This window comes from Cnephaeus nilssonii, assembly GCF_951640355.1.
Source record: "Cnephaeus nilssonii genome assembly, chromosome: 6".
Classification (NCBI taxonomy): domain Eukaryota; kingdom Metazoa; phylum Chordata; class Mammalia; order Chiroptera; family Vespertilionidae; genus Cnephaeus; species Cnephaeus nilssonii.
In genome coordinates this window covers 26,683,059-26,827,237 of record NC_137077.1, presented here as the reverse complement: position 1 = coordinate 26,827,237, position 144,179 = coordinate 26,683,059, and the positions used below count along the sequence as shown (strand labels likewise).

Below are 144,179 nucleotides of genomic sequence, written 5' to 3'. Positions count from 1 at the left end.
TCCCAAGGCAAATTGCCTCACTCCTCACCATCTGCCTCCAAGAAGAGGGGGGTGTGATGCAACTAACTATGCAATTCAAAAAACTTTTTTTTTTTTTTGGTATTTATAAAGTAGAATCCTCAGGTGAATGGTTTACAGAATCCATGCAGGATTCCCTAGGCTTGAGTTGCTCTCTGCCTTAAAGTTTAATGTTTAAGGCACCAGAAACTTCATGCCCCTCTAACTGCCTGGAGAAATGTCGGGCTTTAGAGTCATTAAATGTTAGTGAGAGGGTAGCTGTTGGTGGTGCTTAAGTGTGTCTTGAGGAACCAGAGATTCTATAATGACTCTGAGAGTTAACCTCCTAGCTGAACACAGCATAGTCATGCCAAGTCACTAGCAGCCAGGTTAATAAGATCCAAGAGGTAGACTCTTTGTGTTTTAATATGGTAAAAGGAAGCATGTTTTAATCAAAAGAGAGATTATACACTGACTAGCCAGATTATTATGATCTCTGAATGCATAATAATCCGGCCACTCAGTGTATATCCTATGTAATAAAAGGCTAATATGAAAATTGTCCCTCGACCAGTTCAACCAGCAGGCAGGCTGGCCAACTGCCCATGTCCCCTCCCCCTGGCCAGGCTGGCCGGACCCCACCCATGCACGAATTCATGCACCGGGCCTCTAATATATATACACACACACATACATACATACACACACATACACATACATACACACACACACACACACACACACACACACACACACAGAGTGGCCATATTATTATGCATTCAGAGAGCATAATAATCTGGCCACTCAGTGTATAGCCAAGGAACAGCAAGTAAGAATATAAAAATAAGCATTGACTGTGTCTGTCTAAAGCACACACAATGGTGAGGGGGCTTGTGTTATTGTGATCTTGCCAGTCCCATTTGCAAGACTCTTCCTAGTGTGGAGATGAATGCAGGGTGCTATAGACAATGAACTGTATTTTACTCACATTCATGAGATCACCTGTCTTGAAATGGATGTGTCAGAGTAACTTAGTTTTATGCCATTTAATATTTGACTCATCGAGCTCTCTTTGGTAGAGACCCATACTCACCAAGCATGCTTTTTTATCACATGAGCCTACCTGCAATGTGCAAAGCACTGAGTCATGGAGTAACTTTGGTTCCTTTGGTCTCACTCCCTCAGAGAAAATCAACACAGACCTTCTGATCATGATTTAGCTTCCAAGGCAGCTTGACCACAGGGGCAGAATGTCTGATCCTGGGATTTAGACCATCAGACCATGAAACAGTTACAAGACAGCGTTTCATGAATTCCCTGCCATTCCTTTTTCTTAAAAAAAAATGTATTTTTATTGATTTCAGAGAGGAAAGAAGAGGGAGAGATAGAAACATCAATGATGAGAGAGATCATTGATTGGCTGCCTCCTACAGGCCCCCAAACTGGGGACCAAGCCCGCAACCTGGGCATGTGCCCTGACCAGGAATCAAATCGTGATCTCCTGATTCATATGTCGACACTAAATCACTGAGCAATGCCGGCTGGGCCAACCTATACTTCTCAAAAAATGTGAAGGCCATAAAAGGCAAAGGGAAAAATAGTTAAAGAACTCTTTCATTTTATTGAAAACTAAATACAAATGATAACCAAATGCTATGTGGCTTCTGTTTGATTCCTGAATAAAAAATAAAGCAGTTATAAAGGACATTATTGAAAATTAGAGAAATTTAAATATGAGTTATATATAAATATATATATATATATATATATATGCATTATTATGCATTCATAGATCATAATAATCTGGCCACTCAGTGTGTGTGTGTGTGTGTATTAGAGGCCCAGTGCATGAATTCGTGCATGGGTGGGGTCTGGCCAGCCTGGCCAGAGGGAGGGGACATGGGTGGTTGGCTAGCCTGCCTTCTGGTCGAACTCCTAGTCGAGGGGACAATTTTCATATTAGCCTTTTATTATATAGAATATACACTGAGTGGCCAGATTATTATACGTTCAGAGATCATAATAATCTGGCCACTCAGTGTATATCTTCTACCTATATAATAAAAGGCTAATATGCAAATTGACCAAATGGCAGAACAACCGGTCACTATGACATGCACTGACCACCAGGGGGCAGATGCTCAATGCAGGAGCTGCCCCCTGGTGGTCAGTGCGCTCCCACAGGGGATGCGCCACTCAGCCAGAAATCAGGCTCATGGCTGGTGAGTGCAGTGGTGGTGGCGGGAGCATCTCCCACCTCCATGGCAGCGCTAAGGATGTCTGACTGACAGCTTAGGCCTGCTCCCCATGGAGAGCAGGCCTAAGCTGTCAGTCAGACATCCCCCAAGGGCTCCCGGACTGTGAGAGGGTGCAGGCCGGGCTGAGGGACGCCATCCCCCCCCCGCCCCCCGAGTGCCCCCGAGTGCATGAATTTCATGCACCAGGCCTCTAAAATATATATATATATATATATATATATATATATATATATATATATATATACACACACACATATATATGAATGTTATTGCATTAATATTAAATTTCTTGGGTGTGATAATGGTATTGTGGTTATTTAAAGATTGTCCTGTTCATAGGAAACATGTGGTGAAGTATACTGACATCTGCAACTTACCTTCAGATTGTTCAGAAAAAACATTGAGTAGTAGAGCTAAAGCAAATATAGCAAAATGTTAACAATTAGTAAATCTAAATGAAAGACATAATGAAGGTTCATTGTATTACTTTACACTTTTCCATAGGTTTGAAGCTTTTGAAAATACAAGTTGGAAAAAATAAAACTAAATGAAATTATTCTTTAAATTCTTTATTTCATACATCCATTTCAGCAATATTGAAATAGGTTTCTCATACATGCACTCACTCTTTTTATAGCTTTAAAATATGAAATGGTGAATGAATGTTACAAATTATAATCAAAATGTATAACCAAGTACTTTTAGAATAAGATAACAGATTTAAGAATTGCGTTAAATTTCTAGTGCAAATATAACACAAGAGTAAAGGACATTGGTGATGTTAAGATTCAGTCTAGGTTTCCCCCATCTTAATTTCTCTGCTCCCTCCCACTTAAAATCTTAAAAAGTTTTCATTATAAATTGGAAATACAGAATTCTTAGAAAATAATAGAGTGATGAGTTTTATGATTCTCCTTACAGGTACAATCTAGTCTTCAGCAATCTGTAAGCCATTGACAAAGTAACTCCATAGCCAACAAAAAAAGCCAAAGCACGATTTGGCTGGGGAAGGGGTAACAAATATGAAATTGTGTGGTAGATCCGTGCTCCAACAAAGAGTCTGAAGTGCAGGATAGCTGTAGAGAGATCTGGACCACTTAAGGAATACAGAAGGCCAATCCCAAGAAATGGCACAATATTTTCAAGGTCATTCAGGTGGGCCCTGTGGAAAAAGATGACTAGTAAAACACTAATTTTAAAATCAGCAGAAGCATATTCATTTCCCCCTCTCCTCTACAACTAAACGTGTGTTAATGAATCTGAAAAATGCAAAGATGGATCCATTTTATTTCTCTCAAATTGCCTTGCTTCCTTACCTACCTGGTTTTTATTTAGAAGGACTCATTATTTTTGTTTCTTTTTATTTTTAGTGTATCTTGGCATATAACAGAGAAGGCACTTCCCACTTTCAAGAATATTAAAACTATATCTATATAGTAAATCTCACTTTATTTTTGTAGATATGAAATACTGTTTCTTATAGGGCTCATACAATAGCAACTCAAGATTCTTCTTATAAAAACTTTTCCTCCCAAAGCAAGATAATCCTTTTGGTTATGATCTTTCTAAAGACTCCTCCCTCACTTCTGCTAGTCTTACTGAGACAATCCTTGCTCACTCACCCTAACCACAGGTTGCAAAGAATTAATTTACCAATTTAATACCAAGAATCTCATGCTCTCAACATCCAAATATCAGAATATATAACTAGCCTTTCAAATATGGGTAAGATCTGAGCCAGTGTATCCTCAAATTACAAAAAGAATTAGCTAAGTGAGGGGGCAAAATAGAAAGAATAAACAAAAATGACAATACAGAGAAAGATATGTTTTCTAAATTTTATCTTTATACCACAGCTAGAAGAAAAAAGCACAATTTAGCCACAAGTTTTCCTCTAAGGGACCTTGGGTTTCTCTGGCAGGAATGTGAATACAAGGCATATCTATTACTGACTTGATATTTTTTAAGCACTTAATTTTAAAATCTGATGTTTCTGTTTAAGTCTCCAGAATTAAAAATTACTTCAGAATCTGGAGTAAAAATAAAGATTTTAGAGAGTTTATCAGCTAGTGATACATATTTCAAAATGAAAAATATTTCTGCTTTATGTTACTCTCTTTTCTTTTAGAAAAAAAAAATAGAATAGTGGCCTAATGTATACTCAATGATCTTCCTGTCTTTTCCTTCCTCCTGTTTTCCATACATTGTATCTAAGGTTGCCTGACAGAGATGATGACACATCCTATATAATAAAAGCCTAGTTGGCGTTACGCCCTTGTGCGATGTCGTCACAAGATGGCCGCCACAAGATGGCTGCGCACACACAGCAGAGGCGGGGCCCAGTGGCCTCTCCACATGGTGAGGCCTGGGGGTCCTGCGGCTCTGCGCTGCGTGAAGAAGGCTGGTCCCGACATCTCCGCCGCCTCATGCAGAGGAGGAGGGTCCCGGCGGAGGAGGCGGGTCATGGCAGGGGAGGGCAGTTGTGGGCGATCAGGCCAGCAGGGGAGCAGTTAGAGGACGATCAGGCTAGCAGGCAGAAGCAGTTAGAGGCAATCAGGCAGGCAGGCAGGCGAGCAATTAGGAGCCAGCAGTCCTGGATTGTGAGAGGGATGTCCGACTGCTGGTTTAGGCCCGGCAGTCAGACATCCCCTGAGGGGTCCCAGATTGAAGAGGGTGCAGGCCAGGTTGAGGGACACCCTCCCCACCCCATGCATGAATTTCGTGCACTGGGTTTCTAGTAAAGGTATAAAGAAAGTGACAGTAATCAAGAGAAGTAATGGTTTTGAAAGATTTAAATGAAGAATTACTTGTTCCTAAATAAAAGCAAAGTCAGAAAGATATGAATGTTCCTGTCCCCTTTATCATGGAACCACCCAAGGGCTCCTGAGAGTAAAGTGGGCAAGAAAGGATGGAAAGACCATTTTCTACTAAAGAAGGGCCTGCTTCACCAATGACATCAGGGGATTTATTTGGCCCTCTGAATTCTGCTGAACCACAGATAAATCTTCACCTCCAATCATGAGCATGTTAGTTTTCTCCTTTACAACATTCCAAAAGGACAGATATTTCAAATTTGGAGAAGACACTGCCTCTGTCTTTACTCTTTAGTTGCTCCAAGTCACTGGTATCTTCCTGGAGGGAGCTATGCATACATCTGTGCCCCAGTTTTATACCTGCTGCATAAGGAACAGGGCCCTGGATCATGTGGCTTCTATCCTATAAACTGTGTTGGGGAAAAAACTGGGTTTTCAAAGGCAAAAGAATGAAACTAGACCTTATCTTACACTGTATAGAGAAATCAACTCAAAATGAATTAAAGGCTTGCATGTATGATCTGATACCATAAAACTCCTAGAAGAAACCAAAGCATAAAGGGTAATCTCCTTGACATGGCAATGATTTTTTTGGGGGGGAGGGGGGGGGAGTGGGAAGAACAAAAGAAAAGGCAATTAAAGCAGATAAAACAAACAAACCCACAGGTGGAACTATATCAAACTAAAAAATTTCTGCTCAGCAAAAGAAACTCAATAAAATGGAAAGGCAACCTATGTAATTGGGGAAAATATTTGCAAACCACATTATCTGAAAAGGGGTTAATATCCAAAATACAAGGAACTCATACAACTCAATAGCAAAAAAACAAACAAACAACAACAACAAAACCACCACCAACAACAAATAACCCAAATTTAAAATGGGAAAAGGACTTGAATAGGCTTTTTTTTTTTTTTTCAAAGAAGATACAAATGCTAGTAGGTACATGAAAAGGTGCTCAACATCACTAATCATCAAGGAAATACAAATCAAAACCACAATGAGTTATCACCTCACATCTATTAGGATGGTTATTATAAAAAAGACAAGAAATAATAAATGATGGTGAGGATGTGGAAAAAAGGGAACCCTTGCACACTTTTTTAGGGAATGTAAACTGGTATAGCCACTATGGGAAACAGTATAGAGGTTCCTCAAGAAATTAATAATAGAACTACTATATGATCCAACAATCCCACTCTGTATGTATATTCAAAGGAAAAGAGTATTGTCTTAAAGAGATGTGTGTAGTCCCATGTTCATTGCAGCATTATTCATGACAACCAATTTATGGAAAGAACCTGTGTCTGCAAAGAAGGAATGGATAAAGAAAATGTGATATACATACAGTGAAATATTATTCAGTCTTAAAAAGGAAAGCTTGACATTTGCAACAACTTGAAGAAACCTGGGGGGGGGGGCATTATGCTAAGTAAAATAAACCAGACAGAGAAAGACAAATATTGTATAGTGTCACTTATATGGGGAAAATCTAAAAATGAAACAAAGTCAAACTTATAGAAATAGAGTAGAAGTGGTTGCCAGGGGTTAGAGGTGAGAGGGGATAGTAAGGGAAGTTTTGTAAAAGGGTACAAACTTTCAGTTAAAATATGAATAAAGGACCTAGCTAATTTGGCTCAGTGGATAGAGCATCAGCCTGCAGACTGAAGGGTCCCAGGTTCGATTCCAGTTGGGGCACATGCCTGGATTGCGGGCTTGATCCCCAGCGGGGAGCATTTAGAGGGTAGCCAATTAGTGATTCTCTCTCATCATTGATGTTTCTGTCTCTCTCTCCCTCTCCCTTCCTCTCTGAAATCAATAAAAGTATATTTAAAACAAAAATGATGAATAAGTTCTGAGGATAGAATGCAGAATGTAATACATGATGACTACAGCTGATAACACTGTACTGCATAATTGAAATTTGCCGAGAGTAGGACTTAAATGTTCTCACCAAAACAAAACAAAACAAACAAACAAAAATGGAGGGTAACTATGTGAGGTGATAGATGTGTTAATTAACCTAATGGGGGAATACTTGCACAATAGATATGTATATCAAGTCATAATGTTGTATATCTTAAATGTCTTCCAATTTTATTTGTCAATTATACCTCAGTAAAGCTGAATTCTTTTATTTTCCTGACTTTATGACAAAAATTAAGAAAAATACCCCCAGAATAAAATTCAATGTGCTTTTTAAAATCAGTATATTAATTGTATTGTTAGGAAACTGTGTAGATGATATCTTGGCTTATTGCTTTTCATTATTCACTGCATTCTCAGTACATTAAACATAATATCTATAAAGGAAAGAGAGAGGAGAGATATATCCCACATTTATATTTTGAATCTTATGCAAAAGTACCTAGTTCTTCATCCTTTTACATAAGTTGAAAATTTCACCTCTGGAGAAAGACAACAAAATTATAAGAATCTACCATTCTCATTTTACCTCCTGCCTATCATTAGTTTTGATATATTCCTACACAGAACAAAGTCATTAATCCCAAGAAAGTGCACAGAAATATATCAAAATTGGCAATAGGTGTAATTGCAATAATAGTTGAAGACTTCTAGATGCCTAATTTTCTGTAATTATTATATGGACTAAGTACGATGACTGACTTTTCATCCTTCTTCTTCAAAACCCCAACACCCTCACAGAATTCCTTGACCAAAATTCATTGACCAAGTAAACAATTTCAGGAGATAGTGGGTTTACCTTCGTACACGTTCTACTCTGTCATCAACCCGAAGGTACTTCTTGGCATTTTCTCCTTTGCCAAAGCTTGCACAGTCTTCCGGGTTGGCAAAAACCTATTCCAAATACCAAGAAAATGTCTTTCAAATACCAGATAACATTGCGGTATTCTAAGTTATTTTCGTTTTAGCATTAGAAACAGGCATCCAGGATGGCCCTATGGAATGAAAATTTGGAGCTATGGATCGAACACAGGAGGAGAGGAGAGCATCTATAGCTTAAATCTGAATTTTTATTAACAGTGCAAACATTTTCTGAAAAGAGAGGCATAAATAAGAACTTCAATAAAAAGCAATGTGTAACAATAGTGAAAAGGAAGCAAAATGGAAAAGAGGGCATAATTCTAAGTCATCTAGACTATTATTATGGTGAACTGGCATTTTTTTCAGCGTGGTGTTCAGGCACCTTCTCTCAAGGGCATTAACATTTCCAACTGATTGCTCACCTGAAAGTCAAGGTTTACTTGCTAAAGATATTTGAAGAGCAAGGGGCAATAAATGTATTCTGTACTTTGCTAGAATATGTGTGTACCTCTTTTTCTTCTTCTGAATTAACTAAAACTTAAGGTTGAATAATATAGTGAAATATAAGTAGCTGGTTACATTCCTACAAATACCATGTTCTAGGGCATATGTTCATGCATTCCTTTCTATAATTATTATGCTATTTGAAGTGATTTCCCCATTCCTTAAAACTTATGTGCACTTTAAAAATATTTAAGTAGAGTCCATTATTTAATAATTTATAGTAAATTAATGATTACAAACACAAAGTATAAAATTAGCCTTCATTTAAGCTCAGAAATCTCATAAATATTACAATATTTTTCCTAATGTGACATGAGTATTTATTCCAGAAAAAGATGCTGAGGAGATCTGATGGGCAGGAATGTGATACAGCATCAGCTCTTGAGGTCAGGGCTGCCCATCTTGGCCCTAGCCAATACATGAATTTTGAGTCACTAAATAATTGCATTATAATGGAAAGTATGTGAGATTTGAGTTTTAAAAAATATGAATTTGCACCTCAGCCTCACTCTGCACTGATGTGAAACTTTGGGTAAGCTTTGCTCCTCTGACTTTCAGCTCCTCAGCTATAAAGTGAGAGGACACTAATGAGGATCTCACATGATTATGTGAACTGATTCCATGATCTGATACATGTAAAGAGCACCATGACTCCTGCCACACATCAGTAGCACTTTACAAATTTGAATTCCTTGGTCCTTTTCTCATCAGACAGGTTACATTTCTGCTATCCCTGGTGCCACTGTGTTTCTGGAGAATGAGGGGACCTGGTGGGAGGCAGCTATTTTATAGCCCGCTGCTCCAACACCTTGTCCCATTAGAGCAGCGGTTCTCAACCTGTGGGTCACGACCCTTTTGGGGGTCGAACGACCCTTTCACAGGGGTCACCTAAGACATCCTGCATATCAGATATTTACATTACAATTTATAACAGTAGCAAAATTACAGTTATAAAGTAGCAACAAAAATAATTTTATGGTTGGGGGTCACCACAACATGAGGAACTGTATTAAAGGGTCGCGGCATTAGGAAGGTTGAGAACCACTGCCCTAAAGAGTCAAACACATGGGTATTTGCCCCATTAAAATGCAAATATCCTTGGGGATGAAATTACACCTAAAGACAGTACAAGGAAATACCTTAGGAAGGACTATGACCTCTAGATAAAAGCAAGGCTCTGGAGGACAAAACCCAGGACAGGCACTGAGAGAGAAATAGGTGGTTTTCCTGAAAAAGAAATTGCTAATAGGGAGCACACCAATGAAAATCATTTCACTTTGTCAACGTAGATTTGCTCAATGCTCCTTACTGTGTTGTCATACTCCTTGCTTGAATACAGGATTGTGCTCCAAATCTTCCTACCACTTTCCCCCATGCCTCCAGTTTTGCTTTGTGTGTTTGTTTGTTTTTAATCATAATTATAATGCTGGGTATTAATAGTATTCATTTAAGAAATCAGAAATATACAAAATTCAAATGCCTTGTCCCACAAGAAGCTCTACTATGGGAATAACTTAAATTTTGTCCCCAAAGGCATATCCTGACCTGTAACAGAGATGAAAATAGCAGTAAATTGTCTGAAAAATGACTATTTCATTAACTCTAGTTGGCAAAATTAACTTCAAAATCACAGATAGTTTACTTGAAAACTTTGATACTCCAGAAATCTCAGATGCTGAAGCAGCATGACAAAAGGTAAAATCCACAATGAAAAAAAACATTTACTAGTTCCTGGGGGAAAACACCTGTTTCATAAATATATTAAATCCATCTGTAGCAAATGACGGCATACTTCATTTGCAGCATTAAACAATGTGCCAATGAACTTTACCAAGAAAAAAGGAAATTAAGAAAATTGCTTTTCAGAATTCCAACTCTTAAAAGTAAAAAAAAAAATTTCCTTCAAATTTCTTACCTTTCTTGTCAATCTATAGAATGCAGTTGCAGTACTCATAAACATCATTTTTGAAAGAACAATCGTTGTATAGGAGGCAAATGCCATGAATACTTCATTTTCCATTAGCTGGGCAAGGTCAACCATTTTTTCAAATTTGATCTGGAATTATAGACATGATTTTAAAAAGCAGACATAAATACCTCAAGTACCTTGATGGGCACTTGATATAGAGTACTAACCATACTGTTCTTTCAAATATCTTGGGTTATTTACAGAAGAAATATTCATTTAATTTTTCTAAAATTTCAAAATAAGCAGTATTATTTTTTCCTAGTTCTATGTCATTAAACTTGAAGACATCAAAAGAGTAGAATGAAAATGAAAATGTAAGGGCATTACAAGACAAAATAAACAGGCAAAATACTGTAAAGATAGATTAAAGTCATATTTTTACATCAAGATGAACCACAAGTTGGACACAAAAGACCAAAGTTCATGGATTGAGCTCTTTAGAAATATCAAATTATGTAATAGTAATACCATTAATGTTTGATTAGGAATGCCTAATTTCTTATATATGTTTTGCTTTAGAAACCAAACCTACAGCTTTTTGTCATTTCAGTAGTACTCAAGATCTCAAGTTCCAAGAATTGAATTCCAATTCCAACAATTACTTATTAACCTTGGTTGAGAGATTTGGCCTCTCTAAGGCTAAATTTCTTCACTTGTAAGATGGGACTTGTAATAGTTCCTAACTTATTGGGTTGTTGTCAGGATTTAATTGATAACATATACTTAGTACAGCACCTCGCCCATTAAATACCCTCAGTAAAATTTATTACAGCCTTATCATGATCTTCACTATCGTCATGATCATGGTCATCATTATTACCAACGCAAATGAAGATAAAGAGGCAGGATAACGGAGCTAAACATAAGATAGGCTTGCAAATGCAAGGTGAAAAATTGGCATTTATGCTACTTTCATTGAAGGAATAAGGGAAGGAGGATTAGCTTTACATAACTCTTTAGGTTACTTCACATGCCATGTCTACTTCTATCCAAAAGATGTCAAGAGTAAACTGAATGTAACTATCTTAGAGTTGGACATATAATTGGGAATGTACTCAGGAGGAAAGCTAAGGCACACTAGTGATACTGAAGTCAAAGTGGGTACGGATTGAAGGTAAATCTTAAAATGTAAACTCCTCACATGATCTGGTAGTCATATCTTTTACTTCTTTGTGTTCTGTTATCACTCTGCTACCTGCTTCTTCTATCGCTTTCACATAAACACACATCTTTTCTCATACCCAAGCTTAGACACTATTTAATGGAGTGCAGTCTCTTCTACACGAAGTTCATTCCTGCCTTGAAAACTCAACCCCTGCATGTAATTATACTAGACCAAACTCTGTCAAATTCTAATCATTCTCTCCACCTACCAATAATCTATAAATTTATATATCTTTCTGTTCTGTTACTGGTCATATAGTTGTCTATGTGCTACTGATGAATGTGATATAAACCACATACAATATACACAGACTAGAGGCCCAGTGCACAAATTCATGCACCAGTGGGGTCCCTCAGCCTGGCCTGCGGGATCAGGCCAAAACCGGCTCTCTGACATCACCCAAGGGGTCCCAGATTGCGAGAGGGTGCAGGCCAGGCTGAGGACCCCCACTGGTGTACCATCAGGGCTGGGGGGAGACATGGGAGGTTGGCCAGCTGGGGAGGGACCACAGGAGGGCTCCAGGGCGTGTCCAGCCCGTCTTGCTCAGTCTTGATCACCTGGACCCCAGCAGCAATCTAACCTACCAGTCAGAGCGTCTGCCCCCTGGTGGACAGTGCACATCATAGTGACTAGTTGACCAGTCGACTGTCTGCCCCTTGGTGGTCAGTGCACATCATAGCGAGCAGTTGAGCGGCCTTAGCATATCATTAGCATATTACGCTTTGGTTGGTTGAAGGCCAACTGGTCAACTGGACACTTAGTATATTAGGCTTTTATTATATAGGATATTTAATTTTATGTGTCACTGTGAGTCCAACTATGCCATGTACTTTATGGGCATTGCCTTACATAATCTTTGTACCTATAATATTAAAATCCTCATAACTAGATCCACTTTACATTTGAAGCCAATGGGAATTAGATATGTTAAGCAGGCAAGTTGGAGTACAAACACACGTCTCTGACCGCACATCTCACACATGAACCACACCACACTGTCTCCTTCAAGAGATGGCAAACTACTTCATTCTGATTCAATACTGACTGAATATGGCTGGCACTGTTGGTACCCCTTACATCTGTTACCTTCTTTCCTCTTCCAATTATGTTACAAGGGGGCATTATTATTCCCATTGTTCAGATGAACCAAAGTTGCCTAAGTAACCCCTATTTTAAAGGGTAAGCCAAAAAAGGACTCAGATTTAGGCAAACCAAAACGATATATTCTAGTTAAAAAGAACAAAAACAAATACATATGATAAATTAATTCACCTCCACAAGTCTTGAAAGCACAGTATGTGAGATAAATTCTCTGTGCAAGGTAATACCTTTAGCCCTTTACACTCGCTTGCTTTTTTCTCGATTCCTTTATTCTAATGCTAACCGTGTCGAGTCACACTCGACATCCGAGCGCAAAAGGTTAGTAACATTTAGCTGCACTTGTTCTAAGTGCTGAGGGGGGAAAGCCCGGAATAGGCTGCTCTATCCTTCAGAGCTAAGTAATTAGCTTAGTAAGGGAACCCAAAGTCCTGTGCTTCTGGAAAGAGATCTGAAATACTGAGGAAGTTCCTTCCTTAAAAAATCAAGACAATTTTATCCAGTAGAAAGTGTTGCTATTTAACAATAATTTTAAAACTATAACAGCAGGTTTCTACTAATGTTCCCTGAATGAAAAAAATTATTTATCAATGAATAGAAGTGCAGAGAATGTTCTCTCCTTGGTGGAAATTGGTATGGGAAGAGAGAAAACGGAAGCCTTCCAGGACTGTTGGGAAAAGCACACACAGATGTCAGCAGTTGGAGCAAACGGGCAATGGGAAGCTTCTTCTTTCAATGTGAACAATATATTGAGGGTGCACTTCACACAGTTTCTCAATCACCAAAAATGTGGCTAAACTCCCCAGGCCTGTGGTTTTGGGAGATTAGCCAACACACAGTCTCTGATGCCATACCCTGTTTATGTAAGTATGACTCACCTCTCTGGGACCAGCATCTTCTACTACCAACCTACCCGAGTGCCAGGTGAGGAGGAGTAAAGGTAAGACACAAGACACAGGAGTCATTAGTAGCATGAGAGAAGGTGCTGCTGGTCTAGACTTTTATTTTATTTTTTCCCCAAAGCTGATTTGCCAATAAGTTGCCTTGAGCCTACATCATGGCTGGGCACTGCCCTCAATGCAAAATTACTGAAAAAGTTTTGTCAGAAAAAGTCAGCAGGAGAAAGGAGGGCAGTATACAGTAGTAGTAATAAGAGGGTAACATGTGAGATGATTTGAGTATTTTAGGAATGAGGTGGAAATAATCGAAGTAAAGTAAGCAGAGCAAAATCTGAAGCTTGGTGATAAATTACAGAAAACAAAGTATTACAATGTATAGTGTGTTCCTTTCATTGGCCATCATTGGTTGACATGACAGAGACTGTCTCAATCTGTCTCACCAGAGAGAGGGCTCAGTCCCCTCATATGGATGTGTCTGCCTTGGAGAGGGCAAAGGGCAGAGAGAGTGTTGAGCACAGACTCTGGAGCCAGGCTGGAGTTCAGGTGGATCTCAACTCCCTCACTTCCTAGCTGTGATTTCACTTCTCCAGGGCCTCCTTACCTTCCCTGTAAGATGAAATTAGTAACACTTCCTACCTCACAGGAATCTTGTGAGCATTAAATGAGTCATGTGTAAAGTACTGAGGAAAGCACTGGATCTGGGAAGTGCTCTGTAAGCATTGGGTAAATAAGCTCCTACTTTAGCGCTCTTCTGGGCATCGAGCATATAATTTTAGGGTTTTCCAGGATCTTTACATTATCTCACTTGATTTGGAAAACTCTACTACAGTCAGAGCACCTAATATTTGTCTCCACCTTTAACATATAAGGAAATTGAGGCCCAGATAGGTAGAGGGACTAATTTGACCCAAATTCACAATTGAGGAACCAATACTGGAACCCAGTTTTCTCTAGTGTTTAACTCGGGGCTGGTTAACCACCTTCAGGCTGACAATTCAAGATGACTCTGGTCTTTTGGGAGAATTTTTCTGTCAAATGCCACCCCTATCCCAGTTGAGTCTTCATCTCTCCACTGAAAAATATTCTGCTTATCTTTACAGGTTCTTAGCCAAAAAGAGCAAAGTTCTTTTATTCATGGTCGCCTCTCTAGGTCAATATTGTGAAATACCCAGAAATATCTGGGAACACATCCTCAGGGCCATGACTCTGCAATTTTAGACTTTCTGAAACCAACAGAAGGCTACCCATGAGATAAGGCAAAAAGATAATTGAGGGCCCTTCTGTTACTGTTTATGTAGGGTCTAGAATTTCCTGAACAGACTGAGGTGACTGCAGACTTGGTCTCCTATGATTCAGAGCCCAGGTACTGGGAGGAAACTCCTGGTGGCTCTCGGGGTGGGGGGGGGGGGGGGGTGAGGCTGTTCTCAGGGGGGTGACTTCCTTTTCCAACCTCAGAGATTAAAAAGATCCACTCTAAAAGCAAAACCTTAGAAGAATGGCACTTGTCTGTCACAGAGAGCAATATGCAAATGTGGACCAATTGCCATTTTAAGAAGTGACTCCAGATAGTCAACATGCAATAGTCCTTTTTTTTTTTTTTTTTTGGGACAGCAAAGGACTGTAAAGCTCCCAAACAACCCTATCTCCCAGGCCATAAGCCCACAGGGAAGGCAAAGGAGCGTCTAGCTTGGTATTCACAGCAGCCCAGGGCCCTGAGAACGCCAGGCTGTTAGCTGGACGCCTGGGAGAGTTTCCCTCCGACCATAAACAATGCTGGATTACAGCCCGCTTGGCGCTCCCTCTGACAGAAAGCAGGCACAGGAACAAGGACAAGGTAACGGTGGTGCCGGGACTACCAAGAGGCCTGGAAATTTTTTCAAAGAAGTAGGAAAATGGAAGACACTCTTCTCTCCACCCCCTCCCCCCCCCCCCCCCCCCCCCAGTCCCAAGATAACAATAATCTCTGAGGCCTTCACTCCCAAAGAAGGTCCCCTTCTCGTTTACTCCTTCCACATGGCTTCCCCCTCCAGGTTGGGGGATGGAGAGCCGTCTAGGGAGTTCCATCCTTAGCCTTCCAGTCAACCGGCCATAAAAATATCACAGGGTCTAACCCATGTCCTCCTGCACTTTGCAATTTAATTATTTGTATATCACAGGATCTAACCCATGTCCTCCTGCACTTTGCAATTTAATTATTTTTATATCACAGGGTCTAATCCAGGGCCTCCTGCACTTTGTGGTTGTTGTTATTACTACGATTTTAAACGTGCTGACGTTTCTCTGCCTATCAAAGCGAACGGGGAGGGCAGGCCCTGTCTTTCAGTAGGTCCAAAGGCCAGTTTGACCAAGAAAATAGAGCCGCTTTGGGACTTGACACCCTTGGGGTGAACAGAAGTTGCTTAAACTGCGGCGACTTCATACGCAATATGACAACTTGCACGTACTTTGTATGCCCCCAAAGTTCCAGGCGGGGGTTGGAGGGCTTCAAAGCGGATGAGAATAAGGAGTAAATCACCACTTAAACGTGAACAGATGGCTCCAGTTTCCTTCCTGGAGTTGGACAACGGGAAACTTTACCTGCAAGGGTGCAGGAGCACAGCTCGCTTTCAGGAGGGACCAACTGAACAGCCAAGAGTCAGCAGCTGAATGGAGCAAAGAAGTTGCAGGCTGGCGGAGACTTCCCCAGCCTCCAGCCGCCATCCCCCTTCCCCTTCCGGCCCCCCACCCTCTCCACAGCCTCTCCCTCCGCACCCCGTCCCGGCACGTACCGTGGATCCCGTGGGTCGCAGCAGGAGCGAGGCGGCAAACCTGTCCCCGCAGGCGGGTGGCTGAACTGGGGGGACTTGCACTGCGCGCGGGCGGACCGGACGCCGGCGCCACGCCCCCTCTGGCTAATTTCCTATTAATTTGCTCTCCGTCGCTTAAAGCCAGACTCCCAGCCTCGGCAAGTCCCGCCCCGAAATCGCCTGACTTTGCTTTCCCAGGGTAACCACCGCCTACTGGTTCCCCTCTTTGAACACTTGTATTTGGCGCCCGAAGCCAGCAGCTCTCCTCCTTGAAATGCCATTTGTCCTATTCAGTGGGGCGGGGACGTCAGCGATTGTGTGGGAACGCTGGATCCTGCATTTCAAGTGTGGGAATGGGAAAGCAAGGCAAAGGCGGTTAACTTTTCCTTAGTTGGAAACCTTGTAAAAAGATCTCAATGTGGAGTCTTGAAAACATTAAGAGCTTTAGAGAACATGTAAATCTCGGGGGATGGGAGGGGGAATACTAATTAGAAGTCATTGATAACATTATGTTCCCTTGAACTTCACTTGTCCTGCACCCCTGCACGGCGAAGGCTGGCTTGGACACGTGTAAACGTTTAGTAAATCCCACGGATATTGTTCCAAATCTGTGATCCCAGACAACTTGCTTCCTCACTCAGTCCCCTCAGGTTCAGAATCCAAAGCGGAAGTGGAGATGACAGTAGTTCAGTTCATTACACAATCAGTTTAGTATGCCTTTTACGGGGACATTTGCGGAATGTATTAAGAAGGCAAAGCTATTCTAACATCCATATCTACATTAAGGGTATTTCCAAGCTTCCTAACCCCACAATGTTTATGGGTCTAGCTCCCAGGGTTTATCTAAAAATGTTTAAGGATTTATGTTTTCAATTTATGTAACTTCTCTCCTGGTAATACTTCTCACACATTTACCACCTGCTATGTGTGGTATGTTACCTTTTTCTTTTTAGTCCTAATGTTACCTCCTCTAGGCTTTAAGGAGTGCTCCCATAGCTAGCTGTTTTGGATTTGATTGACAAGTCCAAGCTCTACCCTGCAAAAAATAAATAAGTGAAAAAGGAAATAAGATTTAGCAATTTGCTTTAGGACAGAAGAATTAATCACAGATCTGAGAACAATTTCTATATAAGCATATCTGTAGATAATGGGAAATCTAGCATCAGAAGACATTAGTGCTTCATTTTCAGGTCTGGATATTCTGAAAACTGTATTTACTCGCCTATCTTGTTAAAGGACATGGGAACCTGGCTGTGACACTAACTGGAATAGGGCAGGATTTGAGATAAGTATGTTCAGAATTCTCACCACAGGAGTTTAGTATTACAAGCATTTAAAAGACTCTTTTCATTCATTTATTGTAAGGTGATATGACCCAAATCTTATGGGTAACTAAAACAAATAATTAGCAGCTAAACAAATAATTGGCTTTGCAAAGTTCCAGATGAACAGGTTTTTTTGTTTGTTTATTTGTTTTAAATGTATTTTTATTGATTTCAGAGAAGAAGGGAGAGGGGAGAGAGAGATAGAAACATAAATGATGAGAGAGAGAGAATCATTGATCGGCTGCCTCCTGCCCACCCCCTACTGGGGATAGAGCCAGCAACCTGGGCATGTGCCCTTGACCAGAATTGAAACCAGGACCCTTCAGTCTGCAGCCGACACTCTATCCACTGAGCCAAACCAGCTAGGGTTCCAGAGGAGCCGTTTTAACATGCTTCTGAAAAGAAAAGGAGCACCTGACTCATCTGATGCTCACTTATAAATGTATTCAAACTTAATGAATCAATGAATAAATACTGAGTTCCCGCTATCAATGAACAATGATTGCCTATCTGTTATATATCTGACACTGTCTTTAGTATAATATTAGCACTTGACTGTAATCAATTTATTACAACAGCCCTTTATGAAGTAAATACAAGCTTGGCTTGATGCTAAAATCTGAAACCAAGGTAAATAAAATCAATTAATTGTGCTCAAAGAGTTTCAATTGAGTAAACACAAGAGCCAAAAGAGTAAACAGTTGCCACTAAATTTGAGGAAGAAAAGATTTCAATTTAAAAATGAGAATGAAAATTGGGGGATGAACTAGGCCAATGACAGGGAAAAGGTTGTAAAAGAATTTACACTTTCTATTCATCTTTGATATATGCTCTTTAATCAGTGAAGAAGAGAAAGAGTTACTTGGCTTGCTTTAGTTTGGATAAAAGGAAAGGTTCAGACTTTGAACCCTTCTCCTCACCACCATTTGAAGCCTATATGGAAATTTATCAGGGACACTGGATCCAAGCTTTGGGACAAATAATTCCCTAGTAAATATTAAGCCATCTAAAAAGGCATTGATTTGGGCTGGGGATAGCAAAGGTCATTTGTTCAGCAAAGAGTAGCTGCCACAAGAAAGAAAAACGAGATCAAATTAGAAAGGTCTGGAAGAATAAAGCGTTAGAAGTCTAATAGTTCTTGCCTTTTAAAAACTAGACAAAAGAGAAATATCAAAAAGTTGTACCATCATCACTAGACTAGGTTTCCAGTAAGTAGGAAGGAATCAGGCACTACAACTATGATCCTTTTAATTATCTTAGACCTTTATGTCCCTGAAATACAGATTAGGTGTCCCTCTATCTGAAACTAAGGGTGCATACCCTTCTTGAAGATTTCAGAAAACATGTTTTAAGATTAAGACAAAAAGTAAAATAAAAAATATGCAACTTTCTAAACATACAGTTATTATTTTAGAATTATAATCTATGTTAAAGGTATACTAAATTGTTCATCTCCCCCAACAGCCCTATAAGGGAGTTCTTATTTCTCCTATTTTATAGGTAAACTAGAGGCCCAGTGTATGAAAATTCATGCACTGGAGGGAGGGGGACCTCAGCCAAGCCTGCCCCCTCTCACAGTCTGGGAGTCCTCAGGGGCAGACCCAGGAGATCAGGGGAAGGCGATGCTCTCATCACACCTCTGCTGCTGCCACTGCTGACAGCGCAAGCCTCGGCCGGCCCTGGTTACCTGAGCCTTGGGCCGGCCCTGGGCAGCTGGGCAGCTGCCATCTGAGGCTTGCTTGCACCTCGGCCGGTCCTGCTTGCCTGAGCCTCAGTCAGTGGGGGGTGCAGGAGGACCCGAGGCCCCCAGTGGGGCTGAGGGGATTCTGGCAGCAGGCGTGGAGCAGCTGGCTCCGCCCCCGCTGTAGGTGCCGCCATCTTGTGATGGTGTGATAGTCAATGTGCATATTACCTCTTTATTATATAGGATACTGAGATCCAGAATAATTTGAAAGTTGTACTAACTTCAAAAATAAATTCTGGCCCCAGATGATTTGGCTCAAGGGATGGAGCATGGGCCTGCAGACTGAGGGTCCCAAGGGCACATGCCTGGGTTGTGGGCTCAATCCCCAGTAGGGGGCATGCAGGAGACAGCCAATCAATGATTCTCTCTCATCATTGATGTTTCTATCTCTCTTTCCCTCTCCCTTCCTCTATGAAGTCAATAAAATATATATATTTAGAAAAAAAAAGAATGGAAAAAAAAAAACTCTGAACCTAATACCTACCTGCAAGAAAAAAAAGTAGCCACATTGAGAGGACAAAGCTAGAAAAAATTATTATAAAACCCATGAAGCAAATTCAGAGAATATGGTGTAGGATAGACAAGTAAATCAAAAGAACAGATTAGAATCCAGACACAGAATTGTACCAATTGGTCAATTGACTTTCAGCAAAGGTGCCAAAGCAGTTTCAATGGAGAAAGAAAAGTTTTCAACAACTTGATAGCCATGTGGAAAAATACTTCAAACCCTAGCTCACACCATACACTAAAATTAATTCAAGATGGACCATAGACCTAAAAGCTAACATTATAAACTCCTAGAAGAAAATATCTTCATGACCTTGGGGTAGGCAGAGATTTCTAATACCAGATACAAAAATTATCTGTAAAAAAATGATAAATTGGACTTCAGAAAAAAAAATCTTATACTTAGAAATAAACTTAACCAAAGAGGTAAAATACTATGCTAAGAAAACTACAGGACATTGAAAAAACAGATAAAGAAAGCTATAAATAAGTGGATGAATATACTTTGCTCATAGATTGGTAGAATCAACATCATTAAAATGTCCATACTACCCAAAGCAATCTATAGATTCAACTCAATCTCTATTAAAATACCAATGGCATTATTTCACAGATCTAGATCAAACATTCCAAAAATTTATATGGAACCAAAAAAGACCCTGAATAGCCACAGCTATCTTGAGGAAGAAGAACAAAGTTGGAGGGATCACAATACCAGATATCAAGTTATACTACAAAGCCACTGTACTCAAAACAGCCTGATAATGGCACAAGAACAAGCATATAGATCAATGGAACAGAACAGAGAATTCAGAAATCGACCCAAGCCAGTATGCTCAATTAATATTTGACAAAGGAGGCAAGAGTATACAACCGAGTCAAGACAGTCTCTTCAGTAAATGGTGTTGGGAAAATTGGACAGGTATATGCAAAAATAAAAGGAAACTAGACCACCAATTCCCACCATATACTACAAGAATAAACTCAAAATGGATAAAAGACTTAAATGTAAATCATAAAAATCTTAGACAAAACCATAGGCAGCAAAATCTCAGATAGTTCTCATAGCAATACATTTACTGATACATCTCCTAGGGCAGTGGTTGGCAAACTCATTAGTCAACAGAGCCAAATATCAACAGTACAATGATTGAAATTTCTTTTGAGAGCCAAATTTTTTAAACTTAAACTTCTTCTAATGCCACTTCTTCAAAATAGGCTCGACCAGGCCATGGTATTTTGTGGAAAAGCCACACTCAAGGGGCCAAAGAGCTGCATGTGGCTCGAGAGCCTCGGTTTGCCGACCACTGTTAGGGCAAAGGAACCTAAGGAGAAAATAAACAAATGGGACTACATCAAAATAAAAAGCTTCTGCACAGCAAAAGAAACCATCTACAAAATGAAAAGAGAGCCTACTGTATGGGAGAACATATTTGCCAATGATGCACCCAATAAGGGGTTAATTTCCAAAATATTTAGGGAACTCATACAACTTAACAAAAGGAAGAAAAACAATCCAATTAAAAAATGGGCAAAGGACCTAAATAGACACTTCTTCAAAGTGGACTTAAAGAAGGCCAAAAGACATAAAAAATGTTCAAAGTCACTAATCATCTGAGAGATGCAAATTAAAACAACAATGAGGTATCACCTCACACCTGTCAGAATGGCTATCATCAACAAATCAACAAATGACAAGTGCTGTGAGGATGTGGAGAAAATGGAACCCTATTACACTGCTGGTGGGAATGCAGACTGGTGCAGTCACTGTGGAAAACAGTATGGGGTTTCCTCAAAAAATTAAAAATGGAACTCCTATTTTACCCAGGGATTCCACTTCTAGGAATATATCATAAGAAGGCAGAAACACCAATCAGAAAGAATATATATGTGCCCCTATGTTCATAGCAGCACAATTTACAATAGCTAAGATTTGGAAACAGCCCAAGTGCTCATCAGCAGATTAGTGGATAAAAAAGCTGTGGTACATTTAGATAATGGAATACTATGCTGCTGTAAAAAAGAAAAAATTCTTACCATTTGCAACAACATGGATGGACCTGGAGAGTATTATGCTAAGTGAAATAAGCCAGTCAGAGAAAGACAAGTATCACATGATCTCACTCATATGTGGAATATACCGTATTTTCTGGCATATAAGATGACTTTTTAACCCAGGAAAATCTCAAAAGTCAGGGGTCTTATACGCTGGAAAATACAGTATTTGGGTTTTAAGCAATCTGATATATATTGTCAGAGATTTTTCTAACCTACCATATTTTCTGGCGTATAAGACCCCCGACTTTTGAGAAGATTTTCCTGGGTTAAAAAGTCGTCTTATACGCCGGAAAGTACGGGTAATCCTATATAACAAAAGCATAGCATGCAAATTGACCCCTCCACTGGGAGTTGTCTGGGAGTTCAACCAGGGGGCAGGGCTGGCTGGGGAAAGGGAGGGAGGCCCTGGCCAGCAGCAGGCAGCTGCTAAGAACCCTACCAATGCACAAATTTTGTGCACTGGGTCTCTAGTGAAAAAAATACACTGATGAACAAAATAGATCCAGTGACGTAGAAGCATGGAACAGACTAGCAAATCTCAGAGGGAAGGTGGAAAAGGGTGGCGAGTGGGACAAGATCAATAAAGAACTTGTATGCATATATGAATAACCCATGGACATAGACAATAGAGTGGTGAAGGCATAGGGTGGGGGGCAGGGGCGGGCTAGGTTAGATCAATGAGGGGGAAAAAGGAGACATATGTAATACTTTCAATAGTAAAGATTTTAAACAAGAGAGAGAGAAAAAAGAAATCACTAAGAAAATGAATAGGCAAGCCACTGAATGGGAGAAAATATTCTCAATACATTTATCTGACAAAGAACTTATATGCAAAGTATACCAAGAATAACTACAACAATAATTGAAACAAAAATTACAGTTAAAATAGAAAAATATACAAAAGATTTGAATAGACACTTCACAAAAGAAGATATATTAATGGCTGAGAAGTATATACAAAGGTGTTCAACATTTTTAGTTTTCAGATACACTGCAATACAAAACCACAAAAAGATACTTTTACTCAAACGTTAGTATTGCAAGAATAAAAATTGAGACAGGATCAGATATTGATGAGTCTGTGAAACAAATGGGATTCTCATGTGTTGGCTGTGAGAGTATAAAATGAAACACACATCCTAGGTAAGTTGTCTCCTAGTTTCTTATAAATGTAAACATAGCCCTAGCGGGTTTGGCTCGGTGGATAGAGCATAGGCCTGCCGACTGAAGGGTCCCAGGTTTGATTCCGGTCAAGGGCACATGCTCAGGTTGCAGGCTCAATCCCCAGTTGGGGGCGTGCAGGAAGCAGCCGATCAATGATTCTCTCTCATCATTGATGTTTCTATCTCTCTCTCCCTCTCCCTTCCTCTCTGAAATCAATAAAAAAGTATATTTAAACGTAAACATAGACCTAGGCTATCATCCAACAATTCCACTGCAGGGTATCACTCAAGAGACATGAGGACATAGAGAAATAAAAAGAATAGTTTAAGAATTTCTTTGCAGCTTTATTCATAATTACCAAAAACTGGGAAAATGTAAATGTCCATCAGCAGAAAAGTGGAAAAATAAATTGTGATATATTCATATACAAATGTTAACTACATCACAATGAAAAATAATAAACTACTGATACACACAATAATATGATCTAATATCAATACTGTTAAGTAAAAGACTACATTCTGCATGATTTTATTTTTAAAAACTTCAAAAACAAGTAAAACTATGATAATAAAAATGGGAAAGGTGGTTATTTCTAGTGAAATGGGTAATGATTGGCTACAAAAGAGCATAAAAAAACTTTTTGGAGTGGATGGCAATGTTCAGAATATTAGTTACATGTAAGCACTGTATACATTTGTCAAAAGTCACTGAACTCTGCACTTAAAATCTGTGTACTTCACTGTATACAAATTCTACCCTGATCACAAATGAATTTTTAAAAATTCATTAACTGTGAAAGTTGGCAAAGAGCTTAGCCTAAAATAGTGGCAGATCCACCTTTATCAATTCCATCTTAATATCGTATGGGAAGTACTAAAGGGCAAGTGTAGGTAAATATATTACAGAGAATTTGAGAAATCCTAACGTGTTTCTGTGTTTCTCCCTCTTCTAAGGAAGTGAAAAATTGTTTGTTTTTCCCAGAAGAGGGACATTCCCAAACGCAATTGCCTGCTAGGGTTAAGAAGGGCATTATCCCTTTCATTTCAAGCAGTCAAGCAACAACACCTAACCTTGCCAAGAGTCTCTGGCAAATGTTTCAGGCAATGTGGAGACATAATTCTTCATTTGTGGGATTAATGTTGACTTTTTCATCAGACACCACTACACTGAGTCATGGACCCTACAGTCCAAGGAGGCAGCCTGACACTCTTCACAAAAATTTAGTTGCAAACTCTGGTTAACTTCATCAACGCCTTCTGTGTAGGTGATATATTGGAGACTTTAAAACAATGAATTCACAGAAGCAAACCTGAACCTATTATTTCAAGTTTAGAAAACAAGCAACATGCACCATTTGTTAATATCTCCATAATTGCTTTTGTTTCTTTGACATCAAATAAGCTCACTGACAACAATGAGCAGGATATACTGATAAAAGTTACCAGCGTTTCTATCACGGATCTCCTTTTGGAAAGAGTAAGAGCCTCCCATGTGCTGAGAGAAATCACTTGGCAGGTCTTGGTGAAGCTATTCTTTTCTGCCAAGCTGCTTTAAAATTCTTCTTTTTCTCAGTCTTGATTTAGTAACTTTAGATCTCTGCATTATGTTGTGTTTTACACGGAGCTATTGACTTTAGCTAAGAAACCGTGAACAATAATTATTTTGCATGACTAAGCTCTGGAACTCCATTGTCAGACAGGCACTTTACAGTACCACCGGCTTCAAAATTTAGAACAGAACTGTCAAGCAAGCACATGCCTACACCAAAGACTTCTATTTTCAAGCTACAGGCATGAAGTCTATGAAGTGCAATAATAGAGTGAATCTTTGAATTCTTGTGAAAGCTCCTGATTTGACAGTCCTGGAAATGAAAGCCTGTTTCTTTCTAGAACAGATATATCAGTGGGAGCAACAGTACAAATTTTCCAGCAAGGCTGAGGTTTGGCATTAAGGCTAAAAAAGGGAGACTCGTCCACTGAGATTATTAAATGGTCTTAAGAAGGATTGTATTTATGGTGCGCAGAGAAAAACTTACCCAAAACTGAAAACATCTGATTTTGCTCATCTGAGTTGGACATCTTTCCAATCATTCAATATAACTGTTATGGAGTTAACAACTTATATTATCTAAAAATTTTATCCTAGAAGTAATATAAAACTTGTATAAATGTTTCTCAACATTTTAACGCAAAGCCAAAGAATGGACACATTTTAGCAAACATTAATACATTGTATATAAATTAAATGTATCTTACCCTTCAGCACGGCCAGGTATGGCCCATCAAGAACATAGGGCCAAACAATTTCTCTTTACAAAGTTGACTTTTTTTATCCCTTTAAATTTTTGTAGCACTTTACTTTTTTTACAATTATTTTTTCTTCTACTGATAATTTGATTCTTAACTTTTAGACAAATATTATCTTTCCTGTGTAGATTAGGAAACAGAAGAATAGAAATTAAATGTCCTTAAAAGGCCATATGGCAATGAAACAATAAAGTGGGGGAGAGAGAAGCATGGCTGACCATGCTCACAGATACCTGTCTTTAAATATTTTACATTTAAATATTTAATTTAATATTAAAATATTTTCATTTTTTTTTTTGGCCCAGGAAAGTGTTTAGGCTCTCCAACATGAATTCATACTAATATATTTATTATTGATGATTTATAAATCAGAATTCCAACTTACTAAATTTAAAAAAGAGAGTTCTCCCCTGGCTGGTGTGTGTCAGCTGGTTAGGTGTCATCTGGTGCACTGAAAGGTTGCCAATTCAATTCCAAGTCACAGCACGTGCCCAGGTTGCGGGCTTGATCCCCAGTAGGGGCCCAGGATTGGACAGCCAATTGATGTTTCCCCCTCACATTGATGTTTCTCCTTTTCTCCATCTCCCTTTCTCTCTCTAATGCTGACTTCTCAAGCATACAGTACTGCAATCTTATTTTTTAATATTTTAAAAATATTTTTAATAAAATGAGAGTTCTGCATTCCCATTGATCAAACTACTCATATCTACTTCATAAAGTACTTCCATTCTAGGTGGAAAACCAAATGGGAAATCACAAATTGTCAAGAAAAAAAGAAATGCCTCGTCCAGCTGCATTAGAACTTGGATAATTATTTCAGGTTCTCTTCAATGAATACCTTCCAGGTGACCACAGGAATATTACCACAATTTTTTTTAGCCTCTCTTCCCACCAGTAGAGCACTGCCTATTTGGACTTCCTGAAGCTCTGATCAAGCCACTCTTCCACTTGCAACTTGTAGTAGAATTTAAGAAACTTAATTATTTCAACCAGTATATATTTCCACTCTCAACTATCGGATCATAATATTATAATAAAAGTGAAGTACATGGGAAATAGAATGAGTCTCCCTGCATACTTTGGACAGCTTCTGGGTTGGCACTGTTACCCAATAGAGTACTTATGTTATTAACTCAAGCTTTTCTCTTTGAAGAGTTTGAAAGATTTGTTGGAAATCATTAAGCAAACATTTTGGAAAAAAACAATAAATCTTAGTATATGTACATAAACTTGTAAAATGTGTAATTTACCATTTCCTGACACCCTCAAAAGAAGTAGGCAACTAAAAAGGAGAGTTTAAATAGCTCTCTGCTAAATAAAAGAGAGGTCAAAGGAGGAGAGGGTCCTTAGAGCAAAAACCAGACCAGTAGCTCACCAGGAGCAGTCGAGGAAAGGGCTGAGAAAGAGATGAGCTGGCTGGTGAAGAAGAGGAAGACACATAGTGAAGATTTTTATCAAGATTTCAGGGATAGTGTGTATTGTGACCATCATTCTCTTTTCCCATACAGTCTTCAGTAGAGTATCCAGCTCTTTCTAAAGTCTTAGGGAGTTCATTTTCCTTCAGGAACTTATGAGAGGTTTTGAGCTGGGCTCCTACCAATGGGTTGAGGATGTAGGAGCCCCTGAGCACAACCAACTCATAAACAATGAAGATCCAGCAGGCTCTGATCACAGTTCCTGTTCCTCCTTGGGAAGAAACTGGTAATAATTAAATTCAATAACTCAATAATTGGGAATGACTTGATTTAGATGGATTTTTCTCCTCTATGTTCTACTCTAGTTTTGTTCAACAAACCTATGCTACATCTTGTTTTAGAATCCCTGTTGTGAAGTCTCAGTCTTTACTTGGACACTTGCTCATAGAGCCATCTACATAGATGGAAGTCTATCTATGACCTCAGTGGGAAGGTTGTTTTATTTATTTATTTCAATATGATCTTTAAGTACTGACTGGCTATGAATGATGATGCTCTCCAAGTCTGCCATCTCTTTGTAAGATCAATGACTTTCAATAATCTTACTCACAGAGGATGGGAAAGATAGGGGTGGAGTGTAAAATCCCTATTATGATTAAAAGAATTGCTTCCTGCTTCACATGAGATCTGAAAATAGTTTGCTCTACATTGACATTGACAGTGACAGGATGGTGTCTGTCAACACTAGGAAGCTTCCATCCTCTCTAATCTTTTTCATCGATCGCTTTAAAATGCCAAAATATTTTAATGACAAATAAGTATACAAATTATTGACATTTTAACTGTATAAGAAATTCCAGGCCAAGCAGAGAAAGTAGAAGATGAGGGGGAGAGGCCAAAGGTATAGCTTACTCTGGAATTGGTTAATTGACACACATTCCACATGTTCCGATTGCTACACCTCACCTCTGTTGTTTTATCTGAGATTATCTTCTCACATCAGTCTATCTAAAACCCATATAGCCTAACCTAGCTCCTATTTTTCCTTAATTCTGAAATTCAGTTAAAAGTTATTTCATTATCTCTGAACTTTTGTAGTATTTACTTACTTTATGACATGTATACATAATCTTGTAATTTAATTACTTTTGTAATATTTTAACATTCCTACTATACTATCTGTACTCACTTTTAAATATATAGTATAGAAATACAGGGCCCTGAGTTTGTTGAAAAACAATGTGCACATGCACATGCTCACACACACACACACACGGACTAGAAGGAGAGATACAAAATGATTTTAATTGTTTTCTCCGGTTTAAAGGCATCCATACAATTTCCATTTTCTTCCTTATACTTATCTCTGCTTTTGAAAATGTGCATCATAATATGTATTACTTTTTAATTTAAAAATAAAATAAAATAATATATTTTATCAGAAATCTAAATATTTGATTGCTTCCTTTGCCAAAGGTACTTTAGGCCTTTCTTTTTTTCACAAGATACTGTCAAGTGGTATCAATAAAACACAAATCACTTACCATCTACGGTTATTTGCTGGAAAGATAAATAATCTTAGTTCTCATGTTCATATAATAATTAAAAAAAAAACTCTAGTAGCATCAGTTCAAGTTGTTTACAAACTAATTTTTAGTGGAATTGTTTTCAAATGAAATCTAACACAGAACTTCTATATTTAAAATAATTTATACCAAGGTCTAAGTTCCTCAGATAGTCTAAAATCTTTAGTGATTAGTAAGTGCAAATATGTAGTTCCTTGATTAGGAAATCCATGAATTACCCCCCATGAAAACTTGGGGTTCATTTAGTCCAACATTCTCATTTTACCAAAAAGGAAATTGAGGCACAGAAAGGCTAGTAACTAGAACCTACACTCTCTAAGTCTAGGTTCTGGCTATTATATCATACTGTCCTAATTCTTTTTTAAATATATTTTTATTGATTTCAGAGAGGAAGGAAGAGGGAGAGAGATAGAAATATCAATGATGAGTTTGATGGGCTGCCTCCTGCACACCCCTGACTGGGGACCGAGCCCACAACCCAGGCATGTTCCCTTGACTGGAATTGAACCCGCGACCCTTCAGTCCATGGGTCAACGCTCCATCCACTGAGCCAAGCCGGCCAGGGCAGTCCTAATTATTGTTTGTGATTATTTTAGAGTATTATGTTTCTCTAACATAATTCCCAATTGTGACGTATATTGAATTTGAATCCTAGAGTTCCTACCCTCTGTTTACACTTTAGTCTTCAATGTCTAGGATCCAGGTTTCTTTCCAGAACTCAGGGAAGATTTCCCTGCCAGAGATCTCTGTCACCCAGTGGCTGCTTCCTTACTTCCAAGGGCTCATCCTCAATGCCTGGCCTGTTATTTGACTATGTGCCCATTGGAACATCGCTCCTCCTTTGACAGACTAAAGATTTGTTTGAACCTGAAGGTACTTACATCTTTCTGTCTCTGGCCTGATTTTGCAGTTGAGAGAATTCTAGCCTCCATATGCCTATCTCTAAATTTACCACCCCCAGCCTGAGCAACACATCTAGATCCGCCCCCCCGCCCCCCCCCCTCACATTCCGTTTGCTCTTTCTTGCTCAACCCATAGGGAAAATTTTTGAGTACATCCTATCTTGGTCTTCTAAGAATGAATTGGAGTGATGCATCTCTCTCTCTCTCTCTCTCTCTCTCTCTCTCTCTCTCTCTCTCTCATTTACTTTCATGCACACAAGTCTACAGGTAATGATGTAAGACAACAAATGACTAAGTGCTCAAATGAGTAGAACAGGCAATACAAGCTTCAATGATTTAGAAAGGAAAGACCAATATGGGTGAAAATAAACAGAAAAAAATGCTTTTTAAGAAGACAGAACATCTTGGTACCTTTGGATAGACAGGAAGAAGCAAAAGAATAGACAGAAATACAGAAAGATTGACCTGGACTAGTTAAAAAAAAAAGAAAGAAAGAAAGAAAGAAATATTTGTATCCCCTGATTCTTGGAAGATTTTTACCACTGGAGTTAACATGAATTATTTTATAGGATTTATTAACATAATTTTAGTCACAAATCCTTCAAAATTTTCTGGGTTTAGTTTAATTGGTATATGGCCACATTTTTCTTTTTACTTGCTAGCCATTAAGTGAGCTTTAGGTGAAACCATGATGTAGACAATAGCTCACTGGCAGAAAAAGTCAGCCAAGCTTTTCTCGATACCTAGAAAAACATGAAAATGTCTGCAGTGCTATCCTGGATCTGTCTAGTACTCACGCGGCTGCCCTGGTCCTTTTATGAAAGAGCATGGTAGTTGCCTGCAACCTGAGGTTGATCTAAAAATGTTTGGGCTCCTTCACTGTCTAACTTCTAAATACTTGATATAACTTTTTTTTAAAGATTTTATTGATTTCAGGAGGAAGGGAGAAGGAGAAAGAGACAGAAACATCAATGATGAGAGAGAGTCATCAATTGGCTGCCTCTTGCACACACCATACTGGGGATTGAGCCTGCAACCCGGGGCATGTGCCCTGATGGGGAATCAAACAATGACCGCCTGGTTCGACACTCAACCACTGAGCCATGCCAGCTGGGCCTTGATATAACTTTTAAAGTTACACTTATAAAAATACCCAACCCAAATTCAACTAAACATGATCTATTAACTCACATAATTGGGTGGACCCATAGGTATACCTAGTTTCTATAAGGGTTTAGATCAAGTTTTATAAAAATAAAATTGGGATCTTTCTCTATCACTCTGCTTTTCTTTCTTGGTGTCTTCTACATTCCAGGAAATCTTTTCCATGATGTTTGCAAGAGAGTCTTTTGTCTGGAAGCACATTAAGTCTCAGAGATAATCTTTCTTGTCCCTAATTGGTTTTGATTGGGTCAAGTATCCATTTCTAAAATCAGGTAGATGAAATACATTGTATGGCTTATACTGCTGTGGTGGTTAATTTTATATGTCAACTAGGAAGGTATTTTTGGATGAGATTAATATTTATATTGGTGAACCTTGAGTAAGCAAATTGTCCTCCATATTGTATGTGGGCCTTATCCAATCAGTTGAAGAACTAAATAGAATAAAAAGACGGACCTCCCAGACAAAGAAGGATTCCTTTATCTGCACCGTAGGCCTTATTCACACCATTAGATTTCCTGAGTCTCCCAGCTGCCAGTCCACACTGAAGATTTTGGACTTCCTAGCTCCCATAATCACATGATCTATCATTTTTTCCATCTATCTGTCATCTATTTATATCTATCCTACTCGTTCTGCTGCTCTAGAGAATCCTGATTAATACAACTGCTGAGTAGGTAAACCTCCAGAGTATTCTACAGTATTGCTGTTATTGTTATTTTTATTATGATTACTATGGTCATCATCATCTGCTTTCATCTATACTTCTTCCCAATGTATTGAGTTCCCAGTTTCCCCACATTCATGGCTCTGGACTCTCAACTAAACTTTCCTGAACTAGTTTTTCTAGGTTCCTCTGTTTCCTCTATCATAATTTGCCCATGCCAATAAGATTTTCAACAGTACATTCTTTCTATAATTTATTAAGCTGAACAGGCGACCTAGAATAATAGATTTTTAGAACTTGTGGAGATCATCTAATCCAGTAGTTTCCAAAGTAGGGTGTACAGAAATCTTGATCCATGCAGTTGAGGAGAAAAAACATTAAGTTTTATATGTTTACATATTTTTAGTGTAAAACTTAAGAATGAAATGAGCTTATTATTCAATTATTGAATTCACAATAGTATAAATCATATATACATATATGTGTGCATGTGACATAATATATGTTAGAAGGTAAAAACTTAAAGATTTGTTTCACTAATAGAATAATATAATTTTTTAAAAAATTGAGAGACCAGTGATCTTATCTGCTTCTCTTACTTCACAGGGAGAAGGCAAGTAGCCTGAAAGAAGGGAACAGCTTTCAAAACATTTTTAAAGGATACAAATACAATAATAATAATAATAATAATAATAATAATAATAATAATTCAAGTGACACAGTAGACTGCTAGCTGAGGGATGTAGGGATAAGAGTCTCCTTTGCTACCCTCTCCCAAGTCAAATCATATAGGTCAACACCACTATTTGTACCAGAATTCTGTGCTGGAGGAGTTTGGGAGCAGTGATCTCTTTGGAAGGGGAAGCCAGAGACGTGTCCTAAAGCTGGCTGCATAGAAAGAACAGTGTTTACTTAATATATATTTATTTGGAGAAGTATTTTTTAAGCAGGTTGTTCTATTGCGCCACCCCCACTCCAGCCATCACTGGCTGCTGCCACTGGTTGTCACATCTGTCTGTATTCTTAGCCAGCAATATTTCCATTCCTTCTCAAAATCCTTCACACACAATAGTAAATCTTTTTCATATTCATATGTGCTGTAAATAGCTGCTACACTATGTGAACTGTTCAACTTAATAAGTCTTCCCATCCCTAAATCAAAACTAATTAGCTTTGTTTTTCAAATTGCTGACACTGGGGGTCTTCGCTATAACAAACCTGTGTGTGATTAGTGATCTAACGGCTGGTGCTGAGCTTGGGCAAATATTTATAGAGTAATCATATTGGATAGGGTTGAATAACCTCTTGGATTAAGTGTGAGCTTCTGCCAGACGATGCTACAAAATTGTGCTAATTTAATGGTACAGTCCATTCTTCTGTCTGCTGATACCACCTCTACAGACACTGATACAAATATAATCAGGGGTATTAGGGACGGTATGGTTCCTTTATTGGCACCCTTGACAGTAATGTGCCAGAAAAACCCAAATATAACTTTGCAAATATAAATTTTGGGATAGGTAAATGAAACCTTATACAGGGAGATTAAATATATATACACCTAGCACTGTGATGAGCGTAAAGTAAGTAGTCAATGGATGAATACTTGCTATGTTATCAGCATATTAGATACCAGAGAAACAATTTTGCTTTTATTTACTTTCAGGAACAGTAAACAGGTCTTAATTAGGCAAGCCAGTTTTAGTGTTAATTGAGAATTTCTTCTATATCAAAATGTATTGTTATTAAGCCAACCTGTCACAGAGACACAGCAAGTAAAACTGAAAATATACAGTTAATTTTAATATGTAGTCTTTAACCTGTAGTCTGAAAGGAGACTGAGACCTTGGGAAGGAAGAGAGGAAGGCAGTAGTTTTTAAAGGTCTTGCAGTTAAACAGTGGCCAAATGGAGACTCGAAATTCCATTTTCACACACACTGCCCAGTGCTTTCCCAACCTGGGCATATAGACCTATTAAAACAAAATAGTGTAATATCATCATACAAATGACTTTAGGAAACTGGGTCATTTCCGTACACATATTCCTTACTCATATTGTTGTATAATGTTAATTTAACAAAGATTATGTATTTGTTAAATATATATGCTTTTTATTTGCATTGACTAATTGCAATTGCACCATTTTAAAAATACTGTGGAGCTATCTCTCTTAGACACACCAGCCAACCGGTTAGCTATATTTAGATGTGAGGAGGAGGCAGAGTAATTGTTAAAGAGTTCTATGTTTTTTTTACAACTGTCTTGACTGACAGGCCTTAAGAGCGATTTCTTTCAAAGCAAATATGACTCATGGCCCTTAGGTAGAGTGTGTGCACAGGCTAGAAATATTGATCTATCCACATCCTACAAACATTAAGACACAATAAAAAGAATTTTTAACTTAATTCTGAATAATGCAATAGCCAAAACATACGACCAGTACACAATTGACAATGGTAATGTATGTGTAATGTTTTGTGATGTCGAGGGTGTAATTTAAACTCAAGAAACAGACACTGTCTTTCCAGCTCGAACTCACTCCCTTCGGCTTAACTGTGACACGTCTCAGAACAGTAGGTGCCTAAAGAAACATATTTAAAGCTATAAATAAATATGTACTATTTAAGTCATCAAGTATAAGGTAACCACCTTGTAAGTAACTCTAATCACCAGCTCAAAATTTAGAAATGAGAGCAACCAGCAGGCAGTTCGGTAAAACTTCTCTTTGGCGTTTGCTAATAATGGAGTGAGCCAATGCCCCCGATCACTCCACATCAACGCTGGCAGGAGGACGGTAGAGGTAGAGGCAGGTTACGAAAGGTAGCCAGTCAACAGATGCTCCCCTCCCTGGTGCTTCCTGAACTACTTGAAAACCCCTCTTCCTACTTGCCTCCGGCCAGCTTTCTGCCACTTCTGATTTCTGGTTCCCACCAAAGACAGGAGAGAATAATCAATACTGCTGTGGGTTACAAAACGCAGTTTTCTTAATTTTGGCTCTGGTGGCTCTCCCAGCTCCATAGAGGTGCCAGCAGCTGGGTTCTCCCTTCCAGCCAAGTTCAATGACAGGGCTGCAGGCCACACTGCTGTCGCCACCTTAAGAGCAGTATTTTCAATTAAACAAAATAAACAAACAAGCAGAGCAGAAACAGATGCGTAGATACAGAGAACAGTTTGACAGTCGCCAGACAGGAGAGGGTTGGGGGATGGCTGGAAAAGATGAAGGGATTATGAAGTACAAATTGATAGTAACAGAATAGTCATAGGGCTATAAAGTACAGCATAGGGAATATAGTCCATAATATTCTAATAACTACGTATGGTGCCAGATGAATATGAGCTATATAATGTCTAATTGCTGAAATGGATGTAATATTGTACATCAGCTTCAATTTAAAAATAAAAAAAATAATTTAAAAAATTAAAACACAAAGCGTGCGCCCTAATGTGAACTATGGACTAGAGTTAATAATATGTATCAATATTGTCCATCGATTGTAAAAAACTTAGCCCACCAAGGCAAGATGTTAATAATAGGGAAATGTGCAAGAGAGGGAGGAGGGGTATATGGGAACTCTGTCCATTCTGGTTAATATTTCTGTAAACCTAAAACTGCTCTAAAAATATTCTATTAATTAAACAGTACAATTCCTAAAAAAAAAAAAACAGTTAAGCTTTCTACAAATAGTTCTGTTTCCACTTAATATACACATTTGTATATAGTACTTTCCTAGAGCAACGGAGATATGCTTCCACAAATTACATTGTTTGGGGAGCAAATACCAATAGATGAGAGAAATATGGGCTAGAGGCAGAGAGAGCTGGTGAGTATGGGAAGAAAAACAGGGACATATCACCAAAGGACATCTCCCATGCCTGCTGCCTTCTCCTGTTGCCCAGGACTGCCCCTCTGCAAATCCTCACCACAGTCTCTCTCCCACGCCTTTCTCAGTAACTCCCTGGAGTTTGCAATGATGTGCTTGGCTCTTGCCATGTAGATCCAATCATTGCTTGGAAAAATGCTCACTTAGCACTTCTCTATGGGCTAAAACTTGTCCATACAGTGCAATCGACCCAGTCCTTAGGCAGAGGAATTTAAGGGTTCATATTTAAGGAGTTTTAGCTCCACATTAAATCAATTTGTTTGCTATTATGACACTGTGACTAGTGCAACCGAGTTCCTTCTGCAAGGCTGAGTTCCTGGCCCTGAGCCATCTTTCTTACCTGGTCCTTCACCCACTTTGAGCCCCATCCCTGCATCTAGGTTTTTGACATCTCCTACTGAATATCTGAATACCTCGCTTTGTGGATCTCTCTGCCAGACCTCTCTACAGAGATGGGGTCTCTGCAGACACCATAATCACTACTGCTCCACCTCTGCTTAAAGTGACCCTTAAGATTCACTCTAACCTTGATTCATATGCAGGCTGTTCTTTCCTCTCGGCGTCATCTCCCAATTTTATATTCTCTTTCTAGAGTCCCATCCTGTCCTCCTAAGGCTAGATCAATAATCTCGTCACAATTCGATTTTAGAAGCCCTCAGGTGTCTATGGATTCCTGATTCTTACTTTCTTTGATCTGATTCAGCTCCATACCCCAAGTATAACAGATGCCATATAAGTCATAAAAAAGCATTCGTGAAAATAGGAATTTCTATTTGTTGAATACTTACAAAGTACTGGACCCTGTGTTTTCAAGTATTATTTTAATAGTCACAACCACCTTTTAATCTTTTTTTCAGGGCAGTTAGTCTGCTGATAAGCATATAGATCTAGCCTTCCCAATCGTGAAAATACTGTATTACTTTCTCATAGGTTAGGACATAGGCACTGCCTAAGTCTTCCAAGTGCCCTCACCTGACGCCCCAGCCTCCCAGTCTTTCTTGCTACCACCTGCCCTCCCCTCCCCCAGGACCCAGCAGTGAAATGGTTGACGTCCAGCACAGTGCTCTGGCCAGTGGTGATTCTGATTGGTGCTGCCATGTCATCTGACTGTCAAACGTTCTTAAGATCAGCCCTTGATTATTAGTAGCTCGCCCACGTCTCTCTACAGAGATTAGACAAGTGAGGCTTGGAGAGATTTACTTGCCAAAGGCCTCGTAATTAGTAAATGGTAAAACAGAGACTCAAGCCCATGTCTGTCTGTCTTCACACACCATTCTCTTTCCCCGGCATCAGTAGGTCATAGACACAGAGAGGTGTTTCCCGAACTTTTCTGATAGTAAGAGTAAGCTTTTGTCAAAATTACAGATTCCTGGGCCTCTCCCTTTTGGAGAGTCTAATCCAAACCTGTCTAGTTTCAGGCTAGAATCTATATTTTTAAGAAGGTGATTCTTATGATTATTCAAGTTTTGGAAACACTAGACTAAGGCTTTCTTTTTCTTCTCAAAATCATTGTGATTCAAATTATTGTGATATAGCCATGTCTTAAATGAGCAAGTAACGGCATTAACACAATTCCTAAATTATAGAGAATGTTTTTTGAACAGAATAGGATATGTGTTTCAGGCAGGGGCCACTTGCTGGTTGTCTTAGGTGAGGTGGTACAATTCAAAAGTAGTCATTCTTTGATATTTCTAGGAACATCATTAGAGACAGGCAATATTAGATTGAAGCAAAATTATAGTTTACCAAGAGGTCAAATAAAAAGGACATGAAAAGAGGGTTTTAAAAAAAAAACTTCATGAAAAATAGCACTGAGCTAAGAAAAATGTTAGGGTTCTAAAACCTATCAATTTACCCAAATAGCATTCCAGCATATGCTTTTTCACAACCAGAATCTACGAATAAAGAACTTCAAGGAAATTAAATGCATGATGTTATCTGTGGTGGTCCTTGGTGCTTCGCCTGCACCTTGCCATCGTTCTGCGGCCGTGTTTCTTCAGGAAATGTTCAGTATGGTTTGTCACATAAAGCCTTTTCAATAGCTTCTCTATCGCGACTTTCTCTCTCCCATTTCTGCCGTTAGCAAAAGCGAATCGTGAAACATAAAAAGGATTCTAGAAAAAGGCAACTATCACATATTAATTGCACACAGCAGGTTTATGATGCAATTCTCTTTCTCAGGAAAGTGCTTCGAAAGAAGCAGGAAGCAAGGGGCAAAATAGACGAGCAGTTGTCTCCAGCCTGGTCTTCTAATGGGAATTGATTCATGAAACATTTCTGAGGATGGCAGTGTCATCTAAGTCAATAGAACGTCCTAGATGCTCCTCCTGACATGTAAATCATCCCCGCATGAGAGAAACCGAGAGTGGAGCTGAAATTTACTGCCACGGGACATGGCCCAAGCTGGGTTGGTTCTCTTCCAAGTGTCAACCCCTGCCAAACGCTTAAACACCTGCTTCAGTTATCAGCGCTCATATTCCCGGAGACAACCGAGAAACAAGCCCTCGGATAAACCAATAAGTAAAATCAAGTGCCAAATATGCCCTCCGCAGAAGCTGATAAAATAAAACATTTAAATAAATTTAACCGGATGCTTCCAAATGGCACACCTGACGATGAAAACAATGCACGGTAGTGGAAGCCACCTCGAGAAAAACAATATGGAGCCACTTTTCTGTAATTCTAAAAAGCCAAGCCCATATCTAACCTCACCCTCATCATCTGCATAGAATGGGACTTCCGACCCCACAGTAAAGAAAAATGAAATAAAATAAACAATAGCAACCACAACAAAAAGTAAACCTTAGAATTAGATGGTCCAAGGGACTTGAAATAAGGAACGCTGTCCCCCTCCCCCTTATTTATTGAGGGGAAGAATGGAGCTTTTCTTCATTTACTTGTGTTTTTTCCTCCAGTACTTAACACCTGTAGGAAAGTCCCTGACTTAAGAGGTAGGGCTCAGCTAATGAGGTGTGTCAACACAATTGGAAGCCCATTTCTAAATGAAAATTGCCCTGTGCTGTGAGCACAATCCCTTCAGGTTGAAGAGAGCATTTATAAAGCAGCAGGGGTGGTAGCTGGTGTTTTCCCTGTAAGAAGGGCCTGTAGGGTTACCACAGCTGGGGGGAGAGACAGGCTGACCTAGAGCGATGGGCTAACATGATAATTCTCCCCCAAATTAGTCATATTTCTCCAGGTTACCGTGGTAGATAGAGAGTAAAGGCAGACATAATCCCTCTCCTAATTGTAAACCAGCACTAGCCTAATTATATTCCCATTTACCCCAGATACTCTAAAATCATAGGCTTTCTGTTTGCTAATTCCTCTTATTCATGGCTTTATGACTCCAGACGAGGCTCTGGGAAGTACGAATTGAAAAACAGTGCAGTGAGTTAGTTCCACATAGACATTAACTATGAAAAAGGCATGGAATGGAGCAGAAGAGGGGGTGGGAAGGAAAAAACCTTACATCTAGTTTAGACTGATTTCAATCAAGGCTAAAGGAGGATTTAAGGCCTTGCCACATAAGCCTGGGGGGCCAGGTCACAGATGCAGGAGTACAAAGCAGTGTAATAACCAGCAAGCTTGTATTCCTTATCTACGAAACTGAGCCATTCTGTGACAAACTCCACTCCCTTTGTCTTAGAATGTGTTTCATTGTTATCCTAGTTGATACTTAAGATCTATGTAATGGTGAGTATTTTGTGTCAACTTATTAACATTAGCCTTGGGAGGGATCCATGCAGAAAGCTCAGGGGGTAATGCTGAAAATTGTAAGCTGTTAGCAGCCACAAATAGGGCAAAAGGTGAAGGTCACAGTGGTAAACAAATTCATTCACATCTTTCAAGATAATGTTATCTATATGCTCTTTTACCAAATCATCACTCCATGTGATTCATTTGGTTCTAGTCTGTGTTAGGGGTATAATCAAATTTCAAAATTATAAAATGGTATGCTGGGAGACGGTTGTGTGTGTGTGTGTCTTTGTGTGTGTGTGTGTGTATGTGTGTGTGTGTGTGTGTGTGTGAGTCACACACATATATGAGAATAAAAGAGTTCTCAAACTACATGATTCTTGATTGAAAATGAACACTCTCAAAACAGGATTAAATGTTTTATTCTTCTGTGATTTTCTGATGCAAGTAAATGATAAAAAATATTTGTTTAAGTTATTGCAAAGATCACCCAACCTTTGTCTCTTAAGTTTTCCCAAGGGCACAACTAAAAAGGGGATGATGGCACCAATATCATGGTGCCACTATCATGGAAGGCCATGAATTATTTTAGTTTTTAGTTGGGGAAATGTTCATTGCTGGTTCACCAGGTCAGTACAGTTCACAGGATAGAGGAGGAGCATGAATGAAGGTCAAACAGAGCTAAGTGAGCAAATTCTCTGAAAGGGAATGTTTATGTTCTGCAACGAGGAGCATTTAAGGTGGAGACATATTAATTCAAGCAATATGGGTCCAGTATTTGATTCTCCACTGCTACAGGTCAAGGAATGTAATGGTCAGCTCCTCCAGATGATAGTAAGGCTGACATTTATACCAAAAAGAAACACAATTTGGCCCTCCCAACATTCTAAGTTGAGAACAGGGATGATGTTGCAGTCAGCTTTATACCACCCCATGGCCTAGAAGAGTTCCTTGTATAGATTAAATGTTCAAGCAGCATTGCTTGAATTGAGAGCAGAGAGAAAATGTAATAGTTTTCCATGAAAATTCTGCTGTAAAGCAGACAGGTTGTTTGTGGTTTTTGGTTTTTTATTTCTGAGTGCTTTCCTATCCAGGTCAGGAAACACTGAGAAATTGAATTTAAATTTGAACGATGCTTGGTAAATATGGAATCAGAGAAATGAAAATTGCATGGCCTAAAGAGATGATATTTTCATCAAGCTATAAAGCCAATGAGTCATTCCTCTCCACTGAAGAACTGTGTTTGACAATTTAATCATATATATATGTGTGTTTCCTACTCAACTTACCCTCTTTCTTTTGAGTGCATTTTCCCCTGGAAAAACATTCATTCTTACCCTACTTTTTTTCCTGGGTTCCACAAGAACCCAGCTGTTTGCATTTATTATCACCAAGCTCACCATTTTTATCTAATCATCATTGCTTTCTGATCATCTCTGGGACATTCTCCCAACTAACTTGTTGATTTTGAACATCAACTTTAATATCTTTCTTCCCTCGCCTATCTGCTGACATTTCCAGGAACTTCAATATCTGATTCAATGTGATACATGATCACCACAGGTAAGGCAATGGGCTAAGCGCTGAGTGAACATAAGCATGGGTAATATATGGTTCTTGATTTCATTAGCATCAGTGTCACATGGAGGAGCCTGGTAGGCTGCATTAGAGCCATAGCGTGGGGTGGTCATGTTTGTGGGCTCATGCCCTCCCTTGACATTTCCTAACTGTGTGATCTCGAGCATCACATCTCCTCACCTATGGAATAAGAATGTTAGTAACAGCTGCTACTTGGTGGGGCTATGTGAGAGTTAAATGAGTTAATATGGCTACATTTCTTGGAACACTCTCTGGCAAGTAAACTAATAAAAACAATGTGCTTTCGTCTCTCTTGTTGCTTCCTTCTCTGAGTGCTGGTCTGGAGGCTGCAAGGGGATTTTTTTCCAGACATTCCACAGGTCCATTCTTCCAGTCCTTATACTCCTGCCTGGCTTGCTAATCTGTTGCCAGGGAAATCAGTAGGCACAATTTCCCCGACATTAGTGGAAGTGGGGTTCTTGGGGCACCACTGGAATGAGCCCTTCTGGAGGCCCCCACGGGAGAATGAATGTTTTTTATTGGCATGGATTAATACTTCTCGGGTTGCAAAGTCCCATGCCCCTTAACCCAGTCCTGAAAAAGATGCAGCTGGGGTTCCAGTGGAGCCAAAACTAGGGTCAGTGTCCAAAGTGTCCATTCCATGATGGAGTTGAGTCTGGCAGAGCATCCGGCTAGATTTAGTCCATCAGTCCAGTGTGTGGTCCCACATGGCTGTGAGCCACATGAGTGAATGCAGGGGAGCATATGCCCTGCAACAGGAGAGAAAATCAAGAGCGAGCTCTCCTTTGTCCAGGAGTTTAAATATTCAGGTTTTACACCTTTGCAGTGGCCATGCCTATTCTGGCCATTGACTTGTTCTCAGGTGTGACTGACAGATAAGCACCTTCCCATGTGACCCAGACCTTACTAGGCATGCATCTATCGTCCATTCCCTTCCCCCAGCTATCTGCAGGGAATAGACCTGGAGAATGTTAACTGCAGCTTCTTGGCAAAGCTGTATAAATGGCATGTCTATATTATTTAGTCTTCCCTTTACTCCTTTCCTGTTAAATAACAACCAGATTATTATAATGATAACATCATGCACTGCTTTCTCAACTGTTAAATTCTCCATATTTACTTCAACTACCTATAGGCACACAGATACCTTGTATATCATCGTCATGTGGGTGGCCTTCTTTGTTACCTCATTTTCTGATGTCATAGAGATATGGATGGGCAATAATACCTCTTTATGTGCATTCACTAAATAAATATTCATTCAGTGCCTACTCCAAGCCAGGCTCTTTTAACATTGAAGATACAAAGATAAATAACATAAGAATAAGGTATCTGGCCTCATGAAGTTCTTATAGAATAGAGAGGCTTGTGCAGATGAAATAATAAAGAAACAAGATAATTACAAAAAAAATTGTTATATAAGAGCTATGAACCCTGTCCAGTTTTGCTCAGTGTATAGAGCGTCGGCCTGTGAACTGAAGGGTCCCAGGTTTGATTCCAGTCAAAGGCACATGCCTGGGTTGTGGGCTTGATTCCCAGTAGGGGGCGTGCAGGAGGCAGCTGATAGATGATTCTCTCTCATCATTGATGTTTCTATCTTTCTCTTCCTCTCTCTTCCTCTCTGAAATCAATAAAAATATATTTTTTTTAAAAAGCTATGAAGAAAATGAAAGGCATGTTGTGATGGCAAATTACAGTAGGGAGATCACTTATGAACACAAATTTCTGACACATCATGAGCTGGGAGAGAGCATTTCAGGCCAATGAGAGTAATAAAAAGGCCCCTGAAAGAAAACCAAAAAAAAAGAAGCAAAAGGCTTGATATTTTGAGAAAGAGGATGAAGTTTTGTGGCTGTTATAAAGTGAGGTTGAAGATTGTCAAGAATTTACTAATGGGAGACTTTGGATGCCATGGTTAGAAGTTTTACTCTAATCAAAACAGGAATCAAAAGAATGGTTCTAAATATGGTGTCGTGTTGAAAAGAGAACATTTTAGGGGGAAAAAATGAAACTTGGAGTCCCATTGTCAAGATCGTGTCACTGTCAAGAGGTGGGCAATTTAAGGTGTTTTAGAGATATGGCGGACAGTACACCTTCCAAGAGTGAGCACCATAACACTGAGAAGCTGCTTTCTCACTGAGCCAAGAAGTGAGGCAAGTAGATGAGATTTCCACAGAAGTGAAGGAGTGGGACAATTGGTACCAACCTGTGTATTTAAATTATGAAGTAAATAAATTAAGAGAAAAAAAAATTAGATCCCACATCTAAATTTACTTGCAAGTGACCATACATTATCGAGAATGCCTTTTCTAGGCAGAATTATAAGGGAGGTAATGTTGGTGTTTGGCATCACAATCCACACTTTAAAAATATTATTAAAAATTTTTGAGTGCTTACATAAACCAAGTGTTCTTTATTTTCTCATTTAATTCAAATAACAACTCTATCAGCATTTACTATGACTGTGCTTATTTTTACAGATGCAGTGAAATCGAATCTCAGTGAGGTAACTTTCCCAAGGTGAGAGAACGAGAGAACAGGCAGCTAGGATCAAATACAGGTGCCTGACACGAGAGCATGAGCTCTTAACTACTAAATAGAACCACCGTGTTCCACCATTGATGGCACCTCCCAAATCTCTCTCTCTCTCTCTCTCTCTCTCTCTCTCTCTCAATAAAAATAAATAAAAACCTTCTCTCAGGGAGAATCTATTACCCTGTCTCTCCAAACCCACTAATGACTTACGCAATTTTGATAAGTTACACCTTTCATTTCAATAGCAGAACCACTAATTGTAAAAACCAAGCTTGAGCAAGGCAGTAGAAGAGATACTTCCTGAGACAGAGCTGCTTTAGTGGCACCTCTGGTAGCACATCAGATCCAGCCCTGTGGATAAATGAGACCTTAGCCAAGAAAGGATAAATGATAGATGATTTGGACGAAGTAAATGACAGGAGTGTAAAAATGTTTTAGGGCAAGGGACATTCAAATAAATGCTATTGGATGATTTATTTTCCAAAAGGTGTTATATTCACTGCTGAAACACACATGTCTGCTAGAAATGTGGCCATAAAAAAAAAAATCTATGTGTATAAAAAATTTACACTGTAGCAAGCTGACCTCAACCTTTTATTTACTAAAGCCACCACCTTAGCGCCAAGAACACATTTCCAACTTCCTCTGAGACTTCAACACTTGGATGTCCCTCAGCTACCTTAAGTAAAATGTATTCAAAATTCAGCTCATTACCTTCTCTCTAAACTTTTAATATTTTAAATCTCAGTGAATACATCATTTCAGCAGTTGCAAATGCTATAAACTTCCAAGTTTCCATAGTAGCTTCCCTTACCCTCAGCTCTCCAATTCTAATCCAAGGCAATAGCAAATACATACATTTCTTCCCTTAATTATATCACACATTTCCCACTCTTTTTTTTTTTTTTTAATCCTCACCAGAGGATATTTTTTCCGTTGATTCTTAAGGAGGGTGGAAGAGAGAGGGAAAGACAGAGAAAAACATCAATGTGAGAGAAGCACATCAATTGGTTGCCTCCTACATGAGCCCTGGCCAAAGAGGATCCTACAACCAAGGTACATGCCCTTGACCAGAATCGAACCTGGGACCCTTTGGTCCATAGGCCAATGCTCTATCCACTGAGCCAAACCAGCTAGGGCGCCAACACTCTTTACCATCTGCAATGTAGCTCGTGTCGTTCAGGTCTTCAACATGCCACAAGTGCAATATCTTGCCCAGGTTCTCTAAAAATCAGAGTTAAAGCAAAGAAAGAGTGAGGGGAAAGGAAAAGTGGGGCAGACAAGAGGAAACACACAGGCAGAAGAAGTCAGTTCCTCTTCTGTGTTTCCCAATAACCTTGCATAAAAAACCTAGACCTTGAAAGACCAAGTCAACGTGACATCTATTCAGAAAATGCAGCTGTGATATAGTAGAAAGAACACAGTATCGGAGTGCTTCAGTTGGAATCTGTATTAGTTTGCCAGGGCTGCAATAATGTAGTGCCATCAACTGGGTGGCTTGAAAGACAGAAATTTATTGTCTCACAATTCTGGAGTTAGAAGTCCAAAATCAAGATGTTGGTTCCTTCTGAATACTGTGAAGTAGAATATATGCCATACCTCCCCCCTTGCTTTCTGGGGGGTTTGCTGATAATCTTTGGAATTTTATAGTTTACTAGAGGTCCAGTGCATGAAATCCATGCACGGGGAGCAGGGGAGGGGGAGGGTGTCCCTCAGCCCGGCCTGCACCCTCTCACAATCTGTGACTGCTGGCTCCTAACTGCTCAACTGTCTGTCTGCCTGATTGCCCCTAACAGCTTCTGCCTGCCAGCCTGATTGATGCCTAACTGCTCCCCTGCCGGCCTGATTTCACTCCCAACTGCCCTCCCCTGCCGGCCTGATCTCGCTCCAACTGCCCTCCCTGCATGCCTGGTCACCCCCAACTGCCCTCCCCTGCAGTCCTGGTTGGACCCAACTGCCCTCCCCTGCCGGCCTGATGGCCCCCAACTGCCCTCTCATGCTGGCCTGTTCACCCCCAACTGCCTTCCCTGCTGGCCTAGTCGCCCCCACTGCCCTCCCCTGCCAGCCATCTTATGGTGGCCATCTTGTGGTGGCCATCTTGTGACGATGTGAGGGTGGCCATCTTGTGATGATGTCGTGTGTGACGCCACCTAGGCTTTTATTATATAAGATAGAAATATTACCCTGAACTCTACTTTTATCTTCACATGGCATTTTCCATGTATGGGTGTCTGTCTCCCAATTATCTATTTTAATAAGAACGCCAGTCATATTGGATTATGAGCCCATCAATTTAGCTCATCTCAACTCATGACATCTGCAATGACCTTATAATTCCAAATAAGGTCATTACATCTATTGTCCATTCCCTTCTGAAGTTGCTGAAAGTTAGGACTAATGGCCATGAATTTACATGTGGGAGTGGAGGCACATTTCAACCCATAATCCCAAAACCCCAGTGACTTTAGGAATGTCTCATAAATTTTCTGGGCCCCATTCTTCTTATCAGGAAAACAGTAATAATGATACAGATATAGGCCTAGTTTAACTGGAGATCGATAGTAATATTGTAAAGCTTCTAGATGAAATACCAGAGAAAGACAAGAGATCAAAACAAAAGGAATTTTGTCTATTAGATAAGATAATCTGCATCTGAACAACTCACTATTTTAGAGTAGGATTTGGGGTTATAAGGTTGGCCAGCAAATAGAATAGAGCAAGAGTATGAAATATATGAAGAGTATAGAGTAATTAGCTCCTAATTCCCAAGGTGTTTTTCTTTAATTGGTGAAGGGAGAAAGAGCAAAAGTTAGAGCACAAAGGATAGAAAAAGCTAGAGCAAAATCTAGAGCATATTACATGATCTTTTTAGGACTCTATTTCCACATTGGAAAAGATGCTTACTCTCCTACTTATAGGTATGAGAAAAGCACCCTGAGCAGAAACATGTTAGCAAAGGTAGATTAGCACCACTTAGAATGTATGGGCTGTGTGTTTCAAACTCATGTTGCCTTTCACTTTTTTCATACTTATCTTTCCTTTTACAAGTACTGAATTCAAATTTTCTACCTATATCCATAGATATTCTGCTCCATTCCTAAATACATTTCTTGTATTCATCCATCGAAACTGTTGGAAAAATTGTACATTGGAATCCCCAACAAAGGCACTTTGCATTATTCACAAGGTTTTAAATAGGTTGTCCTATATAACAAAAGCCCAGTGACCAAATGGTAAAATGACCAGAACAACCAGTCAACCAGTCGCTATGATGCGCACTGACCACCAGGGGGCAGACGCTCAATGCAGGGGCTTCCCCCTGGTGGTCAGTGTGCTCCCACAGTGTGCTCCCGCAGCGAGAGCAGCTGCTCAGGGGGCAGGTCCACAGCTGCTCAGCTGACCAGAATGTGTGGCACTCCCACAGCGGGCCGATCCCTCCAGGCCATGCCCCCCAACAGTGCACAAATCCATGCACCGGGCCTCTCATTATACCACAATTAAGGAGGATATAATGATTTTGCATAGGTACAGCTATTAATGCTTTTAGCAGAGACTTCCTAATCTTAATACCTTCAAACACAACACACCACACACACACATACAGAAACACATACACACACACAACAGAAAAAGAGAGAGGAAGATTCTTCAATCAGTCCTGCAGCAGAGAAAAACCCAACATCTCTCCTACACTTCACTTCTGCCTTGGATTTTCAAGTTTCTCCCTATCAACTCCATCAAGCCTTTAATTTTGTTTTTGATCACTGTTATTTATGGTCTTACATTACGCTAGTTGCTGTAAGAGTAGTGGAGGGGGGACAAAAGTTGAATAAAATAAGAATCCCTTATAACTAAGGAGGTTAAAAACATATATGTACATAAATAATTATAAGACATATATGTACATAAATAATTATAAGACACTATAGAGAGAAATAAGTGACAGTGTGTACTGAGGTGAGAAAGGAATCCTACTGTGGATGGGGGTGAAAGAGAACCAGGAAGAGCCTCCTAGAGGAGCAATATTAGAAAAGGGCTTTTAACAACGAGCAGCATTTTTTCCAAAAGACACAGTAACAATAAAGGAATCAAGCTTGACTAAACTTGATTATATTTGTGGAGCAGGGAAACAAAGTTACATGGTTAAAACATACCAAAATGCTATTTTTGTAGGTTGAAATTGTATGTTGAGGCCAACCTGTAGTAGATCTCAAATGTCAAAATAAGAAATCTGCATAGATGCAGATAACAGACTGATGATTGCCAGATGGGAGGGGGCTGGGGGCTGGGTGAAAGAGGTGAAGGTATTGAATAGTACAAATTCATAGGTACAAAACAGTCGTGGGGATGTAAAGTACATCATAGAGAATGTAATCATTGATATTGTGGTTGCTATGTATGGTACCAGGTGGGGACTGGAAATATCAGGGGGATCACTTTGTAAAATATATGAGTCTAACCACTATGCTGAACACCTGACACTAATACAAATTATATTGAATGTCAACTGCAATTGAAAAATAAAATTAAAAAAGGAATAATGCAAAAATAAAATAAGGAGTCTGAGACACCTTTGAGAGGAGCACACAAATGTGCTATATTTTGAAGACGATTTACTTAATAATTATGAGTCCAGGCTGGAAACAGAAAAAGCCATTGGGAAGCTCTTGCAAAACTGGATCCCAACCAAGTCCCCAAAGCTCCACCAGACTTCAGGCCATTCAATAAATATATCCTCTGTCCTGCTTCCTACCTCCTGTATGTTTCTATTTATTCAACATCCTTGACCAGTTCCTTTGATCTCACCTGATAACCCTGTCTGGTCATAGGATTCTTGCTTCCCCATCTGGATAGGCAAAGCCCAGCTCAGCAGGGCAATGAGGTCAGTCAGGCTAACCTTGTAAGAACAGCTTTAGGGTGCTTACTCCATTTTACTGTAATAATTGTTAGCATGTCTCCCTCTGTCCCATCTGACCGCGCCTTCTGAAAGGCAGTCAGAATGCTTTGTCTATGTGCCTCGGGCATCGCAGGACACCTGGCACTCCCTAGTGCTTCATAAATATTAGTTCAGTGAGTAAAATTCTCACCATATCAACTCAGGGGGAAAAAGCAACAGAACAACAACAAAACCTTGGTTGTTGTGTAAAAACTTTCCCTGACCTCCTACTCCACATTCGGAACAGCATGCAGTTACTGAGCCTATGGCCCATGTTTTGTGGAAAACTCCCAATCTAAGATAGTTTATACTTATCTCAAATACATTTAAAAATCCAGTCCATATGATACTATTTCATAGAGCCATATTTAATGCATTTTAAAAATTTTCTATGTGGCTTGCCATGCACAATTCTGGTCACATGTAGGTGCTCAATAAATATGTTTATTGATTTTTAGATAAGCATTTCAGAAATATTAATTACAAGTCACTCAGAACCACTTTACAATATGAATGCAACATGTCGTCATTGGACATCTACTATGTGTGATGCTCTATTAGGTACCGAGAGAGCCTTGGAGGTCTGCGAAGCTGTCGGAATCCCAAAAGAAGTTCCAATTGCTGCAGCCTACTCACACCACCAGCCAAATAAAACTTGAAAATTGACCTGATGAGGTGATCTAAAAGTCTCTTTAGGCTCATAATTTTACAAGGCTCATTATACCATTTCACATTAGAGTTTTCAGCTCTTTACATCAAAAATTAATAGACCAAAAACAAACTAAGGATATAAGCAATATTTAGACCACTGTTGGAAGACTCATCCCCCTCTCAGCTAACTGACTGAACCAGAAAGTCTAATTAGTGCTACAATCACTTCATACTGGAAAGCATTCACTGTACTTTTAAAACAATCTAATGTTAATCAACATTGTACATTAAACCTAGCTCATGTCCATTAGCAAGGAAATCATTTTTAATAGAAGGAATTCAGTTTTAATGTTTTGTAATGGGCCATTTATTAGTATACAAGAGGGTCAGAAGAACTAATTAGAGACTATTTGAGCAAGTGTAAGTAATATGGTTTTCCCAGGTTGCCAATTGGGATTCCAAATCCCAGAACAGAATACTTAGATGCAGATATAGTATCAGCTTTTATATGCCTGTGGGATTACTTGAGTGCCCCAAAGCTTAATTTAAATGCCAGGTTGTGAAAATTTGCTTCAGTAAAGCAAGTTTAAGTCACATTCGTCCTTTTGATTTTTATGAGATCTGAACAGGTAAAAGCCTGCTTAGTTTTTTTAAAAATTAGCTCCATGGCATTCTTTTTTCATTTTATGTACTTCAGTGTAAACATTAAAAAGAAAAACCTTTTCTCTTTCTCACATGGTCCAGCATTCATGACAGTAATTATCTGAATTGCTTACTTCCTGCTATCTTCCTGCCTGCGTATAAGACACTTTACCAAAACTTCCCCAATGTGAGACCTTCCTAACGGTTTCTTTTTTCAGCAGTTGTGAGGAAAGCTGTCGGAGGAGAGGGAGTAATTTTGGAATTTGATAGCAAGGCCCCTGAGGATATGAAAACTCACTCAAAATGCATTGTACAACTGCCTTAGGCAAGTAAGGTATACCCAAGCTATGAACATCTGGCTTGCAACTACTATTTACATAATGAACTCATTCTTTCCCACCCTCAGTATTTACCTCAGAATCCTCTGCTCTCTCCCTCGGGGAGTGCTCCAGAATTCAGTTAGCCATCCTGAGCCAATGGCGGCCAGCTGGTAGCCAATGGGGCCTTCACTGCCTTGCTTTGCTCTTCAAGATCAGGCACATGCCTTGCTCCTCATGTTTATTTTATGACTTGTACTTTCATTGTTTCCACCTAAGGGTGTTTTTGTCTTTTTCTGAATGTGATCTTTATTCTTTAATCAACAACAAAACTCTCTTTTTTTCTTCTTTCTAAAAATAATTATTTACCAGTTACCTCTTTACTGCCTCTTTAATTTTGACCTGAAATTATAACCCATATAAAGCACAAAAGTATCAAAGTCAGGATTATGATAAACTAATACACACACACACAAAAAAAATGTGTTTAAGTAAATGTAAAAAAATAAATAAAACAAATGAACTAGATCCCAAAATTTCCCCTAGATTAATCCATAAAAAAAACCAATGACATCTACAAATATAATATAACAACATGGCGATCTCATTCTGAAGGTGAGATGGAATAGCAAAGAAAGACTACCCAAGGTAATCTTCCATAAGAATAAGGGAGGGTAGGACATTAGTCCTATCTGACACTGACATTTTTGTTAATGCTATAATAGGACAATGTGGCATTCACACGGGGTTAGATAAACAGAGTAATGGTAAAGATAGGATCCTAAAATAATCTCACACTAATAGTATGGACTAGGAATTAGAGATCAGTTAGGTGAGAAGGGGGGAGATAATAGTTATACAATCAGTGGTACTGGGAGAATTGGTTATCTATAAGGTAATCAATTAAGTTAGTTTATAACCCACAAAATATTAAAAAATCAGTTACTACTGTAGATTTAAGACATTTGGGAAAGGTAAAAATATAGAAATTATAAAATAAAATATAGAGTATCTTTGCAACCTCAGAGAGCAGAGAATTTCTTAAACGATAATAAAACCTGCACTCCATAAAGTAAAAGATGGGTATATCACTATATTAAAACTAAAATCTTGCATTCATCAAAAGACATAAGGATTTAAAAAGACAAATCACAGAGTGGGAGGTTTTTGTTATACCTGTTTTTATATGCAGAATCAATACAAAAAAGACAATGCGATAGAAAAATGAGAAAAATGTGAATGGGCATTTCACAACAAAAGCAACACTAGCCCTAAGCATGTGAAAAGATGCCTACCCTCACTAGTAATCAGAAAAATGTAAATTAAAACCACAGTGAGAAATACATAATTAATTATTGAAAATTAAAATTATTAAAAATTTCAATCAAAAGCAAGGTAAGAGTCTCTAACACACTGCTGGTAATGATTTAAATTGTTACAGCCTTTTGCAAAAAAGTTTATCCTGACAATGCTGAGGAAAACTAAGCATAAACACATCCTACGATTCAGCAGTTCCATTCCTAACCACATATGCTATAATCTAAATGTTGTATCCCCCCCAAATTTATATGTTGAAACCTAAACCCCATGATATTAGGAAATGGGGCCTTTATGAGGTAATTAGATCAGGAGGGTAGAGTGATTAGTGCCTTTTATCTAAAAGCAGAATCTTAAAAAAATCTTTATTTAAAAATGGAATCTAAAAAAAAAACCCTGAACAAAACAAAACACTCATAGATACAAAGCACAAATGAATGGTTGCCAGACAGGAGGGGGTTGGAGGGACAGGTGAAAAAGGCAAAGAGAAATAAAGAGGTACAAACTTCAAGTTATGAAATAAATAAGCCATGGGGATGTAATGTACAGCACAAGAAATATAGTCAATATTGTAATAGCTTTGTATGGTGACAGATGGTTACTAGACATTATGGTGATCACATCATAAGGTATAAAAATGTCGAATCATTATGTTGTCCATGGACATGGACAACAGTATGGTGATCGTGGAAGAGGGAGGTAGAAGAGGGCATAGAGGGGATAAATGGTGATGAAAAAATAAATAAAATAGGATATATGCAACTTAAATGCTAGGACAACAAAAAAACTTCGGGAAAAACAAATTAGAGAGTAAAAAAAGTTTGGATTATTTTCACTAAATCATAAGTTAGCTTGAAACAATCTAGAAATTTTGTTACCACTAGCTTTTTTACAACTAATCTACTCAATACTATACTCCACATAGCAGTTCATCCTCTCCTGGGTTTCCTATAGGATTTTGACCAAGTCGGTTTCCTGTAGGCTTAGGTAAGACTAGCAAGAAATCCATCCTGTGGTGAGAGGCTGGAATCCTCTTGCTTGATCCCCATACCACACCCACATCCTAAATCCAAGGATTCCACTGATCTTATTAATTAGGCAATAAAGGAGGATATACAGTAAAACAAAACAAATACAAAAACTTTTTTTTATTTTTTTTAAAATATATTTTATTGATTTTTCACAGAGAGGAAGAGAGAGGGATAGAGAGCTAGAAACATCGATGGGAGAGAAACATCGATCAGCTGCCTCCTGCACACCCCCTACTGGGGATGTGCCCGCAACCAAGGTACATGCCCTTGACCGGAATCGAACCTGGGACCCTTCAGTCCGCAGGCCGACGCTCTATCCACTGAGCCACACCGGTGAGGGCCAAATACAAAAACTTTGAGGACCTAAAAAATTAGGCTGGAGGATCATAAAAGCTTGGGAGACAGGATCAAGTCAAAGGGCATAATGCTTCTTTCACTTTTTGCTCAATATTCTTTCTCACCCTCAACACACACACACACACACACACACACACACACACACACACACATTTTGCTTGCTCTAAGAACTTAAGGAATATTATTAAACAATTCATTGTAAATGACAGGGGAAAACATCTTCCAGAATGTATGAAATAACTTTTTATGAAACATTTACATGCTGTTGACACAAACAAGCAAGACTGAGATGCCCCAAATAATATTCCAGGATAGAAAGATACACTGAAAAAAAGTTTAAAGGGCTTTATAGATCAAGAGGGAGTTATTAAGGGGATGTGACTGATCACTAAGTGGATAATAATATTAGCAATGGCAGTAAAATCTTGAATTTATATGAAACCTTCTATTTAATGTCAGTTGTAATGATTTATTAATAATTAAATATAAAGTGTACCTTGATTTCCTATCTCTATAAAATGCATGTTAAATTCATCCCAGATGTTCATCTACATTTTCCAACACACCCTCACTGATTCGTGTGGTAGAAAAGTCTTCTTAGCAAAAGGGACAGGAGAAAGAAATAGAAAATTTTATTGAGTGCCTGCCATGTCCCAAGGCATATTACAGTCATTATTTCATTTAATCCCCACAACAATCATATAAGTATTACACTATTAATCCTAATTTATAAATCAAAATTAGGTATTTAGAAAAGCAAATAACTTTTTTTAATGTTTCACAGGTAGAACATGAGAGAATCAGTATTTGAATATAAGTCCATCTGGCTTTAAATCCCAGCAAGCTTTCTTTCCCTTGTGTTAAATTCCTCCCTAATAAATGTAGTTTGTAACTGTGAAGCGTTAGCAGGGGGGAAATTTCCTGTATGTCCATAATCTAATTTCCAGGATTATCTTAATGGAGAAAATGGACATCAAGCCTCATAGCAAAGCCTGCTATTAGTGAAAGCCTTCCTTGGAATACCATTCCCTTTAGTTAGTTAGGCAACATGGCTTTGCCTCCTACTACTAGGTCATGCACAGCCTAAACCTTTCAGTAAAATGCTGCTGATTGCAAGTGACTTCCGAATCCAAACAAGCGTTTTAGGTCTATTTAATAGATCAATACAATAATTCACTCGGGGGGCCCCTGAAATCATTTGTTTGGACCTGATGTCTATGTAGTCAGATTGAGATATATACTTTAGCATGTGCAGGGAATTAACACAAATAAATTGCATGGAAAGATGTTAGACCAATTTAGATTGTATAAAGGAGGTAGTATTTAACTCATTTCCAAGTGACTGGGATTAAATAGGTCACTATAAAGGCAATGCCTTCAAGGAGTATCACAAAGGAAAATAAACCAAAAAGCCAAAGGATAGACTATGTCAAGTGTAGATGCTTCAAAATTCAACTGAGCAGAGGCTAGAATATACACCGATGATGAACTTATTGATGGAAGGGGGTGGAGCAAACAAAGAAAACTTGATATAAATTAAAGGTTTTTTTTCTTCTTTTGTTTTAATCACTTCTATTTCACAGTGAAAACTCTCCCAAGGGAAATGTTGCTTGATTCACTTAAACTCAGTGGACACAACACCAGAGGGGAACAATTTTGCCTTAACTCCCCAGAGAAACAGGGTATATGTGGAAGTAATAATAAGTTCCCATCTCTAATTTTGATGACATGAAAAGTAGTGTTTATATGCTTATTTGATCTAGTGTTGGATTGGATTCTAGCAGCAACATTTCAGACCAACTGAGGTCTGTTGATTATGTGTGCTGGGACATCACCAAAAAACCATTACAATAGTCTGAAGGGAGTGAAATAAACGTTTTTAACATGGATCCTTCCATCAAGAACAGAGAAATGGCTATAGGAGGAAAATTTCATTACAACTGAGGTGTGACTCATTTGTCAGGTATGGAGTAAAAGATGATTCTCCATAAGAGAAACTTTTTAAAAGAGAATTGAAGTCCTTTGTTGACCCAATGAATGACTTGAATGTGCCCATCAATGTATGCTGATAACAGTAAAGTCATATAACCATTCATTCATTCATTTACTCAGTCATTTAACAAAACAGTTGTTTTATAACCAAGCACTTTGCCAGATGTTGTCAATGTGAAGAAAAATAAGACTCCACCCACATGTGCAGGATTGAAGGACAAACTGGGGGAAAGAGATGTAAGTAGACAATTATATTTAACTAGAGGCCCATTGAAGTAAGATTCCTGCAAGAATAGGGCTTCCTGAGGCAGTCTCCGCTGCCCCGCCTGCTTCCCTCCCTTCTCCGCTGCCCCGTTTGCTTGCTTCTCCACAGTTTTGCTCCCTTCTGCAGCACTTGGCTTCCTTCTACACTGTCTTCAGTCTTCGCTCTTCGCCTGGATATGCAAATTAACCACCATCTTGGTTGGGTTAATTTGCATACTTGCTCCTGATTGGCTGGTGGGCGTGGCTGGTGGGCGTAGCAGAGGTACGGTCAATTTGCATGTTTCTCTTTTATTAGATAGGATTCCTTGAAGCACGGTGTTATAGAAGCATGGACAAAGAACACATCACCTGCCATGGACTAAAGCCTGGAGACATCTTCCTACAGGATAGGAAACCCGAAATAAATCTTGAAACATGAGTAAAACTTAGCCAACTAGAAATTATGGTTTCATGAAATAAGAGGCAGCACAGGCCAAAGGAAAAAACCTAAGGCCAGAATTGTGTTAAGAACCACAAGTAGTTCAGTGCTAAAGCAGAGGAGTACTGAAGAATGAAAAACAGAGGCCAGATTAGGGGAGCAATGGGAGTCTCCTCAAGGAGCAAGGGCTTCATTCTGGAGAGTGACAATGGCAAACAGAGGACTATGGCAGATGAATAGAGAAGCGATTGGAATGTCACCAAAGTGGAGACTGGGTAATCAGTAGGAAATCTCTTACAATAATTATGGCAAGGGATAATGAGGGACTGAATAAGGAACACAAAGGATAGAAAGGAGAAGACAATGAAAAATATCTGAAGATAAAAATGGAACAGCCTGATAAATGATTGGATGTGGAGGATAGTGAGAGAGAAGGAACATCCAAAACCTCCCAAGTTTAAATGGGAATGAGGAAGGGGGGTAATGAAAGATAACAACACTGACCCATGGGTCTAGGAAATAAGCTAAAAGAAACCATGTTAAAGACATGTAGAGAGACAGAGAGACTATCTGAGTAATCCTGGTAAATCACACCATTTCCTGAACAAATGTCCTCATTTTTACTTGGAGTACTTGGTATGAGGCCATCTAATATCATACCCATGTCTATAATATTTGTTTTCTGGGGGGTGTTGGGTTTTTTGTTTTGTTTTGTTTTGTTTTACTGTATAATATGTATCTGTATGCTACCTATAAAAGTGCCTAAGCACTTTTGATTGATTGAATTTGAATCTAAATCTGCTTGTGTTTACTGTGCTATGCCTTCTTTATGTCAGATGCCAAGCTGGTTTTATAATGCTCTTCTAGGCACATCATTTCCTTCTCTTCTCTTTATTTTTCTATCAGTGTCTCCAATGGACTGAGGCACAACTGAAAGTTTCCATTCAATCTGATATTCCTGCAGCACAATTCTGATATGAATCAGCATTTTCATTACATAAATCTCAATTTTCAGTTCAAGCTACGAGTATATAAGGCATTATATTTCCTGCCATTTCGAATCTCTGACTCATTCAGAGTTGACCTGTAAGTATGGGTTAGGAAATGATAAAAATCAAAACATAATTTTGGTAGCTATTTGGACAGATGGAACATCAACATGGCCTTTCTATTCTGATTTTTACTACTCTGCCAGGACATGTACATTTTTTTATTCATTTAGCAAGTATTCATTGGACACTATTTTGAAGCCTTTAAATGTTTCTGAGGGAAGAAAAAAACAGTAAGAATTTCTGCTATTATGGAATTTAATTCAACTACAGAGCAACATTCAATTAAATGTGTGTATGGAAAGGGGTTTATATATATAAATGGATAGATAGCTGATGATAGATAGATAGATAGATAGATAGATAGATAGATAGATAGATTATAGATTGATGATAGACAATGAACTTGGTCAGAGTTAGGGATACTGGACTGAGAAGTTTCGTGGCATGTGGCACTTACAGGATTAAAACCAGGAAAGTCTTATGAAAAACAGGACAAGTTGGTCAGTCTAGAGCAGGGGTCCTCAAACTTTTTAAACAGGGGGCTAGTTCACTGTCCCTCAGACCGTTGGAGGGCCGGACTATAGTTTAAAAAAAACTATGAACAAATTCCTATGCACACTGCACATATCTTATTTTGAAGTAAAAAAACAAAACAGCAAAAACACCCGCATGTAGCCTACGGGCCGTAGTTTGAGGACGCCTGGTCTAGAGTATGAAGCAGGAATACAGTAAACAATTTAAAGAGGAAGCTCAGTAACCTAATTGAGAAGATGGTGTCTAAGTAGAATCTTAAAGGAGGTGAAGAAGTTGGACATGAGTATATCAGGGGAAAGCATTTGAGACAGAGGAAAGAGTGTAGGAAATGGCTCTATAATAGGGGCATGTTTGGTGTGTATATGGACATAGTGAAAATATATATTAGACCGACTGCCTATAAGGCAGCAAAATTAAAAGAGTAAGGTTTAAATCAGAAGAGCTGTATTTAAATCCAGGATCTCCTACTTCTTAATACTCTGATATTGGACCTCTCTAAACTCTCTAGGGGAATAATTATACATTATTAGAAATATAAAAATAGTAGTTTTAAATAGTGAATGGATAAAATTATATTTGTGCTGAATCAACAAACCCAAAGAACTTGGACCCAAAATTCATTGTAGCTGTTCTTTAATATCCTTTGAGTGATTTAGACTTTGCCAATATAAATAAACCCATCATGAAACCAATCAATGTAATTTTTCTTCTGCATATTTCTGCCTTTTGCCTTAACAATAAAATATGGGGGTGGGAATCCTAATACATTCAATAAATATTTGGTATGACCATAATAACCCCAATCTTTATCTGTACCAAGACTAAGTAAACATTTCTCTCTCTCTCTCTCTCTCTCTCTCTCTCTCTCTCTCTCTCTCTCTTACACACACACACACACACAGAAAAAAAGAAAAACAAAACCAGAAACTTCCATTTTCTTATTATTTTACTTATTGTTGACAGTTTATCTGGATAATTCAGTGAAAAGATTCTAGCAGAGAAGGTTTTTATATAAATTAATTAGAACTATTGTTTCAGCAAACCATACAATTAAATTTCATATTCATTCTGCACATCGTGAAAAGTTTTTACCTGTTCAGCTAGAGTGAATACTTCAAATAAAAACAGACTTACAGAGCTCCAAATCTTTCCTCCCTGGTCATTTTCTGCTCAAGGATATATTTTGGCCTAACATGCACCAAATCACAACAGAAGTCCCTTTCTTTTCATTTTCACTACTTCCTAAGCAATTCCTCCAAGGACTTCCTCAGAGTTATCTGCAGATGGGAAAGGCAATTCACAATGCAATAAAATTTATAGCTCATAAAATTATGAATAAGCCAAACGTTAAAAAAGAAAAGTTAAACTAGGTTTAAAATGATTTTTATAATATCAACCACATGAATTGACACAGAAAATGAATTGCAAATGTAAGGGAATGCAACAACTAAATGCTCTGTGCTCTCTGGGTGTTAAATGGAGACTGTCAGCACAGCACAAAAAGATGTAGGAAATAATCATCGATTTCTCTCAGTAGAGGTGGCCGACATAAGGCACAAAGTAGACTTTTTTAAAAAAAGCAGATTAACTGGGTTTGATTATAAGGACAAAAGCCAAAATAAAAGGAGGTGTTTGGAAATTAGATGATGAAACGAAGTGAGTCAACCTGTAATCATGGTAATTAGCTAGTTTATTAATATCAATAATAGAAAGAGAGCAAAGGGGAGGCTAGAAATTATAAGAATGGTCACTGGGCAGCTTTACACTCCCCAGGGAACCACCAGTCCACTCCCTGCAGATCCCTCGGGAAAGGGATCAAACCAAGGAGGAGAGAAGCATGTATGCAGTGAAGTTGGGGAGGGGGTGGCCCAGGGAAGGTGTTTACCTGTCAGTCTAGCCTGGGGAACAATAGATTGGCCAGGGAATGAACCCCAATGCAGGACCAGGAAATCTTGGAGAGTTAAAATCCCCAAGAGCCCCCTCTCTCTTGCTTGCCCTTGCTCATTTGCTTTCTCTTGCTCTGTGGCCCGCCGTCACCCATGTATTCACATGTTCTCTCTTCATAACTACTTGGCTTTAAGCAGCCACATGGCCCAAGGCTGTGAGGACCCCACGTACAATGGACTGCAGCTGGGAACACAAGCTAAGCTAGCCAGATGCTGGACTGGACTGCACTTTAATATGGAACAGAAATTCTGGGCATTAGCCTTAATTCTGCTCCTGCTGAAGACATGGTTGGACTTTTCCCACGGCAGGAAGGACAGAGATAGGACCTTGGAGGGGAACCCCCTTAATTTTATATCATTAATAAAGCTTTCCACAAAACCCCATCCTCTTGTGGGCGCCTCAGGAATTTTTTTTTCCTTAAGGCACCGCAAGAACTCCGCTTCCACCAATAACAAACCCAAATCATTAGTGTGATTATTTTGTTAAAAAGAATAAAAATACAAGACAATAATAATTAAACAATCCAAACATTACTTTCTCTCAGTAGTAATTCTTTCTCAAAAGAAATAATAGAAGTCTTAGCAATATTAGAATAATCTCCATTTTCCATTTCATTTACCTAATTACCATGGACAACTTAGTGACAACTTCAGAATTGATGAAAACAGACATTATCAATATCCAATTCAGAATTGCTGAATCCCCACAGATTTGTGTCCTTGGTGATCTTTTCTTACCATACACACTTTTCCTAGATGACCTCATCTATTCTATTTGCTCTAATGATTATACACTGATGATCCCCAAATCAATATTATAATGGCTCATATTCTTGTGCCCCTGCCCAAATTCTATCAATGTTTGTATGTGTCCTGGTAACTTTAACTATATGCCTAAATTCAAGCTAAATACCTGACTCCATCTTAGTTAAAGGCCACTCAATGTGTGTAAGGACCTGGGGAAGGAGGGATTAGGTCACCTTTTATACATCCCCCTATGGCCAGTATCCCTGCACTATTCCAATCAGCATATATAGGTATCAATACCTATGACATGTCTATGAAGTTTATATTTTTTGTCCATTTCAAGTATCACTTCTTTCAAGTCCATTCCCAGACTTCCACCTACTTTGCTCTATATTACTGAAAGCCGACTTCTGAAAATTGTTTCTAAAACTCCCTTGCCAATTGGCTTTTACTTAAATTTGATCAACGAGCGATGGGGGAGAAGGGGAGGACATGTGGGAAACTGGAGGCCAAGAAGGGGGAAGGTCAGGCTATTCCCAGTCACACAGGGACCCCAAAACTCCATGTTTTTCAAGCTGCCAGGTTTTGTTCAAAATGTTTATTAATATCTTGTTTATTATTAAATCACAAAGGTACATTTTATTTCTTACATAACTTGACATTTGACTAGTCAGTTCTTCCTGTATCTCCCAGGAAATGCTACCCTCGCTGTCACTCCCATTTTCTTTCCACATTTCCACATATACAATCTTTTTTATTTTTTGTCTTAAATATTGAAATCCTCCCAGATGCTTTGTTTTTCCTTTGTTTTATTCTCCCTACATCCTTGAATGGCTTCAACCACTCTTATGATTTCATCTCGCATCAGTAAACAAATGAGTTCATCTATAGCTCTGGTCCAGGTTGGTCTCCTCAACTTCAGATATGAATATTCTGAACATTTATTTGTGTATGTTCCACAGGCTGCTCAAAATCAAAACTTAGTTCATTATCTCCTTCACCCCTATCTAGTCTCCAATGGCAAACCCCCTTCACCAACCTGTGTCTCAAGGAACTGTGAAATTTCTCCAGCTAGAAATCTGGCATCAAGATAGATTTCTTCTACCCCATCACAAATATTTAGATCAGTCGGAAACTTTTGTAAATGTTTCCTCTTGAATGCCTCACTAATCTGTACCCTGTTTCCTATTCCCATTAAAACACCTGTAAACAGACTCTCATCACCTTACTCCTAGTCAGTTTCTATGGCCCCCTGTCCATTCTTCCCATTGCTTCTAGAAAAATGGTTCTCAATGTTCTTCGAATATAATTCTTTTTTTTTTATTTTGTTTATTTCGAATATAATTCTTCCTTCATCAATCCATGGAATACTTTTGCTGACTTTCTACTGAGTTCAGAATAAAATCTAAACTTTTTATCTTAACACAAGACTCTCCACAATTTCGCCCCATTTAACTCCTCTCACCACTCCTTCTCTTTATATTCGTTCTAGTACTAACAAAATATCTGAAGTTCTCAAGCTCTCTTCACTTTCACACATCATTGCCTGTGGTTCACTTCTCCCTCTTCCCAGAATGCACCTCCATTCCTTCTTGGCCTGGAAAACCCTTTGCTCCTCATCAAGTTTTCACTCAGGCATTACCTCCTCCAGAAAGTCTTTTCTGTACAGTCTCATTAAGGTGCACTTCATCTGTTAGCCCAGAGTGGCCTGTGGGTACTTCTATGAGAACTATTACTGTTCTCTAATTGTATTTTTATTTTGGTCTCTACTGTCAGACTGTGAGTTCCTTGAAATCTTAGGTCCTTCTTACTTATTACAATTTTCTAGCACAGAACAAATAAATATTTCTTGAATGAAAGAGGTAATCTCATCATAGTTTTATGTATAAATATGGCATATCTAAAATATGTAATATACTTATTGGAGAAAAAGGAAAGTTAAAGATCAGATCTTATTCACCATTGAATCCTGAGCATCTGTGTCTGGCATACAAAAGGTGTTCAATAAATGTTGAATTTTTATTGTTCCTAAGTTGGATTGAGTTTATTTGGTGCATGAGTTCGTTGGAAAATCATGCCAATCCTCTGTTCTCTTGTTCTATGCCAAACCTTTAAGTAAATTAGTCTCTGCTATTTAAGAACATATATTGGGCAGAGTACTATGAAAAGCTTAAAGAGTCTGGTCTTTGTTCTCTTGAAATTTTATAATCTAAATATATACTTAGATACATATGTACGTTTAATATCAGAGTCCATCATATGGATGAGACAGGTGGGGTCTTATTAGGCTTATAAAATAGTTTACCACTTGCCCTACCTGCCATGAATTCAGAGATAACATTGTTCCCATTAGATAATGCTGTTTTACAATACAAAAACTTTTCTAAAATCCAAGTCAAGAGCTAGGAAATGAGTCAGAAAGAGACATCTCATCCTGAGATAACTCACTCTAATTTCCTCATTAGTGAAAACGACATCATCATAAAGAATATCTGCCAACAATCTGATATAAAAATGTACATGCATCATGAAAAATAATTGCTGTTCAATTACTACTGAATTACAAAGCCGTCGTACAGGTGCAATAATGCAAGAACCTTGAAAGTATGAAAAACTGCTTAGGTTAGGTAATTACATGTGTTTGAATAACATCCCCAGAATAAAATTTGCAGAGTTTGAAGAAACAATGAAATCAGAACCAATGTGCTATTTATAACCATATTTTAAAATTTTTTTATTTTTCCTCCTGCATAAATTTTTAAAGACCAGGGATAATTTTTTAACTCAGGGGTCCAGGCAGGGAGAATAATACAGTAGCTCTCCCTCTGCTTTCTACCTTTTCCAGATCCACAGGGACAGTACTACACAGACAGAAATCAAACTATAAACATGGTAATTGCAACTTTTAAAATACTTACATCTTACTTGTGCCCTCTACATAGTTTATATATACAAAAAGCAAAATATATAGGAAGAGAATTCTATTACTACTGTGAAAATGATATATTTCTTGTAAATTTCCAGGTCTTTAGAAAGGAAAATTAGAATCAGAAAACTAGAAAGGGCCTTAAACATCGCTTAACCACAATCCTTATTCACTGCATAAGATGGCTGAGGTCCTAATGAGTTAAGTTCATTGTACAAATTTGTGGCAATAATAGAAGACCTGAGTCTAAAAGCATTTTCTGCAATATTTGGATTTGATTAAGCATAAGTTCTATTGGTCCTTTCTAATTTTCAATATCTAATTTTCAAGATACTCAAACTTAAAAGCTCTAAGGCAGATTTTTCCTCAACTACAATGCTATAGAAATAAAATTGGCAGCAAGGGGGCATAAATTTTATTGTAAGACAAGCTATTAGCTAAGTTAGCTTAGACCAGTCACCTCAACTCTCAGATCTTCCATTGTAAACAGGGTTTGTCCAAAATGCCTTCTTTCAGATCTAAGATTGTATCATTTTGAAATTAAGGGACAGGTGCTTTCTACCTCTGTATCCAGCCCTCTCTTCCCCTACAGAAAGATGCCTTTCTTAAGGAAGCCACTATTCCTTGTCCCTAAACTGGTCAAGATCATAGTCTAAGGAAATGATTGGTTTAAAAATGTGGGCTTCAATATTCATCAATATTTTAAGTTTTAAGACCATTACTATAGAGGTTAATTACTTATTCCTACACATCTTCTCTAAATTTGGTGCAGGCAAACCCCAAATATTAAATGAATGACAAGGAAATAATTTTACCTTCACATTAACATAGGCTTACATTTTTCTTTTCTGGAAGTATAATCTAGTGTTAAAGTCACAGCCAAATTGTTTAGTTTACTCTAAGAAATATAAAAAGGAAGTGACTTGAAGCTCAAAATGGAATCAGGTTAGTATTTAGTAATTAATTTCAAAACAACTAAAACAGTTATTTTCTTGTTTTAATGAAAACTAACTTTTTCTCCAAAATGTCTACTATTGTCCTATCATGTATGTTTAGCATTGGCTGTAGTCTCCTATAGCCTTTTCTGGGTGCTTTGCATAGGAATGGCATAGTGTCCCCATAATTTCTCATGAAATTCTAATGGTATTCAGTAGAAGTTATTCAATAGTAATGTTCTAAAGCTGCTTTTGCCTTGAAAATGTTTAACATTGTCACACAAAGTGTCATTGGAGGTTTTGCTTCACCTCCACTCAAAGCAAGAAGTAACTCTTCCCACACACACAAGAAAGGGCATTGGATTCCTCTCTTTCATCACCTATGGGATATGTCACAGGTGTCTCAAACTCAATCTGTCAAAGAGTAGAGTCATCTTACTTTACCCCAAATCTGTCCCTTTGTACGTAATATCACCACTGTCCACTGTGATGTCTATGCTAGAAACATCATCCTTGATGTCCTCTTCCTCATGCCACACATCCATTTAGTCTTAAAAATCCTGCCTCCAATTTTCTTCCAAATCTTGGTACTTCCTTTTTTAAATTCCTTTTTGTGTAGTTTGCTACACTAGGTGATGGTGGTAGTAAAACAAGTAGCTAATGATTATTGTCTTGTCAATACCTCTTAGCTGTTGCTCATACTTCTGATCTTGAGTAGAAAAAAAATGATTTGTTATGAAAGACTTTAATCCTCTATACCCTGCCTTTTTGTAGAATTCAATTTAGTTAGACAGGTCAGGTGATAAAAAGAGGAATGACTTCAACAACCAATCAAAGTTCTGTCTTATGGAGCCATTTGTGATCTGGCTTTTTCTTTGTTTTTCAGCTTCATCACTCATTTCATCTCACATCCCTGAAGCCCCCTGGCCCAGGCCTTCTGAATCTGCTCCTACCTTGAACTAGTAAAAACAACTTCTTTACGTCCTCCAAGAGTAACATGTTCTGTATTTTAGAGAGCATGCTCTCAAGTGGGGTCTCTGTGTTCAAAAACAATATGGACTTTTCAATTTTAAAAAAAAAGTCTGAAATTTATATTGTAATTTGACATTACGTTTTAAGACACCTAAAACCCTTCCCACACTTTAACCCAGTAAAATTGTTTCTGATAAACTAGCCTAAAAAAATATAGTGTGGGCATAGGAGTAGCTTTATGTACATATATTCATCCCAGTATTGTTGATAAAGGTGCTTTTTCTTTGAAATGTGGGTTCATGGTCAAAAGTTAAAGAAAGACTGCTTATAACTGATCTGAGACAAATGCTACCAAAAGTGGAAGAATAGTTAAGTGAATGATGTATCTATTAATGCAACCATAAAAATTCATGTTTACAAAGAGATCATAATGGCATGTTAAAGTGCTTACAACATAACCTACAACAGCAGTGGAAAATGTATTATACACCAATTATATAAAATAATATAATTTAAAACCTACTAAGAAAAAAAGGGAAAAACATGAAAACAAATGCTCCAAGCCCTGGCCAGTGTTGTTCAGTGGTTACAGCATTGGCCAGCCCACCAAGGGTCTCTGATTTGATTCCCAGTCAAGGGTATGTTTCTGGGTTGCAGGCTCGATTCCCGGCCCATGTCATGGCACGTGCAGGAGGCAACCGATCGATGTATCTCTCTCACATTGACGTTTCTCTCCCTTCCTCTCTCTCTCTTCCCCCCCACCATCCCTCCTTTCCACTCTTTCTAAAATCAATAGGAAAATATCCTTGGGTGAGGATTAAAACACACACACACACACACACACACACACACACACACACACACACAAATGCTCCAAAACGTTCACTATTTGTTTTTTTCTTTTATATCTATCTTTAGATATATTCCAAATTGCATCTTATGTACATATGTTGCTTCTAAAATGGAAGAAAAACATCACTTTATTCAGGGAGGTCAGGGGGGTGGAGGAGAGGAACAGAAAATAAGCCTGGGGGTGGGGAGAGTTGCAGAAAACTGAAGGATGCTAAGTCCCCACTCAAGGTCTCAAGCTTGCTGATAAAGATGATGACATTCAAGATTCTGCCAAGTGCTCTCAAGTGGAGTTGGTATTTGTCCTTTAAGCTCACTCTGAACTTGATATTGAGAAAAAACAATAAGAAACTGGTGTTTCCCTATCGCTTCAACTCTACTTCGCAAATGCTGTTCCTCTCCCTAACTTGACCACCCCAAAACCACAGATTCCCACCACCTGTGGCCTGTTCTTGGGCAAGGCTACAGGAGCCAAAGAATTCACACATACCCATCACTGGGCCCTGGGAGGGGCAGCACAATCTAGATTGCGAAATAACATTCCAGGAATCCCTTGTCAGCTGCTGGCTAAACATAGCCAGTGGCTACAGGAAAACAGTCTCTTGCATCTGGGGCAACATAAACTATCACTTAGGGTTCCTTGTAAGCCACAGAAACCAAATGTGGCTAACTTAAATCAAATCCAAGTTGATTGAAAACTGAGTCCTTTACAGAAGGAAAAACGAATCCTGCCTCTTGGAGCGTAAGAACCAAGGCGGCACTGCATTCTCCCCCAGAGCCTCATGGGCAAATTCCTTTCTGGGTGCTGCCATCGAATGACTCAGCTTCCACCAGGGCCCGTATTAAGTGCTCCACTCATGATGAAAATTCCTGGGGAGAAAAAGTGAAAGGATTGCTTTAACCATGTGCTAATCTCCTTGGCTAGAAGAAAAGAGCTGCCCCAATTAACAGTAATTCGGGATCTCATGTAATAGATGGAAATCAGTCCCAAAGGTAGGATGACCACATGTTGGGATTTGCCCTAGACAGTCCCAATTTATAACTGTTTTTCAGGAATAACTATAAATAGTCTCCTTTTTACTCGCAAACGTGTCCAAGTTTGGGTAATAAATTGCATTATCACTCTACACAAAGGAAAAAAGAGGGCATTGTTACCAAAGACGGGGAAGTGATGCTGAGCAGATGAAAATAGCTACCATTACAATGAGACTATTAGCAGGGGTCAAAACAAAGTGTTTTGCTCCCAATCTCTCAGGTCAAAAGATAAGAATCAGAGTCAAAAGCCCTTACCAGTCTTTTGCTTTTGACTCCCACGTGAAAATAACATTTCCAGCCTCACTCCCTATGTGTTGAATTATTATGACTTTGACCCAATAGTTGCATTGCCTTGTCTTTGTATGTCCTTGCAGCTAAACCCCTGAATGTTAAAAGTGTTCTCTCTTACCGCTGCTTTTTTAGCTTAATTGGTGCCCTCCTGCTTTCCAAAATAGAATGCTAACATCCATTCACCCAGCTGGAGGGTCAGGGTGATCCCAGATCCAATATTCCCCAAAGCATGTACAGGATGGTTGCTGCCCCCCTGCTGCTGACGAGTAATAAGGAGTCAAATAGCGCCTTTTGATTCTGATTTCCTCCGAGAAGCTGCTCTACAAGCATGGGGTCAACTTAAAGGAAGAGGGATTTTGTGTAATATTTTCTCCTTTCATTCGTGCACTTAAATTACTTTCTTGCAAACTCTGCTTGTTACCTAAATGTACTAGCACTTCTGTTACCTAATTAGCTTTCTTATCAGAACCCCAACCAAAAATAACAAGAAATGTAATAGCGATAAGGTATCCTGCCCCCTCAAAACAGATTTCCTTGCGCGCTTTATCTCTCGGTACTGTTCTGGCTTGTTTAATTAAAGTATCAGAAATTATTAGACTCAAATTATTTCTTGATCTAGTGCTCAAATTCTCCTGGAAAAAAAAATCGGCTTCTTCTGCTTCGGTATTTAAACCTTTATCAGTGTGAGGCAGATGAGTTTCCCACACACACGCAACCAGATGCAGGCAATTCGATATAATTTGGGAGGAAGAGCCTAATTTAGCCTCTGAGTAATTAAACAAACACATTTGATTGGGGTACCATGGGCCACCATGAACATCAGAGACTCACGTCTCCTCTCCTTTGTGCCTGGGTCATCAAAATGAACAACATTCGCATGCAAAAAGTCCTATGAAACCTTAGCATGGAGTTGTGACATTCAAAGCCAAGATCTTATTTATTTTTTCATTAGCGAGGTAGGGGTAAAAAAAATATCCAAGTTCAAGCCACTAACATTAGTCGTATGCAAGGAGGGTAGTCATGTCTGTTGTAGACTTTAAAATGACTGAGGAGAAAGTACTCTTAAATCATAGCATTGAGAAGGAGAAAAATATAAGACAGATTGGTTACTTCTCTTCATCACACTGTGTGGGGAAAATTCGGGTTGGAATCTGTTGGCTCCTGGTGGAGCTGTGCGAGAGGTTCACGTTCTTCGAAGTCGTCTGCAACATGATCCCTTTCTGCACTGTCAAGCTGGGCTACCGCAGTCACCAGGCAGCCATTCTGAACTTGTGTTTTGTCGGAGCTTCAATCCTTAGCCCTGTGTTTGCGGGGTGGTTTGCTGATGTCTGTCTAGGAAGAAACAAACTGGTCTATGTTTGCTTATTTCTACATTTTCTAGGTGAGTGTCCTCTTCTGACTGGGTTGTTTTGTAACTTAATTGAATGGATTGTCATTAGAATTTATAGTTTATATTATTTCTGCCTTGCTCTTAGGGTAAAATGTGATCAGTCAAGTAAGACTGTTGTTTCGATTTATTTCATTTTCCGTATTATTTGAGGTATGCTAGTAAGTGTGTGTGTGTTGGAGGATGTTTTGATACCTATATCATTGCACTGATTATGCCTTATAACAATTATCTCTTTACATTTCTGTCTTTTGTGCTCCTTAGAATGCCTCCTTTCCCCTGTCCTATCCCAAATCCAAATTCATGACAAATGCTATGTGAAACATGTAGTTCATTTACTCCACAACTAAAATAGAATGTGCTATAAAGGTTTCTGAAGTTCATGTAGAGTAATTGAGAAATGTTTTCATCAAGTGGTGGTCTTTTAATTAGTCACACAGTAATTAAGATTGCATATGAAGATGTTTTTTCTATATCGTGAAATATGGCTGTATGCTAAAAAAAAATGAATGAATTCAAACACTACCCTGTGCCTCTTTACATAGAGAGAAATAAATATATCTGAAGTTTGGGAGTAAGGTGATTGTGAGAAATGTTTGGGAAATATCCAGATTGTTTGAGGTCTAGAGAGCAAGTTGATAAACAGTGTAGAATTTTAGGCTGAAAAGTTCAAGTTGTCCTTCTAGACAACAAAGACTCACTGATGATATGATGAAAACATTGGGGAAATGCTTTTCTTCAATAAGAGGTAGGCACAACCACAATGAGAGGTTAAATAGAGAGATAGAGGGAGACCAGAAAAATCTCAGGATGATGGTCTAAGAAATAGAGATGTATTAATTCAGGAGAGAACATGAAAAAAAAACACACATAAAAACTAGGCAACTAAATTATGACATAAATATGATGGAGGAATACTAATCAGCTCCAAGTTTCTGAGCTGAGGAACTTAGAATGTGTATGCTGTTCACCAATATGAAGAAGTGCAGCAGAAATGCAGATTTGGGGCACAGTGGGTGAGATGAGTGAGGAAGGGATGGGTATCAGACAAGCAACATATCACACAATTTCAGGCAGGTGGTAAATGATCACTCGCTGAATCGATTAGAGTGTGATACAAACATATAAGCTTCTTTTTTTAAAAGTATTTTTAATTGATTTCAGAGAGGAAGGGAGAGGAAGAGAGAGATAGAAACATCAATGATGAGAATCATTGATCGACTGCCTCCTGCATGCTCCCCACTAGGGATCGAGCCTGCAACCCGGGCATGTGCCCTTGACTGGAATCAAACCTGGGACCCTTCAGTCTGTAGCCGACACTCTATCCACTGAGCCAAACTGGCAAAGGTCATATAAGCTTCTTTACTGCTTCCGTCTGTGAAATAAAAACTAAGCCACTGCATGGCAAATATTCACTCAACATTCAACAAATATTTCTCAATGACATCAATACTCTGTCCCAGGCACTGTTCTAGAATCTACAAATGCAACAGAGAAAAAATCCCAAGTTGACTTTCTGGTGCAGGGAGTGAGAAAACAAGTAAACTTAAACTATGACAGGTGTTAATGAGTATCTTGATGAAAAATATGCCAGGTAAGGGGACAGGATGGTCTAGACAGTCACAAGGTTCGCTGTTCTGTATCAGGGAATGTTTTCTGATAAGGAGACATTTAAGCAAGGGCCTGAATGATTTGCTCTTAACCTGGTAACAGGCCATAGCAATAGCACTTGGTAACTACTTAACATGGTAATTTCTATTAGTCTAAATTCCTGTGCAAATCATCAGACTAGGACTGAGCTTCAAGCTTTGTAATTTGGCAAACAAAACACTTAAATCAAACTCCATGTCCATTTTAATTCATTTTACTAAAAAGTATTTCCTTTTTTTTAAATTAAATCTTTTGTTGAAAGTATTACATATGACCTCTTTTTTTCCCCCATTGACCCCTTCTAGCCCGCCCCCCGGCCCTGGCCCCAGGCCTTCACCACCCTATTGCCTGTGTCCATGTGGCATACAGATATGTATGTAAGTTCTTTGTTTGTGTCCCCCATTCACGGCTGCCATCAACTTCCAACCCATCACTGAGTATCAGAGGTTCTATTAAAAAACGTGTCTTCGGTCTGAATTGCTAAAACCTGAGCTCAGAAAGGCAGCTTTCTCTTACTTCACCATCACTTCTCACCTCTCTGTGCAGCAGTGAGCACCCCCCACCCTCTGCACTGCATGAGGAATGAGAGAAAGAAGGGCATTAAAAGGAGAAATAGAAGCAGAAAAGGAGAAGAGGCTATGCTGTCCTCTAACTACAATGTTATTCTTAAAATGCTTTACTTAGCAGGCTTCTGAGATGTCTGAGATCACCACTTTTCTTTATCACTCTATTGATTAAGAACAAATAAACCTTGGTAGCAGTGGTTTTTTTTTCTGGGGGTGAGATTACAGGCATCTTTAATTTCTTACAGGATATATTCCTGAATTACTTTGATTTTGTTAAAATGGGCATGATTTGCTTATACATTCTGAGAAAAACAATAGTTCAAGTGTAAGGGGGGAAAATGAGGACTCTAAGACTAGTTAAAATACATATTGAAGGACATTTTCACATTTAGAAAAATCCTGCTGTCTCCAAAATGGCAATGGTTAACAGATATCTTAATACTTTCAGAGGAAAAACCTTACTTATGATGTGATTTGGTGGTTCCGTTGGTTTATGACATATTTATTCTCCTTTCCCCCCGTCCACAGGCACTGCTTTGTTGTCTGTGGTCGCCTTTCCTTTGGAAGATTTCTATGTAGGCGGTCACCATATGACCAACCGCATACCAAAACAGGAGCAGAGCAGGCTGTTTTACGTCGCTCTGCTGGCCCTCTGCCTCGGCTCGGGAGGAGTAAGAGCCATCGTTTGTCCACTGGGCGCTTGCAGCCTCCAGGAGCCTGGATCACAGGAACGAGTGTCTTTTTGTAACTGGTAGGTAGCACTGGTTGGGAGAGAAACAAGGTTTATGGCATTCCTCTCTCTTTTGGGATTTCTCGTTGTTTGTTCTCTGGTGCCCTTCTGAAGGTAGTAGCCCAGTCTTCATCATTGATTGGGCTAGAGCAGTGGTCGGCAAACTCATTAGTCCACAGAGCCAAATATCAACAGTACAACAATTGAAATTTCTTTTGAGAGCCCAATTTTTTAAACTTAAACTTCTTCTAACACCACTTCTTCAAAATAGACTCGCCCAGGCCGTGGTATTTTGTGGAAGAGCCACACTCAAGGGGCCAAAGAGCCGCATGTGGCTCGCGAGCTGCAGTTTGCCGACCACGGGGCTAGGGGATTCACAATGTGACGATACCCCTGACAATGATTCAGGCTCTAACGACAGGAACATATGAGTCGGGTACAGAGCAACACAACTTCCCAGCACCTTCTGGAAGCACATTGATACATTTACCCTCAAGTAAGCAAGTGTGAAATGGCTTGCCACAGTGCAGAGAATGTGGCTTTGGAGCCAAGCAGGCCTAGAGGGAAGTCTCACCTCTGTTTGACACAACTGCCTGACCTCAGTGAAGTCATTTATTCTTTATAAACTTCAGTGTAATCATTCCTAAAGAGATATAATAATGCCTCTTCTTGGCTTTTATTAGAGGTAGTAATGTATATACTGCCGGCAGAGAACCTGGCACATAGTAGGTGATGAATAAGCAGTAGCTATTATTATGACTTACTAGAGGCCTGGTGCATGAAAATTCATGCACTGGTGGGGGGTCCCTCAACCCAGCCTGCCCCCTCAGGGGTGGGAGGCAACCTGGTGATCAGGGGAAGGCGATGCCCCCATCACACCTCTGCTGCTGCCACTGCTGGCAGCACAAGCCTTGGCTGGCCCTGGACAGCTGGGCAGCTACCATCCGAGGCTTGCCTACGCCTTAGGCTGGCCCTGGGCGGCTGGGGGGCTGAGGACGGGTCCAACCGCACTGCGCACCTGCCACCCCCCCGAGTGGGAAACTCTGGTGGGGCTGAGGGGACACCACCATCTTGTGGCTATGGGTGCCACCATTTCTGTCATGGTGTGATGGTCAATTTGCATATTCCCTCTTTATTAGATAGGATTACATTGGATTGGACTAATATAGCAAGGATTATACATTCAGAGGGCAAAACAGAGAGAATATGAAAAGGATAGAAGTATTGAACAATATTTATTTATTTATTTATTTATTTATTTATTTATTTATTTATTTATTTATGAAAGGAAGGGAGAGGGAGAGAGAAACATGGATGAGAAACATCAATTGGTTGCCCCCTGCACATCCCTATCGGGAATCCCAGCAACCTTTTGGTGCACAGGAGGATACTCAACCAACTGAGCTACACTGGCCAGGGCTTGTATAATTTTTTAAAACATCAACCAGTATCTCTGCTTTGCATCCACTTCACCCCCATTATCTGAAAGAGTTTGTATTCATTGACAACAAAACCATGTTTCTGTGGGTCTTGGCCTCTTTCAATGAGTTCTTATACAGTTTTATGTGGTTTTGAGGAACAAATTTTTATTATCAAATATTAATTCAAAAAATGGAAATTTTTATCTTAAGGTAGAGCATTTCAGCATTTCATAGAGAATTTTGTTGTATTTTTTATTATTCGTCAGTGGATATCAAACAGATCTGAGTTATATTAAGTCTTTTGTTCACACTTTTCTGTGAAATGGGTTGCCAACATTTTTCTAAAATGGTCTGTCTTTCCAACCTTAACAATGAATAATGTTAGCAATAGATAAAGCAATGCCCAGAGAGCATCAGACAAAATGTTTTCAGAAAATTTATATTAAAATCATTAAATGAAAAAATGTTAGCTAGGTACATGTAGTTATCCAAGGTAGTTTGTGTTCGTGTTCTCTCTCTCTCTCTCTCTCTCTCTCTCTCTCTCTCTCTCTCTCTCTCTCTCTCTCTCTCTCCCTTCTCAATTACATTAATATTACAAAGCACTCAGGCCTATTTTGGATTAAGTCCAAATGTCAGAGAATGATGAAGTTTCACCCAAGGTGGAAGGAACTCTTCACTTCTTTATAGCAAATTCTGCCTCCTTGACCTGCCCAAAGGAGAAAGAAAAATCTTTTTTTTTTAATTCTATTCAGAAGTTTTAATCCTTAATTAGCAACATCATTTTGATTAAATAAGACTCTGGAGGATGAAGACTGGCAAGCAATCGGTTGTTCTGGAAGATAGCTCTGGAGAATATATTGTGCTGTGGTCTTAGTCATTGAGTTGTGTTTAATCAAAGTGACATTTCTCCGTGTTGATTACAAAGGAGACATTATATGAATGAAATATTTCCTCTGGGAGCTGGAGGGGACTCCCAGTAGGTTTGTGCTTTAGGACTTTGCAAAGGGGGATGGGGAATTGGGTGAAAATGAATTTCTGCAGCTGTGAGGAGCAGGCCAAATTTAGGATGAAGTCACTTTGATTTGGTTACCGATTATTTCCTAATTTCATTAAAATCATTAAAAGAGCCATTAGGTATTTTTAAAACCTAAGTTAAAGCACCTAAAAATGTGTATAAAGAATCAGGGTGTAATTCATTAATGTGTAAAAGAATTATTTGAATAATAAGCTCCTTAAAGGCTAAATCTGGTTGCTTTAAAAAAAATTTTTTTTTCAGTTTAAACACTAACTAAAGAAATTTTTAGGAACAGCTGCTTGTTGCAGTTTATAGAAATGAATGTTAACTATTCCTGTACATACTGCAGGGACTGGTGACAAAACCGACAGAGACCCCCATTGAGCAGCCACACAGCTGGCATGATCCTGGCTAGGTCACTTTGGAGTTTTCATGGTTTTCAGCAAGTTCCTTAGCCTCTCAGAGACCCAGGTCTCTCATCCACAAAATGGGAATACCTTGGAGGGCCATTTATATATTTACAGCTTATATATAAAGTTTCCTAGCACATTATAGGTATTCAAATCAGGACAGCTATTACTATTATTACTAAATGACAAATAAGTTATCGGCTAAAATCATTGTCTAAATTTTGAAAAAGAGGGAACCCATTTAAGAGGAGGCTATCTTTCAAATGGGCAGCCCATTCACTTATAATCTATTTCTCCAAGTGAAAAAATGCCTCCAGAAATTACAAGTCTGGTTAATATAACGAATGTCAGTAGTCTTTAAAAAACAACATACCAGCCGAAACCGGTTTGGCTCAGTGGATAGAGCGTCGGCCTGCAGACTCAAGGGTCCCAGGTTCGATTCCGGTCAAGGGCATATACCTTGGTTGCGGGCACATCCCCAGTAGGGGGTGTGCAAGAGGCAGCTGATCGATGTTTCTCTCTCATCGATGTTTCTAACTCTCTATCCCTCTCTCTTCCTCTCTGTAAAAAATCAATAAAATATATTTTTTTAAAAAAAACACACAAAAAAAAACACAACATACCACTGGAATCTATAACTACTTGAAGGCCACATCCAGTTCTGTTTTCAGAACAGATGTCAGATGTTCATAGTTACAAGACCTTTAATGAGATGTGTTATTGTATCTGCACCACCTAAAGCTTCCCAATGATCATGTTAAGTGGTACAGACTGGAAGTTTCAGGCGTTGAAAGTACCACTTCCAAGTAGAGCTGCCAAATGTAGGTGAGTAAAACCACTCCCAGCCAACATTACCATCTGGTACTAGATCTTCCTCAACTGTGTACCTCATTGAAAGAATGAAACAAACCTCCATAAAATCAAGAAGCATAATGATCTGCCAACATCCTTGCACCATTATCCAGAGCAGAACTTGGCTCTTTCAGCATTTTCAAAAATCTGAGGTGTACAATTAAGAGTCACCACAAGGAGACCATCTAGGTAAATACACTTGCACAGAATCTTTTTTTTTTTTAATTGAACCTATTGGGGTGACATTGGTTGATAAAATTATATAGGTTTCAGGTGTACAATTGTATGATACATCATCTGTATGTTGTATTGTGTGTTCACCGCCCCAAGTCAAGTCTCCTTCCATCACCATTTATCCTTTTTACCCTCTCCTACCTCCTACCACCCCCTTTCCCTCTGGTAATCACTATAGTGTACTGTTATCTGTCTACGAGGGTTTTTTGTTTGCTTGTTTGTTTGTTTGTTTGTTTGTTGCTTAATCCCGTCACCCTTTTCACCCATCCCCCAACTCCCTCCCCTCTGGAAGCTGTCAGTTTGTTCTCTGTGTCTATGAGTCTGTTTTTATTTTGTTTGGCAGAATCTTTTCTAGAAACAAAAGAAGGTGGATAATTAAGTCTGTTCACGACCATCATTTTTTTAAATTAAATCTTTACTGTTGAAAGTATTATATATGTCACCTTTTCCCCCTCATTGACCCCTTCTAGCTGGCCCCCATCCCCTGCCCCAGGCTTTTTTGTCTATGTCCATGGGTTATGCATATATGCATACAAATTCTTTTGTTCATCTCTTCCCACCCACCTCCACCTTCAGAGAGTCCACAGTCTGTTTCATGCTTCTATGTCTCTGGGCATGATCATTATTTTTTAATTCTACTACAATTAACCTCAAACGTTACCTCCCCATTTCTCTACTTACTTTACCTGATAACTTACATCACGTCTGCGTAACATAGTCTATTGGTAACATAGTCTAGTTACCAGAGTGAATTATATATGATTTAAAGGGCCAAATAGAATATTGATAAAGTTCTTGAAAAAGTCCAGAAAGTTTGAATATCTAGTGCTCAAATTGACCCTACATGATATCTGTCTCCTATTAAAATGTTCTGATTTTAAATACTTACTTACTCAAATGTAATATATTTTATCTTAGGAAAACACTAGAGGCAAAATTTTATTATCCGACAGCATTTTTCCAGAAGTTGTGTTAATATTCACTTGAATGTTGTTTGACAGCCTCACCCCCAACCTCATAAATCAGAATTTTTGGGGAGCATCGCTAAGGAATGTACATTTTCAGCAAGTGCTTTAGGATTTTGAAAATAGTTCCAGAGACATAAGGAACTGGGACTCCAAAAGTAGTCTAGCAATACCTTTAAAAAGAAATGGAACTAAACATTGATTGAACATACCTAATGTGTGCCAGACTTCTTTGTAAATTTTGACAATTCATAGTTATTTTTCACATTTCAAAATCTGCCTGATTGAGAAATTCTACATAATCCTTGAGGGGAAAAAAACACAAAATATGAATCTGCATACATTTTGCAATAGTAAGTTATTATTTATAATGTACACTTCAGCCAACAAAATCAAAGCAGTTCATGGAATAATCCTGCAGACTCATTAATACTCAGAATATCCTCTGAGTTGCATAATGAGGAGTAACCTATAAATAGCTTTAAAAAATTACTAGACCTTCCAAAAGTCTATTTGCATGGGCTCTAGCCAAGTTTAACAAATGCTTCTCACTCACCCTAATAACAAAAGGCACCTCCTTCTTTACCTCTACCAACATCGTAAGCTCTCAGGAAAAACACCCAGAATTTCTCTCCAACATTTAACTGTGGAAACCAAAGAATATTGACGGGGGGAGGATTACAATTCCTTATATTTCTTACTGCTCCTGCTGCCTCCTGCTTTTCTTAAGCTCTGCTTGGTACCTTTTAAGTTTGGTAGATGCATGAGTAGGGACTTATGTTCATCATAAACATGAGGTGGCTCAACGGTCTTGAACTAAGAAATGAGAAAATGATATATATAAACAACTGTTAACATGAGTATGTTGGCATCCTATCCTATGTTCATTGTAGCATTATTTACAATAGCCAAGATCTGGAAACAGCGCAAGTGGCCATTGGAAGATGAGTATATAAAAAAACTGTGGTACATTTACACAATGGACTACTTGCTCAGCTGTTTAAAAAAAAGGAAAGAAAGAAAGAAAGGAAATCAGCTGTTGCAACAGCATGGATGGACCTGCAGATTATTATGCTAAGTGAAATAAGCCAGACAGAGAAAGATAAATACCATATGATCTTACTGAAATGTGGAATCTAATGAAAAAAAAATAGAACCAGAGGCATGGATACATGGAACAGACTGGCAGCTATCAGAGAGGAGAAGGGTTGTGGGGCTGGATGAAAGAAGGTAAAGGGATTAAGCAAAAAATCATACATGCATAGTCCATGGATACAGACAATAGTGTGGTTTTAGCCGGAGGGGAAGAGGGTGGGAGGATAAAGTGGAGGTGGGCAAAGGGGGCAAAATGGGGACAGAAAGAGACTTTGCCTGGGGCTATAGGGGCACAATGCAGTGTGCAGATGATGTTTTGTTGCATTGTACATGTGAAACCTATATGGTTTTGTGAACCAATGTCACCCCAATAAATTTAATTTTTAAAAATTCAAAAGAAAATAGTACAATAAATAATAATGCAAGAATTTAAAAAGAGAAAGAGAATGAGAGCATTAAAAGAGTAAGAGAGGCAGTGAGAGCAGGAGGAAGAGAATGTAGCATTCCCTCAAATTTCTTAATTAGAAATATATATTTTACTTTAATCTTGCTGTGTATTCACCAAAATCAATGATCTTCCTGTATTAAACTGCCATTTCTTTAACAGCATTGTTGAAACAATGTATAGATAAAAAGTAAGAACTGTACAATTTCCATTTTATCCTTCTTTCTCCAAACTCATGGCTGCCAGAGTATTCTTTGAAACATTTCAATGGGCCAATGGTTATGCTAAAAGAAGCAATGATTGACAACAGCCATTCGCCATGAAATCAGCACCCAAGTGTTTCACTGACTCTTCTAAACAGTTCAACTTTATCCCTTTGAAGAGCTGTAAATCCCCTGATGAATTATCTAAATACTGTTCACTGCAGAATAAAATATTCACTCTGAACTCTTTACATTGTCCACTAACGCTATAACAATCTGAATGTTTGATACTTCTCGGGTTAGGAAAGAACATTTTAAACCATTTCTCCTAAAATCACTTAAAGTCAGTCTAAAGCACGTCAAAATTGTTCAGCCTAAGAACAATTGAGTGAGTTTTAAAAATTATTACTAAACAAATTCAGGTAAATATTTAAAATAAATAACCTCAAAATATTTTTGCTACTTTTACATTAACAATGTTTTCCCCTTATTTGTATTCAACACCATAAAATCACGAAGACAAAAAAAAAAATTACCACTTATATATACTCTGAGTTATTTGCAGTTCCCAGTCTGTATTTAAAAGTAGACTAAAGAAACATATTTTTACTGCTGCTTTCAATTTTCCTTAATCACTGGTATTTGTTTTGCTTTAGTGCTTTGCTCTCTGGCTTTCTGTGTAAAAGGTGCTTTATATATTCAATTTGCTAGTGAACTATGAGATGAAAGGAGTCTTAATGGTGAATTTGAAAACTGTGGATTTTTATTTCTTTACAATTGATATATATACAATTTCAGCCTTAATTATCTATGGCTTGTCCTGTTCATGGATCAACAAAGGCATATATAAAACATGCCTATACTAGGTAATTCTTTCAGAAAATTATACAATCAAATAGGTTGGGTGGCATTTGTTCAAACACATTTAGTACTTTATGTGAAATCTCTTTCTATACATAGATATTCAGCCTATAATTCTTTGGTTTCTGACTACCTTTCACAAGATTTAAGTCTTGCAATAATTGTAATTTTCCTTGACCCTCTTTAGAGAATTCAGCTTACATCACCATGTGGTGTACTGAAGAGACACACAGTGTCCTCTTGGATTTTCTCAGCAATACTTAACATTTAAAAAAAAATTATGTAAAGATTGAAAGAAATATAGCATTGCTTTCAGCTCCAGCTTCTCTCCGTTGCTACAGTCACAACTCAAATGTGCAGCTTGCAACAGCATGAAAGGATGACCCGAGGCTGAGCCTAGGGACTCTATCCAGTTGTCCTAGAAAATTCTCACTTTGTACCTCACTTACATTGTGATGTTTCTATTAGTGAATTACAGCAAGTCAGTTTCCTCAGCATGGCCATGTTTGATATGTAATTACTTTCCTAGATCAATTATTAAAGATTTGGATTTGTTAATGTTGTCATTTGTTTGAATTTTTATCAGAGATGCCATGTTATTCACCAATTAGTTATTTATTATCCATTTATTGTGGAACTAGACCTGTGCTGGGTCCCAGGAAGACATGGATATAAAGAATAAGGTGTTGCTGTCAGGATGCTCACTGATCTAGAAGTGAGAACACAAAACTGACCAAAGTGAAAAGTGGACAGTGCATGTTTGCTTTAGAACGTCAGAAAAAAAAAGAAGTAGAATATTCACGAGAAAAATGAATGAAGAAAAGGACATTTGATATGGGACTTTGAAAGTGAGACAGGGCAAGTCAAAAAACATGAAAAGTCACAGGGATGGAAATGAGCAAGCATGTTTCTAGGATAGGGAGGAGACTAGCCTAATTGGACACATCCTTCCAAATAGATATCACATACATACCTACTCTCCCTTTCCTTTGCTACCACTCTGGTCCAGTTCACACTTAGCTCTCATCCAGATGATTACAATAGCTACAATTGGTCTCCTTACCAAGCCCTATCTGCAATTCAGAGAGCTGACACAATAATCCTTTTTTTTCTTTCATCTGAAATCAGATCATTTCAGCCCCCTGCTAAATTCCCTTCAAATGGATCCCCAATGCACTAGAAATAAAATCCAAACATCTTACCACAAACTTCAAGGACCTAAAAAGGTGTGGACCACAGTTAACTTCTTCGTCTTCTTTTCTAACTCTGTTCCTGTCACTATGCTCTAAATTAACTGCTCTTTTTGTTCCTGAAATCAAGATTGGAGAAAATGAACAGCAACTACATTTGCTTTATACTTATACAGCTACTGTCTGTGTTCTTCATTGAATCTTCACAAAAATTCTGTGCATAAGGTATAATCCCTATATTTTAAAGAGAAAGACCCAGAATTCTAGAGAGACTCAGATCACAGATAATGTGATTGTCAGAGTTGTAATTCAAACTCAAGTCTACTGACAACCATTCCAAAGAGAAAGGACAATATTTATAATTAATGCTATATAAAACATGTTAAGAGTCATGAGTGAAAGGTAATTTGAATGTTAAACCCTGGATTAATGAGGAAATGGTGGTGTCACAAAATCTGTAACTTGAAAGACCTGGAAAGAAGTATAAGAAAGACAGAGCCCAGGTAGCCTCTCCTTAGAGGCTACATAGAAGACGTGGCTTCTACTCATGGCTCTGCAATAATGCAGCTGTGAGAATTGGGATGAATCAGTCTCCAATGCTCAGATTTCTTCTCTGAAGAAGAGGGGCCTTGAGTTAAGCAAGGATTTCCTAGACACAACACCAAAAGCATGATCTGTAAGAGAATTTGACTTGATTAAAATTAAGAATTTGTCCTCTTCAAAGACACTGTTAAGAAAATAAAAAGACAAAATACAGGCTGAAAGAAATATTTGTAAACCACATGTTTGATAAAGGACATATCCAGGTTGTATAAAGAACTCTCAAAACTCAATAAGTTGCCATCGCTGCCACAGCTGCAGGAGGGGAGCATGTCCACGAGTCCCGCCAAGAAAGTGAAGATGGCCACCAAATGGTGCCCGAGTGCGACCAACAGGTTCCTGTTGCCTGTAAATCATGTCCCTGTGGTTACATATTTATTAGCAGAAAACTTTTAAATGCAAAGCACCCAGAGAAATCACCACCTTCCACAGAAAACAAGCTTGAGGCCAAGAGGAGGCCTCGCACAGAGAGAGCTCAGAGAGAGAAGATGCATCCGACAGGAAATAAGGACTTAGAAAACAGAAAGAGGTCTCGGAGTAACAGCCATTTGTTGTATCGTAAATCAGTGAGATAGATATGAGACACCTTAATGAGCCAATTAATTAGGAGTCTTTATTCTTGCGGGCACAGAGGCAGGTGTTTCCCAAATCTCTGAGCAAACACATACAGGAAGTTTCCCGTATTTATACCTACCAAGCTTCTTTGTCTGCAGATTTACAGAGCTCTGTGTAGGTTATTGTTACAGACAGTTTGTAACCTTGAATACATAATGAATCAACACTTGGCATAAGAATATGGGAATTATTATCAGTATTAGTATTAGCCTATTACGTCAGATGGCTAGCTTACAAGGTCAGACAGCTAAGTTTTTATCTTTTTCAATTATTCAAACTAAGATAGTTATCCTATATAATAAAGAGGTAATATGCAAATTGACCATCACTCCAACATACAAGATGGCCGCCCCCATATGGTCAAAAATGGCCACCCCCATGTGGACACATGATGGCTGCCACAAGATGGCCAGCAGGGGAGGGCAGTTGTGGGCTATCAGGCCAGCAGGGGAGGGTAGTTGGGAGGGACCAGGCCTTCAGGGGAAGGAAGTTGGGGGGGACCAGGCCTATAGGGGAGAGCAGTTAGGGGCAACCAGGCCAGCAGGGGAGGGCAGTTAGGGGTGACCGGCCGGCGGGGAGGGCAGTTAGCGGCAACCAGGCCTGCAGGGCAGGGCAGTTGGGAGAGACCAGGATGGCAGGGGGGTGGGCAGTTGTGGGGACCAAGCCTGCAGGGGAGGGCAGTTGGGGTTGACCAGGCCTGCAGGGGAGGGCAGTTGGGGGTGACCATGTCGGCAGGGGAGGGCAGTTAGGGGTGACCAGGCTGGCAAGGGAGGGCAGTTAGAGGTTACCAGGCCAGTTGGGAAGGGCAGTTAGGGGCAATAAGGCCGGCAGAAAAGCAGTTAGGTGTCAATCAGGCTGGCAGGTAAGTGGTTAGGGGGTGATCAGGCTGGCAGGAAGAAGCAGTTAGGGGCTATCAGGCAGGCAGGCAGGCGAGCGGTTGGGAGCCAGCAGTCCTAGATTGTGAGAGAGATGTCCAACTGCCTGTTTAGGCCCGATCCCGGAGGGGTCTTAGATTGGAGAGGGTGCAGGCTGGGCTGAGGGACACCCCACTCCAGTGCATGAATTTCATGCACTGGGCCTCTAGTTTTACAGAATAAGAGACTATCTTAAAATAATAGAGTAGTTCAAACAGCAGTTTCAAACAGCAGTTTTCCAAAGGAGGAATTACTATGCTTCACATTCAGATCATAGCAGGCGAGGAAGAGGAAGACCTAGAAGTGCATCTGCCAGAAAACACGAGGAAGAAAGAGAATGTGTAGACACTTTCTTCGGGATTGCATCAGCAATGTCTCAAACAGCTATGGACTCTCAGGAGCATTCTGATGCATCAGGAAGGGCTGGTGATGGCTTCCTCTGTCACTGCACCTGTGCCACGCTTGGGAGCAAAGCTGTGGGCTGGGGCTGTTCTGGGGTTTCCTTGGTTCCCAAGGAGTATTGTCAGTGTTTTGTGTTTGGGGTATAAGTAAGTGTATTTACAAAAAAAAGAAAGAAAAAAGCTGGATGACTGTTCAAGGTTAAAGGGGTAGAGACAGGAGCAAAAGTATGAAAAATAGGGAAATAAAATGCTTGATAATTTTCAGGTTTGCCACCAGAGGTGCAATATTTTAAATACTTTGAGAAAGAATGACTTTTAAAAATATATATTTCAGATTTTCAGCACTAATGGATTGCATATATATAGTTCATTTACTTTTAACAATTGGCAGTTGGTATTTTATTGAATGGGGAATTAATATAAATTGTAAATTTTGTCTTAAATTTATTTTTTTCTTGGCCTTTATTTTTATGACTTAAGGTATGAGTTATATTTTGGGAGATACTTTCTAGACAGTTTGGAAGTTTGGGTGCTATATTAAGAAAAACATTTAAGGCTATCTGATACTTCAGATATAAACACCTTGTTTTCCTGAATGTAATTTATTTATTGGTTATAAAAAAAAAAAAACACTTTTCTGCTCTTGAGATGGTGCTTGTTAACCTAAACATTAAATATATTTATTACATGAAAAAAACAACTCAATAATAAGAAAATAACCCATTTTTTAAAATGGACAAATTATTTGAATGAAAACTTTACCAAAGAAGATATACAGATGGCCAATTAACACATAAAAAGATGTTCAATATCACCAGTTATTAGGGAAATAAAACCACTCATCTATTAAAATAACTAAAATAAAGATTGACCATATCAAGTGTTGCCCAAGATATGGAGATATTAGAACTCTGATATATTGGTGGTGGTGATATAAATATGTTACAGCTACTTGAAAATCATTTGGAAATTTTTTAAATATTAAATATACATCTAGCATTATCACCCTGCTATTCCACTCTTATATTTTACCCAAGAGAAATGACGGTCCATGTCTATACAAACACTTGTACATGAATGTTCAAAACATCATTATTTGTAATTAGCCATGAGACAGGGAAAGTGTCTATCAACAATACCTGCCCTACTTCAGCTGAGCACTATGGAAAAACTGCCCTCTCACCTCCGCTGGCCCCATAGTATCAGCAGAAAACAGGAATCTGATATTTCTCTCTCTCTCTCACACACACACACACGCACACGCACACGAGCAGAAGCAGGCAGGGGCACTCTGATTCCCAGCCTGGGGATGTTAGAGAGGCTTTGAGAGGAACTGATCTTCTATCCCCTGCCCAGCAGAAATTGGCAGTGTTCCAATTCATCCTCCAGGGTAGTGCCAGCTGGGCACAGCAGGGAGCCAAGCCTCCATCCTAAGCCAGCTAGAGAAATGAGGTAGGATAAGGAGTCTGGTCTTTAATTAATTAACAACCTAGTTCGGCATCCTCATTTCCTCTCTCCTTCAATTAGATGTAAGAATGCCATAGGATGACTCCCAATGGGTCATACTCTTGACAGACCCATCCCTCTGAATGGGGGAATAACCTGTAATCTGACTCCACTCAATAGAATATGACAATGACCAGATAACACCCTATGATTACGTTATGTTATACTAGAGACCCGGTACATGAAATTTATGCACTGGAGGGTTCCCTCAGCCAGGCCTGTGCACCCTCGCAGTCCGGGACCCCTCATGGGATGTCCACCTGCTGGGGATCAGGCCTAAGCCAACAGTCGGACATCCCTCACGCAGTCCGGGATCCCTCACTCCTTACCGCCTGCTTGCTCGCTGCTCCTTACTGCTTAGCTCGCTGCGTCTGCCCCCTGGCAGGGAGGGGCCACGGGAGGGCTCCAGGGCATGTCCAGCCCATCTCACTCAGTCCCAATCGGCAGGACCCCAGCAGCAAGCTAACCTACCAGTCGGAGCGTCTGCCCCTTGGTGGTCAGTGCACGTCATAGCGAGAGGTTTAGCGGCCTTAGCATATCATTAGCATATTACGCTTTGATTGGTTGAACAGATGACCAGATGACCAAACACTTAGCATATTAGGCTTTTATTATATAGGATGGCAAAGTGAAGGGATTTTGCAATGGAATTAAGGTCTACTCGGTTACTTTTGAGATTATCAACAGGGAGATAGTCTTGGTACCTCAGTGGACCTGGTCTAATCAGGTAAGCCCTTTAAATTTTAGTGATAATGTAAGTGCTCTAAAACTTAGGTATATTAGTGTTTGGACAACTAAAACATTTATAATAGCTCATCAAACTATATATATAAATAGGTAAATTTTATTATATTTAATTTTACCTTAATAATTTTTAAGTTAATATTAAGGGCCCCTCTGCAATGAGATTCTAAGGGCAGGATTTAGACCCAATGAAAGGTTGAGAGATAGATGATTTCCCCAAACTTGCAAATCCTATTCACAAGGAGGAGACACTAAAAGTTTTATTCAAATGACACACATTCCTTTGATTTAATGCATGGTACGAACATAACCTGAAGATTCCTGTGTTATCCCAGGAATAAATAAGAAGATTCAACTCTTTAACCATGTAACCTTCCAGGTTCATTGAGTGTATGCAGGTGTCTATGGCTTCTTTAGCTCCACAACACAGTTGAGAAGTTGCTGCAGAGACCATATGACCCGCAATGCCTAAGCTATTTATGTCAGGCCCTGTACTGAAAATACCTGTCAACTTCTAATTAGATAAAAGAGAATACACTTTCTACACATCTTCTAAATAGAAATGAAACAAAGATAATGAAACTATAAGACAGCTGATAACTATAAATTTATTTAGAAATCCAATAATATTTGGAAAATGTACTTGAGCTAACATGCCACAATTTTATAGCTTACATTTATATAAAAGCATTAAAATAAGCAGTTGTTATCTGAAGTAACTCAATGGTATTTTTATTTTTGTCTGTCTGTGTACCTCAGGTTTTATTGGATCATGAACCTAAATGCGACTGTTGTCTTTCTGGGAATATCTTACATTCAGTACTCAGGGGCTTGGGTCCTGGTTTTACTTATTCCCTTTATGTCTACACTTATGGCTCTGATAACTCTTCATATTATGCATTGTAACCTGATTTATCAGCCAGAAAAATGTAAGTAAATCACATTTTACATTAACTTTCTGGTTTTTATGGTTTTCTTGACATATCTCCTTCCTCCTTGATTCCCTGTAACTTCTCTTTCAATAGAATTTGTAGATTCTGCTAGATATTACACTTGGGAGCAACAGAGTCTGCAACAATATCAATAATCTCTATCTTCATTTAGTTTTCCCTTGTTAAATGGTTTTAATAATGGAATGTTTTAAACATAAACAAAAGTAGAAAAAATAATATATGAATCCCATCTATCCAGTTTTGAGCTTTAGCAATTACCAACTTATCTTTACTCACATTTTTCTCATCCCTCCTGGCAATTTTCAAGCAAAAAAATATATATATTATAGAATTTAACTTATGTATGAGTGTACATAATGTACATGTTATATATGTTATTTTTAAAAAATAATCAAAATGTCATTATCACACACAATAAAAAAATTTCTAATATTTATTTAATTGAGCATTTATTAATAACACTAGTGGCCTGATGCACAAAATTCGTGCATGGAGGGGGGTTCCCTCAGACCAGCCTGCACCCTCTAGAATCGGACATCCCTCTCGCAATCTGGGACCTCTGGCTCCTAACCACTCACCTGCCTGCCTGCCTGATCACCCCTAACATCTCTGCCTGCCTGCCTGATCGCCCCTAACTACTCTCCCCTGCCGGCCTGATCTTGCCCCCAATTGCTCTCCGCAGCCGGACTGATCTCGCTCCCAACTGCCTCTGCCTGCCTGATCACCCCTAACTGCCCTCCCTTGCTGGCCTGGTTGCCCCCAACTACCCTCATCAGCCGGCCTGCTATCACCCCCAACGGCCCTCCCCTGCCAGCCTGATCTTACCCCCAATGGCCCTCCCCTGCTGACCTGATCTCGACCCCCAACTGCCCTTCCCTGCCAGCCTGATCGCCCCTAACTGCCTCTGCCTGCCTGGTCTTGCCCCCAACTGCCCTCCTCTGCCAGCAAATTTGGTTCTGATTGGTCGGTTTCTATGCCAGTCAGCATCAAAAGCTCTGCCTCCTAGGCAGCCATTGGCTCCCCACAATTGACCCAGATTTGGTTCTGATTGGTCAGTTTCTATGCCAGTCAGCGTCTCTGGGCCTATCAATGGGGCCTGATCAGATAGGCATGGCTGATCAGCAGCCTCGGTGGATGTCTGGAGAAAAATGGAGGCATAGCTGCTGGTCCAGCCTGGAAAGAAAGAGAGAGGCAAGTGCTGATCAATAGCTGCCATACAGGCTATGGATCAGACCCTGCTTCTCTCTTCAGGCCTCTCTCCAGGCCTGATTTGCAGCCCCCTCAGCCGTCAGTTCTGGGTCACTGTGCCTGAAACTGCAGCAGTCAGTGCTGGGTTGCCATGGCAACCCAGCGCTGACTGCATGACTGACTTCCAGTTGGTCAAGCCTCCAGTCATGATGGACCCAGGGTTTTTATATATTAGGATGAAATGCCTGGTCACTGTAAAGTGTCCTTAATTGTTCCCATTTTAAAATTTGTTTTGTTTTATACTTTATTCAAATCAAATGCAAATAAGGCTCAGATAGCCTAAATGGTAGATATGTCTCTTCAACCACATATATTCCCCCAAAGCATGGGACTACTTACTAGTACAACCAACCCTACCACATCTTCGCCCCTGTCTTTTCAAAAAAAATTGTTTAAGAAATCTGAACATTTAATACAGTATTTCCCTTAGTCTAGATTTTGCTGATTACATTCAACAGGTTTTTCTCCTCCTCATTTCCCATAAGTTATCTGATAGACCTAGACACTTAATCAGATTCAGATATTTCTTTTGGCAAAATTCCTTCATAGATGGTGTTATGATTGAACTCCAATCAAGAGGCAGAATGTCTGATTATCTCTGTTTTCTCAGGACCAGCACCTATTGGTGATTTTTACCCAAATCAACCACTGCACAGGGAGTTGCAAGGTGGTGATATTTTATATTTCTTTGCTTTTATTACCTGAAACTAGAGGCCTGGTGCACGAAATTCATGCATGGGTGGTATGTCCCTCAGCCCAGCCTGCACCCTTTCCAATCTGGGACCACTCGAAGGATGTCCGACTGCCCGTTTAGGCCATGGCAACCCAGCACTGACTGCTGCGGCTGCAGGTGCAGTGACCCAGTAGGATCGGGCCTAAATAGGCAGTCAGACATTCCTCTCACAATCCAGGACTGCTGACTCCCAACTGCTCGCCTGCCTGCCTTCCTGATTGCCCCTAACCGCTTCTGCCTGCCAGCCTGATCACCCCCTAACCACTCCCCTGCCAGCCTAGCTAATGACTAACTACTCCCCTGCCAGCCCAACTGCCCCCAACTGCCCTCCCCTGCTGGCCTGGTCACCCCTAACTGCCCTCCCCTGCCAGCCTCATCGCCCCTAACTGCTCTCCCCTGCTCATCTGGTCCCCCGCAACTGCCCTCCCCTGCTGGCTTGATTGCCCACAACTGCCCTCCCTTGCAGGCCTGGTCCCTCCCAACTGCCCTCCCCTGCTGGCCATCTTGTGGCAGCCATCTTGTGTCCACAAGGGGGCAGCCATCTTTGACCACATGGGGGAAGCCATCTTGTGTGTTGTAGTGACAGTCAATTTGCATATTACTCTTTTATTAGATAGGATAATGTTTCAACAACTACTTACTTATACAGATATACAGTTTATATAAGAAAAAGAGACATCTATTTCTTTCCCTATGTTTTTAGATTTTCAAGTTCATGAGTTGATCTTCAATATTTTCCAAAGGTAACCTATTAGTTGCCTTTTAAAAATATATATTATTGTTCATTCATGGGCATAAAATTTTTAATGTTTTTCAATCTACTACAATTATTGATGGTCAAATTGTTCCATAGTTAGGCAGTGAGGTCCCCTTCATGTTGGTGCCTGAGTCCTTCAGACAAACCTCAGGTGTTTTTTGTTTTTGTTTTTTCATATGTTTTTATTGATTTGAGAGAGAGAGAGGAAGGAAGGGAGAGGGAGAGAGAGTGAAACATCAATCAGCTGCCTCCTGCAAGCCCCCTTCTGGGATCAAGCCCACAACCCGGGCATGTGCACCAACTAGGGATTTAACTTGCAACCTCTCGGTGCATGAACTGAGCCACACTGGCCAAGGCAAGCCCCTGTTGTCTTTGACTGCTCCCATGCTTCCTTGTGTAAGATAGAATAGGATCATCATTTCCTTCCCTGAACTTTAAATCTACTCTTTCTCCAAAAAAAAAAAAACCTGTGTTTCTTTTCCTATATAATGCTATCTAGAGACTACAGTCTTAGCAATAGGGATGCTCATTGCTACTTAGTCTGTCACAGTTTCTAGGTCTTTCAGTGCACAAAGCTAGAAAATGTTCTTTTTTTCCCTTTCTTTCTAAGAGAATAACCATTTGGATTATACTAATGCCCTAGTCAAAAGCAGTGCTATGGGATTATTACCTAACCTTATCAAACTTAGATCTTTTTCTACTTCTTCTCATGCCCCAAATCCCAGTTCTCAATAACAGCAATATATTTGCATCTTGGCTTTATCTCAAAAGACACATTCAACAGTCTTAGACTAACACTACCACCAGCAACATGATTGTTTGAAAAGAGTTTCAAGATTTTTCTTGCAGGTTTTATTTCTTTATGGTATAACCCCTAAGAATGTTCACTAAAATGATTATGTTTTAAAGTCATTTGGTATAGTTCCTTTCTATCTTGTTAAACCACTAACTTTATATACAATTAAGTGCATTTGTTCCATTTTTCTTTATACTTTTAGGTGTGTGTTTTTTTTTTATTTTGTTTCTAATTATGTAAAATTTATGTCCGAAACAAGGTCTATATATTTCTATATTCTCTCCTATTGCTTTAGGTGTCAATTTACATATTTTTAAAGAATTATCATTCCTTTTTTAATGAAAGAAAATACTAAAATGTTATATGTGTGTGTATGTGTCTCTATGTATATGTATTTCCTCCTTCTTATATAAGCAGTAGCACATTATTCACCCTTTTTCTCACCTTCATTTTTCATTTAATATAACCTAGGGGTTGCTTTATAACTATATATAAAAATATTCCCCATTCGTTTGTATCGCTGCATAGTATTCCACTGTGTGGTAAACCATTGCCTATTTTACCAGTCTTATATTGATACACATTTGGGTTGTTTCTCTACTTTTGCTGCTAAGTAGGTTCTAAGGAATAACTTGAAGTATACCTCCCTTTGCATGTTTCCCAGATGTCTTTAGGATAGATTCCTACAAATAGGATTACTAAATCAAAAAGTAAACCCATAGGTGACTTTGCTGTATATTGCCGAATTCCCTTCTAAAAACATACCATGCTGTAAGTTTTCACCAAAATGTATGAGAATGCCTGTTTCCCCATAGTCTTTCCAACACGGTACACTGTCACTTTTCATTTTTGCCAATTTGAGGGTGGGAAATGGTATTTCACTGAAGTATCATTTCTTATCTTCTTTTAGTTTTCCCTCATTAAATAGTTGACATCTCTCTTATTATGAGAAAAGTTGAACATCTTTTCATTGCTGTAGAGTTATTTGAATTTTTTTTTTACTGAACTATATATCTAGTACCATTTTTACTTCACATATCTAGTGCCGTTTTCCTATGGGGTTGTGGAATTTTTCATTTAATTTTTAGAAAACTTTTATATATTAAAAATGTTAACCCCCTGTATACAATAGTCGCAAATATTATATTCCATTTGTCATAAATCTTTTAACTTTGCTTCTTCTGTTATCATCCAAAGAAAAGACTTATTAAGTTTGTTTATTTTCTTTGCTTTTGAGGGGCATTAATGTTTATAATTAAACTAGATGCCCAGTGCACAAATTTGTGCACTGGTGGGGTCCCTCGGCCTGGCCAGCGATCAAGGCCTATCAGGGGGCTGGCCAGTTGGGGGGAGAAACCCCGAGAGATTGGCCGGCCACCCCCCCAATCAGGGCTTATGGGGGGCCAACCGGCAGGGGGGAAGGACCGTGGGAGGTTGGCCAGCCAGTCGGGGGGCGGTGCCGTGGGAGGTTGGCTGGCTGTGGAAGGTTGGCTGTGAGAGCACACTGACCACCAGGGGCCAGCTCCTGCATTGAGCATCTGCCCCCGCAGTGGTCAGTGCACATCATAGCAACTGGTCAACCAGTCGTTCCAATCGTTTGGTTGCGAGGTTCGCTTAGGCTTTTATATATATAGATTTATCAATCTTCTCCTTCATTGCTTCTAGAGTTTGAACCATGGTGAAAAGTTTTCCTCACTCCCAGATGATAAAGGAATTCATTCACATTTTCTTGTGGTGCTCATATTATTTTTTTAACCTCTACAACTCTGACGCATTTGGAAATTATATTAGAACTAGAGGCCCGATGCACAAAGATTCATGCAAGAATAGGCCTTCCTTCCCCTGGCTGCTGGCACTGCCTTTGCTCCGGCCCAGAGCCGCCTTTCCGCCTTCGCTCCAGCCCGGAGCCGCCTTCCACCTCTCACCTTGTCGCGTCAATTTGCGTATTCCCTCCTTATTGGCTGTGGGCGCCACCATCTTTGTCACGAAGTTATGGTCAATTTGCATATTCCATCTTTATTAGATAGGATAGGTTTTAAGTGAATTTATCTTTTTTCCATATGACTATAAAGTTATCAAACTGATTTACTAAAAGTCTATATTTTCCCCACTCATTTGAGATATCACCTTCACTGTATACTGCCATTTACATTTCTGGAGTTTCTATTCTGTTCCCTTCCTTGATCTATTTATCTATCTTGTTTAACAATGACCTTAATTAAACATATTTTACTTTTGGTAGTACTTTTACTACTACCACTGTCTCTACTACTAATCTACACAATACCACTAATAACAAGGCATTCATTTGTATTTTTAAAAATTAAGTGCCTTCATCAATGTCACTTCATTTTCCTATATAGCTGTGAGGTAGGTAGGAAGAGCACTGTCTATCTTTTTACAGGTGAAACTTTATATAATTTGCCTCTGCTACTGTAGCACCTACATATCTTTATCATATCACATTATACTGAAATGACCTATTTATGAATACAATTAGAAATTCCTATGTCTTACATGCTTAGAATATGGTAAATGCTCAATCAGTGCTTGTTATTGTTAAACTGAGTGTAGAGACAGATGCATAATTTATTAAATGACTTACCCAAGGCCTCCCATAATGGCTAAAAGGGAACCAAAACCCAGGCCTTACTTTTGCTATATATTGCACTCATTTTATTACAGCACATACTGAAGCATGAAGCATAGAAAACAGCATCCACAGAAGCCTCTGACCCTGTCTCTCAGAGGTCCATGGTCTGTGGATCACAGCTAAGCAGTACACGCCCTCCTGGTAGTCTGTGCAATGGGTTCAACAGCCAAAAGGTGTCTGCGAGATCTTCTCTGTCAGCCCCAAATAACAAAAAAGAGGAAAATTAAAGTGTGAGCTTTTATCGAAAAACCACTCTGACACTTGCTGGAGTATATAATCTATACTAATAAAAGGGTAATATGCTAATTAGACCGGGAGACCTTCTGGATGTCCTTCCAGACAAAGCCATGGTGGCAGGGCCGAGGCAGAGGCAGTTAGGGGCAATCAGGCCAGGAGGGGGGGCAATCAGGCCAGGAGGGGAGGGCAATTGGGGGTGATCAGGCTGGTGGGGGGGAGCAGTTGGGGGCAAGCAGGCCGGCAGGGGGGCCAGTTGCGGGTGAGCAGGCTGGAAAGGGGGGGCAGTTGGGGGCGAGCAGGCCAGCAAGCATAGTGGTTAGGGGCGATCAGGCAGGTAGGCAGGTGAGCCGTTAGGAGCCAGTGGTCCCAGATTGTGACAGACATCCCCCAAGGGGTCCCAGATTGGAGAGAGTACAGGCTGGGCTGAGGGACATCCCCCTCACGTGCATGAATTTCGTGTACCAGGCCACTAGTTATCAAATAATTCTCTTTGTGTTTGTGTGTGTGTGCATGCTATATATGTATATAATGTGTAGATTCAAAATTTCTAAGTAACTATTTAGTATCCATCCATTTGCTTTTCAATCTCATGTTTGAAAAAATATTCATCTAAATAAAGAAATAAAATTATTCAAGTTATACAGATATATGTCATTAATTGCCAGCCTATTGTGATTCACATGTTAAATTTTTTAACATGCAATAAAGTAAGCTTGCTTTGGACATTGACCAAAAAATTTATTAGCTGCTAGTAAAAGTGTAACAGGAAATGTTTGTCACTGGTTTACTATACACAATACTCTATAAAGTGAATATTTTGTAGTTTTTTTCATTTTGTTTTGTGTTGCCAAGTTATAAGATCACCCAACTCTGATGAAGTAAAACTCTTCCCTCTCGCAAAGTATATAATCTTTATTTTGGCTTCTTCCTCTCTGATGACTAAATTGGAAATTCCTCAAAGCTGTAATTCAAAGCCATAGGTGACCTTAAAGAAATGATTTTTTATATGCTACCTTTTATTTTAAGGTAACTTTTCAAATGTGGACCATGCATTCCATTATGTTTAGCTGTCAAGCACGGCCTTCATTTGCATTTCTTCCCACTGCTATAATTTTGAGAACTGGCAGGTGACCAAAGAAGAAAAAATGTGCATCTACCATCTAGAGTGCAATGTAGGCTTTTTTATTATAATTAAGTAGCATAGATATTCATGATTAGATGAAGGTCAGAGGAGCAGAACATCAGAGCCAAGGACTTGAAGGTACAAAGAATAGAAAAATTGCTTTCTAAAGTTTTTTTTTTTAATAGTAATGGTGACAATCTTTAAGTTTTGCAATAAAACACTTTAAATAGCTCATCTGTTTTATTTTAAAATGTGCACGGCTGGTGTGCTTGCACATTTAAACTGGAGCTTGAAGTCTCAGTTGCATTTTCATTCCTTTTTTTTTTTTTCACCTTCCCATTTCTGCTCCTGGTGCAGAAAAGCAATTTGGGAATTATAATGACAATGGATTTTTTTTAAAGGCTGAGTCTACATGACACCCAAAATTATTTGTACTGAGGCATGAGTTTTCTATTAAGTCTAATGGATTAATCCAAGGAGGCAGTGTGATGTGTAGATGGAGATGTTTTCAACTCCTAATTTTCAGTGATAACTCTGCGATTTGATAAGACAGGAAGATTACCGTACAGTTTCTTTGCTTTCCTACTCTAGCTTATTGGCTCTCTTTCAGTCCAGCTGTTCAATTTAGGTTTATTACTTCTCCAGACCTCTGACTTACAATGCACATTGTTTACTCTTCCTCCACCTCCTTGGCTAAGTTTTCTCCTCCTAATTGATGCAGAGCCCCAGGATTCATTCCAGGAACCCTGGCTCTTCTCTTCCCACCCTCTTTCCTTAAGTAACCTCTAGTCCCATAGTTTTTAATGCCAACTATACACCAAGCGCTCAGTTTCATATAGGCCTCTCTTCTTACCTTGAAACTCATGTACCTGACTTCCTATTCAACTTTTTTTTTTAATCCTCACCCAAGGATATTTTTTCCATTGATTTTTAGAGAGAGTGGGAGGGGGAGGGAGACACAGAGAGAAACACTTTGTGAAAGAGACACATCGATTGGTTGCCTCCGGTATGCCCCGGACCAAGGCCAAGAGTCTGCAACCAAGGTATGTGCCCTTGACTTGAATCAAACCTAGGACCCTTCAGTCCACAGGCCAATGCTCTATCCACTGAGCCAAACCAGCTAGGGCCCTATTCAACATTTTGACTTGGTTATCTAAATCTCAAAGTTAACCTGACCAAAACTCAACTCTTGATTCTTCTAACTTCAAATTTACTCCTTTCTTATCTTTTCCATCTCAGTGTAAGTCACCAACACCCAGTTGTTCAGGATAGAAAAAGTAGCCATCCTCAATTTTCTCATTTCTTCAACCTCTTTTCACATCAGGAAATGCTATTGATTGTTCAAAAGCACTTCTTATCCTGTTCACTTCTCTTCATTGCAACTACTATGTCCAAGTTATCATTACCTTTTGTCTATCTCCTAGCTTCCTCTCTGATTCCTAAAATCCATTATCCAACCATGAGTTTCAGAGTAAATTTTTAAAAAATATACATCTTTACTCTGCATAAAACATCTTAATGGTCTCCCATAACACTAAGGATAAAATCCAAGCTCCTTGCCCTGACCCCTGACCAACTCTTGGACCACATCTCCTCCTAATCTTTTTCTCACTAACTGAGCTACTGCCTCATTGGTCTTAACTGTTCCTGAACTTCTCCCAGGTCATGACGTGCCTAGTATATGCTTTCTGCAAGGTTCTTCACTTACTTCCCATCTATTCCATCCTCAGTTCAACTTTCAACTTTTAAAGTCTCCACTACACGAAACCCTACAATGGGTCTCTAACTTATCTATTTTCTTTTTATCATTGGGTTTGTCTAATATTTTCTTGCTTGCTTACTGTCACCCCCAGTAAAACTTAGATCTTGCTTACTGCTATATTTTTAAGGCCTAGAAAAGTCCCTGGCACACAGTAGGTACTTAATAAGTATATTAAATGAATAAATAAGTGCATTCACATTTGTTTGGCATCAATTATGAGCACTCACAGTGCTGGCTCAAATTTTAGACCTCATTCATGCTTAATCATTTCTTGTTCTTAACCATTTTGTTTTTTATTGCTTCATATCACCACATCAGATATAATTTTACTTATTTAAATAAATTCCTTTTTCAAAGTGTGTATTCAGTTGAAGACAGTGCTACTCAAAGCCTGATCCATGGAGCAGTGCTGATCAATAAACTGTTTATTGCAACAAAATAAATACAGACAATGAAAGAAAAGATGTAGAAGTATTTATGAGAAGTTGCATTTTATGTCTGCTGAATCTAATAATAAAAATATAAGGACTTATATTTGGAATGTCTTTGCTTCTTGTTTTATTCTTTTGGTAGTTCATTTTTATTGTATTTCACAGATGCATTGACCATAATAGTTAAGAATTTTTTTTTTAATCTTAGCTTTTAACACAGCTAGTTTAAGATGTACTATTCTAAGCTATCTCTCTTTATAAATAATATATAGCAATATTTAACTGTTTAATAAAATTATAGGTATCAATTTATCTTGCATAAGACAAGATCCAAATTTACTTTGCAACAGATATATTTGTTTATACATAAAAAATGAAGAGTTTAAAACAAATATTTGATAAAGTCCTTAAATTAGAAATATAGAAAGAAAAATATCTTCAGAAATAGTCTTTCATTCTGCAAATAGTTATCATTTAATAATAAAGCCTGTTTGAAAGTATAGAGTAAGATGAATTGATGCCAGTAATAACCCTGGCATCAATTCTATCTATCTACCCAGCCCTGTTTTGCAAGAGTTGAGCAGAGAACAGGTTGATAAGAAATGAAGACAAAATCATAAGGAAATGTCAGGAAGGTAAGCCTCCTAGCCCAGACCTGTTCAAATTTGGTCTCTAGTCTGTTCATCAAGACATTCTCAGTTCTCATCCTACTAAAATCTTAAGTAAACTAATTGAAGTAGCTAGAAAGTCTCATAAGAGAGCAATTCTTCCTGCAGTAATAAAGAGATATCCCTATTACTTTTTTCCTAAGAGATACAAACCTTGGCCACTTGTAGGTGCTTCTGTCCCTTTGACCTTCTCAGTCCCTGGGCCTTTTATTTGTGTCTGGAAATAGTGACTAAAAAGAGATAATAATGACTGCACATATGAGCCCATCTCGCATCAGCAATTACCCAACATACTTCCACTTGACCTCTCAACACACTTCACAGAGGCCACCAAAGAGCCACTGCTGTAATAATTCTTGGTCACTAATAATTTGGGCTGGATTTGATTCAGTGACTAAGAGGTAAAAGGCTCCATATTCAATTACCAGGCCCCAGCTTCCACAATTAATCAAAGGCTGACATAATAGATCTATTACAACTCTGAAAGAAAAGACCAGGTCAAATCAATATAATCATTCTAACCATAAAAAGAAATATTAATATTCTTTATTCAAATATAAAATTCAAAACTCTATGGTATTTAAATGAACTTGGTTAGAATGCATTTCATCTAGAATTTTATTCTAGGAAACTTGAACATAATCAAAATGACAACCACACTCTACTTTGAGTTTTTATAGCAGCCTTCTTTGGAGAAACTCAGACATTTTCACATCTACTTTACCATTTACCCTGAAACTAAGGTTTGGTGTCTAATGTAATTTGTGGAAGAATATATCTGGTCAAAGGGGTTCTGTAAAAAAATTGTAATGATCATCATAACACAACTGAATTGTTAACTAAGCAGTGGTCTTTTATCTGTCCTGTATCAAGAAATCCTAAGAGAGTCAAAGAAAAGGTGGAATCTGAATCATAAAAGAAGCAACAATGCTGTTGCAAATCATTAGCAGTAAGGGACTGCAAACATCTAAAGCATTACAATGCTTCTACTACTAAAGCAACAGACATATAAACTCAGAGGAAACTACTGGAAAAGTCAAAAGCCCACTAATCCAATCTGAACTTTTAGTGACACTATCAACATGTAATAAAGTCATCTGAAGAGTTCAAAGTTTAACCTTATGTCTGAAATTTAAGGATAAAGTCAAAGCAGAGAACTCATTTCCCTTCATCTCCATGTCAAAATAAGAAACCACCTTCTACATGACAAGTAATGTGAAGATTATTTATATAACACTTTGTATTAAAAAATTGTACCAGTTCTTTGTGTTAAGACTGTAAAAGAAAGTTCAGGTTGTCTTATCCATTAATGAGTTAAAGTTAGAGACTTCTGAGAGATTCTAAAAATTTTACTTTGGTGTTTTTTTTGTTCTCCTTTCTTCCCCTTTTCAATATGTTCCCATTGATCTTACCTTTTTCATGTTTTACATCAGCTGTCAAGCACCACCTTGGGCCGGTCACCAAAATGCCAGAACCCTTGTCAGAGCTTGTTTCTTTGAATTCAACCCCTTGGGTGCTAAAGCCTTCTCAATCACTTTACTGTCCTTCATCCATACAATTGTCATCTTTCTGATTGACATCTTGGGAAATGAAAGAACAATTCCTTTACTAATACATACTGTCTCCAATTATTTGCAGGTTGCTCCCTCCTGACAACCTTTGGGGTGTTTGTTAATGCACTGAAAACATGCTGTCTGCGATATTGCCATCTTCGTGGAAATTTGACGAGCTGGTTAGAACATGCTAAGGAAAAGAATGGTGGCAGTTACAGTGAGCTCAACGTGGAAGAGACAAAATGTTTCCTCAACCTTCTCCCTCTCATCATTTTTCAGCTTCTTTACAAAATGTGCATTATGCAGGTAAGGAAGGGTAATTAGTACTACCCACAAGAACAATAAAATAATGGCATATTAACAAATAAACACTTGTTTTCATCCCAGCAAACATTTCCCATACATTTCATCAGGCAGTTAAACTGTAAATGCTTCTAATTATTACAGGCTCTAATTTCAAGAGCTAAGTGGGGGCAGGTAGAGGCATATCTGAGGAGAATCTTGTTATGTTTCTACCATAGAACTATAAACGTCTGGTGGTAGGTGCAGACAATACTTCAGAGTGCATAAGAACAGCAAATAAAAATATGAGCCCTATGAGCAATTACCCAACCTCCCTTTAGCCAAAGGTTTTGCCTTCCTCCCTCATTAAGCCTTTAAAAACTGCTACAACAAGTAGCTAAATTGACTGATTTGAGTACCACCCCCACTGTACTCTTAAGTGTAAGTACTAATAAGCAAGTGATTCTCTCCCTACCCACACGCAGTACCTGATGAATTAGTCAGTCCCTATACTGTGGAGAAATCAGAGGAAAAACACTAAATCCAAAGTATCTTTTATAAATGTATGTTATTTAAACAATTTTTGATGTAATAATGCTCAAAGGTTAACATACTTGTGAAGAAATATTATGATTTCTTAATATATTCTCATATATCAAATGATTACAAAAATCCTTGAAGAAATTTGGGACTGTCTTTGTTGCTAACTCCCAACTTGGAATTTAGATGGCTACTGAGTGAGTTGTATTGATATATCATAGACCCACAGAGCTGAAAAGAAATTTAGAGATTAACTTACTCAACCACTTCATTTGTTGAAAAGGAAACTGAGGCTCAGAAAAATTGATTTTGGAGGGACACAGCCATTCTTGGAACACAGCCATTCTTGTTTGTTTGTTATACTGTGTTCTACTTATAAAAACAGCAGAATTGAGTAATTGAAATCGAATCCGTATGTGGATATAATTTCTATCTGATCCTTTACAGACACGTTTAGTGACCCTTACTCTAAACACGCATGAAAGCTAGGCTGACTGAGTAGATTCAAACTTCCTCCTGACTCCACAATAGTAGTTGGCACAAAAAAACCAATAATATTACCCATATATATGATAATCAATACCATTAAAACGATTTAGAATGAAAAAAAATTAATGAGCACAAAATCACTAAGTGATTTATAGCTGGCCTTGACTTTTCTATACAAGTAACACAAATTACTGATTCTTTATCTTCATAATGTAGTGACACCTGATATTTCTTTTGACTGAGACTTCTCTGAAAAATGTCATATATTTTTTAATTTGACACAAATTACAATAAATTCTGATAAACTAATTTGTAAGCATCTCACCAAATCTAGGGGCCCATTTTATTGCAAAGAACCAAAGTGAATACTTATTGACAACCTATATGTGTCATAGCTTCTTAAAGATGACTTCACAGTATCTAATTTAATCCCCACAGCAAACTTACATAGCTCATACTGTCATCCTAATTATGAGGCTCAAGAGACATTAAATGACTTGTAACTTGCTCGAGGTCACCTTACTAGTATGTGGCATAGCGCCCATTCCAACACAGAGCTGATATCAACTCCCACACTCCGCTATTACCCACAATGCCTTCCTTGCAGCTGGGTTAAAAATACAGACTATATAGGTTCCACATTATATACAGTAATGTTTGTCAGAAACTTCAAAGAAAATAGTTAGAATGTACTCAAGAGACGCAAAGCAAACTTCCATTGGGATAGGCTGGAATTAGATTTTTGCTTCCAAAAAAATAATCACCAGTATAAAGATCAGCAAAGAACCAAGAATAAAACATCATAGAATTTCACATTTTAAATTTAGTAGCCATTATTAACCTTCAGTTCCAAGACATACATTAAAAATATGTTGATATGAAGGCCAATAATGTTGCCATTTGACATTCCTTGGCCATTCAAAGGTGAAAATAAATCTCTATTGATAGCAATTATTTCTGAATACTTGGAGGCTTGTCTGAAGTAAAAGTATTTAAAATTTTAAAAGGGGATGATTTCAGAACTTGAGGCAGAAGCAAAATGATTTCAAGCTTTTAAGACACTGGAGCCTTTTCTTAGATTAGGCAATATATTAATATTGCTTCACTAAAGATTAATAGTACATTTGCCACATTATTAAGTTAACAGGTTTCTATGTCTGTGATTCATGCTGATAATAACTTTATTCCTATTAACAATAATTCTCACTTGAAATCAGTAACAGAAACTTCCAGGTTGTGCTGGGAGCCTTTCAGTCTTATAGTGGTTCTGCTGCCAGCACTTTTTAAAAAATATATACATCATTCATTTCCCTCTAATTGGGCGATATGTGCCTAATAAGTTTATTGAACTAGCTAATGTTCCCTTCACCTTTGCTATCTGTACCCAAGCAAAACAATCCTTGTTTACAACCCCATGGGTCAAATTAAAGATTGGAAGATAGATTATCACCAGGACAGCCCTAGCCAGTTTGGCTCAGTGGATAGAGCATCGGCCTGCAGACTGAAGAGTCCCAGGTTCAATTCCAGTCAAGGGCATGTACCTTGGTTGTGGGCACATCCCCAGTAGGGGGTGTGCAAGAGGCAGCTGATCGATGTTTCTTTCTCATTGATGTTTCTAACTCTCTATCCCTCTCCCTTCCTCTCTGTAAAAAATCAATATAAAATATATATATATTTTTTTTTTTTTAAAGGGAGGTGGGGCAGGGGAGGTGGGATTGGGGTAAGAGCTGGAGTGGCGCTGAGCTGGGAATTGGTAGTCAATATAAAATATTTTTAAAAATAAATAAATAAATTATCACCAGGACGTATTTTATATAGAAAAAAAAATCTCATTGAAAATGTGGTCCATTCCTACATAGCAATAGGCTCATTGTACAATTGGTGGGTTAACAGCTGTACTGACTTATGACTGATTCTATACCCTCTCAAACTGCACAATTAATGATAGAGAAGAAGTTAGTGAAGGTTTCAAATGGGAAGTTATCTTCTGGCTGTTTGAGCAAGGCTGCCCTCCCAGGATGGTGGAAAGACAGGAATCTTGAGGTAGTTCCCACACTATTAAGAAAAATTGGAGAATCCACTCCTCAAGAGCAAGACTCGGGTTGACTTTTCCTCCAAGCCACTTAGTAGCTTTGTGTGCTACTGAGGATTAAAGAAATTCTCTGCTCCTAATGATAATGATAAAGATTTGATTATTCCAACAAAGCTCGTAAACTAGAAAAATGTAGAGGGGCCCCCTTTTCCATGACAATGTGTTTTAGTTCTGATGTTATAGCCTAACAACAGGTTTGGAATATGAGAGGTTCCAAGTTAGGCTTAGAGTTTTAGTTAGTATTTGAGTTATTTTAAAAATGAAGACATTCTAACGCAACTTTGAGGACTTAGAGTGAGGCAGAGCGTTTCTTTTTTCTTTCTTTCTTTTTTTTCCCTTATCCGCTGCTTTTTCATGTAGTTCCCTTTCTGGTTCTCTAGTGCCACACATTGATTTAAAAGGAGAGGAGAGCCCTAGCCCATTTGGCTCAGTGGATAGAGTGTTGGCCTATGGATTGAAGGGTCCTGGGTTTGATTCTGGTCAAGGGAAGGTATCTCTGTTGCAAGCTCTATCACCGGCCCTGATTGGGGCATGTGCGGGAGGCAACCAATCGATGTGTCTCTCTCACACTGATATTTCTCTGTCTCTCCCTATTACATCCCCGTTCCTTGCACTCTCTCCAAAAATCAATGGGAAAATATCCTCGGGTGAGGACTAAAAAAAGAAAGAAAGGAAGGAAGAAATGTTCTGGAACTCACCAAGAGAAATATATATATATATATATATATATATATATATATATATATTAGAGGCCCAGTGCATGAAATTCATGCACTGGAGGGGAGTGTCCCTCAGCCCACCCTGCATCCTCTCCAATCTGGGACCCCTCAGGGGATGTCTGACTGCCAGTTTAGGCCCGATCCCACAGGACCTAAACTGGCAATCGGACATCCCTCTCACAATCTGGGACTGCTGGCTCCCAACCACTCGCCTGCTTACCTACCGGATTGACCCTAACTGCTTCTGACTGCCAGCCTGATCACCCCCTAACCACACCCCTTCCAGCCTGATTGATGCCTAACTGCTCCCCTGCCAGCCCAATTGCCCCCAATTGCCCTCCCCTGCTGGCCCAGTCACCCCCAACTGCCCTCCCCTGCAGGCCCAGTCACCCCCAACTGCCCTCCCCTACTGGCCCAGTCGCCCCCAACTGCCCTCCCCTGCTGGCCTGGTGGCCCCCAACTGCCCTCCCATGCCAGCCCGGTCGCCCCTAACTTTCCTCCCCTGCAGGCTCAGTCACCCCCAACTGCCCTCCCCTGCCCACCTGGTCACCCCCAACTGCCCTCCCCTGTAGTCCTGGTCGCCCCTAACTGCCCTCCCCTACAGGCCTGGTCCCCCCAACTGTCCTCCCCTGCAGGCCTCGTCCTCCCCAACTGCCCTCCCCTGCAGTCCTGGTCCCCCCCAACTGCCCTCCCCTGCTGGCCTACTTGCCCCTAACTGCCCTCCCCTGCTGGCCTGGTCACCCCTAACTGCCCTCCCCTGCCTGCCATCTTGTGGTGGCCATCTTGTGACCACATGGGGGAGGCCATCTTTGACCACATGGGGGTGACCATTTTTGTGCAAGGACATGATAGTCCATTTGCATATTACCTCTTTATTATATAGGATATATATAACTAAGAGCACCAAATAAAAAAAGAAATTAAAAAAAAATTTTTTAAAGGAGAGTAGAGCCACAGTATTTTTTTCTCATTTTGCTTGGCTCATGTTAGAAATGAGGCCAATCCACAAACACAGCCTCTAACAAGTTATGTGGTTCACCATGGGCCCTTCTTCTTGAGAAAAAATCATGCTACTAAACTGCTATTAAAGGGTCTATTCTAACCCCAAGCTTTTTTCATCAGAGTGAAAACAAAACACTTAATACTTTCTACTGGTTTTTGCTTTATTGTTCAAAGAAAAGCTATATGTAAAACTGAAGTTATTTGATTTCTTGTGTCATCCTAAACACAAAAGTGGGGCCATTTTTACTTTTCATAGGAAAATTAAGAAGATAGACTAGATGACAAAAGATTCCTTCATAAAGAATCAGTAGTATTGTCAGTAGACTACACGGAGCTCTTACTGCCCTTTGGTGGCTCATAATTGGGACCTTGAAGACCTAGGGAACATTCAGATCATCTGTCACAGACAAGGCATCTGCTGCAGGATTCTTTCTCCAAAGTTAAACCACTGTGTTAATGCTTGACTCTTTTGCCCTCTTAACTATAGATTCCTTCAGGATATTATCTGCAGACCATGAATTCCAACCTGAATTTGGATGGATTTCTTCTGCCAATTGCAATCATGAATATCACCAGCATCCTGCCACTATTAATTCTGGCTCCTTGTATGGAATATTTCGGCACCTGCCTATTTCCCTCTAAGAGAGATGGACCATTTCTGTTGGCATGCATTTGTAAGTACAATTTACAAGTAAATTATTTGCAACTTTTTAAAATAAAAATACACTCTGCTGAGATCTAAGCTGGAGATACACTCTACAAGGAAAGTCTGATTTTGACAAATTGGGTAGAAGGTGAATTTGAGAGTGATAGCAGGTAATCTCTATGCAGACATCAGTGTCTGCCCCATTTTCCTCTCATTCTTTTATGCCTTCTCAGTAGACACACCTGATAGAAAGACATGGTAAAACTTCCAGTACCACCAAATGGCCTATCCTTCTTCAAGTAAAGTAGTCCTCACTCCTAAGTCAATGTTGAGTATGTTCTTAAAAATTAACTTAATGAACCTAAAGAGTTAACTTCTGAACCAGTAGCAAAATTTATGAAATATTAGTACATTAGTTCATAGCTTCAGTATAGTACTTTTTCAAATAGTAAGGTATATAGCAATAATTTTCCAACATCAACATTTTTTTCCGGCTTTATTGAGATATAACTGACATATAATATTGTGTAAGTCTAAGGTGTACGATGTGATGATTTGGTACACATATTTCGAAATGTTTACCCACAGTAGGGTTAGTTAACACATCCTTTGCCTCATATAATTACCATTTTGTTGTTGTTAAGATGTTTAAGAACATTAAAGCTCTACTTGTGTTTTTTTAGTAAAAAAAAAAAATTTAGGACACCCTAGCTGGTTTGGCTCAGTGGATAGAGTGTCGGCCTGCCGACTGAAGGGTCCTGGGTTTGATTTCGGTCAAGGGCACTTACCTCGGTTGCAGGTTCCTCCCCAGCCTGGGCCCTGATCTGGACTCATGCAGAAGGCAATCAATCAATGTGTTTCTCTTACATCAATATTTCTTTCTGTCTTTCCCTCTCTCTTCCACTCTCTCTAAAAATCAATGGAAAAATATCCTCAGGTAAGGATTAAAAAAACATTTAGGATGTTATACTTAGGACACAATTAGTGGACCATAAGATATATTTTTTCTGATTGAAATAGGAGAGAAGAAGCTGAAGCCCATTCTGCTCACACTCTCTTCTCCCTAGCTGTGTTCCCTGGGCACTGACATGGGCAAGAAGACAGGTCCTGGTACAGTAAAACCAGGATCAATCTAAGAATCAGAGATCTGGATCTCAGCCCTTGCTCTGCTACTGGGTGACTTTGAAAAGCCACCTAACCTTTTTTGTCTTCTGATTCACTTATTATTGGCAATGAGGGGCACACCCTAGATAAACCCTCTATTCTGTAAGACTTTTGAAATCACTCAGGATGACATCAGTGCCTGGAACACAGTCCTGACACATTGTGAAAACTCTACAAATGTTAGCTAGTATTGAGTCATCATTTGAAATTGTTTGGTAGGCATAAACAGAAAGCAAAGGGAGTTGGAAACTCTTAAGAAATATCATATAATGGTAATCTGATGTCTTATTGTCTACTTGAGAAATAATTCCCTTGAAATAATTAGGGCCAGGCGTTTTAAGGGCTCCTTTCTCTTTGTTAATCTGTTCTTATTCTTAATTCCTCCTGTTCAGAGATCTGTGGAGACTATGCAATCTTCTAGTAACCCATTTTTATATTTTTTGCTGGTTCTCTGTTTATAGAAGTTACATTTTAGTGTGCTTCCTGCTACTTAACAATATCAACAAGATTACTCCAGATCACATCACAGAGTAGATATATTTTTGCAAAGAACTCAAAGTGACTAACCTCACCTTAGTTTATCTTATTTTGTTGTCTTCAGTTATAGAAGCCTTTAGTACATAACCTTTTCTGAATTATTTCCTAAGCCAAACCCTGGCATTATCTGTTGTAACAGGATAAGGCAAACTATAAATATTAATAGGTTTTGGCAAACCTTAAATCTTAAAAAGTGTTTTTTTGTGTGTATGACAATGTAGAAATCCCCAAACCTGTATTTAGTGAATGCCCAGCATTATTTCAAGATACAAAAGAAAAGGAAGATATTGTACATACCCTCAGCAAGCACGCTATTAAAAAAGAATGAATGCAGGACAACATGGAGGTAAATGCATATTGCAAAATGGCAAAGCGTTTGCAGTCTTATACAGTACCATGAAAATCCAGTCTGAACTTCCAATTTTGCTTAATTACAAAAGAAGAGTATTATCCTGAGCAAAATAAGCCAGTCAGAGAAAAATAAGTATCACATGAACTCACTCATATGCGGAATTTAATGAACCAAATAAACTGATGATCAAACATAGACCAAGAATTATAGAAGCATGAACAGACTGTTGAACCTTAGAGGGAAGGAGGGTGGTTGGGAAGAGATCAACCAATGAACTTGTATGCATACATGCACAACCAGTGGACACAGACAATGGGGTGGTGAGGGCCTGGGGGCAGGGGAGTTTGGAGGGAGAGGGAGAACTGAGCAGGATGGAAGAGGTTAATGGGGGAAAAGGAGGACCTATGTAATACTTTCAACAATAAAGATATAAAAAATAAACAAAAACAAAAAAAGAATATCTTAAATTGGGCTATTTTAGGAAAAATATGCTTCACAACATGCCTGAAAGAACTACATTAAAAATCCTTCCTGAGAATAGGAAATCTGAAATTCACTTTAAACATAAGCAACTTTTTCTTGGACAATTCTCCAATCTTACATAGTGGGAATCATGTCTGTTCTTAAAGAAAGATAGAATATTTTTCTAGATAGAGGGAATCTGATATCTGACAGAGTTACCTGATATATTGTTTGATGTTAATGAATTAACATTGCCCTTCAAGATTGGTAACAGAGTTGTTGGGCAGTAAATAGAAATAACTCGACTCATTTGAAAAACCTGAGCCAAGTTCCACTAAGTACAGAATACTGAATTCTGTTGTTTCTGAACCGGACTTCATTCATTTGTTCACTTACATGCTTATTCATTTCTTCGCATAATATTTTGCTATGGAAATATAAAAAAGTATGATGATATTCATCTTTAAACCAGGTGTTTAAGTTTTCCATATTCTGCTTATGATTATAAAAGCTGATGTTTCATCAGGATAAATAAGCACAAACCTATGGCACTTTATGATCATAATTTACGTAACTGAATTAGTCTAATATTAAAATTTGTCACTCTGAAGTCAAGTATCTTAAAAATGTGAGTGATATATGTGTATAAATTATGAATAAACAAACATTTATTAGTTCTTAATTTGAAACTAGACACTTTCATATATGGATCCCACTTAAGCTCATGATAAACCAGCATGTGATAGGTCAAGGATCTCAAAGATAATGTGTCATTTGAATTCACTTATTCTAATTCTCAAGCCATTGCATCATCATCATCATCACCATTATTATTATTATTATTATTATTATTATTATTCCAATTCCTAGTTATGCATAGCTATTAGGTTATATAAGTTAAATTATCAGTGTTAATTTTGCATCCTTACTGTTATTTTCAAATAAGGCTCTTAAGTGAATGAAAAAATTATTTTGTTACCACAAAGGAAAGTTACTCGTTAGACCCCCATTCCCTTCCACATTCAGTCATTCTCTTCCCAGGACTGTCATGTGTAATAAAGCAGATGGTGCAGACAATGCCAATGTCTAGTGTTTGATGTGGATAATCACAGCCCAGGACAAGAGTGAGGAATGGGGAAATCTCAGTCAGTTGGTCAAACTAAAAATTTAATAAGGAAAAAAATAAACTTACCTTTGTAAAGTCTATCTTATAAGCAATGCAACGAAAGAGGGGTTTCTGACTCAATATATGACATTCATGAGTTTATCACTTAAAGAAATCAAGAAGGATATCACAGTACTAACTATTTTTAAAAATCTCCAAAACTTCCAGAACTGTGAAAGACAAAGGCTTGATATGCTCAGAGTGTTTCATCAAGACTATTTTTCCTAACATTATATACGAGGGGATTTATCTATTTAAAAGTCAACCGTAATTTGCCAAAAATTTAGAACCAGTGATATCATTGTGATTTATCTGTATGTTAATTGGACATACTTCATTTAGCCTTTTTTAGTTCAAAAATGTTTGCATCATGAGTATTTCCTTTGTTTAGCATTAATTAAAATCCTGCAGTATGTGGCATTTAGTAGTTAGTGCTGACACACACAAGTATTAATCTGACTAAAATTAGCCTAATTAAGATTGTTATTAAGCCTTACACAAAGCAGAAGTGTACAGCACAGTGGGTAGCAATTATCTTGGCTTTTAAATGACATTTAGATTGAAATGTGGATGAAGTACATTGAAATATCTGCCAGACCTTCCTCTTTAAAATAAAAACTTGAAAATTTAAATTCTAACTCAAAGTCCGTATGATGTAGGTAGAGCCAAGGTGTTGGTCGGTTTTTACATAACGGTAACTTCTACCAGTTCTAATAATTGGTTGAGTTACAAAATTTTGTGGGGGGTTTTTTGGTTGGAACCAAGGTGCTTGATAAATTAAAAATCGAGTCAGGGATCCAATCACCTTCACCAAAAATAGGATTACTGCGCCAAAACTACTTTTCCTCTACTATAATTTCAGAACTGATCATTTTTCCTGAGAAATATCACAGTGTATACCCATTGCAAATATCTGGTAGAAGGAAATTTGTGAACACTAAAAAAAAAAAAGGAATGTGTAAATATCTAGTCTGAATAACTCATTTGCTTAATAAAAACATATTAATGTTCTTATTTTTAAAGTTGACAGCAATATTGGAATTATATTTGAGGTGAAGTAGACCATCTAGTATACCATCTGAGGCAATAATTAATGGCTTTATAGGTGCATGTATGTATCTAATGAGTTACCGGTTCCTTTCTCAGAAATTAAAACACAAACTGCAGTTGAATCTCCTGAAATGAGTTCCAGTAATCTAAAGAGAAACAAAAGACAGAACACAGATAGCTTAATTCAAACAAAGAAATACATCACTAATCGGAGAAACAACAAAAGTAAAAAATACATGCCAACCTAACGGTGAGAAATGTCTTCCACAAAGGTGTCTCTATGAGAGTAGTTTTGGGATTACCAGTATGTTTTCAGATGAGCAAATTTCCCATTCTGGGAACTTGCCAAAATCATGGATCTAAGCACAATTTCTCAAGAACTCAATAGAATTTCACACTTACAGTTATGTTACGTATCAGAGACTCATGCATCAGACTACCCATAAAACACCCATAGTTTTCTCAGTGAGTAAATTTAGCCAATAACTGAAGAATCTTAACATTTCTATTTTTCAGTGTGGGATTTTGCTTCAGTACAAAACGGTAAGTGCAACCTTAATGTTTGAATAAATTCTGACTTTCTTTTATTTCATTGTGGTCTAATTTGACAAATTATTACATGATGGGGTAATAGAATAAACTTTAAGAGCTTCAATACTCTTATGGATTTGTCTACAACCACGTAGCCAATATTAAAATATACATTATTTATCTGAGTATAATATCTCCTTTGGAACCATGTGCTTTATCTTGTAAATACAGGCCCACTAGAGGTTTAAAATGTGTACATTCTGATAAACTGCACTCTGCTTTGGACGAGTTATGATCTCATAGAAGTTAAGAATAAAAATGGAGTGGATTAAATTTAGGTTGGAATCAAACTTTGTTTTGAATTTCAAAAAAAGTCATTTTTCACTGGCACCAGAGTGCAGTAGCAAATAAAAAGCAAATGTAGTTATCTAGATCCTTCAGGTAAAATACGCTTTGCCTGAAAACGTCTGGATAAATAAGTTAAATATTTGTGCTTCACTTGAAATTGTCTGGAGAACTATCTTTCATTGGATTTTGCTAGATCAGTTCTCAGAGTGCTCTATGCTGGAGTAGTACTTCTCAGAGTGTAATGTGTATAGGAATCTCCTAGGGATTTTGTTTAAATGCAGATCTGATTCAGTCCTCCTTGGGTGCAGCTTGAAAGTCTGCATAGCTAACAAGCTCCCAGGTGATCCTTATGCTACTGGTCAGGGACTATACTTTGTATCAAGGACAGTAGAGAGAAGACAAAAGATTGTTCTCTCACATTTCATACCCGTGTACAGGCAGCCATGACCCAGGTAAAAATGCCACAATTTCTCATGAGGTCAGAGCTAAAATTCAGGAGTAGGCAGCAAAAGCTGATGACTTAACCTCTGCACTCATGGGCCAAATCTGGCCCACCACTTGCTTTTGTACTGCCTGCAAACTAAGAATTGTTTTAACAGATGAACAATAGCAATTGATTTGACAATAAGAAAAAATAACTTTGAGCACCAATTAAATAAAATTATATCACTCCCTAAAAGAATTATTTTGAATTCCATTTTTTAAAAATGTAGAAATGTATTCTATTTCTTGTTACATAAGTATCTACATATCTTTAAAATTTGCCTTTGTCCCACAGAAACTAAAATGTTTATTACTGGCCTTTTACAGCAAATAATAGCTGATCTCTTGTCTAAACTATTGCCTCTAATGCTACATAGAACATGTGATAACAAAACAAAACAAAAAAGTGGGGTAGAGGGGTAAGTACACATGATGTTTGTTTTTGTTTTTAAATATATTTTTATTTATTTCAGAGAGGAGGGGAGAGGGAGAGAAGACAGAAACATCAATGATGAGAAAAAACATTGATTGGCTGAGATCAAGCCCTCAACCCAGGCATGTGCCCTAACCAGGAATCAAACCATGACCTCCTGGTTCATAGGTCAACACTCAACCACTGAGCCATGCCACTCAGGCTAGACATGATGTTTTTTATCTAGATTACCCTAAATTAGTTAGAATAAGGGGTATTATAGCAGATTCTCATAGAATTCAAATTCTAAAATGAAAAAGCAAAGAAAGTTTGAAAAGTTATTGCTAAGCAGCTCAATGCTTTCTTCAAAGTTCATATGATTATCATGGACAATATGATTTGTTGTAATTTGAGCAACTTAATTTTTATGTAATACCAAAACATACCTGTATTACCGTATTTTCCGGCGTATAAGACGACTTTTTAACCCAGGAAAATCTTCTATATGCCCAGTCGTCTTATACGCCGGAAAATATGGTAGTCTTCTAGGGCTGCCATAATAAGATACCATAAATTAGGTGGCTTAAACAACAGAAATGTATTTCTCACAATTCTGGATGGTAAAAGTCCGAGATCAAGGTATAGGCAGGTTTGCTTTTCCCTGAGGGAGGCCTCTCTTCCTTGACTTGCAGGTGGCCACCTTCTTATTGTTCTTCATGTGGCCTTTCCTCTGTGCATGCACAGACCTTGTGTCTTTTCTTATTCTTTTAAGGATACCAGTCATACTAAAGTTGGGCCCCATTCCTATGACCTCATTTAACCTTAATTATCTCTTTAAAGGACTCATCTCCAAAGTCACCTTGCAGATCAGCATTTCAACATATGAATTTTGAGGGAATACAATTGGGTCCAAAGAAGCATCCATATGTATAACGTCACCTGTAATATTGGGTTACATATTATAATGGATTGGCAGCATTTTTCCCCCTCACTGATATATAAAAACATCTTTCTTCTGATAGTTGGATTCATCTTAGATTGAGGGAAGCATGGTAGCTTAGAAAACAAATAATGCTGAAAGCTTTCTAACAAGAAGTAATAGTCTCCAGCCCCAGCTTTCTCCACCACCCATAGTTGCTGTTGGTAAATCATTTTTAAATATTTAGGTGTTGTTTGTCTAAGTTATGAAATAATATAAGTATATTTTTATTTAAGTCAGTAATTAGTTATATACATATAACTTATGGCAAAACCAAAGAATGTGATTTGCTTTTCTCATATAAAATTTTATTTTCTGTACTTAAAAAGTATCTGAGTTTTCATTTTTTATTTACTTAAAAATTGTTTTCCTTAAATTTTCAAACTGCTTCACCAGTTGTATCATACCATCACTAGCTTTTCCCCAGTGCCAACACAAATAGGGCAATGTCCCAAGGCTCCTTTTTCTCTGGAGATCTTCTTGCAGACTCCCATGCCTTTGTTCTCTGCATAGTGTTCTCTGTCTCAACTACAGCCCTCTAATCAGGTGTATGATGCTCTCCTGTTAGATCTCCAACTTACCCCTCCTTCTCTATTATCATTTACTAGAGGCCTGGTGCATGAAAATTCATGCACTGGAGTGGGGGGTTCCCTCAGCCCGGCCTGCCCCCTCTCACAATCTGGGAGCCCTCAGGGGTGGGCAACGACCCGGCGATCAGGGGAAGGCAATGCCCCCATCACACCTCTGCTGCTGCCACTGCCAGCAGTGCAAGCCTCGGCCGGCCCTGGTTACCTGAGCCTCGGGCAGCCGCCATCCGAGGCTTGCCTGTGCCTCAGGCAGGCCCTGGGTATCTGGAAGGCTGAGGGGACTGGGGGACTCCAGAAGCAGGCGCACGGCAGGGGCAGGCCCGGCTTTGCCACACGCCTGCCGCCCCGGTGGGGCTGAGGGACTGGACGCCACCATCTTGTGGCTGTGGGTGCCGCCATGTTTGAGGGCGGGGCAGTCAATTAGCATATTTCCTCCTTATTGGCTGTGGGCCCCACCAGCTTTTTGGTTGAGTGAGGGTCAATTAGCATATCCTCACCTTACTAGATAGGATATTTTAGCAACTTCCTAAGAAAGAGTACATAGGAAGTATATTTTCCAAGAACTTGTATGATTGAAAAGTCTTCTTTTCATCCTTGCACTTAATTAATTGGGGTACATAGAATTCTAGATTGAAAGTCATTTTTCTTCAGAATTTTAAAATTATTGCTCTAATGTCATCCAGGAACTTGAGGAGCCCAATGCCCTTCTGATGCTCATTCCTGTGTTTATGACCTCTTTTCCTAACTGGAGCCCTCTTCTCTCAATGATGCTCTAAATGTCATGTTATTGTGCCATGGTGAAGGATTATGTACCAGGAACAGTAGCAGAAAAGAGAAAGTAGCAAGTAATTAGAGTAAAGTAAAAAGAACTGGCAAGATCATACAGGTCATGTTAAGGATTCTGGATTTCATCCTAACTGTATGGAAACCCTTAGGAAAATTTTAAGCAGAAGAGTAATATTGAATTTGTATTTATATAAGATCACCCTGACTGTTAGGTGTGTAACAGGTTGTAGATGGGCAAGAGTGGAAACAGGAAGACCAGAACTTAATATGTTGTTGTAGATAGTATTGTTTAAAAAATATGATTGGATTAGAATGATGGCAGTAGCTATGGAGAGAAGCAAGTTAATTTACAATAAATTTTGGAAATAAAATCTAGAGAATTTAATAATATATTTGAAGATAGGGCAAAAGAAAAGGGACCCCAGATTTCTGTCTTGAGTACCTAAAGGTACTGGAGGAGGTGATGCAGAAGAGTGAAGGAGAAAAAATAGGGGAAAAGATCCATTTGTGTATACTCCTCTTTGAAACCTTCCCTTAGACATTCTCTATCTATAATTTTACTTCTTTTTATTTTCTTGCCCCCACATGCAAATATTTTTTAAAATATATCTTTATTACTTTCAGAAAGGAAGGGAGAGAGATAGAGAGAGAGAGAGAGAGAGAGAGAGAGAGAGAGAGAGAGAGAGAAACATTAATGATGAGAGACAATCATTGATTGGCTGTCTCCTGCATGCCCCCCTATGGGGATCAAGCCCATATCTAGGAATGTGTCCTGACTGGGTATTGAACAGTGACCTCCTGGTTTATAGGTCAACACTAACCACTGAGCACAGTCGGGCTAAATGCAAATATTTTTTAAGGCATTGCTTAGGTGTTCTTTTCTTTCCTTCCTCAGTCATTTTTCAATTTCACCTGACCCTAAATTCCAACTTAATGTAGATGATTCATTTATCTTTCTCTCTTGACTCAACCAATCTTCTGACCTATGATTCACATTTTCAATTGTTTTCTGAGCACTGCTCTCTAGATTACCCTTTTGTAGCTCTAATTCAACTTTAAATCAAATTCATTTTCTCCATGTCTACTGTGGGTCTTATTTGTATTGTTGTCACTACCATCTTCCCAAACACCTAGACTTATAGTCAACATTGACATCTGTTGCTTTCATGTTCCTTGCTTCAGATGCTATGGTTTTATCAATGGAATCTTGTGTTTGTACTCTCTATATTTTCTGGAAGTAAATGTCCTGATTGTAATTCAAGCCCCCATTGTACTTGACCAAGATTATTTTTAACATCCTAACTATCTTTCAACCTCCAGTATCTTTCCCAGTCTATCAACCAGCACATGGCCTTTAGAGTAATAATTTCAAATGACAATTTCAATCTTTTCACTTGTGTCTAATATCTTCAATGATTCCATCATTGTCAGAGTAATTTCAAAATTCTTTAAAAGTATATTAAATGCCTCTTATGAACTGACCCTAATTTATGTTCTCCTCTGATTCCCAACAACTTGAGTTTCTCACCATTTTGAAAATTTGATATTCACAACTTTTGCTCGTGCGATTTGTGCTACCTTCACCTCTTCCTATTGAAACTCTTCTTCCTTTAAAGCATAAAATGATTCCTCTCACTTCTCCATCTAGAAATGACTTCTTCCTCTTATATTCCCTAACAGAACATAAGTCTGCAATGACTGAAAATAGATATTGCTCATCTTATATCCCCCAACTGTACCTAATGTAATGCCTTGCATATAGCAACAGAGCAAATACTAAATTGAATTGACCTATTAGCTCTCTTTCTGATGAGTCTGTAATGTGCCAAGTAATCTAGAAAAATGCAATTATGTGATGAATTTGGGCTTAAAGGGAGATCATATTGAAATTCATGTTTTTTATATGAGCTATTTACAAAACCAAAATCTCTACTTCATTATGAATGGGCCTTTATGAAACAATTTAAAATAATAATAAATAAATAATCCCTCAAATTTTCTAACTTATTCATATTTCCTCCCTTTTTTATGCCTTCTATTTCTTGGTAACTCAGTAAAGAACAGACTATTATTGATACATTTAAATGCTGAGATATATTTTAAAAATTACCTACCAGTTTCTCTATCAAACAAAACAAACAGTAGGTTGATTTTTCTGAATTGAAAACTTTGTCTTATCTGAAATTTTATGCAAGTTAGCAAGATGTGACTATCTCTAAATTTCAATGAAATTCCATTAAGCTAAATTTTGCCTATGCTTTAACAATGGGATTAAGTCCAGTTATATGAATGATAAATTGAGAAATGGAATGGTTGCAATAGATATAAACTGTAACAAAACTATAACAAAATCTCTACTCATTTTCAATCAAAATTTCCTAGACAATTCCTTAAAAGTAAAAGAGAAAGCTGTTTCCATTTATACACTTTATCTAGTTAATTCACCTTTAATATTTTTCCCTAAACAGAAGTTTCTAGTCTTTAATTCTCTAATAGCTGCTTTACTTTTTCTGCAGATTAGAGAAATATCAGATAACTGAAGACTGATAATGCTTACAGATTATTTCAAAACCATTTTAAAAATAACTCTTAAAAAGTTATGAGATCATTTTATTTTAAATGCACCCCAAATCATTTTTTATTTCTATATAGCTAAAATAGCTATCAAAAGTGACATCTCTTACCTGAGGATAAAAGTTCAAAACTATTGCTTTAGCTTTAATAATAATTGCTACTAATTGCTACCAGGAACTATTATAGTAATACCAGTACATTATCTTATTGAAATAGCCCAGTGGCTGAGTTGGTTAGAGCATCATCCCGATACACCAAGGTTCCCAGTTCGATCCCCAGACAGAGTACATACAAGAAACAAACAATGGATGCATAAATAAGTGGAACAACAAATCTCTCTCTCTCTCTCTCTCTCTCTCTCTCTCTCTCTCTCTCTCTCCCTCTTCCTCTCTCTCTAAAAATCAATAAATAGAATCTATATATATAAAAACCTAATATGCAAATTGTCCCCTCGGGAGTTTGACCGGGAGACTGGTAGTTCGATCACCACTATGACATGCGCTGACCAACAGGGCACCAGGGGGGTGGCACAGAATGAAGGAAGGCCCCAGCTGGCAACCGGAAGGCCCCGATTAGCCCTGATCGCAGGTCAGGCCTAGGGACCCTACCCGTACACAAATTTTGTTCACTGGGCCTCTAGTTTAATAAATAAATAAATCTCATAGCCTCCCTGTAAGTAATCATCATTAACCCTATCTTAGAGCTGAAGAAAGTGATAATGAGGTTAAATAACTTTCCTGAGGCCATATGACCAGTAAGTCAGGAAATAGGGAGGCAATGCAGCCACAGCCTACTGGAGCCTCAGCAAAGGACAGTCAGGCAGCACAGTTAGCCGGCACCTGAATGTTTTCAGGAGGAAAAAAAAAAGTGCTGAGGAAATATTCCCTAGAGTTAATGTGTGAGAAATGCTATGGCCACTTACTAGTACACTGACTTGGGCTCTTTCTTTAATATTTTTTTCTTTTTCATTCCTCTCCTTCAGTGGCTGGACAACTTTCTGCTGCATTGTCTGTGATCGTAGCTGGCTTCTTTGAAATACACAGGAAACACTTCCCTCCAGTGGAGCAGCTTCGTTCAGGCAAAATCCTCGCTGTTTCCTCCATGCCCTGTTTCCACCTGGTTCTTCAGTACGTTTTACTTGGAGTGGCTGAAACACTGGTCAACCCAGCCTGTGAGTAACAAGTTTATCACGTCATGTTAGGATACACTGAGTTTCTACACAGAACACATCACTCAAGTAGCTGGCAATCTAGTCACTGCCTGGAAATTTCCCATGTTTCAGAAGAAGCCTATTTATCCCCCTCTTTTTTTAATGTTTAATTTCTCTTCCTTCATCTATCACATACAGAACAATTATTAATTCTATCTGAATGTAAATGAAATGAAAGACTTTTCTAACCTCATTCAAAGCAGTAACCATTTGGTCAGATACGTGAAAGTAGAAAAAAACTTTGCTAAAACTTAGAAGAAAATTCCAATGCACTCAGATGAAAACTCTTCTACCTTCCCTCTTCTCATCTCCCTCCCCCTCACTCAGAGATAAATTCACATGTATACTCCCTCCAAAAATGACATTTATCATGTAGTTTGAGAGCCTATGCAAATGAAATGAAAATTAGGCAATTTTCCAGATAACTCAATGTCTTTAAACTAAATTGTAATCACTAGCATTTCATAAGACAGGTTCAAAATAACCTTATTAAATATGCAGGTTTTCTGGATTGTCTACATTGTTGTTATTAACTAAACTAGTCACTTTAAATTCATTAAAATATTTCAGTGACTTCTTAAAATACAGTAGTGTGTGTGTATGTGTACATTTATCAGTGTAATCTATTATCTTATGTTCTATCTTCCTTATACTGCCTTGAAGTGGGAACTCTGTAACTCAAGCCCAATTATACTTCACCAAGCTTATTTTTATAACTTCCTATATTTCTCATTTTAATTTCTCTCACATTCTATCTACTCAATACACAACCTTTAGAGTAATCATCCTAAATGGCAATTCTAATCATTTCATTGTATCTAATTCAATTACTCTATTATCTTCAGAATTATTTTTAAACTAGAGGCCCACTGCACAAAATTCGTGCATGGGGGGGGGGGTCCCTCAGCCCGGTCTGCACCCTCTCCAATACGGGACCCCTTGGGGAATGTCCGACTACCGGACATCCTTCTCGCAATCCAGGACTGCTGGCTCCTGACCACTCTACCTGCCTGCCTGATGTCCCTAACTGCTCCTCTGCCTGCCTGATTGCCTCTAACTGCCTCTGCCTGCCTGCCTTACTGCCCCTAACTGCCTCTGCCTGCCTGCCTGATCACCCCTGACCACCTCTGCCTGCCTGCCTGATTGCTCCTAACCGCCTCTGCCTGCCTGCCTGATATCCCTAACTGCTCCTAATCGCCACCGTGGCTTTGTCCTGAAGGACATCCGGAAAGACATCCAGAAGACATCCGGTCTATCCAGTCTAATTAGCACATTACCCTTTTATTAGTATAGATTTATTAACTATATATGTTTAATAAAGATATTTATAATAATAAAAGCATAATATGCTAATTAGACCAGATGACCTACCAGATGAAGCTGGGGCTGTGAGGGAAGCCTGGGTCCTGGGTGCCAGAGGGAAGCCGGTGCCACTTGCAGGAGAAAGAAAGGCCTACTCTTGCATGAATTTCGTGCATCGGGCCTCTAATATATATATATATATATATATATATATATATATATATATATATATATATACTCTCACATGCCGGGCTGAGGGACCCCCCCCCATGCACGAATTTTGTGTACATACATATATATACACCAAAGCATATCATTGCAAAAAGTCAAAATAAAATCAAGTTTGTATAATTATAGTCATATTTTTGTGTGAGACTTCTTTTACTATATAATTTTAAATTATCTCATTGTATATATTTTGCATGAATAAATTATTTTATGAGATTCTAAGATGTTGATATCATTGGACACTATGAGGAATACAAAAAAAAAAGTATAAAGAAGCCACCACACAAGTGTTTGTGACTTCCCTGATGTTGTTTACAGAAAACTGTTGGAACTAGTCAGCCTAAATTTTTCAGTCTAGATAGGAAGAAAGGTAATGAATAAAGGTGATGAGTGAATACAGTCAGGAAATTTCCCGATAATGCAGCAACACCAGTTCAAAACACAAAGGTAGATTATGTGATATAAATCACTTAGCTCACCCTCCCTGATTTACCTGTCAGGAAACTAAAGTCCAACTAATTCAATTGACTTATCCACTATAGAGGTAACGGGGTAGGGACCACAAGACTTTGTTTGGCCTGGCCGGTGTGGCACAGCAGTTGAGCATTGACATATGAGCAAAAGGTCAAGGTTCAATTCTGGGTCAGAGCACCAGGTTTCAGACTCAATCCCCAGTGGGGGGCATGAAGGAGGCAGCCAATCAATGATTCTCTCTCATCATAGATGTTTCTATCTCTCTCTCCCACTCCCTTCCTCTCTGAATTAAGTAAATATATATGTATATTTTTTAAAAGACTTTATTTGGACTTCCAGTTTTGTCATTTATTACAAGTGTGACCTTGAGAATTAATTTAACCTTTAAGTTTCACCTTTCTGATTTTTAAAATGGAAATAATTATAATTCTTCTTTATATCACAGCATCAGTGTAACAATCAATGGGAATGTAGACTACTCCTTGAGTTAAATTCCAAAGTGTAGAAAGGTGTTTTGAAATGTAAAATCAAGAATTACTCTTGCAGTACAACATAAGGTTAATACCGTATTTTCCGGCGTATAAGACAACTTTTTAACCCAGGAAAATTTTCTATATGCCCAGTCGTCTTATACACCGGAAAATACGGTATCTATGGTCTTAAAGTAAGACAGATCTGAATTAAAACCCAGTTTTGCCACTGAGTAGTTGAGTGACCTTGGCAAAATTTTCTGTATTTCTGAGTCTTTCTCATCATCTGTAAAATAGGGAATGTTGTTGTAAGGACTAAATGAAATATTTTATGTAAAGGAAAAAGCAGTGTGTCTGGTTTGTAGATGGCATTCAATAATAATCAGCTATAATATGTGCTGTTATTATCATTGCTATTATCATCATTTTATCATCTTTTACATAAATTTAGAGTGCCAGACTCAGCTCATAGCTCTTTCTACCACAACCACCATAACTCAAACACCAGGAAACCTGGTAGTGTGAGCAGATTTGTGTCTTTCTCAAACAAGTCATTCTAGATCCCATTTGTTCAGTGATGTAGGGTGCAGAATTATAAAATTATTCTCTAGGACAATGGGAGAGTGAACAAACTAGAGAGATATAGAATGTTTGACAGGAAGTATTAGGAGGCCATTTGAGTTTTATGGGCAGGAATTTAAAGTGACTTGAACAACATGGTTACAGGTTTTTCTTCAGCCACATTAGGCTGCATGGATGTAAGAGCAGAGATGGCAGACAGTGAATTGTTTTGCCAATCAAGTTCTAGAAAGCACGAGGTAGGCAAGGGAAGGAGACTATGAGAAGGAATATGGTTATAACAATTGACCATGAAAGTTAACTTGGATAAAAAGAGTAGTGAAGACATGAGGTGAAAATAATAAAAGGAGCAATGGAGTAAAGTTTTTAGAGGTGTACAAATATTTGTATGGTTGAGTAGTAGAGATCAAGCTGAGAAGATGGAAGGTGGTAATCAAAGGAGCATACACAAAGTTGAAATTATGGAGTGGTTACAATTATTGGTCTAAGACATGGGTTGATAAACTTTTAGTATAAAGTGTCAGATAGCAAATAGGTTTTTTATACCAGTCTGGTACAACTACTCAACTCGGTCATATACAATCAGTCATAAGAATGGATGTGGCTGTGTTCCAATAAAACTTTATTTATAAACTAGAGGCCCAATGCATAAGACTCGTGCACTTGGGGCGGGGGGGGGGGGGGGTCCCACAACACGGCCTGCACCCTCTCGCAGTCTGGGACCCCTTGGGGGATGTTTGCCTGCTGGCTTAGACCCGGGGATTGGGATCGGACCTAAACTGGCAGTCAGACATCCCTCTCACAGTCTGGGGCTCTCACAGTCCAGGACCCCTCGCTCCTTACTGCCCGCCTGCAGTAGAAGCAGGAGAGGCTCCCGCCACCTCTGCTAAAATCACCAGCTGTGAGTCCAGCTTCTGGCTGAGCAGCACTCCCCCTGTGGGAGCACACTGACCACCAGGGGGCAGCTCCTGTGTTAAGCATCTGCCCCCTGGTGGTCAGTGCACATCATAGCGACTGGTCGTTCTGCCGTTCAGTCGACTTGCATATTATCCTTTTATTTTATAGGATAGGTGTCAAGTTGGACCTTACCTGACCATAGTTCACCAACCCTGGTCTGGGGTACAAGAGTCAGTGAATGGCTAAAGTAGAGTGGAGGACAATGATATTGAAAAGGAATGAGTACAAGGGATGAAAAACCAAGATTTGGCAAAATGAAAGGTTGGAAGGATAATCTATATGTATGTCAAAACTGCAGGAGTAGAACTGGAGGGTGTGATGATGATAAAGGAACTGATAATTGAATAATAGGGGGAAGTGGCCTAAAAATTGGCAGATGACAGCACGTAAGTTCTCTTAGGTCATATAATCGGATAATATGAGATTCAAATATGAAGCTTTTTAGATATGAGAAAGCAATAATGACCTGAAAGTGGTAATTAGATAAAGTTCAATTTTTCTGGACATTGGCAGTTTTCCACATGGTCAAAATAACTTCTTACCAAACACAATAAACACATTTTAACTGTTTAAAAACAATTGGAGTAAAGGTAATTTCCAGCAATGAGTCCCTAGTACTGGGTGCCTCGAGAAGGTGGTTATGGCCCATAATTTGTAGCTTCTGCATGCTCTGTGATGGGACATTTTTACAAACATTAACCAGCCTCCACCTGGAGGCACATTTCAGCTCTCATTGGCAAGAAGACCAGCTTTTACATACACTTTGAATAGTTTTTACTGTGTCTTCATAGTAAATGAGAATTTGAGAGCAGTGACAGATTTGTTGATAATACCCATAGCGTAGTGTACTAAAAGGAGTACCATGGAGCCCAAAAAATCAAGCTGATGATTACTAAAGTTGAAAAGGATCAGAACATGAAGAAGATGCCTGAATATAGAGACCTGAGGACTTGAAAAGCTAAGTCCCATAAAAGCAAACTGGAGGCTTTAAAAACGCCTAAAATGACACCAAAGAGAGATTAACCAGCAGGCAGAGGCTGGCAAAGTGTGTTCATGAATTATATACCGCACCAGAAGTTCTAGCAAGAGAAAAGCATAGGATTAATAATTAACTAGCAGAGTAATAATGGGCTTGTACGTTCTGCTTTTTCTCAGTGAAAGAAATCACCCAACTTAGTCTTTCTGCCCACTGTTTGTCTCTTCATATTTATAGAGAGGAAAGTTCATAAGCCAAATCTTTTTTATAACTGTGAGTCCTTTCTTCCCAATGCCTCTTCAACATTTCTCTCATACTGTCCTTTGGATCTTCCTGGGGAAAAAAAACAAAAAACTTGCAGCATGTCCTTAGGCTCCTGCTGGTGATTTTGCACTGCACAAGAAAGCTGGGGTACCCACAGTCCCTTGCCACCAATATTGATGTCCTTCTCCACAGTATTATATTTATCACCATCATTATCTTCATCTCCAATAAGTATGTGTGGTATTAAGTGCCTGTTTAGCACTGCCCTTAGTATCTCTGCTCTCTGCCCTCTCAGAGTTTAAAACCCAGGGAAGAAATGCCCATGCCTTTTCCCACCCTCATCTACAGTACTCAGCACATTTCCTAGGGCATAGATAGGGATGCCTTTCAATGTTTATTGGATGATAAATGAAAACATGTGGAAAACAAAAGAGAAATGCTAACTGAATGCAGGAATAAACATTTGACATTTATATTATGTACTGCCAAAGAGGCTGGAGAGGCTCCCACCACCGCCACTGCACTCACAGCCATCAGCCTGGCTTGTGGCTGAGCAGAGCTCCCCCTGTGAGAATGCACTGACCACCAGGGGGCAGCTCCTGCATTGAGCATCTGCCCCCTGGTGGTCAGTGTACATCATAGTGACTGGTCATGCCCGGTCATTCTGCCATTAGGGTCAATTTGCATGTAACCCTTTTACTATATAGGATTAGTAAGTTGGTTTAAAAGAGCTGGACAGCCCAGCTGGTATGGCTCATTGGTTGAGTGCCAACCTATGAACCAGGAGATCATGGTGCAATTCCTGGTCAAGGCATATGCCTGGGTTGTGGGCTCAATCCCCAGTGTAGGGCATGCAGGAGACAGCCAATCAATGATTGTCTCTCATCATTGATGTTTTTATCTCTCTCTCTCTCTCCCTCTCCCTTCCTCTCAGAAATCAATAAAAATATATTTTTTTTTTTAAATAATGAAAAAAGTAAAAGAGCTGGACAAGTACATTTACTGGGGTAAAGAGCAGCTGCTAAACCAGGAATGAAATTTTCCAGAGAAGAAAGTTCTTTTTCTTTTTATAGAGAAGGAAACTAAAAGTTTAATGTTCACAATATGTTGATTTATCACCACTTTTCTTTTTGTTTTAATATAAATATATTTTTGTATTGATTTCAGAGAGGAAGGAGACAGAGAAACATCAATGATGAGAGAGAATCATTGATTGGCTGCCTCCTGCACACTGCCTACTGGGGATCGAGCCCACAACCTGGGCATGTGCTCTTGACCGGAATCGAACCTGGGACCCTTCCGTTTGCAGGCCAATGCTCTATCCACTGAACAAACAAGCTAGGGCACCACCTTTCTTTTTCAAATGAGCTTTAATGTTTACTTATGATCTCTCATTGTAATAAAATTTGCCAAGTACAAAAAAGCAAGGAGAAGACAAAGTAAAAATCCAATAATTCAACCACTCAAATTTAAAACTGTTCCTGTTATTCAATCTATTTTCTTACAATTTTTTTGCCATGCATGTACAAAGAGAGAGATTAGTGTAATAAATTCCTCTGTACCCATATTCCAGCTTCAACAATTTTTAACTCACAGCCAAACTTGTTTTATCTCTACCCTCACTTGCATACTAAGTTCCTTCTTGTTGTATAATGTTGAATTACATCCCAGATATAATATATATCAAAAATATTTCAGCATATATGCCTTAGATTTTCATACATATTTTAGTAGTTATGTTAATATGGTATGTTCAAAATTATACATACTTATTTTCATCTATTTATAGTATCAAAATTATTTTAATTAACTTTTTCTTTTTTTATTGAGGTATAATTGATATATAACATTATGACCTAATGAATAGATATTTGAATACACTGCAAAATGATCAACACAGTAAGTCTAGTTACCATAGGTCACCATGAAAAATTATGAATTTTGATGGGTTTATTTGCATGTATGTATGATGAGAACTTATAAGATTTACTGTCTTAGTAACTTTTAAACATGCACTATAAAATTACTGACTATAATCATCATGCTGTACATTACATCCCCATCAGCTACTTATTATATAACTGAAAGTTTGTACCTCTTCATACCCTTCACCAATTTTACCTACCGCCTGTCACCCCTCCCCTCTGGCAGCCACCATTCTATTCTCTGTATCTATGAGTTTTGTTTTGTTTTGTTTTGTTTAGATTCCACATTTAAGTGAAATCATAGGGTATTAGTCTTTCTCCATCTCACTTATTTCACTTAGCATAATACCCTCAAGGCCATGCAGATTGTAACACAAGGCAAATGTTCATGCTTTTTTATGGCTACGTAGTATATTGGCACACCCAACCACTAACTGATCAAATTTTTCTTGTAGCTGTACAAGGACATATTTAGCCATATTTTATTCCTTGTAGACATCTATAAATTTTAAGACCAAAATATATCTTACTGTAGTAATTTTAATTCTATCAGTAACCTTTCTTTGAGATATAATCAACACTAATTTGAACAGTATCTGTGAAAGTATGTTAGAGAGGCTGTTCTAATTCTGACCTCTTTTTCTCTTAGTCTCTGTAATATCATACAGATTTGTTCCAAGTACCATCAGAAGAACCTTGATGAATTTTTTGACCCTGTTCAATGGATTTGGTTGTTTCATGGGGGCACTGCTGGTGGAGTTGGTATATCTCATCTCAGAAGGTAAAAATAGGTCTATGGTATGTTTATATCTACATTGATTTAATGACTAGAAAACTGGAAGACAAAAACTTTAAGAAGAGGGGTTTTGCCAGTGTAGTTTCTTTAATTGCTCCACTTTTGCAATTAAAATAGGAAAGGACTCTTGCTGTATTCATTAATTTCTGAGAAAATTGTCTTTCTTTTGATAGGAAGAGGTAATTACAGAATGTAATTTCTCATGAGACCCCACCTGCTGTCTTTCTTTAGTGTATTTTAAAACAAACTGGTCATTATATTCTTATTAGGTCTTTCCATGAGGCCAAATTTAATAATGCATCATAGCTCACGTAGATAATCTTCAGAAAAGGTAAATCCTATGTAAATAGGGGTATCTGGATGGTCCTTTATTCCTTGTAATTCATCAGAAATCATGTTTATGCAACCAAAGAGAAATTGTGCATTGATTAACCAATAATCTTGGAAAATTTTCCCCATAGAGACTTTGATCAGAAAAGCAGCCAAACTGAGTCTGCCTATCTGTTGAGAATTATGTTCCACAGAAAAAAGTCTAATTTTCTGTCCAGATAGCAACTCTTCACACATTTGATCAACATTCAAAGAAATAATGTGAAACAGGGTTAAGAAAGTAGCTTCTGGAGTTGAATCCAGATAGTCTAGCTATGTGTCCTTCTCAGTTTCCATGCTAATAATGACAATAAATAATGCATCATGTTTTTCTAAGGATTAAGTAATTAATACATATGGTAAATGCTCAATAAAGAGCTGTTCTGATCCTCTTCTATTTTATAGACAAACTACGCCAGTTTTCTCACATTGCATGATTACCTGATTTTTCACTATAAAAACCCCTCCATCAATTAAACAAGCAACAATTTGTCAGTATCTTTCTTAAAATATGGTTTCCAGAATCAAACACAATACTCAAGATGATGGATATGTCATGTTGATTAACCTTCTCTCTCTCTCTCTCTCTCTCTCTCTCTCCCTTTCTCTCTCTCTCTGAATTCCAACAGGGATTGTGTTGACTTTTTCAGTAGTGCATCATGCTTATGGTCAATTAAAACCTAAAGTATTTTCTATTTTTAGCAGCTTCTTCCCATTCAGTTTCACTCATCTTATCACAATTTTTTTCTAATTAAACACATGAATTTATATTTATCCTTAATAAATGTCAGCTCATCATCCTAAATAACACATTTTTAAAACTTAATTCTGTCATCTATTGAATTACTAACATTCACGTCTTTATTAGCTTTGCATCATGTGCCAATTTAGAAACAAGTAACTAGACTCTTCCAGGTAATTGATAAATTGTTGAATTGGACAGAACCAAAAATAGAGCCTATGGGAAATTCCTAAAGACCTCACTGCAAGTTAATGACAATCAACTAACCCTTCCCTTTGGGACTAAATCAGCTCCCATTTCATTTAATTACTATATTTAGCCTCCACACTTCTCCATCATTCCCTGAATGACATCACAAGACACATTGTCATATGTTTTTCTCAGAATAGTATATGGCTTTGTTTATGACAGTCCCTTTAGCATTTATCAAGAAAAAAAAGTGAAGTTCATTTACATGATTTGGATCTAGTGACCCCATACTGACTTATAGTGACTAATCAGAGCCCTTAAAAGAGAGGGATCCTTTGACCTTATGCCTGACTTTGGGTAAGTCATCATCTCTCTTATTTCCTCTTATTTAAAAAAGGAAATGCTGTACTTCACTTTTCTCAGAGATGATAAGAAGATAAAATTAAATAAGGCATTTGAAAATTTCAATGTCAGAGATTATTTTAAATATAAAAATAAGTCATATATTATAGTGGCCCATTTGGTTACAAACAAAATCAGTTTAGTCAAACAACCAGACCAATTTTTTGACAGAGCTGACCATAATAAAACCAACACTATCACAATATGTTTAGGCACCCCACATGCCTCCACATTCCATTTAGCACATAGGATATTTTAAACATTTACGGATTCATGTCAGCTGAGCATGTGTGCATATGAGAGTGTGTGAGTGTTAGTGCATGATTGGAAAAGATAATCAGCTATCACAGTCTCCCAGTCTCCAAGCTACATTAGTCATTTTTAGCACCATGATGGAGAATGGTGTGAATGCGGTAAATTCAAAAGATTTCTCAAAACTTGACTGTGCAGACAGATAGCTGTTAGAGTGACATTTTCAGTACAAGTGAGAAAACTGATCCTTCTGGGATCTCTAACTCTGAGTGCTTTAAAGGAGAAGATACAAGACTAAACCCATCCTCCTACACTAATCATTTCAGGAATAGTTTATCTAAAAGTAGCAATGCTAATATAAAGGAGTGAAGAAGTCAGTCAAACTGCTTATTTCAACTATATCCCATTAGCAACCAGATCAATTTTCTCACACATGAGTTCGAGCTTACCTTTTGACAAAAAATAACAAAATAGCATTCAGTGGAAAATGACATCTTTGTTATGGACGTGCAGGTGATTGAAAGATCCAAAGCAAAATGTCTAAGAGAAAGGGGATAATTGGACAGAATCAAGAGGTCAAGGTATACATCTTTTTGTCCCTGCTAGTCCTTCTTCCTCAGAATTCAGGAAAGGAACAAAGAATTTAGCTGTTTAATTCCCATCAAGATCATTTTAAATTAAAAAAATATATATGATCTTTTAAAATTCTCATTTAAATATCTATGATTATTGAGGCCCCTGACAGCCATGTCAGCACGAATCACCTAGTCACTCTTGAAAGAGGAGTTTGCAGTTGCAGTAAACTTGAAAGAAGAAAATATTTATTATGCATCTGGAAAGGTGTTCATCTGGGTTTCACAGGCCCATGCTTATTTTTCCAGAGATGTGTTTCTTCAAGTTCAGATGAAAGCCTTGGGTCCAACTTCACATGGGTTTTGAAATGACAGATTTTTAAAGCCAGAGGGGAAAAGAAGTGGCCTGCTTTTCCATAATCTATCTTTAGTCGGCCAAACTCTACTGCCTATCTACTGGCTTAATGCCTGAGTTCCTGTGGCTAACTAGGCAGGACCCCAACAGTTCCCATTGGCAAACCCTGCTTATGGTCCTCAGTCGGAATTACATGCAGAGCCTTCCTTGTACAATGGGGTTATTCATTTCAAAAACAATTTATTCTACACCTTTAACCTTCGCCTCTGCAGAAACCCTTGGAGCTGCTCAGAGGCCTTAGGGTTCATAACAGTATCAGGGCAGAGCCCAAATTACCCTCCAGACAATGGAAAGCAACTGCTCATGGCTATTGGCTCACAAGTGGTAGAAAGGGCACAACTATGAGTCAGATAAACCTGAATTTAAACTTAAAAAAAAAAGAGTTGTGAGATCTTGAGCACATTATTTAACTTTCTGAGACTCAGTTTCTCCTTCTCTAACGTGGTGTCACTAATATCGTCCAAGAATTCTACGAGGAGAAGAGGAACTAAATATAAAGAACCAGATAAATCAAAGCACAAAAAAATGATTTTGTTGTTGTTGCTGTTGTAATTTGAGTAAGATTTTAACATTTTCAGAGTGAGCTAGGATTGTCATGGATATGATATTCTGGTATGGCATTTTAATAATTATTCAAAAAAAGTGTATTCCATAAATGCAGAGCTCAGTCATCCTATTCAACTTCAATTCCAAGTCTAGATTGGGATGAGCTAAAATAAAGCAGTGCTCTGAGATTTCTTCTTGGCCTCATGTACCGATGTCATTAGTGGAGGTCCCTTTGCATGGCAAACTTAGAAATCTAGATAATTAGAATCACATCCATGTCCACACTAAGAGTACCTGGAAATGTGATTAAAATCAACACTAGAAGAATGGGTTGTATTTGGCTTGGTAAGCATAGGAGTGAAGTATTTCCGATAGGGAGCACATATACCAAGGCTTGGAAGTAGAGAATCAAGAGGTACAACAGAGGAACTCAAAGAAGGTCAGTAACCTAAAAATATTCAGTAAATGTTTTCAGTAAATATTCAGAGAATATGAAGAGAGAATCACATAAAGTTAGAAACAAAATCATGCAGGGTCGTTGGCTTATAGGGATTTACTTAATTTGAGGGTAATAAGAATTCATAAAGGCATCAGGTGAGTGGCATGACCTATTTGGCTTTAAGATCACTATGGATGCAATATAATTTGGAAGAGAAAAAGAATGGTTTGGGAAGTAGTAAGAAGGGTGCAACTGAAGTCACCCAGGCAAATCTAGATAGTGATGGATTAATGAGGAAGTAAGCAGATGGAGAGAAATGAATGGATATAAGCTTGATTTTTAAAGTAGAATCAATAGTCCTTTGTGATAGTTTTCATAGAGTCAGGGGGCAGTAGGGTACAAAAAGGAGAGGTATCAAGAAGGCATCCCAAATTCTGCCAAGAGAAATTGGGTAGGCAAAGCTTCCATTTTCTAAATGGAGAACACTAGAAGACGAATAGATTTAAAAACTTGTCACCCATTCATTTTTTTAACACATTAAGTTTGACATACTTGTTTGACATCCATATAGAAATATCTGGAGCTCAGAAAAAAGATCTGGGTCAGATATATAAATATGAGAATCTTTAGCACAAAAATAGCATTTGAACCCAGAGAAGTGAATGAAATTGCCTAGTGTGAGTATTAAGAATGAGGAGAAAAAGGAGCCCGGGACCTAGACCTGAAAATCCTCAATATTAGAGGTTAGATGGAGGAGAGATGGCCTGCCAAAGAAAGAAAATTAGCAGCCAGGGATGTGGGAGGAAAAATGCAGATCTATACACATATGTGTGTGTGTGTATATATATATATTCATATATATACATATGTGTGTATGCATATGTATATTTCACTGAAGATAAGAGAGAGGGTTATTTCAAGCAGCAATTAGTAAATTGTATTAAATGCTACTCTGAGATCAAGTAGAATGAAGACTGAAAAGTATTCATAGATTTAACAAAATTATGATCACTAATAACTTTAGTAAGAGTCACTTCAGTGGTGACAGGGGAATGAGAACCTGGTCAGAGTAGTAGGGTAAAGAAATACCTAGTAAGGGAAGAAATAAAGGTATAGCATTAAACACCTTTTTTGAAGAAATTGGCACTGAAGATTTAAATAAAACGGTGGCTGGATGAAGATGTAAAAGGATTTGCCAGATTTAGCAAATAACAATATAGGAGACCCAGTTACATTGAATTTCAGGTGCACAGTGAATAATTTTTAGTATAAATATGTCTGATGAAATATTGTGGGTATACTATAAACAAAAAAATTATTTGTACAATATTCAGGGCATGCTTATCCTATAAAATAATGTACTGTTGTTCTAAAATTCAAATTTAACTATGAGCCCTATATTTTATCTGGGAAACTTGGATGTGGGTTCAAGATACTTTCTTATTTGAGAAATCTTGAGCATATTTAACAGATAAATATATCTGGAGAAGTTAAAAATGCAAGTGAAAGAAGGGAAATTGACCTGTCAAAGAATGGATACTTCTTCCCTGCACTGAAACAGAGAGAAAGGAGAGGATGGTGCTGGTGCAAGTGGGTGAAGCTCTGGTTTTGGAAAGATGCTGGAGCCTTCCTTTCAAGGCTCCCAATTTTCTGTATAAAAAGCAGCAAGTCAATCATGAGAGCAAAAGGGGACTAGGATGAGAATGAATATGGAGAACAAGGGAATATGAACTCATTGCAAGAGTGAGCAAAGCTGATTTAGAAGATAAATGTTAAGATGCTGGTGATAATGGATGCAGTGGGGGGGAAGGGGGGGTCCTTTTCCTCAATAAATTTTCTGAGACTTGCATGAGAAGATGAGTGAGTTTTATTTGTATGGAATTCCATCCCTGGGTTTCCAGGGTCCGTTTCTCTTAGTCCAGTCATAGAAGAAGTGTAGCTAGGGTTTCAGTACAGCTAGAAGCAAAACCAGCATCAGGAGTTTCCTTTCCATATTGGAGCCGGGTCCAGTACAGCATTAGGCTAGATGCAGTCCATTGTGTGTGTGTGTGTGTGTGTGTGTGTGTGTGTGTGTGTGTGTGTGTGTGTGTAGGGGTGGTCTACATGGTCCACAGCAAATGTAGGCGAGCACACCCCAAGCAGCAAGAGTTCCAATGGTCCCAAAAGCACAAGAGCAACAAGAGGGCAAATTGCTTTGTTCAGGGGATTAAATATCCCAAATTTTCATGCACTTGCAGTGGCCACACCCATTCTGGCCAACCATCTCCGTTCCCAGGTGTGACTGACAATAAGCACCTTTGCTAGTCCCCTCAACCTCACTGGGCATGCATCCATCTCCCCTTGGTTGGACCCCTGGGGAGTGTAAAGTTGTAGTTTCCTGGTGAAGCTGCCTAAATGACATGCCTATAATATCTGGCTTTCCCTTTGCTCCTTTCCTGTTATTAATAACTAAGTTAATTACAATGGTATCGTTGGCAGTGTTGAAGGCCCATTTAATACTGATGATGATAAAGAATGATAACCAAAGTACCTGAAGCATTATTTGCCCAATGACATTCAGGTGCTCAAGCCAGGTATGAAGCTACCCAGTAGATTTTTAAATGGTGTAAAGACTACAAGATACAGGAAGAAAGGCACTAACTGTACTCTTGAATTAAAGTAATTTGGGGTAAATCTTACAGGCTATTTCTTTCCAAATGTGCAAAAAAAATTGAGAAAAGCTTTCTTCTCAAATTCTGAAATTAATAAGTCTACACCATTAGCTAACTGGAGTTGCAAATAAGAGAACAGACTTTACAAATAAGCAAATATTGGGCAAAGTCAGTTCCTGCTATATCCATAAAATGATTTAAATTAAACATTTTACTATTTTAAGTAGCTCCACTTAGAGATTGACTTATTAATTCAGTCCACAAATACATACTGGGTTCCTACTATGTGTAAGTACTCAATTAATAATACCAAGTCCGATATTTAATTAACAAGAAGAGCCTTATAGAAATAGTTGACACTGAAATTAATATCAGATATATTCATTTGACTAATGCTATTACAATTACAGTTCATGCCTAATGACATTATCGGGCTATTATCACAAAGCATTACCTCTCTTCTAAAACTCATTTCCATGATAATTCATTGAAATCATCATGAGAACACACTATCTTGATGGGTTTTTACCTCCCAGTGCTCTTCAAGAGGAGAAACTCACAGTATAAGAAAGCTTGTTATCCCAAATATCACCCATGCAGTTCTCTGTGCAGATCAGGTGAACAATGCATTGTGAATTCTCTACAATATTGAAAGGCACAGTATCTCCAAAAACAGCAAACTGACTTCATTTTAATCCACAATTCCCAAGAAGTGGAAATGCAAATTAAAGTGTCCATGCCGACAATGTTATGAGAGCAAACTACTGAGCTCTTACAGATTTGGGACCCCATCTCAGCTCACCCATTTTATCCAATGCATTTGTTCTATCTCCTTTAAAGGACTTTTGAAATACAGCTCAGACCCCCTGTGCCTCTGTTTCCTCATCTGTGAAATAAAGGTGATCGTTTGAGTACTTACTAGACAAATATGAAAAAATGACAGAAAAGTCAAAGTAGAATATAGTTGTTAGGTATTATTTCCTTCAGGTATCATGAAAATTAATGTGTTTTAAAAATTAACTCAGGTAGGAGAGCTATGAATCTCAAATGAAGCATTTAAATCAGGTTACTGAAAGGAGGAAGGAAAGAAATTAACATTTATTAAGTGTCAGTTACATGCAGACCTTGCTATATGCATTTCACAAAGATATTATTTCATTAAATCTTTACAACAATCCTTTGGTGGTAGGTATGTGTAGCCCCATCATATATAAGAAGAAAATGAGCTCAGAGGGTTATATAAGTTGCCTAAATCACATAGCAATGGTGGCTTCCAGATACCAAAGCTCTTTTCACTGCACAGGGTTTATTTCCCGCGGCACCTCAGCACATCCCCCCTGGAGAAAGACTGCTACATCTTTTTAATTGCATACTTCTTTGCTCCCAAGCAAAAAGCATAGATGTGTCTAAAATAAACTGAGGTATAAAATCCATTTCAGTTTTGTCTCAACAATTTTGGATTAGTGATAGATACTAGCATTAGAAAAACTAATGTTAAAAAAAAGAAAACTAACCAAGTCTGAGGGAAATAATTGCTTACTGTGCTCAACTATTATTTGAAAGATTCCAAAAGGCACATTTTCAGATTTGAAAACTTCCATTACGTTCAAAATTAAACAGTAATTAGTAAAAAAGAGGAAATATTGTGTTTTTTCCTCTAAAAAATGATGGCAGAAATCTGCCTTGAATAGAAAGCAATATGATGTAGCACTGAAAATAATACCATGTGTGCTTGAGGTGAGTGAATCTTAGGGTTCAGAATAGACTACTATCGTTACTTAGAGTATGAGGATTTCCAAAACAATGTCTTAGGACAGTTTCATAAATAGCATATGACTTCCTAGTTATAGTGTTGAGGTTGTTATCCAGGTCTTCAATTGCTGAAGAAAAGTTGGTTGTGATGAAAAACCCTCCCTTTTTGTTGTTTTATAAGAAATCAGAAATGCAAGTCTTAGAAAATTCTTTATCTCAAGATATTGCAAGCACCCCACTCCCACTAGCATCACAGGAATTTCACCCATGCCATATGCTGCCAACAGTTTCAGCTATCTCTTGATTTAGTATCATCTTCTTTGTAATTATTACAATTTGGTGATTAAAATTACATATCAGATATTACTGATCATACTTCTCCTTATGGTTTATTCTTCAGTAATAAAAATAATAATATTTCCTATGGTTTATATTTCCAGATGAATTTCAGAATCATTTTATCAGTTTTCTCCAAATTCTATTTTTAATAAGTAAAACTTGGTAAGTTAATTTTAGAAAAAATATAAAGCCTTTATAATATTTCATATCCCATCAACACCTACAGCATAACTTTTTTATTTATTCAATGTTTAAAAATTCAGTTTAGCAAAATTTTCTTCTTTCCTTATATATCCTGAATATTTCTTGTCAGAGTTATTGTAGGAATTTTATGCTCATTTTCTTTTTGCTGTTATGAACTGAATCATTTCCCCTCATTACAACTCACTGAGATAATCACTATTACATAAGATTATTAATGTTTGTCTTCATCTTGCACTGAACTTCTTTTAAAAATATTTTTTTATTGATTTCAGAGAGGAGGGGAGAGGGAGAGAGATAAAAACATCAATGGTAAGAGAGAATCATTGATCAGCTGCTTCCTGCATGCCCGCACTGGGGATTGAGCCCACAATGGGCATATGACATGACTGGGAATCGAACAATGACCTCTGGTTCATAGGTTGATGCTCAACCACTGAGCACACCGGCCAGACCTTGCAATGAACGTTTTAAATTTATGAGAGAATTTTAGTTGATCTTTTAGGTTTAAATCAAAATTATCTAATCTTAAATATAATTTAAAAAATTTTTTATTTATTTGAGAGAGAGAGAGAGAGAGAGAGAGAGAGAGAGAGAGATTGACTTGCTCTTCCACTTATTTATGTATTCACTAGTTGATTCTTGTATGTGCCCTGACGGAATTGAACCCATAGCCTTGGCGTATCAGGATAATGCTCTAACCAACGAGCTATCCAGCCAGGGCTTTAATGTAATTTTTATCCATATTTCCAACATTAGCTCTTTTTTTTTTTAAATATATTTTATTGATTTTCTACAGAGAGGAAGAGAGAAGGACAGAGAGTCAGAAACATCGATGAGAGAGAAACATCAATCAGCTGCCTCCTGCACACCCCCCACTGGGGATGTGCCCGCAACCAAGGCACATGCCCTTGACCGGAATCGAACCCAGGACCCCTGAGTCCGCAGGCCGACGCTCTATCCACTGAGCCAAACCGGTTTCGGCCCAACATTAGCTCTTATGTTTTGTGTCTTTATCAGGACATAGAACTTCAGGGTAATGTTAATACCAGAAGAGAATCACATTTTATCTTGCTTATGATCTTAATATTAATCTCTCTTATTTTTCTAATAAGCATATTTGTAGATTTATAAAGATAATTTTAAAGGTATTCTTTAGTATAAGAAAATTTCTATTTCTCGTTTTCTGATATTTAAACAAATCAGGTTACATTTTATTGAATGATTCTTAAGCAGCTCTTGAGATCGCCTTTTGATTTTCTTACTGCTCCTGCCATTATATAGTATATTTAATTAATAGATTTTTAAATTTTAAATCACCTTTACTTACAAGAAATAAATAATACTTGATAGCATCAATACTTGATGATCTTTTTGCTACACTCTGGAAAGATCTAAAGGAAAGATTCATTTCTTCCATAAAAATTGAAAGGTGCATTCAGGACCTAATGTCTGTTTTGCAGATAATCCTTTGTAACTTTCCCCTACTATTTCTTGCTATTATGTTTTTCATTTCTTCTTGGTTCAATTTTGGCAATTAATATTTTCCTAGGTAATTATCCCATTTCTATGAGATTTTTTTTACATTAATATAGAACACTCATCACTAAACATTGTTGTCTTCTCTGATTTTTTTGTTATATATTCTGAATAGATTTGTCAAGGGCTCTTGTTGTTATATTTTTTTGAGTAATGAATCAGCTCTTAGAACCATTAAATCTACTATGGGTACTTTAATATATTGATTTTCTTCTCTCATCTTTATTTCCTTTCATTTTACTTCCCTTAGACTTGTTTTGTAATTTTCTTATGTTTAATATTTACTTCATTTATTTTCAATCTGTTAACAAACAAAACTCAACTGAGTAAATTTGAAGATCTAATTGGCTTGATTTGTGAATCAGGCAGCATCCCATCTAGTAGATAAAAAGGTGCTCTGAGCCTGGTTGGTATGGCTCAGTGGTTGAGCATCGACCTATGTATCAAGAGGTCAGGGGGATTCCCAGTCAGGGAACTGGGCTCAATCCACAATAAAAGGTGTGCAGGAGGCACAATAAAGGACATGCATGGAGATGATTCTTTCTCATCATTGATGTTTCTATCTCTTTCTTCCTGTCTCTTCCTCTCTGAAATCAATTTATATATATATATATACTAGAGGCCCGGTGCACAAAATTCGTGCACTCAGGGGGTTCCCTCAGCGAAGCCTGAGCCCTCTCACAGTCCAGGAGCCCTCAGGGGATGTCCAACTGACAGCTTAGCCGCCCCCCCCCCCCAAAGTGCATGAATTAGTTTATTTTGTTAGATTCCACACATAAGCAAAATCATATACTTGTCTTTCTCTGACTGGCTTATTTCACTTAGCATAATATTCTCCAGGTCCATCAATGCTCTTGCAAAAGGTAAGATTTCCTTCTCTTTTTTTATGGCTGAGTAGTATTCCATTGTATACATGTACCACAACTTTTATATCCACTCATCAACTGATGGGCACTTGGGCTGCTTCCAAATCCTGGCTATACTAAATAACGCTGCAGTGAACATAGGGGTGCATATATTCTTTCGAATTAGTTTTTGGGGTTTCTTTTAAAATTAACAAATAACTCTAACTGAACAAGAAATATTTGGGGGACTTCTGAACAAATATTTTGTGTGTGGTATTATCTCAGTGATCTTAACTCATTACTAACTAGCTGCTTATAACATTAAAATGTTTAACTGGGGTTCACTGTGAGCATTAACAAATGTCACTTACTGTTCCCCAGACTCTTTATAGGGCACGTTTTTTCTCATGTTGTTAATCTTCCTATCCAACCAACCTAAGATTTGAAGAAGTTTAGTTAGTCCCATTCTAGACCTAAAGTGTTCTCTTTATCTCCTTTTGCAAGGATACTCCTGATTTCCATCAGCTACTAGAAATGGCAGATGAAAAATGGCACAAATGTGAATTATGACAATAAAAGTTTATAAGCTACTAAAATAAAATTATAGTACCTAAGAGTCAACTGACAGTGTTATATGGAACATTTTACAACCAGTCCTGGGATAATGATAAAAAGAAAAAAGTGTAGCACACAGAACATGAAGAAATATCTGACAGGAAATGGGCCCAAGATCAAGCTCAGGCTACCTGCTTTTGGATGAGCTATCTTAAAAGTCAGGATGGGGAGGAGATAATCTAATGTTTATGGACTGCCTCCTCTGTGTTCAACTGTTGACATCTATTATCTCTTTTACTTCCCATAACAGCTCAGTGAGAGAGCTATTATTGTCATTTTAGAAAAAAGAAATCGAGGCTAAAGTGGTCGAGTTGGGCAAATGCCCAACAACAAAACTGTTAAATAATAGACAATATTGACATCCAAAGACTCTCTGACTCCAAAGCCCATGCTCTTTCTATAGCTTTTTTATACCCAAATGTTACCTCTTTGTATAGATAGATAATATCTATATAAATAAAGCAACTTTTAGGTTTTATAAAGAATCTCTCTTTCCAATTTGATGCTAATGTTTGTTCCACACTATCAATTCAGGTGATGGTTCCCTTTACCTTGAAGCTCAACATGTAAATTAGCTACACAGAGAATGTTAAATTATAGCTAAGTAAGGCAAAAATATAGGGCTAGCGTGAAGATCAGCATTAGGAAGAAAGCTGAACTCTGAAAATGATATTTAAAGAGGAATATAAGAGTGTTATCAGGAGTTTGGGTAGGTGATAGGGCAATCTTTCATTTTATTTTTAAATAACTCCACTCACAGATTATTTTGTGTTACTCAAAAATTTCCACTGCCTTTCTCTAGCCTTTCTAGTAAGACATTCTTCTGTCACCCCAAATGCCCATAATACCAAGTCACAGTGCTTCTCATCTGTGGCCACCTCAGTATCCCCAGTGACAGACAAAAGCACACTGGCATGTCCCAGGGTCTGGTGCTGTCTCCCAATAAACCAGTATTTGCTCTAATTACACAATTTTAGAAATATTGTTTTATCTTTAAAGATCTTATAGAATTTATATTCTTTTCATTCATCTGACTTCATTATAATGTAAAGATAGACTTTCCAATTACTTACTATGGACCAAAATTCATGCTCCAAGAAAAATTAATGTCATGTTAATTCTGAGGCATCACATACTCTGTGCAAACTCCTTTTACTCTAGCCAGAGAAACACAGTGATCAAATGATATAATCGAATGACATGCAAAGTGCTGATGTGAAATGAAAAGGGCAGAAATATGATTGGGATATTAATTCAAGAGAAATAAGAAAATAGGACTGTTCGAATAGGCTTAGCAGGATGGATTAGTTCTTTCTGGAAATATGTGTGATGTTATCTCAACATGGACTTCCACTCCAACTCCCCCCATTTAAGTACAATCAAATGCTTAGTTTCTACAAACACACACACACACACACACACACACACACACACACACACACACACATACACATTAAGAGGGCTACAAAATATTCAATGGCCAGTCATAGAGAGAAACATCAGTGAAACTGCTCCTAAATATCAGATAAAGGCATCATGTCAATATAGCAATAAAACCATAAATTTCTATTGTAATGGAACACAAATTAATAAAATGGGAAAGTAGAACTTACAAAATAGCTTTAAACTCAATACCACATTTCATTTATAGGTCCAAGACTATAATGGACAAAAGCTAATTTTCATGGTTGATCCATAATAATAGTCATTGAGAAGTTAAATGACAGAGGAGAAACAGCTTTAAATGGGAAGTGGCACAATTAATCACAACTGTCATACTTATGCACTTGCTGACTATCAACCTTGAACAGAGCATTTAATTCAAATCCCATTTAAAAGTATGCACTGTCAAGGGAGAGGCCAAGAACCATTTTCTAGTTCAGGAAGCAACCCACAATCCATGTGCCAATGATGGCACTGAAAATCAAGTCTATTGGCATATAGACTGATTGCTCTGATCCTACACCCTCTTCACAACCCATTGTAGGAGCTGCTCCTATTAAAAAAATAATAATAAAATGCCAGAAACCTTGACACCTGACTTTTCAAAGATGATCAATTTCTGCTCTCATTATTTGAAAAAATATTCTGCACATGCAGAACCCCAATTGAACTGAAGCTCTCTCTTTTGAACACCCTTTTAAACATTCTGAAATACTATATATCTGCAATCTATTTGTTAATACTAGGATCCCACTGCTGTTTTAAAGGCATTACATAGAATAACTATTGCATATATAATATAATACAGTATATTTCATACAATGTATTAAATAATATCTCAAACTCACTGAAGAAAAACTGTGTAGAGAATGAGATGATACACAGATAGAGATATTGATATAGATGTAAACAGATTATATAGGTACTAGAGGCCCAGTGCATGATTTAATCATGCACCTGGTGCACCAGCGGGCTGGCTGTCCGCCGGTGCACCAGGCCTTCCGAAAGCCTCCGGCGCGGCGGAGGCTTTCGAAAGGCCTTGTGCCGGAGCAGACAGCCGGCCAGCTCCCCCCGCTTTGGCTTTTGATCGCGGGGGAGCTGGCCGGCTGTCCGCCGGTGCACCAGGCCTTCCGAAAGCCTCCGGCGCAGCCATGACACAGACGCTGAGCTCACGGCGCCAGTGGCGCCGCGAGCTCAGCGTCCTGCTGGCCCAATCAGCTACCCCGGCCACCCTGAGTCCCACCCCCTGCGCCTCCTGCTGGCCCAATCGTGGGCATAGCGGAGTGGTGGTAATTTACATATTACCATTTTATTATGTAGGATAGCTAAAGATAGAGATAATGGAGATAGAAAGATAAAGATAGAAGAATAGAGAGAGACATAGAGATTTGGATATGGAATGGGAGACAGAGTTATAGCAAAGATCCAAAGCAAAAGTCAAAATTTAGGAGCAAAATAAAAACAATTACCTTGAATCCTAAATAATTTCATATTTACTTATTTAATAGTTTCATATATACCAGTTTGATCAGAAGGAAGTATTTAGAAGTATTAAATTGAAGGAATTACTCACCAGTTCAAGAAAATATCTTCCTGACAACTAGATTGCAAGTAATTATAATAAGATAACACTAGATTTATCTAAGTTGTCAAAATAATGTAATATCTGGCATCTATACATATTATCTCGATAACCTTACAATTAGCACATACAACAGACTACCTGGTCATGGCAAATATTTTTCATTCATTTAATGTATATTTACTAAACAATCCCTACATGCCAGCCACTGTTCTACATACTAGACAGGAATAAGACAAATGTGGTTCCTGCAAATTAATAGGATAATCAGGGTTACTTTTACAGCCCAGTTCTTCTGGCACTTACACTATGTTATGTAAATTAAGTTTTTCTGACCTTGGGTGCTTTGCTTGTCATTTTACTGTTATTTACAGAATTAAATAAATTTTGACAATGAGTTTCAGATGAGCTTTTTTGCTTTGTAGGTATTATTGAAGCGAATAAAGCTCTATGAATCGTGGAATGATAAAATATTCACAGAAACTTACAACTCTGCTGTTGAATAACAATTACACTTATTCCAAACAGGCAATTGGTTTCCAAACGCATTAAACAAAGGCAATTTAGAGAGCTTCTTCTTCTTCTTGGCATCATTAACATTGTTGAACGTCCTGGGATTCTGGAGTATTTCACAAAGGTAAGTATGTGTGTGCTAAGATTTCTGAGTTCGTGAAATATTGACCTGGGAACCATCACTGAGCCAGAGGGAATCCTGTATGCCATGACTGGACAAATTAGCATATTAGAGAAATCTAACAGATTATTCAGAGCCAGCCAGAAATGTCCCATTTAGAATTCACTTTTTCCATCGATCCTTATAATAAAAACAGTTCTTTAGTTGATTTTACAAGATGTTCTAAAGCAAACTTTCTTCCTCCATTACGTAGTACTACTTTAGAATTAGAAATAACTATATTGGTAATGAAAGAGAATGAATCATTATCATTAAAAGCAAGTATCATTAAATAAATAGCTAGAAATCTAATGATGCTTAAGATTCCGATTCCATTCAGGCCTTTGAATCAGCAGTGACCATTTCAAGGTCAATAACAAAGGGAAAAATCATTTAGCCAGTCACCTGAGACCCTTCAGTGGCTTAATATGTTTCATCTACCATTCATCCATCCATTGCCAGTGCGTCTCTCTCTCTCTCTCTCTCTCTCTCTCTCTCTCTCTCTCTCTCTCTCTGTCTCTCTCTCTCTCTGTCTCTGTCTCTACACATGTAAAAATAAAGACAATAATAATAACCTCTTATGGGCTTTAGGGACATAAAGTCTTATAAAGGTTCTAACATAATACCTGCCACATAGCGGGAACAAAACAGATCTTTGTTTTCCTCACTTCCCTCCATTCACTTATCCATTTAATCATGTTTATCCCATCCATTATCACTTCTCCCTTGCCTAAGTCATCCTTTTACCCATCTAGTAAGTTTCCTTTGTAACATCAGTCAGTGATAGGTACTGTGGTCAACTAGAAGGATACAAAGTCAGTGAGTCAATAATGCAGAGTGCCACCTATGATCCTGCTCTCATGGAGCATTTGGTCCAGTATATGAGAGAGGCGGGATTAATGGTCAAATCATACAGAGGATGTATCATAGAATTGTACACTTGAAACATATAATTTTCTTAACCTATGTCACCCCAATATATTTAATAAAAATAAAATAAAGAGGCAAAAATCAAATGAAAAACATATGAATGGCCACGTGAGTTTCATCATTTCTTTCCTTCCACAGTGTATGTTATCAAATTGACCCTCCACAATGTATGATTTCCCTAAATTGCCTATTTCACTCTGAAATTAAAAATAAAATAAGAAAATCAGTCTTGCAGAAGGATTCAGCAAGAATGTCCTCAGCTTTGTAATAAAAATAGACTCAGCAACAAAAACTGAAGCTGAAGCAAGGCCTCTTTCCCCTCCATCCATTGGCTCCAAACACATAACTGATGCCCATCTGCCAGTTCTCACAAGCCTGTACTATTTCTCAATTTTTGCTTTTTCTCCCACTGTAAGAGTTGACCCTTGTCTGTTTTGGAGTAGTTTAATAGGCAATCTCTAAGGTCAGCCCAGTTGAATTCAGTCCCACAACTTAGCTGTACTAACTTCAGCGAGCTGTTTAACCTTGCTAAACCTCAGTTTTTTCTTTTGTAAAGTGGAAACAACAAGAATAGCAATTGTAAAGTTGTAAGGATGAGTAAGTGCTCAGAAAGTTAGTAAATATTAATAATAATGGCCTCATACTCTGCTCTATGCTCCCCTTTTCCTCCTTTTTATTCTTCTAGACTCATGCTGAGGTGTGGCCAAGATGACCATGATTATGAGCTGAGTAGAACTCAGGTAGAACTAGCCCTGGAAACAGAGACTATTAGCTCAGGGAGCTACTCACTTATTCATTCATCCATTCATTCAACCAACATACTAAGCACTGTTCCAGGAACTAGAAAAATAGAATTGAAAAAAGCAAAGCACCAGTCTACATAAAGCTAACATCTAGTGCTCAAATTAAAATATGTAAGTGTGATTCTTTCTCTGTGGTTGTCAAGCAAATGAGTTACCATAAAGAAGTGGGATGCAGAGGAGGCAAAACTAAAAATATACAAAGCACCAGAGATTAGAGGAACCGAGGGTGAGAATGAACTAAATGATAATATAGGGTTTATTTAGAAAGAATCTGATTCTTACTAAATCTTCTTCATCTCTTTTCTCTTTTAATGCATACTTTTTAAGGGAAGGGGAAAAAAGAGAGAGAGGATAAAACAAGCAGGAAGGGGGAAAAATAATTTTCCATGTGTTAAGCATTCCTGTGTCTTAGTCAGCATGCTAGATACACAGAGATAACCTCATTTTATATCTACCACCTCCCTGTTACACTGTACTTAAAAAACTAAAGTAAGAGCCCTGGCCAGGTAACTTGGTTGGTTACAGCGTCATCTCAACATGCCAAGGTTGCAGGTTCAATCCCCTAACAGGGCACATCCAAGAGTCAACCAATGAATAAGTGGAACAACAAATTCTCTCTCTCTCTCTCTCTCTCTCTCTCTCTCTCTCTCTCTCTCTCTCTCCCTCCCTCCCTCCCTCCCTCCCTCCCTCCCTCCCTCCCTCCCTTCCTCCCTCCCTCTTTCCCTCCCTCTTTCTCTCTCTCTTTCTTTCTGACAACCCCTTCACTCTGGTAGGTAGGTAGGAAACCAGTTCCTTCCATTAAAGTGACTATAACCACCATCATCTGTTAATCAGCCACTCCAAAGGGAAAGAATGAGTGTCACATATTAGAAGAAGAGAGAGTCTGGGAAATTTGCCTACAGATATTAAATAGCTAGAACCAACTATTAGAGCAAAGGCACATATTGCCTTGGGTATGTGTTGCCCATTGGGATAAAATGGACCAACTCAGAAGAACTAGGCAAGAAACTTTATGGAAATTAAGGTGGGAATATCAGTGACCTCAGGGAGAAGTGTGTGATTCTGATTTATTTCTATACTGATATTTATTGTCAAATGCTAATGAACAACAAGTATGCAAAGAAACAGGAGAAAACACAGGTGTCTCAGGGACAGTATTGTGGAAACATTATGTATGAGTCAGATAGTGTTTGATCACAATACACATCCAATCACAATTCAATTTTTACCAAACCCAAAGGTGTTCAGAGCCAGATAACAGCAATGGCACATCTATCAAGAACAGGACAGTCCCGACCTATTATTTTCCCCCAAGATTTTGAGGACAGTGGATTAATTATGAAACAGCACCCTCATCAATATACAGGTGTCATTAGGTCTGTGTTAGCACCAGAGGGCACCCCCCACCACCAAGTTTATATTAGTGTGATGCCATCCTGATTAAGTCCGAAATCCATCCTAATCTTGTCAGGTCACTGAGATATCACCTGAGTACAGTTATGATTTACCCATGAATGTCAGGCCAAACTTACCTTTAATTTGTACAAAAAAACACAACAACAACAAAAGCAAAAAAAAATAATCAACAAAAAACAAGAGCTTCCTGACTTTGTCTGTATAGAGTCTCCTCAAATAAATATGAAATAGAGAAATAGTGACATGTCATACCTGAGGCTCTCCAGGTTGTGGGTGAAATAAGTAGACAGAAAAAAAAAAATATCTCCTTCTTGCTGAAAAGTATTAGATAAACATCTCTATAGTACTTAATATCAATACCTATCCCTCATTGGATGCTAACATTAACAGGTATTATAGATGTTTCCAGGGAAGGTGGCAAAAGGGTGTTTGTTTTATAATCAACTAGAGGACTGGTCCACGAAATTTGTGCACTCAGGGGGGGTCCCTCAGCCTGGCCTGCACCCTCTCGCAGTCTGGGAGCCCTCAGAGGATGCCCAACTGACAGCTTGGGCCCAGCTTCTGGCTGAGGGGTGCTCCCCTTATGGGAGTGCACTGATCACAGGGGGCAGCTCCTGCTTTCAGCATCTGCCCCCTGGTGGTCAGTGTGCATTATAGCGACCAGTCATTCTGCCATTCAGTTGATTTGCATATTATCCTTTTATTATATAGGATGTTGTAAAACACATCAAGTTTATATCTATCATTGCACTTATTTTGTCAATTATGCCAGTAATCTTTTGTGTATAACCTATAACAATTGAAAGTGACGTAAGTCAGATATAAATGACCATGAATATTCTTCTCTTACAGTTATTTTTAGCAACATATTAGGAAGGAAAAGAAGGTGAAATCAGCTTTGGAAACCCTCACAAGTCAAAATAGATGTCTTATCCCAGAAATTGATATGTTCTTGATAAAATTGGACTTACAATCCATATTCACTTATTCATTCAATAAATACATATCGGACATTTGCTATGTACCAGGCACTGGTCGAGGCACTAGGAAAAAGCAGTGAATAAAGCATTTAGATTCCTACCCTCCTGAGGCTTACGTGTTTAAGAAAATTGTTTGTCTTTAGAGGCAGCATGACATAGAAAGGAAAAGGCCAGAACTCCAAGTAGAAATGAGTTCTGATTCCAAATCCAGACTCTGCCAACTACTATTCATATGGACCCTAAGCAAGTTATCTCACCTTTTAGAACCTCAGTTTTCATACCTGTGAAATGGGATGATTCCATCTTTCCAGGGCTGTTGGGAGAATTCAGTAAGTTGGGGTGAGTATAGTTAATACCCTAGCATGGTACATGGCACTTTGAAGACACTCAAGAAAGCCAGGTCTTTCTTGGGTCAAGGTAGAAGGCACACATTCTAGAAATATATTCATGGATTTTTTCTTCAACAATGATGTTTTCCACATAGTCTCAGCATCAACTTTACAAATCCCCACTGCATCTGATGAACCTTTCTCGTGAACCCCGGCTGCCTCCAAATCTGTGAAGGTGACAGGGTTTCACACTTCACTTTCTCACTGTCAGACTCACAGCATGTTGTGAAAGAGCACCACCTAAAGGTCCTTATGAGACACCTTCATATGCACTAAACCTCCTTTCGTTGGTTATAAAAGACTTTTTGGTGAGCAGTGCTCTTAAATAATCATCACTGTTGTGCCAGTATCTATGGCCCCATAATAAAAGGTACACAAGCACAGGAGGAAAGCAAATGATTTATCAAGTCATCTACATCTGGTCCTAAAAAAAAGCCTTCTTTCTTTATTTTTTAGATATTGTAATCTAAATCATTTTAATGCCCAGAACATCAGTGGAAGTCATCTTGAAGAAACACTTCTCCTCCATGAAAAGTCTCCGAAATTTTATGGCAGTACACGGGAATTTTCTTCCATTATTGATCTCTGGGAGACAGCCCTATGAAACTAAATTTGATTCCACCTGTCTTATGAGCAAAGTATTCATTGTTTTTCTCAGTGAACACTTTATGCATTTTAGTTTGAGCTGATATGTATGGAGTGCCTTTATGAATACTATTTGTGTACATTTACAAAGACTAATTATGATTCTAATAAATTAGTATGATTTTGCATTAATATGCTATACATTAGAATTAATACAGTAATTTCAAAGTCTAAGTGAATACAACAAAATGACAGTTTCCTATACATCACAAAATATTTCACAACTTTTTACAATGGTTCAGCCATTAAAAGCAACATATGTGGTATTTTTTGGAGTTTAAATGTGCCATTAGAATAAAAATAACAGTAT

General features: G+C 38.4%; 2 protein-coding genes across 4 annotated transcripts; one reads left to right on the top strand and one right to left on the bottom strand.

Annotated features, from left to right (window-relative positions):
- Nucleotides 1-2,826: 2,826 nt before the first annotated feature.
- On the bottom strand, nucleotides 2,827-16,382 carry MGST1 (microsomal glutathione S-transferase 1). 3 transcript variants are annotated; one of them, XM_079774794.1, is made up of 5 exons: nucleotides 16,260-16,337; nucleotides 15,936-16,133; nucleotides 10,276-10,416; nucleotides 7,795-7,889; nucleotides 2,827-3,417 (listed from the first exon to the last, which is right to left on the bottom strand). In XM_079774794.1, exons 3-5 carry the CDS (start codon nucleotides 10,399-10,401, stop codon nucleotides 3,171-3,173), a joined length of 468 nt encoding a protein of 155 aa, XP_079630920.1. In that variant the 5' UTR covers nucleotides 10,402-10,416; nucleotides 15,936-16,133; nucleotides 16,260-16,337; the 3' UTR covers nucleotides 2,827-3,170. The 3 variants fall into 3 exon arrangements, with proteins under 3 accessions (XP_079630920.1, XP_079630921.1, XP_079630919.1); XM_079774795.1 differs by having other exon boundaries at nucleotides 2,828-3,417; nucleotides 16,069-16,133; nucleotides 16,260-16,338; XM_079774793.1 differs by lacking the exon at nucleotides 15,936-16,133 and having other exon boundaries at nucleotides 2,829-3,417; nucleotides 16,260-16,382.
- A 50,679-nt stretch (nucleotides 16,383-67,061) lies between these two features.
- Nucleotides 67,062-143,828, top strand: SLC15A5 (solute carrier family 15 member 5; the record flags this gene model as incomplete). Its single annotated transcript, XM_079775260.1, has 9 exons — nucleotides 67,062-67,422; nucleotides 70,173-70,395; nucleotides 84,605-84,774; nucleotides 96,845-97,065; nucleotides 102,371-102,557; nucleotides 114,942-115,130; nucleotides 122,994-123,125; nucleotides 138,562-138,670; nucleotides 143,681-143,828. 9 exons carry the CDS (start codon nucleotides 67,062-67,064, stop codon nucleotides 143,826-143,828), a joined length of 1,740 nt encoding a protein of 579 aa, XP_079631386.1.
- Between the last annotated feature and the right edge of the window lie 351 nt (nucleotides 143,829-144,179).

Coding starts and splice junctions, on each gene's coding strand:
- MGST1 (XM_079774793.1), bottom strand. CDS start 10,401: ATGGTTGACCTTGCCCAGCTAATGGAAAATGAAGTATTCATGGCATTT. Junction 7,890..10,275: donor TCTATAGATTGACAAGAAAG/GTAAGAAATTTG, acceptor TATTTGGAATAG/GTTTTTGCCAACCCGGAAGA. Junction 3,418..7,794: donor AGAGTAGAACGTGTACGAAG/GTAAACCCACTA, acceptor CTTTTTCCACAG/GGCCCACCTGAATGACCTTG.